Here is a 144,179-nt window from a genome sequence, read left to right as displayed (position 1 = left end):
GAGCCAGGAACAGAACAGGCAGACTGACGAAGTACACTGCTGAGGGGAGCAGCGGGCGGCAGGAGAGGTCTGCGCACCATGTGGGACTCTTGCCCAGTGGCCAGGGATTAAACCAGGGCTGCAGCCTCGCAGCCCAGTGCTCAACTGCTGCACCACTGGGGAGGCCCAGTTTTTGATTAAGTTTTATGAATTCTTTATGTATCTCTGATTTTAGTCCTTCGTCAGATGGTATGGTATGCAAATATTTTCTCCTATTTAATAGAGTCTCTCTTCATTTTAGTTATAGCTTCTTTCACAGTACAGAAGCTGTTTAGTTTGATGGAGTTCAAGTGTTTATAAGAACAATGCTATTGTATTTTCTAAACTAAGATTAATTCGTAATCTGTTCCCTTACAAATCAACTTCACAGATGCCAAAGAAAGTAAAAAGACTAGCCTCTGTTTTTAGAAATTTTAGATCTAACTCAAAGAGAAATGGATGGCATCAAATAATTCAGGAGTATTCTATATTTTTTATTTCTCCTAGAAAACAGTATAATAATTAAAAACTAGATTTCTAAGGTTCACATAAATCAACTTTTTTGTACATCCCATGGGCTCATGGAAAAATATGCTTCTATTTGAAAAATATGCTTTTTAGAAAGGTACTTAGTTGTTACATCAATTTTAAGATGCTAGCCTTGATTTTTGGAAATCTAACTTTATTGAATAGATAACACATGAAACTTGTAATCACTGTCTGAGTGAAATGGGCAGTATATCTTTGGTCAAATGGATGTTTGGTATGCTTAAAAATGTCTAGAAACTGAGTTTTGACCAGAAAACTGGGCAGGGAGGATTTAAAAAATTATATATTTGAATTGTTCAGTGGATCTTTTGGTAAGGATTTTCCTGGTTCCATAGGTAAATAAGGAGAGCGAAAGGGAAGGAAGAAAAAACATTCCCCAATCTCAAAAAAGACATTGACGAATAGAATTCCCTCTAAATGAATGGCCTGTTTATGCCACCTACTGGATTCTTGTTGCACTGTTCAGCTCTGCCTGATCCCAAGGCTGGTAGATTCTTGTCCTCTGACCATGTACAAACCCTCTAATCTCTTTATTCGCCAACTGGACTCCCTTCCTTTCTTCTTTAAAACCCTGGAGCTGTCAAGTAATATTCATGAACCTAAGTTTTGTTTCTGTTAGTAAAAAGGACCTTCTGAAAATTGACTCACCTGCAAAAGCTTGCTCAAGCCTCCTCTGCAAAGCCCTTCCTGACCTATCCCAGATGCAGAGTTAGCTCCTCTTGCGAAGTCTTTCCTAGTGCACAGCTTGTGTCCGAGGGCTGGTGTGTTTGTTGCCCCCTGGTGGATAAGGACTCCAGGCATATAACTTCTTTCCTCCTGAACCTGGAGCATAATAAAGATGGTGTTACCTGAGCCAGGCTTTGTTCCAAGTGCTATAACCTCTTAATCTTCACAACTCTATGCATAAATATTAGTATCCTTATTTCATAGATGAGGAAACTATAACACAATTTTTAAATACCTTGTCAAGGTAGAAAGTGGCAGGTAGTCGAATTCCATGGCCGCAACCCTTTCTGTCACTCAGTGAACACCAATGTGTCTTGTGTGGTTCATTTGTGAAGCTGCTCCTGTGTTCTCCTGTCACAGAGAGCCACTGTTCTGGGTTCTAGCAATGTCTTCCAGGCTCCCTGACCTCTCTTGCCTATTCTGCCCTGTGTCCTGGGACTCTAGTCTTTAAGGACTGCATCAGTAAGCCCTCTGGCCCTCTGGCTTCTACTTGGGTACAGTCAGCAGGGAGCACCCAGAAGCTGGGTAGACAGAAGAAGAGCAGGAAGGAGTATTTCTTTCTTTGGTTTCTTCCTACTGGGTGAGTCTCTGTGGGAGCCTTTGCCCTTTCAAGAGACCCTCTCCAAAACTACACCAACTCTCTTGGGTTCCTATGCCCATTTCTTACTGCAGTGTTGGGCAAGTGTTCCACAAACAAAAGCATTTTGTGTTCCCAGCATTTTATGAGGCTGAGATGAAACCATTCACTTGTGATCAGTGAGCTTCAGATGTCCACTAAGGGAAGGTAGGTAGTGTATGGAAAGCAGGGAGCTCTGAAGTCAGGAAGTCCTGGATTCAAGTCTTGATTCTATCAGTTCATAGTTACATAACCGTGGACAAGTTTTACTTAAACCTTCTGTGTCTCAATTTTCTGAGAAAGAAGGAGATTTTACATACCTCACAGCATTTGTATATGGCTCAAATCATAATGGGATGAGTATTTTCCCATAAGAGGTACTCAACTTATTTTTTCTTTTAAATGAAGATGATTTTAGGACAGAGATATAAATAAGATTATAATTTTTTGGATTGTGATACACACATAGCTATTGAAAGAGAGTGAGACTTATTTTGAGGAAGTGGCTAATATAACTGAGAATTAGCAAATATGAAATCTGTAGAGCAGGCCAGCAGCCTAGATACTTGGGCAGGATTTCTTTGTGATAGCCCTAGGGCAGAATTCCTTCCTCAGGAAACCTGTCTGTGTTTGCTTTTATGGCCTTTAACTGATTGGGTGAGGTCCACCTCATGATCCCCATAATCTACTTCAAGTCAACTAGTCAACTGATTGTACAATCAATTACAGCCACAAAATACCTTCACCACAACAGTTAGACTAGAGCTTGTCCAAATGACTGGGCCCCACAGCTTAGTCGAGCTGACACAAAATGAAGCAGCTCAATGACCATTTGAATTCCATCCAGTACAATCCTTTAAAGACCATAAGATGGGCCTCCCCAGTGGCGCAGCGGTTGAGTGCTGGGCTGCGAAGCTGCTCGCAGCCCCCTGCAGCACCGGTTCAATCCCCGGCCTCCAGCGAGGGTCCCACATGGCGCGCAGACCTCTCCTGCCCCCGCTGCTCCCCTCAGGAGTGTACTTCGATCCTTCTGCCTGCTCTGCTCTCTGCTCTGGCTCTGGTGAATTCTCTCACCCTCCTGTGCTTCTGACTGTACCCAGTGCTTGTATAAATAAATAAATAAATCTTAAAAAAAAATAAAGACCATAAGATAATGTAACTTTGTGATTTTTGTTTATATATGTGTGTTTTTTTCTTTAGACCATGATTTATCAACAGGAGGAGAGGTGAAAGTTGATTTTTTTTTTCGTGGGGGAGAGAACAAAAAAACCCTAGATAGTACAGTGGTTTATCATGCTCCAAAATCAACTCTATCTGACAAAATCTTATATCTTAGTATTTCATTTCTCTCACTGGGGAGAAGTGAAATTATATATATTCTACCTTCCATATTATATAATGTAACTTCATTTATTTCAGCTCAATGAATTATATTCAGCTCTATTTATTACACCAAAATATTCTCCTTAGACAGTGATAATGAACAAAAAAAGTGAGGAATGCTGCTTAAAGCCTGGGGGTGGGACATACTTAACCATCTTTTGCAACCAAGGGAAAGGCACAACTCCATGTTTTTCATTGACTAAGTTGGTTTTGACCCTTCTTGCTGTTCCATCTTTAATTTTATGAATGATGGGAGGAGTTCGTGTTCTTTGACTTAGCCAATCTTTTAAAAAAAAATTGTCGCCATTAAGTTGTAGTAACTCAATATTAAAAGTAATTTCCATAGAAATTTGTTCTGTTGTCAATAGCTGTAGCACCAACACTGCATTACTCAACTTCTGACAGCAAAGCCTGCACTCTCCACAGCAGCCCTCAGTTCATTCCCCACAGAAGAACCTTATTACAGCCCTGCTGAAACACGTTATGTTTATGATGATGACTTACAGTTAGATCTCCAGCCAGGACCTCTTCCTCCTGAGCCTCTGTCCTATTCAAAATGCTATTTATTTCTAGAAACTGCTAGCTATTTCTATTGAGCATCAAATGAGCTGCCAACCTGCTGCCTGAAATAAAGCTGCTTGTTTCTGGGGAACTTTCGAAGTTTCCTTTTAAACATGAGCTACTTAAGCACGCAGAGCATGGTCTCCAGCTCCATCCCTTTTTCAAATGTGTGACCTGGGCAAGTTACTTGACAGCTCAGAGCCTTGGTTCCTTCCTCTTGAAAGTGCCTGCCTCACTCCTGGAAAACAATCTGTAAACCACAAAGTGCCAGCAAATGTCAGGCCTTAGTATAATGATGCACAAGCTCCAGACAAGTTTATTGCTAATGAAACGCTGCACATTCTTGGTCTGACTTCTTGCGTTCATCCTTCAGGTCTCTGCAGAGTTACCTTCTCAGAGAAGCCCCCTGGCCTCCCCAGGCCCCTCCACACTGAAATGGAAGCTCCAGAGTGTCTGGTTATCATTTTCCTCCATACCCTTGAAAGGATTTTCATTCATAACATTCTTCATCTGTACTTTCTTCTTCTGCACATTCTTCATCTTCATACGTTAAGTTCTGTGGTTTTTTTGTAAAATGTCTGTCTGCTCCTAAAATGGAAGCACCAAAAAGCAAGTTTCCAATTTGCCATCTTCACAGCTATTACCTTAGTATCTAGCACAGGGCCTGGCAATTAGTAGGCATTCAACAAATATTGATTAAATAAACATAACTGTCTCTTCGAAGATTCTCTTCTCCAAAATTTAAAGGGAAAAGCTGGAATATTTTCTAATCCTAATTTTCCCCAAAGGATACTTCTTATTAAAAAAAAAAAAAAAAAAAAGAGGAAAGAGGCCTCCACAGTGGCTCAGCAGGTTGAGTGCAGCACACTGAGCGCAGCACTGTGGAGCTGTCCGCAGCCTCTGCAGCCTGTGCAGAATATGCAGTGCTGGTTCTGCAGCATCTGCAGCGCGGGTTCGATTCCCAGGCAGCCAGGGAGATAATCACATGGCATGGCAGACCTCTCCTGTCTCCAACAGTGCAGAGTTCCCTTCTCACCACATGTTCTCCAACACTTGTAGTTTCTTTTTTTTTATTTTAAGATTTATTTTATTTATTTATAAAAGCACTGGGTACAGTCAGAAGCACGGGAGGGCGAGAGAATTCACCAGAGCCAGAGCGGGGAACAGAACAGGCAGACTGACAAGCACACGGCTGAGGAGAGCAGGGGTGGCAGGAGAGGTCTGCGCGCCATGTGGTACCCTCACCCGGCAGCTGGGGATTGAACCGGCGCTCAACTGCTGCGTCACCAGGGGAGGCCCCAACACTTGTAGTTTCTTGTCTTTTGGATAATAGCCATTCTCACAGGCATGAGGTGATAGCTCATTTTTATTTTGATTTACACTTCCCTAATAAGAGATAATGAACATCTTTTTATGTGCTTAATAGCCATCTGCATGCCTTCTTTGAAGAAATGTCTATTCAGATCTTTTTTTTTTTTTTTTTTTTTAAATTTTTTTTTTTTTTTTTTTTTTTTTAATTTTCTAGAGGCATGTCTTATTTATTTATTATTTGTTTGTTTGTTTGGTTTATACATGCACTGGGTACAGTCAGAAGCACGGGAGGGTGAGAGAATTCACCAGAGCCAGAGCAGGGAGCAGAGCAGGCAGAAGGACCGAAGTACACTGCTGAGGGGAGCAGCGGGCGGCAGGAGAGGTCTGCACACCATGTGGGACCCTCCTCCGGTGGCCGGGGAGCAGCCGGGGATCGAACCGGCGCCGCAGAGGCCGCAGGTAGCTTCGCAACCCAGCGCTCAACCGCTGCGCCACCGGGGAGGCCCTATTCAGATCTTTTACCTATTTTTTCGTTGGAGATAGGTGGGTAGGTAGGCAGATTGATAGAAAGAGATGCATATGTAATATATAGACAGATACAGATATTAACTCCTTGTTGGATGTATGATTTGCAAGTATCTCCTACTAATGAGGGCATCTTTTGGTTTTGATGATCATTTTATTCACTGTGCAGAAACTTTTAAGCTTGATGGAATCCCATTTGTGTTTTTACTTTTGTTTCCCTTGACTTTGGAGTTGAATCCCCAGTGACAATGTCAAAGAGCATACTGCCTATGATTTCTTCTATGCATTTTATAGTCTCAGATCTTGCATTTAAGTCTTTGTCTGTTTTGAATTAATTTTTGTGAATGTCATTAGATAGTAGTCTAGTTTCATTCTTTTGCATGTGGCTATCCAGATCTCCCAAAGTCTGTATGAGAGAGACTTACCTTACTCCATTGTAAATTCTTGAATCCAATGGCTTAAATTAGTTGTCCATACAACTAATTGCTGAAATTTATCGCTTAGAATTTCTTCTCTTGAATGACAGTGACTGGTCTCCTAATGACCCCAACCTGACCCCTGGGTCCACTGAGGAACCTGCCCTGGGCGTGGCTTTTCTGAGCATCATTCCTTGCTCTGGAATCAGTAGTCCTTCATTCCCTTCCCATTCCTCATTTAAATTCCCCTATCATGTGTTGCCTTCCTTAGATAAATGACGTTGGCATCAGTTTGAAATTAAAATACGATACACAAATCTATGTTCAAGCCACAATATGTTTACCAAACATATTATTTTTGGTAATAGCATGGACATTCATACAGCCATGACTAGTGATTAAGTGTGCAGCCTGTGTACTGTGCTTTGCTTGGTATTGAGGAAATGTGAGGCTAATAAAAACCTGGTTCGTGGCTGACTGCCATTCCGACCCCGCACCCCCCCCCCAAAAAAAAAGGCAGGACAGATACTTTGTACAACTTCCCACAACAAAACATAAATTCTGGAAAAAATAGTACAAATGTCCTATAAATTTATAGCTAACAAGAAAATTAGGAAAATCTCTAGTGGTCAATAATGAAGAAGCTTTAAAAACTGAGAGTAATAAGATGGATTTTTGGGGACTTGAGGGCATGTTAACCTGCTTTAGTGATCAAAGGCTTGAGTTTTAAGGACATCACAGGATCAGGGAACAAGTCCTTTGGCTCTCCCTAAAAACTGAGTTGGAATTGATACCCCAGCACAAACCTGACCTTTCAAAGGGATGTACCCTGAGTGAAAAAATAAACTAGAAAATCACTCACTTTGGCGAAGAAAGATGCCAAGGAAGTTTGTCTGTCTGGACCTTAGTTTGGCTGCAGGAGTAGGGTATGGAGAAGATACCTTCCAGAAAATGTGTAATTCCAAACCTATATTCACAGAGTATTGGGGATGGAACCCCCATGAAGAGATATTGATAGCAAAAAGGGCTTCCGGACTGTTAATACACTTGGGTGGGTCTGGCAGAAGCAAATGCAAAATATTTCTGTGAGAACACACCCTCAGCCCAGATTGCCTTTCCCACAGATGAAACCCCACAGACCATAAATCCAGAAACCCAAATTTCAAAACACATGCAAAACTATGACATGATTTTCCTTATCCTGGAGTTTGTAATCATTTAGAAACACAAGACACACATTCAGTGAAATGTTATACTGAGATTAATCTTATCAAGGACTTTGTGTAGAGAACATGTGAAAAAGATTTTATATAAGCAAGAACTTTTCTAAGCTCTTAAAAATCACTTGGGACTTATTGACACCTCAGCCTGCTCCCAGTAACTACCTGAGAACTAGGATGTTTGCACTTGCACAATCAGACAAAGCTCACTGCAACCAGATTTTTCTCAGTGACAGAGAAAGGGCTCTCATTTCTTACTTCCTGGCTATAATCCTTACTTCGCTACTTCCCTTACCCTTCCAGTGCCTCAGTTTCCCCATCTTTAAGCCAATGGTGATAACAGTGTTTACTTTTCAGATGTGGGTTCAGGGTTAAGTAAGATTCACTCATTTAAAGAATTCAGCCAAGTACCTGGCACTGAGAGTTCAACAAATGTTAGTTATAATTTTCATTATAAACTGATTATCAGTCTAAATGATTTCTCATATGTGTATTCAAATATTTGATTCAGAAAGCTATTTCTAAAATCACACCAGCAGCAATCCCACTGCCCACCTGTGACTATGCAGGTGCCTCTTTTCACCAACTCTCTCCTTTTGCAGGGCAGCAGCCTTCTGCCTGCCCGTGACCTGTCAAGGCCGCACGCCTGCAACCATGTAGGCCTCTCTTAGCAAACCTGTCCCTTTGGGGCAGCTCTTCCTGCCTGCTTGTGTCTATGCAAGTATACTTTACTTTTCTAACCCTTTTCCTGATAAACCTGCTTTTTAAATATAAAAAAAAATAAAATCACACCAATAGGTAGAAAATTTGCCTCTTATAGTGACTTCTTTGCCCAGCGGAATGAAGCGGGTCCTCCCTTGGGTTAGACAAAGCGTTCTTAGCTATAACACCCACAACCACAAACCAAGGGCAGGAAAAAAAACTGATAATTTGGACTTGATCAAAAATGAAAACTTTTACACCCACAACCACAAACCAAAAGCAGGAAAAAAAAATGAAAATTTGGACTTGATCAAAAATGAAAACTTTTACACCCACAACCACAAACCAAAAGCAGGAAAAAAAATAGTAATTTGGACTTGATGAAAAATGAAAACTTTTACACCTACAACCACAAACCAAGAGCAGGAAAAGAAACGATAATTTGGACTTGATCAAAAATGAAAACTTTTACACTTCCAAACATGCAACTAATAAAGTGAAAGGACAAGTCACAAATTTGGAGAAAATATTTGCAAATCAGGTGTTTAATAAAAGGCTTGTATCAAAATAAGAATTCTTGAAATTCAATAATAAGAAAACAACCCTATTGAAAATGAGCAATTTTCACAGGAAAATGAATTATTTTCACAGGAATTTTATTAAAGATGGTTTAGGAATAATTAATAAGCACATATAAGAAGCTTAATATCATTAGTCATTAGAGAAACGCTAGTTAAAATCATAAGGAGAGACACTTCACATCCATTAGGATTGCTATGATAAAATAAATACAGTTGTGTTGGTGAGCACGTAGAAAAACCAGAGCCTTCATACCCTGTCAGTAGAAATGTCAAGTAGTATAGTCATTTTGGAGAAAAATTTGGCAATTTCTTAAAAAGTTAAACATAAAATTACCATATAGCCTAGCTATTCCACTCCTAGGATCTATCCAAGACAAATGAACGCATATGGGCTTGTATATGAATATTCATGGCAGCATCATTCATAATATCCAAAAAATAAAAACAGTCCAAATGTCCACCAGTTGGTTAATAAATAAACTAAAAGGTTCATACATTTGAACACATTGGTGTTCCACAGTTCCAGACAGTGGAACGCTATTCAATGTGGACGAATCACAAAGCCATTATATTAAGTTAATGAAGACAGTCAATGGACCACAGAGTGTGTGATTCATGTCTTTGAACAGTGCAGGAAAGGCAAATCTAGAGACAGCATATAAATTAGTGGCCCCTCAGACTGAAGGTGGGAATGGTGGGTGACTGCTAATGGGCACAGGGATCTCCTGGGTGATAAAAATGTTCTAAAACTGGTCTACAGTGGTGGTTGCATGCCTTGCCACTTACTACAAATATACCATTGTGCATTTGAAGCAGGTGTATTGATGGTTTATAAATGACACCTCAATAAAGTTGTTTCCAAAAATTGGGTCTGTCCTATTAGTCTGTAAGTTTTTGCCTACGTTTTTAAGAATTAATGGCTATTCAAAAGTTTTGGTTCATTTTTTGATGCTGACTCCAGTTTGCATTATAAAATAGAAATGAAAGAAATACATTTGGAAAAAATATATCGTTTTACCGTATGTATGTGTGTAAGGATGAAATTTATACTGATCAGAAATAACAGTTATTCCCAGAGGCTGCAGAACATGATACCGTATTGATCACGTATTAAGTCACACAGAAAAGCTAAACAAATTCTAAAAATCAGGTTGTTGTTTTTTCAGGAAAACAAAATGCGTTTGGTTGTGACCAGAAAGTCTGTAGAACGCACTTTGAAAAAACACCCTGCCTTAAGTCTTCATGATTTTGTTTTTCCAAAGAAATTCAGCAATCTGTACATTTATCCCCACTTCTGCCAAGAAAGCTAAGAAGTTTAAAGCCTGATAGGCTCCTTGCCCTTCCTTTAGTTTCATTAGATTCTATTTTGTCTCATTCCTGTTGATTTAAAGACAATTCCCTTGGCAATTCTGTCTCATTTCTTCTAAGTGTTTACTTCCCTTGCTTAAAAAAAAAGGATTTCCCCTAAGTTTTATTTCCTTCTTTCCCAACAGCTGGACGCACCAGCACTAATGCATTTCTGAAGCAGCGGCTGTTAGCCTCCTGTCCCTGGCCCCCTTCCTTCCCAGGATCACTGGCTGGGCCTCCTCTCTAATTAGAAGAGAGGGCTCCTCTGTGGATGTGGTGGGGACAGCAGTCACTGGTCAACAAATCACAGGGACTTTCATATCACTTCTGGTGAAGGAGAAAAAGCAGGAACTCACATTGCAGGTAGAAAAGTAGGACCTGAAGCTCAGCAAAGGTTTTTTTGTTTGCTTTTGCCTCTGCATTTCCTGAAGAACTTTGCAAAGTCCCTTCACTCAGGGACTATCATGATCCTTCAACTATTCATCTTTTTAAAAAAATATATTTTTCATAGCTTCAATTTTTTCATATCCTTGTCCTTGACCTTTTTTTTTTTTTTTTTTAAATCTTGACTAACAACAACAAAATTCTTGGCCTAACTGGAAGTCAAAAGAGTCAGATTGAAAGGTTGGCATTCCCGCTCTACCCCCATCCCTTATATCTCCTGGCCAACTATCCATACTACTTTCATGAACTACGCTCTTAATTTCTCTGCTTCCTTCTCCCCCCTCCAGCCCAAATCTAAATACAGACAAAAATGGATGAAGCAGATCAAGGGTAGTAGCTTCCAGTTAAGAAATTAATATGTCCTGAAGATGCAATTTACAGCATGGTGACTACAATAAGTAATACTATATTATATATATAAAAGTTGCTGCTAGAAGTTCTCATCACACGGAAAAAAATTATAACTAAGTGTGATAGATGTTAACTAGAGTTATCGTGATCATTTTGCAATATATAAATATTCAGAATCAATACATATAGAGAATCATTAGTTGGTATACAACTACAATTAAAAAATGTTATATGTCAATTAAATCTCAATAACACATTTTAAATAAAACAAATCTGAAAAAAAAAAAAACTATAGGCTAATTGTGACCTTATTTGTCTTTCAGCTCCTGCTGCAGAATGATAAAGTGGATTAGACTATGTCTGCCATTTTGAATCCAGGTACAGAATCAGAAGATGTTTTGACATTATTAAAGGGGTATAGGTTTGGGTGCCTCAAGTTACCTGGTAGGAAGAAGGAATATTTCTGCATTCTGTTTAATAGAAGGATTGCCACCTATGTCCCATGCTTGAGGAGAATTTTGAGCACACCCCAGTGAGAACTCTGGAATCCTAAACTGGCCCTGGTGTGCACAAGGGGATTCTAGCAGGGCTGGAGCAGTACCTTCACAGAGCAACAAGCTCAGTGTCCTAGCACAGTGACTTTCTGCCCAAGTACACTGGCACTTAAACCTTTAGGAATGAAACATTGAGATACTGAATAAGCAATTTGCAAAACCACCTAAGTTATTTGCAAAGGAATGTATTTATTTCTCTACCAAGCAAAGAGTTAAATTTAGCAAAAACAAAATACAGATGGCAGGTGGCAAGTGGGAACCTTCTGGAGTGTTTTATATGATCCGGATCTGGATCTGGATGGCAGTTATACGGGTACAAGAGTATATAAAAAATTATGAAGGGGAGCACTTAGAATCCTTGCACTTAATACTTGTTATATACCTCAATGTAAACTTTTTTAAAATAGAAATGGACTGTGGTGATGTTTGCACAACAATGTGAAGTTCTTAATGTCACTGAAATGTAGCTTAGAATGGAACATTTTATGTAAAATGTACCATAACAAAAAAATGAAAATGCACATGATTTATTGAATACAGCGCACTGTCATATATTAAAGTATGCTAATTAACAAGGATGATAGCAGTTACCCTTCTAAGTAGATAAAAAGCCGCCTCTCTGCCTGGAGAATTTGCCTTGGCTCCATGTTCATTTTCACAAGTTGCTTCCTACCCAAAAGCTATAATCTCTATTCAAAAATGGAATAATATCTGCCAATGTGGGTTCTGTCGGGCCTCCTCTGACCCTGACCTGACCCAGCCCTCCTACTCTCCCCTGCATGTGTGGACTTCCAGGGTTGGGGGAAGCTGAACAAAGGGCTTGGGGTCAAGGGGAGGGCAGGGTGCAGAGCAGGGCACAAGGGGTGGTGGGGGAGAGGCCCCAGCCAGTATCTCTGCCCTCCTCCTCTCTCTGGCTTCCCCTCACCTCTCCTCCCCCAGCCAGAGGCAGGAGGAGGACTGCAGACTTTCAGATGGGAAAAGGACCATAGGTCATCAAGTTCCACCTCCTTATTTTGATCTTATTTCATTTCATTTTTCCTTGAGACAAACACAGCACCATGAGGTGTTTCCAAGATCACAGTGTCCAGACCCCTGATGTTCTTGCTCTCTGCTGCTCCTGCGTCCTTCTTCCTCCTCTCCCTCACCTATGCACCAGGGCATTTTCCAACAACTTTATTGAGTCATAGTTCACGTGTCATAAAATGTGCCCATTTCCAGTGTTCAAGTCAATGTTTCTTGATGTATTCAGAGTTGGGCAACCACATCAAGTTTAAAACATTTTCGTCACCCCCAAAAGAAACCCTGTTCCCATTAGCAGTCATTTCCCATTTCCTCCCAATGCCCCAGCCCTAGGAAACCATTCATCCAGAAATTTGCCTTTGCATACGTTTCATTTAAATGGACTCATACAATTCGTGGCCCTTTGTGACTGGTTTCTCTCCCTTAGCATGATGCAGTCCTCCAGACAATTTAGTTGTTCTTGTCAAGGTAGATGGCATAAAAGGGCCGAGGGGAGAATGAGAAAGTGACTTCTGAAGGCTACAACATGGCAACATATTGAGATGAAGGCTAGAAGTGGTTCCCTACTGTGTACCACACACCTCGGCAGGTAGACGTGTTCTACTCACAGTGTCATTTCATTTAATTGTCACTATCTGGGAGCATCGCTGCCCGTGAATCAGACGTAAAGACTGAAGAGGAACTCAGCTGTTTTTCCAGGAGAATGCAGGTGTAAGAAGCAGAACAAGGACAAGAATTCAAGTGTGTCTGGTACCAAAGCTCACTGTCTTTCATTCAACCAGGTGACCTCTCAAGCAGCCAGATTCTAAAGGCGGGTATTTCACCAGCATATTGGTGGATGACTAAGGGTCAATGGGGGAAAAAAATGATGATCACTGTGTTTTGAGTCTTTTATTTCCCTAGTTCAGTTTCCTCATTCAACAGCCATACATTTCTCATTGTAGTACTACTTTTAGAAGCAACGGAAGGAAAGGGGTATTTGTCCAGTGTTGGGGCTTGGAGAAGTGTGGTGCATCTGAGCAGTGGATACAGGAAAGCATCTAAATTCAATGAGCAAAAGGTAAGTGCAGAACAGTCTCATGCCGCCTTTTGTATAAAATGTGTGTGCGTGGTGGGAATGGAGAATAAGCACACAGGTGTTTGCCTGTGTATGCACACAATAACTCAAAAAAATCTCAAACAACGTGAAACAGTGATGCCTTTCTGGAAGGGAACTGAGTGATGGGGCACAGTGGTAGAAACTTCATAATTCATTTTTAAAACTCTTTTACTTTTTGAATGCACATATATATTTAAATCCAATCATTCATGCCAGGGCATAACAGGTCCTGGTACTGGGGATATAGCTGTGAACAAGACCAACCAGAAAGATGGAATAAAATTCATATCTCCCTTGATTTGAGCATCCAAAAAAGCAGTTCAAAGATCAGTTCCCCTGACACCAACAACTCCTTTAGACACAGGAATCATCCTTTTTTTTACCCCTCTCATTTTCTATGGCACTTACAGTCTGCATCACACTTAGCAAAGGATTACCTGCTCAAAACTTTGTTCTGTTTGCCTAGTTCCCCCGTTAAGAGCTATTGCTATTCACACAATTGCCCTAGAAAGACCAATTCCCAGAAGCCTCTTGTTCCCAGTGCCCCAATCTGAGGGACAAGAGATGCAAACATACCTTTCTAGAACATATTAGGAATGTGAGCCTGGGTCCAACTCCTGCTGTAGCCCCCCCCCATTTTCTTTTGTTTTGTTTCTCTTAGCTTAGGCAAATCCTTGGCCTCTATGTACTGCAGGTTCATCAATAAAATGAGTTCAATGACAGGACTGTTGTGATAAGTCAATGAATAAACATATAAACCGCGGATAATAGTGTCAGGCACATAGAGAGCTCTGTGATTATTAAGTATTCCTATTATCTGTAGTCCTTCCCTCCCTGCCTGCCATCCCCAGCACCGCAGGTCCAGCTAAATTCACTTTACCTTCACCTATTGTACTCTCAAGTGCATCTGTAACTTTATGTACCCGCTTGCCTCTGCCACCTGTGTGGCAAGACTGGGCTCTCAGCATAACCCTCCTCCGCCTACCGGCCCCACCCAGCTCCTGGCGTCTGCCTCTCTCCCCAACTTTCTCTCCCTCAACCCCCTGCCTCTCCCCCTCCCCCCTCCCCAGCTCTCCCCGCCCCTCCCCCTGCCCCCACCTCTCCCTCCTCCCCCACCTCTCCCCACCTCCTCTCCCCCCCACCCCCCTCCAGCTTTTCCCCCCAGCTCTCCCCCCCATCACCCCCCCACCGCCCATGCTACTTCCCCTCCCCCCCATCCTTTTGGGTCCCTAAAACACTTTGTGCTGAACAATAGCTACGTGACCATATCCCTGGTAATCATGAGATCTGCCAGGAGAGGGCCTATGTCACGTTCACTAACTCACTGGCCAGCATGAGCCTGAGAGGAGAGAGGGAGACTAAGAACCGCCATTTTAGGTTAAGCTCCCATTCTTAAAAGGCTATAGGTATACTTCCAAATGCCTTATCCCATTTGGACAGATCTTTGTTTTGTAAAAATCATACTGGGAGCCCCAAATATTAGGAGTCTGCAGCATATTTTTTAAGTAAAGGACTAGATAGGAAATATTTTAGTCTTTATGGGCCGTACGGCCTGGGCTGAACACCGGGCTTGTCCCTCCAAAGCAGCTACAAGCAGTATATATATAGGAAGGGCTGTCGAGAGTTAGTTAGGCCTATTCATGTGAGGAGATCCCTTAGACCTCACATACAGGAAGACACTACTAGACAATCATTGTGGAAGGGGCGGCTCAGAAGTCTCCTTTCCTGCTCAGAACCCTCCCCCAGTACATGTTAGCAAGATGGCACCCTTCATGTGGGGGAGCAGGCAGTGCTGCTTCAACATGGCGCCCGCCTCGCAGGGCCAAGCCTGGCGGCGACGCTGGGAGAGTCCCCGCCAATGGCCTTTTCCTTGGGGAATCCCGGAAAAAGCACAGAAAATCACACTTTGCCAGGCAAAGTGCGCTGACTCATGGCATCCTGTGACTGTTTTCTTGTTTTCCCCAGCTTTTATTATTTATGATGTAAATAATAATAAATAAAAAGATTCCAACCTTGTGTCCAGCAAGGCTTCTGGAAGCAAAGGAAGGGTTTTGTACTCCGTTTGAGTCTATTAAAGAAGGCAGGATTCTTTAACTAAGGAGACGCTAGGACAGCAAAGAATAATGGAGGATGGAAAAATGGCACCCCGGGGTGGTGCAGTGGGTTGAGCGCAGCGCTGTAAAGCTGTCCACAGCCTCTGCAGTGTGGGTTCGATTCCTGGCCGGCCAGGGAGAGTTCCACATGGCTTGGCAGACCTCTCCTGTCTCGCCCGCTGCTCCCCTCAGCAGTGTATTTCGGTCTGTCTGCCTGTTCTGCTCCCTGCTCTGTCTCTGGTGAATCCTCTCACCCTCCGCGCCTCTGGCCAGTACTGCAGCTCTTGTATAAAAATAAATAAATCTTTAAAAAAAAACCAAAAACTTGCAGGGCGGAGTCCAGGATGCATGCCCCCATTAGGAGAGAGTCCAAATCCCCCTTAGATGATCTAATTGTAGTTTGCATCGGTGTGCCATCCCTGCATCATTTATCCAAATACAGCTCTCCGGAAAGCTTGCTTCTTTCATGTAGTCTCCATGGCTAACTTCTAAGCTCAGTAGCTCTTAACGTCACCATTTAATTGGCAATAAATTCTGCATCAACTCAATACCTCTCTTGAATGAAATTGTTACTCTTGTTTTCTGTGGCGAGATTATTTCACTAGTTTTCTTGTCCCCTTCGAGAACCAGAAATAGGCTTTTTAGTGTTCCCGAGCCGATCGTTGAGGATGCTTTTAACCTTTCAAGTTATGGCAGCCAACCCTAATAATAACCATATAACCAAACAATCAACTGAAGCAATATTTATTCAGTGTCTATGTGAATAAAAATTTCATTTTATCATTAAGGTGGCTTTAAAATAATTTATGTCAATAATTACAGTGATTAAGGTTAGGCAAATCCTTAGATACTACAGTCATTCTCACTATTATGCTTCTCGGATTATCATTCTTATATATATATATTTTTTTTAGAAATTAGGTAAATTTTTGTTTTTCTAATTTACCTCTAAAATTCAGTATAGTTTTCTTTCATTCATTGGTAGAGTCTCCTTTGGGGGAAAAAAAAAAAGCTTGAAAAAATACACAATAGCTGACAAATATGTGTCTGCTAAAGGTTTCAATTTTTAAACTTTGAATCAGTCACAAAATATTCATTTTACTATTCCAACTCTCTAGCCCATGTAAATGGACTATGGTGAAAATGCCTGCTTACTTACATTGTAATTTATCTTAGAAGTATTAACACTGCTAACTTATCTGTTTGGCTTGTTTTTATTTTGTTAACAAACTGAGAAATCAGCATGTTGGTGGCTATTGAGCCCAGTGGAGGATGTCTTTGAACACCTTTGTTGATATACATTTTAACTTCAAATTCATTTGAAACTCTACAATGAAATTTTATTTCAGGATTTGTTTCCACTATTTCTTCTGTTCTTTCAAATTACTGAGGAGGGCATAGGAAAACTCTTGAAAGAGATTTAATTTACCAGGGAATCAATTGTATAAGAAAGTATTTAAATAAATGGGTGGTAACTTAGAATGGATTATTAAATTTAAAAAGTAATCATTTTCATTTTCAAATGGCCAGTAAAAATAAAGCATTTGTAAATTAATATCTAAAATAGTAATTTGACATTTATTCTTCACAAATATCAAATTGTGTGTGTGTGTGTGTGTGTGTGTAGTTTTCCCCCATCAAATTAAACTTTGGATATTTTTAAAAACAGGCTTCTTGAAATTTTAAGAAATTGACCTACCAAGAAAACACAATAGTAAGTATTTCTTTCTTTCTTTTTCAGCTGATGGGAAAGTGTCAGGAGGCTGTTGATAATTTCAGAACAGCAGTTGATTCTGCAGTTCATCTGAATTATCATGAAAATACATTTTTACCTTCTCTGGATTACAAGTGTATTTTCTTTGCATCATATCATTTAACTTGCATCATGTTTAGTGATTTCTCTAAAGAACTTACTTTCCTTTTTAAATATCAAACCATTTACATTTTAATAATTTTATTATGGAAAAAATCTAGGATGTCTATACTCAAACAGAGTGAGGAACTAAACATAATTAAATCTTTTGTTGATAACTTACAGGGCATTACTTTTTTTTTTTAATTTTTTTAAAGATTTATTTATTTATTTATACAAGCACTGGGTACAGTCAGAAGCGCGGGAGGGCGAGAGAATTCACCAGGGCCAGAGCGGGGAGCAGAGCAGGCAGAAGGACCGAGGTACACTGCTGAGGGGAGCAGTGGGCAGCAGGAGAGGTCTGCGCGCCATGTGGGACCCTCCTCTGGTGGCCGGGGAGCAGCCAGGGATCGAACCAGCGCTGCAGAGGCTGCGGGCAGCTTCGCAACTCAGCGCTCAACCGCTGCGCCACCGGGGAGGCCCAACTTTTGAAAATCACTCAATGATTTATGAAACAGTGCCAGTCCTGGTAGACCCCCAGTGATACATTCAGGAGGTCTAACTAATTCAGACCTGGCTTGGCTGCTTATGGCTGTACTGTCTCCTCCCTGCCATCAGCTCTCAGCTTTCTATTGGGTCATTGTGCAGCTTCTGAAAGTCCACCTTACTAAGCCCTTTCATCTAAGAGCCTGAGGCTGGCTCTAGGTGCTCAGATTGCTTGAGGGCCATGTGCTTTGGGATATTTGCTACTCAAAGGCATTGTCATTTGCTTCTATGTTCCAGATTGGGCTCCTAATTACTGACTTTGTTGGGACAGTTTACTTGGAAGAGGCTAGCAAATTTCCCTGATCCTAAAGCCTACTCCTAGCTTTCCTCATTCTCATCTGTGCTTCAAATTTCCTCCTACAGAATTCTAGAACAATAGCTCACAGTTATAGGTACTTACGCTCTTCCAATTATCTAAACTCTTTACATACTTAAGTCATTTCATTAAAACACTTTCTTAGTTTATTTCCAATTTCCAAATAAGGAATGGGAGGCACAAAGAGTGACGTGCCCAAGGACACACAGCTGGTAAATGGCAAAGCTGGCATGCTAATACAGACAGCCTGAGGTGCACGGCCTATAATCCTATACAGCAGGCATTAGAGGATTCTGACCACAGCCCACTGTCCATGTGGATATTGGTGGGAATTAAAATGCATCAAGCAAGGTGACTGGTAATTAGTTTTCAATGCTGTAACCTCAGGCCTGGCTGTCATCCTGAACAACTATCAATCATTGTTCAGTTGAAGTATTATCTGCCTTCAATTTTTTTTTTTTTTTTTTTTTGCCTTCAAATTCTTTCTGTTCCTCCAATCCAAACTACAGTTAGTGTCAGCTACCAACAGCGATAGAGCTCAGTCTGTGTGGCAGATTTGGTTCTGCACACTTTGCACTGAATCTTAGGAAATGATCATGTCCTCTTAAAGACTAAAGGACTTCATATCACCCAATGATTGGCAGACCCAACACTTTCATTTCTCAAACACCTCAAGGACAAAAATCTCCATCATTCTCCACTAGTCTATAGGATAGAAGCCAAATTCTTCACTCACCAGCAAGGTACCATGCTATCTTTCCAACCTTATCTTCCACCGGGCTCCAGCTTGACTCCTCTGTTCCAGACTGGCATGTCTGTACCATCTCCCCCAACCCATAGGCGGGCTTCCAATGCCTAACCTTCCATCCACCATTCCCACAACCTAGAATGTCTCCTCCTCTCTTCTGTATTGACTCAAATCCTCTGTGACTACAGGACACAGTTCCATCGTCCCTGTCACACCAGCTCTTAGTACAGTAAATGCTAATGTCCTGCCAGTTTCACATTTCCCTTGATTCCTACCAGTCACACCAATCCCTGGGACAGTGAGCAGACACAGTTCCATACCAGATCTTCAGTTGCAGCAGGCTGGCTCATAGCTCCACACGAAACACTGGAGTTGAATATTTTGACTTATGCAGTATCTCACTACATAGATATAGTCAGAGACACCACGGAGAATTTTCTCTATGACCAGTTGTATCAAAACTTGGGGAAAAATGACTTTCTGTGGACAAATGTGAAGTTGATGATATTTATCACTGATGCCTTCGAATAAGTTCTTCCATCTTGTGCTTCTATATCTTGCTTTCTCCCTATTTTTTTTCTTTCCAGTATGTAAATAATATCAACAGACATATTATTGTGTGCTAGTTATTTTTCTAAGCACTTCACCAGTATCAACTAATTTAGTCTTCCTAAAAACCCTTAGGGGTATTATCACTCACCCCCACCCCTTATAATTCACCCCCTTCATCTGTGACTCAGATGAGGATACTGAGTCACAGAGAGGCTTAGAAACTTATATACGGTCACACAGCTGGGATTCAAAGCTAGGCGTTTAATTATGATGTTTATTGTCTTACCAATAAAATAATGTATTATTTTCTGATGATGAAAACTATACCTGCTAAGTGTTGAAAAAGTCAGGAAATAAAGTGTAAGGAGAATATCATCCATATTCCTATCACCCATGGAAAATTAAAGATATACACACTAGCTCCTATTTTCAGGAGTTTTTGTTTTTTCTTTTAGTTCAATATTTTACACAGCTTCATCGTGGCATAATTTATATACAACAAAATTCTCATTTTAGTCATACAAAGCATTGCAGTAAATTTTCTAAGTTTTGCACATTACCATAATCCAGTTGTAGATCATTACATTATCCCAAAAAGATTCCTTATAGCCATCTGCACTCATTCCCTCTTCCCACTCCCACCCCCTGGCAACTACTACTCTGTTTTCTCTATATATTCATTTGCCTTTTCTGGACATTTCATGCAGATAGGTTCTTACAATTTGTGATATTTTGAATCTGATTTATTTTATTTAGCATAATGATTTCAAAGTTTATTATTGTGGTAGCATATGTCACTACATCCTTTTTGATAACTGAATAATATTCCATTGTATGGAATATCACATTTTGTTTATTCATTCAATCATTGATGGACATTTGGATTGTGTCAAATGAATACTACTATGAATACTCATATGCAAGTCTTTGTTTTGTTTTTTTTTTTAAGATTTATTTATTTATTTTTTTAATTTTCTAGAGGCATGTCTTATTTATTTATTTATTTATTATTTGTTTTTTCGTTTTGTTTATACATGCACTGGGTACAGTCAGAAGCACGGGAGGGTGGGAGAATTCACCAGAGCCAGAGCGGGGAGCAGAGCAGGCAGAAGGACCGAAGTACACTGCTGAGGGGAGCAGCGGGCGGCAGGAGAGGTCTGCGCGCCATATGGGACCCTCCTCTGGTGGCCGGGGAGCAGCCGGGGATCGAACCTGCGTCGCAGAGGCCGCGGGCAGCTTCGCAACCCAGCGCTCAACCGCTGCGCCACCGGGGAGGCCCTAAGATTTATTTATTTATTTGTATAAGCACTGGGTACAGTCAGAAGCGCCGGAGGGCGAGAGAATTCACCAGAGCCAGAGTGGGGAACAGAACAGGCAGACTGATGAAATACACTGCTGAGGGGAGCAGCAGGAGGCAGGAGGGTCTGCGCACCATGTGGGACCCTCGCCTGAGCCAGGGATCAAACCGGCGCTGCAGAGGCTGCAGGCACCTTCACAACCCAGCGCTCAGCCGCTGCGCCACTGAGGAGGCCCTATGTAAGTCTTTGTGCAGGCGCATTTTAATTTCTATGGATTTCTATGGGAAAGATATGTAGGAGTGGAATTATTGTCATCAGGTTTTCCAAAGTGGCTGTACTATTTTACATTCCCACCAGTAATGTATGAGAATTCTAGTTTCTCCACTTTCTGGACAATACTTGCTACTTGCTGTCTTCTTGTTTTGCATTTCCCTAATGACTAAGGATATGAAGCATCTTTCTATGTGCTTATTGGGCATTTGAGTATTTTCCTTCATGAAATGCCTATTAAAAATTTTGCCCATTTTTCAGTTGGATTGCTTGTCTTTTCATAATTGAATTGCAAGATTTCTTTACAGAGTAGGTGTAAGTCCTTTTTCAGATATGTTTTCCAAATATTTTCTCACAGTCTGTGACTTTACTTTGTTAATGGTAGTCTTAATGGCATAAAAGTTTTGAATTTTGATGTCCAATTTATCAATTCATTTTCTTTTATCTCTTGTGCTTTTGGTATCACATCTAAGGAATCTTTGCCTGACCCTGACATGTTATAGAATTGACCCCCTCCTCCCCTCCCATCAGCACATCTTGGACATCTTTTAAAGTCGGTAAATACAGATCTGTAGTATATTTTTTCCTAGCTTTGGCTTCTGGAAAGGAGGGTGAAAGGGCTAGACTCAAAAAATATCCAGGATGACTCCATTTATCCTTGGGGACCTTGCTATTTTCCTTTTGTTTCATCTAGTATTTCTTTTTTTTTTTAAGAGGCATGTATTTTTATTTATTTGTTTGTTTGTTTGTTTATACATGCACTGGGTACAGTCAGAAGCGCGGGAGGGTGAGAGAATTCACCAGAGCCAGAGCGGGGAGCAGAGCAGGCAGAAGGACCGAAGTACACTGCTGAGGGGAGCAGCGGGCGGCAGGAGAGGTCTGCGCGCCATATGGGACCCTCCTCTGGTGGCCGGGGAGCAGCCGGGGATCGAACCTGCGTCGCAGAGGCCGCGGGCAGCTTCGCAACCCAGCGCTCAACCGCTGCGCCACCAGGGAGGCCCTTCATCTAGTATTTCTATCTAATATCTCCTCTCTCTGTTTTGTGAATAAAAATTTAACTAAGATTTTACCTTCATCATAACATTTTATGTTTTAATAGATTAGTCAACAGATTCCTAGCCCCAAATTTCCTGTAGGCTTAAATTCCTCCATCACAGATCCTAGTGATGAAATGAATAAAAAATACACCTTTCTCATGATTTGAGATTTGATTGGCTGCTGCTTTCTGCATCTCCTTCACTCATTAAGCCTAGCCTGGCCTTGAGAATGATTCCGCTCCAGTTTACATATTAATATGTAAATATGAAAAAATAGTGAATAATAGCTATTATCAATAACTTGTGTGCTTTTTAATGGAAGATATTAGGGATATTTCTGCAAAAAGTTAGTGGTGATATTTAACAGGTTCTAGAATGGGGTGAATAGTTGCATTCTGGCCCCTGTCAGCAAAACTTCACTGCTTGCAGTGATTGTATTGTGTATTGTGGGTATGAGATATTGTGGGAAGCTATAAGTTTCTTTATGAAATAATTTTCAGACAACACTGATGGAAAAAATTCAAGCTGAGGGTAAGACCCTGTGAGAGGGTCTTCAGAATAACAGGGAAGGCAGGCTAGAAGATTTCAGAGCTCAGTACTGAACTATTGAAAGACTCAAAGGACAACCATCTTAATGGTTGTGTGGTTAACATCTTTTGGAGATGTTAACATCTTTTGTGGTTAACCAGGTGGTGTGGTTAACATCTTTTGGAGACCTAACTACCCGGGGCCTAGATTTTGAAGTTGAAATTAAAACCAGTGAAAAAGCAAGGAAAGTGGAGGGGTGTGGGGGAAGGGCAGGTAGATGTAAGGGCAGTTCTTTGGCTGGACCATGGCCACTGCAAGGTTAGGACCCTTTATATTCTTTGCTCTGGGCCAACAAAGAGCTCCTCCAAGCTGGTAGGTAACTTTATGAAGCCCAGAATCATAGCTTTTTGTCCTTAACTTCTCTTTTTCACATGGAAAACAGTACCCAACCAGAGTAGCCCTCACACTGGAAGAACAAGAAATGGATAAACCAGTTGCTGGACTGAAAAAAATTCAGACATGGGAAGAGCTGAACTTAGAGGCACAGCTGGGTGTGTAGGAAAAAATGATGAGCTGACTTTCCAGGTGGATCTGCTTTGTAAGTGCACAGAGGAAACAAACGTGGCTACTACAGTGGGGTGTGGGGAGCCTGTAAGGTGATTGAGGATTTTTGGAGGATTAATGATATCCAGTAAAATGCACAGATCTCTGAGTGTAGAATGAGTTTTGATAAATGTCTACATGCATGTAGTGACCAACCCTACCCCCAACAGAGGATTTTTTTTTTTTAAGTCTGCTTCAGGAGCCTACAATGCCTAAGTTGAATTTGTCCCAAAGGGAAGAAGCTCTGTGTGCCCAAGAGGCAATAACGCTGGAATTACAGATTTGAAAGTTATTGGAGCCAGTTCGTAGAAATTTTAGGAACAAATGAACAACAGGGCACGAAGGGGTAATGAGCTCAGAAAGGTCCAATCTTTCAAATTTTTGGCCAAACTGAGCCCAAACACTAATATAATCAGGTGTTATTTGCCGTTTAAAGGCAGAGACTTCTCTTTTCTCAGGCTTGCAACTGCATTCCCAAAGTGAGAAAGAAACAACTTTCTGAGTTGGCTTCTTCTAAAGTCTGCCCTACGGAACTTGGAGAATAGCCTCATGGGGGGAAGGGAGCTAGAGGACCCCACGGGGTGGTTTGCACCTCCTCCAAGCTTTATGCAAGACAACGTGGTCTCGACCTTGGGAGCTCAGCTTCCTCCGTGCAGCACGCTCTGGCAGCTCCTGCTAGGTACCTCGGAGAACACCGCGTCTTACCATCCCCCCGCGTCTCTGCACTCCACGGTGCACTTGCAGCGATTTTGCAGCAAAACCTCCGAGGTGTTTGCAGCCGGTGCAAACTTGCACACTGCTGGAGTGCCCACACCAGAGTTGGGGGTCGGTGGGCGTGTCCGAGCTCCCTGCAGCCCTCTCCCGCCTAGGCAGTCCCGGGAACATTCTGAAAAGTATCCAAATTTCTGCGACGCGCGCGCGCGCGCGCCAAAAGAGAAAAAGGCACAACCCCCCACCACTCTGGGCGTTGCGTGTCGGGACTTTGCCACTCGAGCTGCACCTCCAGCAGCGGCGCACACGCCTTCTGCGCCTCCTCCCAGAGAGCCTCGCCGTCGGTTGGGCACTTGCCTTGCACCCTCTCCAGATCGGAGAGGTGACCTGAGAGCTCTTGCTCCTCTCTTTGGGGCGTCATGCCCAACGACGACGCATTCAGCAAGCCCTCGGCCCCGTCGGAAGCTCAGCACGCCCCGGGGGCACCGCCGCAGGGCAAGGCCGGGGGCTTTGGTAAAGCAGCTGGGGCGCTGCTGGCGACCTCCGGCGGCACTGGGGCCGGGGGCGGCAGCGGCTCCGGTACTGGGGCGTCGGGCATGGGCGCCGCGAGCAAGAAGTCCCCGCGGCTGCCCAAGTGCGCGCGTTGCAGGAACCACGGCTACGCGTCGCCCCTCAAGGGCCACAAGCGCTTCTGCATGTGGCGGGACTGCCAGTGCAAGAAGTGCAACCTGATCGCCGAGAGACAGCGTGTGATGGCCGCGCAGGTGAGTAAGGGCGCGGAGGAACTGGGGACAACCCCCACATTTTTGGATAGAGACCTTTGGTGTGGCCCAAGGCGCGAGGGTTCGGGTTTGGGCTCGGAAGGAAAGAAGCAGTGGAATCGGCCCGCTGCGGGGGCGCGCTTGGAGTGCGGGGTTCCCAGCCACGCGCCAGCGCCGCTCTTGGAGAGCCTGGACGTGTCTCCGTGCGGTCCGCGCCGCGGTCTGGAGCTGCGGGGTTTGCTGCGCTCCAGGGAAGATGCGGGGTTCAGCCGTCTGGGGTGTCCCCGGGTCCCCCTGCAGCTTTTAGAGCAGACAGTTGTGGGGACCCCGGGATCCTGGAGCACGCACCCTTAAACAAGGAATTGGGGCGTTCTCTGCGCAGGAAGGGTCCCTGGATCTCGGGCCCTGACCATAGCGGAGTTGCGGGGTTCTTTTCCAGCGGCCCCAGAATTTCTTCGATTCCCCCCAGCAAAGGAGTACCCCGGACTCGCCCTTCGTGGGTCTCCGGGATCCCCGGGACCTTTTACCCCTCCCCCCTTAGACCGGCAGGCATTTGCGTTTAAATTGGGGAGGGTATTCGCGAGCCTTTTTTGGAGGGTTAAATGGCGACCCGAGCCAGCTGCTGCTTATCCCGGTAACATGTCGGGAACCTTGTTCTGGAAAAGTCGCTGTAATGGACGCCGGCGTGGCGTGGCGTGGTGGTCGGTGCGCTCTTGGCGCATTTTTCGGCCTCGCCCCCCGGGGGAGCCCCGCTGCGCGCCTCAGCCATTTTGAGCGCAGCGGAGGTTTTAGCATTTAAAAGTTTGCTATTCGAGCACAGATTGCTTTGCATGCATTTTATTTTACTTTAATTTTAATTTATTTTAATTTTAATTTAACTTAATTTCTTGCACGTATTTTAAAACACATTAAAGAGGTTTTAAAAAATAGGAACAGGGGGAAAAGCGCGGATTTGAGACTTTCCCGGTGCTTCTTAAAGCGTTTTAAAAGCTTAGTACTTTAGCATCTTAACGGAAAGAGCTGACTTGTTGGTAGCCTAAACTGAGTTTTAGAAGATTCTGTATGTCCTTTCCAGCTAAAAGTGGTTTCCTCTATTTAAGACTGTTTATTTAAAATGGAAAGACATCAAAGAAACGAGCTGACGATCAACTACTTTTGACTGGGAACGTGAAATGTCTTCCACTGGAAATGATTTAGATGAGAACGTTAGACACGACAGCACCCGTGCTGAAAGCATGTATACTTTTAATGTGTACAACAGTAAAAAATTGGTTAAACTAGATTTATTTTGACTTCACAGATTACAAGATCAGGGAAATACATGTTGTTTCCCTTAGTTTCTTCTTTATAGATCTTCAGTTCCATGTGTGGTGGACAAAAATATAATGCATTAAAATGCATTAAGTGCATCGCAGTGAGCTTCGGGGAAAAATTTAGGACATTTAAATTATATCTGTAAGTAGAAGAAAATAGTCTGCTCTTAGTTGGCTTAAATATTTAGTGTGGAGACTATCCGGGGATTTCCTTAAAATGTAATAAAAATACTCATCCAAGTAGAGCCTTACTTTTGAGTAAATTTAATTAGCAGAAGCACTCATGAACAAGGCTGCTTGCCATGTTAAAAACAAAAGGGTCAAGATTACATTTATAATATGGAAATACATTTCCAGATCAAAAGGTTTTGTGCTGTGTTAGATGACTTCTGAAATGTATGTAACAACCATTTTTTTAGTCACCTTAAAATAGTTTGAATTTTTTCCTAAGTTTATAACTCCTCTTGTGTATAAAATTATTTTCAAATTAATCAACTCTGCACTATAATTTTCCTAAAACGATACATAAATTGCAGTTTTTTTTGGCTTGCTATGTTGATGTCAACTTTTGGGTGGTGCTTGGGCCTCAGGTGTAAGTATTTCACTTTCTCATTTCTATTACCAGTAGTCAATTTCAACAGAAAGTCTCCTTTTTTGTTACATGTGGTAAGCAAAAATGCAATTTATTTTCTTTACATGTCTTTTTCAATCTTTAACTATGTTATTTAAAGGCGAATCAATTGAAGAGGGACCAAGAGAAGTTATTTAAGTGTAATAGATCCCTTTCTTCCACCTGGGATAGCTCTCCTGTCCTGGAAATCAAGGAATATCAGCCTTTATTCTCCTTTACTTCTCTACGCCACATGCCCCTTCCAGTCCAGAAGTTCCTAAGCAGCCCCTGCCTTTTCAGCCCCTTCATTCTTGCCCATCTAAGACCTATAATCCTATTCTTCAGTTTTAGTTTTAGTACCTCTGGGTGATTCCACAATTTAGCGCCCTTTCTGTCTCTGAATCTCTTCTGTAGGGTTGGTCTATAACCCTCCTACAGTGTTTGCTGCATCTTATCTCACACTGAATTAAATGTTGGTAAGTACCTTGGTATCTAATCTAATCTCCCTGTATCTTGCTGGTCACTATTCCCAGTGCAGTGGCTTTTTAACACATTTTTAGAACAAAGGAGAGAGCTCATTCTGCTTCCTTTGTAATCTGCCAGTGCTGATTTCTACTCTTCAGATTGAACCCCTCTGCCTGGCTGACTGAATAGATTTTTCTGATCCTTCTGAGCCAAGACCTTATTTCCCACACCTCTGTGCATTTAGCTGTTTCATGAACATTTTTAAAGCACCTAGTATGGACCAGGTGATCTAGCTCTAAACTATTTCTCTGTTTTGGCTGTACATCATTGGGTAGCTTTCAAAAGAAATTAGAGCTTCTCAGCCTCCCCTTTGGAACTAATAAATCTTGATGTCTTCAGTGGTTTGGGCAAAGTGGCACAAGTGAACCTGGATTGCTGGAGAATGACCCTTTTTTTCTATGCTTCCAGGTGGCTCTGAGAAGGCAGCAGGCCCAGGAGGAAGAGTTGGGGATCAGCCACCCCATCCCACTGCCCAGTGCAGCTGAGCTGCTAGTCAAGAGAGAGAACAATGGCAGCAACCCGTGCCTGATTGAGAATAGCAGCTCCTCTCAGCCGCCTCCGGCCAGTACCCCCACCACTGCTGCTTCAGGTAACCTGGAGGTCTGGGGTTCATGTGGCCAGGCATAGGGAAGAAGAAGGGCTGTGGTTACAGCAACAGTTCCAGGACTGTCCTGAGACACACAACACATTCAGAACTTAGAGAATACATTGTGTTTTTCTTTGTTTTTGTTTTTAAGCATCCTTGCTCTGAAGGTCTGTTTTGGCTGCCTCAAAAAGGAAATGGCCATAATTCTAGATTTGGAAGTGTGACGACTTCACTTGATTATTAGTCAAAACTCAATCTGGGGCCTCCCCGGTGGCGCAGGGGTTGAGCGCTGGGCAGCGAAGCTGCCCGCAGCCTCTGCAGCGCTGGTTTGATTCCCGGCTGCTCCCCGGCCACCAGAGGAGGGTCCCACATGGCGCGCAGACCTCTCCTGCCGCCCGCTGCTCCCCTCAGCAGTGTACTTCGGTCCTTCTGCCTGCTCTGCTCCCCGCTCTGGCTCTGGTGAATTCTCTCACCCTCCCGCGCTTCTGACTGTACCCAGTGTTTGTATAAATAAATCTAAAATCAAATCTTATTAAAAAAAAATCTGGATAGTCAGAACCACAGAATATCAATGGAATCAGATTCCAGATTTTGCCTCAGTCCACCCCTCCATTTTGGGTTATCTTGGCAGGGGCTAAAGATTCTGTTTCCTAGAACTGAAAGCCCATTTTCTGTGGCTAGGATGGTGTTCATATGGGAAAAGTGTCTGAAAAGACCAATCCTCGGTGTCAAGTTTGAAGTGTTCTAGGAAGGGAGGGGCAGGCAGCATGTTCCATTGGCTTAAAATTTTAACATGTGTTAGGACTACCAGGGGTTGTATATATGCTGACTCTAGTTTTATTCTCAGAGTAATTCCATAAGGTAGGAGGTTATGATGCTATTCCACACATGCTGAGATGGAGCAAATTTAAGTGACTGCCTGAGGAAGGATCTGAATCTGCTGCCTGCTTTCAAAAGTGTCAGTGCTTACTGGAGTGAGTCCAAGTTACCTCAGGAATCCTACACTGACCAATATGGAAGCCCCTAGCTGCATGTCATTACTTAAATTTAAATTTATCACAGTAAGATAAAATAGAAACTTTCAGCCAAAGAAGATATGTAAACCACAAATAAGCCCATTAAAAGATACTCAGAATCACTGATCACAAGGGAAATGCAAATAAAAACTAAAATGAGATATTACCTGATACCATGAAGATAGCTACTATTTACACACACACACACACACACACACACACACACACGAAAATAACAAGTATTAGTGAGGATGTGGAGAATTTGGAACTTGTGTATACCGTTGTTTGGAATATAGAATGGAGCAGCAGTTTTGGAAATCAGTATGGTTCCTCAAAAAATTAAAAATTACTGTTTTCCAGCAATTATACTTTTGGGTATTTACCCCCTAGAATTGAAAACAGGGTTTTGGAGAGATTTTTGTACATCCATATTCATAGCCCTTGAGGCCCTTGAGGCCCTTGAGGCCCTTGATTACTATGAGAATAAGCCTTAGCTTATTTCTCATAGAAAGCTAGTATTGCATCATTCCACTAACATGAAGTTCTCAGAATCACAGAAAGTAAAATGGTGGTTGGGGATGGGAGGCAGGGAGAGTTATTGTTTAGTGAGTCCAGAGTTTAATTTTTATAGGTTGAAAAAGACCTATGAGAGAAATTGTAGCTATTCCACAATAAGAATGTATTTATTACCACTGAACTGTATACTTAAAAGTGGTAAAATTCATGTTAAATGTACTGTTCCACAATAAAAAATCAAAATTACAGTGTAAACACACCAATCTTCAATTGCCCTGGCCACATTTTGACTGCTCAGGAGCAACATACAGCTGAGTGCAACCATATTGGAAAGTGTATTTCCTTCTCTCATAAAGTTCCATTTGACCTCACTGAATGCTGGAGCTCTAATAAATCCACTAAATAAAGGTCTTTGAAATTCTCTTAGCAATTAAATACATATTTTCCACTTGTTCTAAATACATATGCTGAGATTCACAGGCTTCTTTAGAGCCTGCCAAGGTTCCTATACAGCTTTACTGAGTGTGCCTTCTTCAGTTTGCTGGGCTTAACCCCTGGGCTGAAGTCAATGACGAGCTGTACAACTTTGCACATGTAACTTGAGGTCTCTGGGTCTTTTGTTTCTTCTCAAAAATGAGGGAGGAAGCCTTTGAGGGTTTGCAGATTCTGTGAATCTTGACCCTTAGGAAAGAGGAGAAGGTAAGTAGGTGAGAGGTGCAACTGTAGTCGCTGCTTTGCAGGTAGGTGTGCCTGAGTGTTAGTTACTGGGGCTACAGATCCTGTAATTAACAAAGGAGATTACACTCTTTATTTTTTTGGTTTGATTGCTTATAATACAAATTTATAACAGTTTCCAAACTTTGCTTTTCATAGAAAGGAAGGAGTCTATTAATAAGAAATAAGATTTGGGCCTCCCTGGTGGCGCAGGCGGTTGAGCGCAGCATTGTGAAGCTGTCCACAGCCTCTGCAGCGCCAGTTCCATCCCCGCTGGCCTCGGAGCAACCCACATGGCAAGCAGACCTCTCCTGTCCCGCCCGCTGCTCCCCTCAGCAGTGTCTTCGGTCCGTCTGCCTGTTCTGTTCCTGGCTCTATCTCTGGTGAATCCTCTCACCCTCCCAAGCATCTGGCCTGTACCCCGGCTCTTGTATAAATAAAAAATAAATCTTTGGAAAACAAAAAAAAGAAATAAGATTTTTATATTTTGAGATTTTTTTAAAGATTTATTTATTTATGCATACAAGAACTGGGGTACAGGCCAGAGATGCGGGGTGGGGGGCGTTGAGAGGATTCACCAGAGACAGAATGGGGAACAGAACAGGCAGATGTACTGAAATGCACTGCTCAGGGGAGCAGCGGGCGAGTCAGGAGAGATCTGCTGAGCCATGTGGGTCACCTCCCTGGCCGGGCATTGAACTTGTGCTACAGTGGCTGCAGACAGCTTTACAGTGCTGCATCGTAACCCCTTGTGCCCCCAGGGAGGACACCCCCCTATTTTGAGATTTTAAATTCTGTCAAAAGCATCAACCCAGGGCCTCCCCTGGTGGCGCAGAGGTTGAGCACTGGGTTGAGAAGCTGCCCACAGCCTCTGCAGCGCCGGTTCGATCCCTGGCCACTGGGCGAGGATCCCACATGGCGCGCAGACCTCTCCTGTTGCCCGCTGCTCCCCTCAGCAGTGTACTTCGTCACTCTGCCTGTTCTGCTCCCCGCTCTGGCTCTGGCGAATTCTCTCACCCTCCGACGCTTCTGACTGTACCCAGTGCTTGTATAAATAAATAAATAAATCTTAAAAAAAAAAAAGCATCAACCCAGTAAGAGTTGATGGTGGATATAGCTAGAGGGCTGAGATGAGGATGGGTAGATGTCAGAGGGATAAAGAATAACTCATTTGATGTTCACAGATATTTTAGTAATGAACTATAGAAATGACCCCTGAAAATACAGTCTTCACAAACATTTCAGGAGGCAGAAATTATTCTATGTACAGATAAGGAAGCCAAGTGTTAGGAAATGGTAAGAAAACTGCCCTAGAATGAAGTTGGTGGAACTGGGATTTAATCCAGGCCTCTAAATTTCAACCCTAAAGTTCATGGATTTTCCATCTTACCAGCCTATGAAGAGAGACTGGTATGAACCATCGATAGGGAACATTACAAAGAGAAGCAGCAGGAGAGCAGGATACACAGCTCAGGGTCAAGGAGGATGTGACCAGAGTCCCTCCTTTGCTGTGGAGCTGACAGACATCCGTGTCATTTTGGTTGTTTTTTTTTTTCATTGCGTATATTTTATTTTATGTACTTCTTACATCATTTTTCATTTTTGCACAGTGTATGCATTTTCATTTTGGTTATATTCTCCATACAGTTCCACCCCCCCCCTTATTTTGATCCTAATTCCTCCTCTCCTCTCCTCTTCCCCTCCCCGCCCGCCGGGTAGTGTGTCTCTGGTCTATAGTTGCTTGTTGATTTTGATTTTTACTTTATTATAATTAGTCTTTTTCCTGGTCCCTTATTTAGGTTTTCTAAATTCCTGCTATGCGTGAGACCATCCGTTATTTTTCTTTTTCTTTGTGGCTTATTTCGCTGAGCATGATCCCTTCCAGCTCCATCCATGTTGCTGTGAATTGCATGAGTTTATCTTTTTTGATTGCTGAGTAATATTCCATTGTGTATATATACCACATCTTCTCAATCCAGTCATCTGTTTTTGGGCATTTTGGGGTTTTGAACCAAGTTTCAAAGGGAATGAATATGGAAGCCAGCAGTGTGCTGTGCTCAGGAGAGGGTGGAGAGGCATCACCCTGAAAGTTTTGCTGCCAAAGGAAGGTGGACTCTTCCCCAGCCAGCTCTCCTGTGGGGCAGATCCATGGTCAGCCCTTCTAGGACTTCAGCCCATGCTCTTGAATCGAGATTGATAAATTCTGTGTGCATATAAGCCAGAGAAAAACAAAATTGCCAGTGCATTAAACTACATAAATATATAGAAGGAGAAAAAAGAGAGAGAAAGGAGGGTCTAGTCGAAGAGAAAGAATCAGAGAGACAGATGAAGGATGTCCTTCAAGCCTCATGCAGTACTTGGGGTCCAATGTGCTTAGAAAGATTACTGCTAACAAATATATAGTTTAAGAAAACTTAAATAAGGGACCAGGAAAATGAATAACTATAAGAAAGTGAAAATCAAAATCAACAAAAAACTATGAACCAGAGACACTCTATGGGGGGTAGAAGGTGGGAGGGGAGGGATTGGGGTCAAAATAAGGGAGTTGCAATTGTATGGGGAATGTAAAAATAAAATTTATTATAAAAAAATGAAAAAAAAACCCAAATATATAGTTTATATTAATTTCCCAGAGATTAGGATTTAAAATAGTGTTTTGCAGGCAAATGATAAACATTTATAGAGCTCAAAAAATGATAAACATTTATAGAGCACACTAGCTTGCAGGTACAAACTAGTGTGTTTGCTTATCCTTTTTGTGTATCCCCCCATAGAATTGTCCCACTTATAGGTCACACTATATACTTAACTTTTTCCTTCTCATTTGAAATAGTTTAAGAACTTTTTTATGGACTTATTTTATGCATGTACAAGGCTAGGATTTGAACTTAATTGGTGAGGTCAAAGTTGTCGTGTCATAATAAAACCTACCAACTTGGCTCCCACAGCAGCAAATTGCCAACCTTCTTGATACCTACTGTTTAGCGTCTAAAAGGGCAGTGACATTCAGTAAATTTCTGTGTCCTTGAGGTTTCTTACTTATCTCCTTTTGGCTCCTGAAAGTGCCAAAACTGAGAGTGAGAAATGCCCAAGAATTATTGCTGAGATTATTGACTGAGTTCTAAGGACACTGTGAAGGAAATTGGATTTAGCAAGCTGTTTCATTTATTGGAGAACTGATGTCACTGAGTCACACAGAGTACATTAGAAGAAAGTCTCTGTAATCTTTGACCAGAGCTTGGCTCAGATGACCAAAACACTGACCAAAGATTCTTTGACGAATGGTGCAGAATTTTTTATTATTTTCACCTGTGATTGTGCATATCACTGTGAAAGAAATACCCTTTTGAAGACATGCTTTGTTAGTTGCTGTCTCTTACCCTAACAACATCAGATGATAGCACAGTTGATTAGCAAGGCATTTCTTCTGAGGCATTTTGGGAGCATCCAGAATGTAAGTGAACATTTTTGGTTCTAAATGATAATTAATAGCAACTTGAGCATTGTCTCGGGTTTTACTTTTTAAATTTTAGTATATTTATATTTTTAATTTCAAAATTTCCTCTTTTTAAACTGCACAATGGGCATTCTTCTTTTTTTGAAATTTGGGCTTCACTTCATTTTATCTTTTGCTTTTCCTTCAACCTCCTTCCAGTGTAGAACGCTGTTTACCGCCCAGTTACTCGGAGCTCTGAGTCATTCTTTGCCTTCCTTTTCTGTGCAGAAACTGTCAGATGAAGGGTTGCATTGTAGATCACTTGGCTCTGCATATGTGTCCTTTGTAAGTAAGGACCAGAATGTTATCTTTCTTGGGGCCCTCCCTTCTGAGCAACCTGAGACTTACACACACACACACACATTCACACTCCCCCACAGCAAACTACCTTCTGCCCTCAGGCCATCCCTGTAGCACAGCCTATCCTGGTCTGGGGCGGGTTTCACTCACCTTTCCTTGGCTGTAAGAGTCTCAGGTTTGTGCCTTCGTTTCTGTCCTTAGTAGTGATTCCACTTCAGCTTGCAGCTAGAGAGCATGCATGGAGGGGGACACAGTACATCGTGTCTTCTAAGTGTTCTGCTGCTTCACGAGCATGAAATGTGGTAGTTTGAAAATGGAGTCATATCTCTGCGTTGTTTTCACCTCTAAAGAAATATGGTTGATAAGCTAACAATTGAAGATACTGAACATTTAATTTTTTTTTTTAGAAATAGACTTTACATTTTTAGAGCAGTTTCAGGTTCTTGGAAAGTTTGAGGAGAAGGTATAGATATATACTCCATATACTCCCTGCCCACCTCTCCACCTCCCAGGGATCCCTTCCTCATTATTAACATCCCCCACCAGAGTGGTGCATTTGTCACAGCTAATAAACAAATATTGACACAGTCTCTCAAAATCACTCTCAAAAATCATTTTTTCTTTGTCAGTTAACTCTTGGTGGTGTATAGTCTGTGGGTTTGGGCAGATTTATCATGACTATCTGCCCTTATAATAGCATACAAAGTAGTTTCACTGCCCTGAATCATCCTCTGTGAATTTATTAATTTAAATTAACATTTCAGTTTTGATCCTTGCATTTTCTGATATTGTACAGAAAGAAGCCCTTCATTCTAGCAGTCCCTCAAAATATTAAATACAGTTTAGTATATGACTCATCAATTGCAGTCCTTGATATATACCCAAGAAAGGAAACATTTACACGAAGATGTTATAGAATCTTACTCAAAAAGCGTAACCAACCCAAATACCCATGTAACAAATTGAGTTGGAGTTTATTTCGGAAGGATTCTGGTTATTAATATGAGATGAGCTCCATTGATTTTTGGATAGATTCTCAATTTCAAGTAGAACAGAAAATGTAGATGTTTGGTTTAAAACGCTTTCAGGTGAAAACGTTCCTAAATTTTGCTTTCATAATCGAAGAAATTTATAGCATGGTCAATAAAATGAAACTTAAACTGAAGCAACAGTTGGAGGCTTGAATAAAAAATGACATGTAAGATTAATGATGCTCATGATTATTGTTTTAAATAGTATCTCAGTGAGTTTTATTTATCTCAAGGACAGTCTGCTTAAATGTCAAATATAGCAGTTTATTGACCTTATAGAAATTCATTGTGGATAGTATTTCAGAAAAGCAGTTATAATCAGGCCCATGGTAGGCAGCCTGCTGGTCTACCTTTGGATAGGAAGGAAATGAAGAAAATATCTAGACCCACAAAAAGGTAAATAAAGGATTTAAAGCCACACGTTAATTTTGAAACAGCATCTCTGAAAGACAAAAACATTTAATTGGTTTACATGTGTATCTCGCTTGTGAAAATTAATCTCTTGTAAGAGCAGTAGCTGCATTTTATTCATGTTAGCATAGTACAGAACCAGATTTTATATTAGGTCAATAAACCTTTGCTCAATGAACGAGTAATGATGGTTAAATTTGAAGTTGTGTTTTAAAACACTAGATTAGTGAATGTGAACTCACCTGTATATATTATAAATTAAAATTATTAATGTTCAGTGTGCATTTTTGTTCTGTGATAGTTTTAAAATGTCAATTTTTTAAATGGTTAAAAATTCAAATGTAATTTAACACCTTGAAGTATAATTCATGCACTATATAATTCATCTGCTTGAAGTGTATGATTCTTTTTTTTTTAGTAAATTCAGAGTTGTAAAACTATCATCAGAATCTAAATTAGGAACATTTGATCTCCTCCTAAAAGAAAGTGTACACACTAAAAGTCACTCTCCATTTACTCCCCACCCCAGACCTAGGCAATTGCTAATATATGTTTCCATATATTTGCTTATTCTGGACACTTAGTATAAACGAAGTCATATGATGTGTGACCTTTTGTGTAGGGCTTCTTTCACTTAGCCTGATATTTATGAGGTTTAATCATGTTGTAGTGTGTCCTTTTAATTCCCCCTCTTTTTTTAACTAAATAATATTCTTTTTTTTTTTTTAAAGATTTATTTTTTTATTTATACAAGCACTGGGTACAATCAGAAGCGCGGGAGGGTGAGAGAATTCACTGAGCCAGAGCTGGGAGCAGAGCAGGCAGAGTGATGAAATACACTGCCGAAGGGAGCAGTGGGCAGCAGGAGAGGTCTGCGCGCCATGTGGGACCCTCAGGTCTGCACGCCATGTGGGACCCTCACCCGGTGGCCGGGGATTGAACTGGCGCTGCAGAGGCTGCGGGCAGCTTCACAGCCCAGCGCTCAACCGCTGCGCCACCAGGGAGGCCCTAAATAATATTCTTTATATGATACTTTGTTTTTTTATTTATCAACTGATGGGCTTTTAGGTTGCTTGCCCTTTTTGAGTAATGATTCTATAACATTTTTGTGCAAATGTTTCATTTTCTTTTTTTTTTTTTTAAGATTTATTTATTTATTTATTTATGCAAGCACTGGGCACAGTCAGAAGCGCGGTAGGTGAGAGGTGAGAGAATTCACCAGAGCCAGAGCGGGGAACAGAACAGGCAGACTGATGAAATACACTGCTGAGGGGAGCAGCGGGCGGCAGGACAGGTCTGCGCGCCATGTGGGACCCTCACCTGGCGGCCGGTGATTGCCGGGGATCGAACCGGCGTTGCAGAGGCTGCGGGCAGCTTCTCAACCCAGCACTCAACCGCTGTGCCACCGGGGAGGCCCTCAAATGTTTCATTTTCTTAGGCATATATCAAGGAGTGGAATTTCTGAGTCATATGTTAACACTATGTTTAATATTTTGAGAGACTTCCAAAATGTTTTCCCGAGAGGCTATGCACTCACTATTTTACATTCACACTATCAGGATCTGAGGGTTACAGAAAATTTTAAAAGTTCAGATTCGAATTCTGAGTTTCTTAAAAGGCAAGATGCCTTCGTCCTAGCAAACCCTGCAGATTTAAAAATCAGTGAGTCTATTTGAGGATCAGATACTTAAATTGTGGAGAAGTCTCCAGATTTGCATTTTATTGTCATTAGAAATATATAGTCTTAAATTTCTTTTTCCTCTTTTACCTCATTATCACACGGAGTTTGTAGTGCAAGGAATAGTGTGAGGAAGTAAACCATGAAGATTCCTGGCAGCAGGCTCTTTGTTGTATTATCTACCAGTGGAAATTATGATATGTTTTTGAAGGGCTAAAGCAACTTTTCAGCCCTCAGTGACATGCATTTCCTTAGAAGGAGGGAGAGGGAGTGCTATAATCGTATAAACTTGGCAAGGATAATTTTTATCTTTGGATTTATAAAAATGAAAGATCACCATCACTCTTTGGAAAGCAGAAGGGAAAAATTTTAGTTGGTAAAAATGGATGCTGTCTTTCCTGTCACCAGTGGGGTAGAGAGTACCTCATAGACTGTCTCAGAAATTACTGTCAGCATCTGCTGGTAGCCTTGGAGAGCTTTTGTAGCAGCCACACCAGGTTCTGTCGTACTGTGGTGTGACCTTCATTTGCTGTGATTCGAAACTTTCGGAATGTCAAAATAACCATCGGTGTCATCAGTTTCACTTGCCTGCTGCACAGGTTCCTCTGCAGTCCTGGAACCACTGAGTCCAGGTTATCTGCTAGTTCAAGGATCCTGTCTATTGACAACCACCTCTACCACCTACTATCCTTTGGATCCTGTGGACACATTTCTGTCCCATCTGTCGTTTTATTAAGTAACTTGTTGAAAAAAAATTTTATTGTGGTAAGATATACATAACATGTAATTGACTATTATAACCACTTTAAGCGTACAGATCAGTGACATTAAGCCCATTCACCTTGCTGTGCAAACGTCACAACCTCCCACCTCCAGTACCTTTTCATCTTCTTAAATAGAAACCAACCATTTAATGATAACTCCTCGTCCTCCTTTAACTACCTAAGAACAGCCTCTTCTGCTAGCCCAGCTTTCTTCAAGGCTACTTGGTTTTGATTAACCTGTAGACTCACCTGAGATAACATGATTGCTTTTATTTCCATCAGCATCCCTTCTTCCTCTCCTCCCAGCTGCTAAATTTTTGCTTTATTACTGACCGTTCTCTGTTTTGTATACTGGTTTAATCTGTGCCTTTGGGGTACCGAAGACTCAGTTTCCCAAAGGATTGAGATTTACAGGGAAGCAACCTAGGGGAACGTCAACTAACACCTTATGGGGGATACCATAAATTATGTGCCTCTGCCAGGTAACCTCTGAACCTCAAAGTGCTCCTTGTGCCAGGGAGCAAAAGCACTGGCCTAGAGATGCCTTTGTGCCCCCAGCCCCTAGTTCTAGCTGCTTTCTTACTTACTTTTCGGTGGTGGTCACGGCCACTGCCTGAGGATCTGCATTTCTGTCTCAGTTTAAGGATGTCTCCTTATTTTACAAAAAACCTTTTTGACATCCCTCCCCCCATGGAAATTCACATAAATATTGATCCTGGTTGTTGAGCCATTATGTTTCAAATCCAGTTTAGTTTCATATGTCTGCAAACTTCACAGCACTCATCTGGTCTTACAGTACAATACTACTTTTTTAGGAAAGATGCATATAGCACTATTAAAGTGGACAGTATATAGCTGATAATAGCATATTTTGTGGTGTTAATTGTCAGTAAGAGTTCTTCGATACTACTTCAGCCATCCAATGTCAAGTCTACCAGTGTCTATCAGCAGATGACTCACTATTGATTTCAACACTTATAAAACTACTCGCAATTTTTGTATCATTCCTTAATTCTGGTCCTGGGGCTTGGGGCTTTACCTAAAATTTAGAATATGCTTTAATTCAGGGAAGCAGATGAGAGTTATCAAATGCCGACAAATTTTGCTGAACTGGATTGATTCATCTTTGCTAGTTTGCTGTCTGAGCAAGATTCCCTCCCTTCTTTTTCTTCTGTTCTCCTGTTGTATTTTTCATTCATTTAACAGATTTTTATGTGTGACTGCATTGACCTTATTCTAGGCAGGGGATATACAGCAGTGCATAAAACATCCATCTCTTGTGGATCTCCGATAACCATCAGGGGAGACAGTTGATAACCAAAATACCAGTAGATAAATGAGTTACTTTCAGAAAGTGGTGAGTGCTGCAAAGAAAAAGTGATATGAGGGATGTGTCAAAGGGGCGGTAGCTGTTAGAGTGATCACAGAGAGAACAGCTCTCCAAGGGGACCCAATAGGAGCTAGTCTCAAATGATAGTAAGCAGTTGTGGTCAGGGTCTGGGGAGAGAACTTTCAGGCAGAAGTAAAGCAAAGTGAGACTGTGCTTAGAACAGGAAGGAGCCCAGGCTGCTGGGGTCTGCAAGACAGGGCCTTGTGTGAATGCGTTGGGAAGCCATCCTCAGTGAACTGTGTCATCTGGTTTACTTTCTTTAAAGAGCTCTGCTGGTGTGTGGAGTGTGGTTTGAAGGAAGATGGGTAGCAGCAGAGAAGGAAATGAAAGCTCTGTAGTTGTCTGGAAAAAGGGAGACAGCTGCTTGGACTGGGGTGGTGACAGGCATGAGGGAAGAGATGGAGGACAGGAGGTTGATTTTTGGGTATAAATTGAAATGTAATGTTGATAGATATTGTCAATGGCTCTCCCTATTGTACTGCCTAGTACTGGCAGTACTAGGTTGTTGTTGGCACTTTACCAGTCTGAAAAATGAGGGGGGGTCACATGTTGATGTGGTCAGGAGAGTAATGGCTTCCCCACAGGTGTTCATGCCCCAGTCTCTGGGACCTGTGAAGAAGGTACTTTACCTGGTGAAAGGACTTTGCAAATGTGATAAATTCAGGGATTCAGAGATCGGGAGATGATTCTGGATTTTTTCAGGTAGGTCCATTACTTGCATAAGTGCTTGGAAGGGGAGAGCCTTTCTTGGCTGCCCCAAAGTTGCCAGGATGGAACAAGACTCAAGCAGATTTCCAACTGTGAGAGACACTTGACCCACTGTTGCTGGCTTTGATGTGAAAGAAGGTCCTCTCCCCCACCAGCCAAAGAATGTGGGAACCCTCTAGAAGCTTAGAATTGTCCTCAGCTGACAGTTAGCAAGGGAATGGATCCTCAGGAAGGATCCATTCTTCGCCAGCAAGGACCTGAATTCTGCCCGTAGTGTGAATGAGTATGGAAACCGTCCTCCCCCAGAACCTCAGAAAGGAATGAGCTCTGTCTACACATGATTTTAGCCCAGTGAGATCCAGTGAGATTTTGGACCCACAGAACTGTAAGGTAATACTTCTGTGTTTGAAACCACTAAATTTCAGGTAATTGATTATATTGCAGTAGAAAACTAGTTATAGTTGATAGAATGTACGATTAGTAAAGTTGAACATTTGTTCATGTTTCAGGGCCTCTTTTTTAATCATGAATATCTGCGTATGTCTTACTAAATCTCCTGCATCCCCCCATATAGGAATTCCATATTTATTATAGAGCTGAGTCTTTGTGGTTTACCCCATCCCCTCCGCTATTTGGTATTTCAAACCATGATGCAAGATGTGACAAGGAGAGACAAGGGCTGAACCTTGGTCACTGTATTTTGGGGAGTTCAGGCAGAGTTGCATGCAGATGCCTGTGACTCTTCTAGTTCCCCGTTGGCAGACTATTAGGCAGGCTAAATGAAAATGCTGATAGAATACCTAACCAAATGTGTTCTTCATATTCTCCCAACTGCAGTTCCTCATTTCTGTTTAATCAAGACCAGATCTTAGCTTAAGCTAATGGCTCCAGTGATTAAACCACTTCTTGTATTGTGGCCTTGAACCTTCAACATTACTTCTGGTACATAATAAACTGGTATGGCCACTGACCGAGGAATGGGTCCACTGTTTAGTCAGATATTATGGCCACTAGACACTAATCTTATTCTTACCACTGATGCACATTACCTATCAGCTATTTGAAAGTGATTTCAGTGCTTTCTTCCACTTGTGGGACGTGTTCAGGCTTGTACTTCCCCGCAGGTGAAAGCTGTAATGGCCCAATAGCGGTGTTATACTATTGATAATTTGGCACCCTGAGATAATGGTGTGTGGCAGTAAAGCTTGATCAAAGGTCTTGAAGACTGAAGACTCTTGGAAAAAGAGTTTTGCTGGTATTTTGAGATCTATGTATTTGGGGAGGAAACTCCATGGCATTGACTGAAACTAAACTCTAGAATCCAAAGACATGTCTCAGTTATGACCTCTGATTTTTAGCAGTTAATTAATTTGACTGTTTTTCTCATTTGTGAAATGGATGCAGTAATGCAGAATTGAAGATATTTATGTAAATATGAGGAGCAGAGTTATGAACCTGGATATGATCCACCTTTTAGCCGGGTGTTTGTGTATGTTTACATACATAAATGTAAATAAAATATTTTTCCAAAAGTGAAGCTATGTGGACGGATGCAACACGATCCTCCGCTGATCCTCTGCCAGTCATCTGGGTGAGGATTGTGTAGCCCATTACATTTCCCTCCACCCTCATCACACCCCAACCCACTAAGCTGTCAGGAATCTCAGAGATTACATCATAATGCTCACATAAACTAAATATATTAAGCCCTGGCATTAGAATATAAGCTATCCTTTTCTTCTGTTTTATTAATATTGCTGATGCATGTATTTAGTGTTAGCTATCTTTTATGCTTTCTAAGGAGAGTAGAATGTTGTATAACCTCTCACAGGTACTCAGAACACCAAGATGAGGACGTTATCTTCAGCGAAATAAGCAACCCCCTCCCCTATCTTTCTGCCCCCTCCCCTGCCACAGAATGGGGGTAAAGTACACATTTTAGAAGCCTTCAGACATCATGTAGAATTAAGACAGGGAGGCCTCAGTAAAGCTGGAGGGGGAGGCGGGAAGACACACTGTAATGACATCACTGTCCGGAAGAAATGTGGATAAACTGAATTAAGTGAGTCTCACTGCTGCCCACGATGAAATGAGGTCTACCTGGTGATGAGGATGGCATTTTTAAGCTTTTCATTTTAGAAGTTTTCATTTTTATTTTTTTTAAAGATTTATTTATTTTTATACAAGAACTGGGGTACAGGCCAGAGGCGTGGGAGGGTGAGAGGCTTCACCAGAGACAGAGCGGGGAGCAGAACAGGCAGAATGACGAAATACACTGCTGAGGGGAGCAGCAGGCAAGACAGGAGAGGTTTGCTGCGCCGTGTGGAATTCTCCCTGGCCGGCTGGGAATCAAACCTGCGCTGCGGAGGCTGTGGACAGCTTCACAGCACTGCGCTCAACCCACTGCACCACCGGGGAGGCCCAGAAATTTTCATTTTTAAAACACTCTGCAACCTGTGTGTATTTGAAGACGAATATATGAAACCCCACACAATGCTCCAATTTCCTCAGTAGCAGGTTTGAGCTGTCTCTGAGACTGTCCGGGGCACCCCACTCCAGGACCTGCCACCTCTTGCAGCCCAACCATCCTGATGAGGCTGGTGTTCATTTGCCTTATCAGTCTCTCCCTCAATTTTTATCAGAGAGATGGAATTATGAGTTACACCAGAAAAGGAGTAAGAAGCACATCAAAGAATTTTTTTGTGGCTTTTGAATAAGGGGGCCTTACTGGTTTAGGGTTGTGAGCTTTGGGTGTGCTGTTTTCATCATGAAGCACCTGGGGTTTGTTTTTCTCTAAAAGATGTAGATAAACTAGAGAGAATCTAGGGGAAAGGCAACAAAAATGATGAATGGCTTGGAGAGAAGGAGAATAACAGTCTATAAATATTTGAAAGGTAATATAAAAGAGGGAGAGAGGTTATTTACAGCAATGGAGAGAAGTTTGACAGGCAACAAAAGCTTGCATCCAGGAGCAGGGGGAAATTGGGTAGAACTAAAAAAGCAAAGCACAATAAGGGCGATTAAGCAAGGAAGTATAATTCTGATATTAGTTTGTGTTGCCAGGAGCCAGGATGGCAGGAATAAAAGATGTTTCTCAAACTGAAGCCACGCGTGATTGTGATTAAGGTTTTTCTAATTCCTCTGTGTGAAGGGGGAGAGTGAGCAGTGCTTTAGTCTTGCCCTCTGACTTTGTAGTTTGTTTTTTTCATTCCCAGCTCTGGCATTACATTTTCAGAGGTGGTAGTAATAATTACAATTCTCCCAGTAGACACTGCCTCATGCCAGGTGTTGTCTTAGCTGCTTTGTGATTTATAGTCTCATTTAATCTTTACCAGAACTCTGTAAAATCGGAGCTATTTTTTCCACTTTAAAGGAAATTGAGATTCAGTAACTTGCTCAACGTCACATATACTTTTCATTGGCATTTCATTCATATGGTTGGCATTCATACCCAGATCTGTGACTCACAGCCAGAGCTCCTACCCGTCATTACCCTAGTGATTATGGTAGTGATATGGGACCTCTAGTAGCCAAATGATTAAGCTACGTAAGCAGTTTGAATCCAAATACAGGGGTAAGTAAAATAGTTGATGTCCACTTCTCAGTATCAGTTAATGCTGTGTTACTAATAAATTTTCTCATTCTGTAAATTGTTGTGAGTTGTTTAGTCATCTGGACAACCTTGTGTAGGAAGAAAAGTTTATATGGTGTTACCTTTGGCCTTACATGTTCGTTGTAATGGGGTCCCCGTGGCAATATTCTGTACTTCCCCGAGCTTTTTGAATCTGAGATTTTATAATGTCCAGGTTATTGGATGACTAAAAAAACAAAACAAACTACACAAACTTAACAATTCAAAGTAAAGATGAAGAGCTGGGTGTCTGGGCTTTAAATGCCATTGCAAGAAGTACCAAACCTGGAATCAAAGACCTGGCTCCAGTCACAACTATATCCTTTGTGTGTAGGACCCCTTTCTAGCCACAGCCAGTTCCTCTTTGGAAGACATAGCTGTTCCTGCTCTCTCAACCTCCTGGAGTTCTTGTGGGTAGCAACTGTAAGTGTAATTTGCACACTATCCATAAATGAAAAATAGATTTAAAGTGAACATCATTTGAATAAGCAGGTCTTTTCTTAGGGCACTCCTCTTGGTTAAATCTAGGATAGTGAACAATGACAGACTTTTGAGGAAGTTGATGTTTTTTCAAAAGGGACAGCATCAAATCTTTATAATGGAAATGCTGAGAGAGTTTTAAAGACACATTTTTTAAAAAGGTTTATTTATTTATTTATGCATATAGGAACTGGGGTACAGGCCAGAGGTGTGGGGAGGGGGGGCGCTGTGGTGAGAGGATTCACCAGAGACAGAATGGGAAGCAGAAGGGGCAGATTGACTGCAGTACACTGCTGAGGGAAGCAGTGGGCAAGACAGGAGAGGTTTGCTGTGCCATGTGGGTTGCTCTCTGGCTGGGGATCGAACTCATGTTGCAGAGGCTGCGGACAGCCCTGTGCTTAACCCCTTGCGCCACCAAGGAGGTCCTAAAGACACACTTTTACTAACACCACAACCTTTGCTTCTTCGCTTTGTGCACAGTGGCATATAATGAAGACCAAGCTGGAGTTCCTAGCCACAGGTGATGGCATAAAAATCCAAAACGTGGCCGAAGGCAGTTGCATTTTTCATTTACATTGGTCACTTTGCCAGTCCTGTTCTATAGGAGGAATCTTCACATGGGACTTGTGTACCTTTTCTAAACAAAGAGCTTTTTAATGTCTGTCCTTATGCTGTTGTTCCCAGTAGTGGTCTCCTGTGAATTTCTCAATTCATCCCTAGATTACTTTTATTGTAAACTGTAATGATTTTACTCCGGTCGTATTTCTTCCAAGGTCTCCTATCTCGGTTACTTGTAAGGCTACTCCTCCCCTCTCTTGTTCTCTTTGATCTTTTATAATTGGCTTAAAACTCTCCATATTTAATCTGCAGTGACTTTGTTTCTCCTCCCTATTTTTGCTTTCTTCCATCCCTGCGAATTTAATAGTCTATTTCTTATTATTTTCTTAAGGTATCGTATTTTCTGTCACGCATTTATATCTTTTTTTCCCCCTTGTCCGTGTTTGTTTTATTTTAGCTATTAATGCAGGTCCACATTGTGTGTTTTGACTTGCAGTAAAGCCCTTACACATTCCCTGGAGTTGGTGGGCTTTTCTACTTTTAGTCTTGGCTGATCCTGAAGGCACTTGCATATGCATATGGTAATGTCACCATGAAAGGACCCTTCTTACCTTGGATATGAATAGTTAAGCCCCCTGTTGGTATCTGATGACTGGATGAATGGATGTGTTGAGTTTTTGAGAGCTTTTTCTCACAAGTTGTCTTTTCTGGGACAAAATGACTGTTGAAGATGTAAGAAAAAAAAGCTGTTACCTCCTCTGTAGTGGCTTTTAGCTGAATCCTTGTGACAACATCCAAGATGATCTTTTCAGTAAGTGCAACTCTTAAGCTCTGAATCTTTAAGTTACAGCATTGCAATCTTTTCTGAGAGGCTACCTTTCTGATCTGTGTTTAGTCCCAGGGATGGAGAACTCGCTCGTGATCTAGAAGCCCTAGATTTGTTTCCTTTCCTGGGGATGAATTGGGTTGGGGAAGGCAATTTCATGTTTAGATTTAGGTGTTTTTAGGACTATTTGCTTTTCTGTTGTTCAGATAATGACCCGTGCCTCATTGTTGATTGAAAAACAAAACACCTTGGGCCTCCCTGGTGGCGCGAGGGTTAAGATGCAACCTATGAGGCTGTCTGCTGCCACTGCAGCACGAGTTCGATTCCCGGACAGTCAGGGAGCAGCCCACAAGACTCAGCAGACCTCTCCTGACTCGCCCACTGCTCCTCTCAGCAGTGTACTTTGGTCAGTCTGCCTGTTCTGTTCCCTGCTCTGTCTCTGATGAATCCTCTCACCCCTCCCAACCCCCCAAACCCCCCCCCCCCCCGCCCCACCGCGCCTCTGGCCTGTACCCCAGCTCTTGTATGCATAAATAAATAAATCCTAAAAAAAAAAAAAAAAGAAAACAAAACACCTTTATTCTGTCCGTCTGGTATTGCTTCTGTGACAGAAAAAGCCTTGAGCTTGAAGCTGGTGGTTGCTGTAGCCACAGATGATACCAAGTGCTGCTCACTCCTTTGCCTTCATAGGTGTCCTTTTACATAGCCCCCTTGATTTTAGAGTTTATATACTCTCCTGCCTAGCCGCAAGGCTGTGCGCCACTGCCGAGATTTCCCAGGTTCTGCATCTAGTACTCGTGAGTCCCAGAGTACTGGTACCTTGAGTACTGGTGAACAATTCTTGAGACTGGTGACCTTTCTGAAAGAATGTTAGCTTTCCAGTGATCCAGATGGACAAACTCTGTACAACAAAAATCACCCGATGAGGAAAATAGAGATGTCTGCGGATGTGACTGTAGTTACAGAAAAAGGGCCAGTTACATGGTTTCGGTCATGTAGTTTCTTAGTTGCTATGCCAACATTTTATTTATTTTGAATTTCATTTTTTATTGAGGTAACATTGGTTTACAGCACATTACGATTCAGAGGTAAAGGATCCCACCTCTTTAGATGTATGTCACCACACGACACCCACCACCCAGGCACCTGTAGTGCTCCACCATAGTCCATTACTAACACTTGGCTTGAGGAAGGCCCAGCTTCACTTTTGGTAGTCTTTTCTTTCAGTTAAGAGTTGACTTTCTTTTCAATTAAAGTATTGATTGATAAAGAGAGAGAGACGCCCATGCGTGCATGTGCGGTTACGCACCTCATGTCAGGTAGCTTGCACAAGTTGGTCCAAAAGTTCCTGTTGCCTGGTGACATTGGAGCTGTTATCAGGCAGAGGGTGTTGGTTTGGTGTTTACTGAGTCTCTTAATAGCATCACTTTCCCTTGTGCTTGATTTAATCTTGTGTCGTTTGTTCATCATGGCCCCTAAGTTTACAAAGTCCATTGCTAATGTTGCACTCACACAATTGCCTGTTGATGAATTTCCCAGTTTGTCCTTAATGTCAAGCAGTGCATGACACTTTGTGTATGTGCACACATATGTGTATGTGTACATGTGTGTTATATGTATTACATATTACACATGTATTATTTGTACACGTGCATATCCCAAATTCTCGGAAACTTTAGAGCCTTGCGACTGCCCCTTCTGCCATTATCAAGCACCAGGAATCTCTGGCTTGAGCTAAAGAAAAGAGGCGAGGGGCCTTCCCTGGTGGCACAGGCAGTTGAGCGCCGCATGGTGAAGCTTGTCCACAGCCTCTGCTGTGAGGGTTCTATCCCAGCCGGCAGTGAGGGTCCCACATGGTGTGGCAGACCTCTCCTGTCTGGCCCGCTGCTCCCCTCAGCAGTGTATTTCGTCAATCTGCCTGTTCTGCTCCCTGCTCTGTCTCTGGTGAATCCGCTCACCCTCCCACTCATCTGGCCTATACCCCGGTTCTTGTATAAATAAATAAATCTTTAAAAAAAGAAAAGAGGCGAACATTGCCACCACTGAGGTCTGCCCTGGACAGTCTGATTGACAGAATGTGCCTGGGCCCTAATTGCAGGGACACTGGAAATTTGAGTATTGGTCTCTGTGTTGGGCAGGCAGGAATTGTCATAAGTATGACATTTCTGGCAGTGCCCTCTGTTTCTGTGATAAGCGGTATGTTTGGTAGAGCAGTTAGCTGTGAGGAGATAGCTGAGCGTATGGAGACCGTCATCTTATATGGTAGATAGTGGCTTCTGTGCACACTTAGGGAACAGTGCAGTTGAACTGGATGGGCAGTTAGCAAAGGAGCAGCAGAGGTAGAATACCCAGGTAAAGGGAGACCTGGGGCTGGTGCGAGTCGCTTTAGGGATGAGTCAGAGGAGCCACAAGTTAGGGGTTTGTTTGGGACCAGTGTGATGTGCCCTTGGACCAAATCACCACTCCTGGCCCCTGCCCTGCTTGTTTCCCCATGGAAAGCCTGAGCTACTGACTGTCGTGGTCTCTGGCTTTGGAATTTGGGAACTTTCTTGAGTTCTGTGTTTGATGCGCCTCCATGCCAGCATTTTAACTGTTAGTTGTCATTTGTTTTTCAGGAAATCATAAGCATTGACTCCTTGTCACTAGCAACAGATGTCTTTTATGTTGTTCATTGGCCACGTATCCATGGCCTTCCTTTTCCCGAAATGTCAGAGCGTGGTCTCCCAGTGTGAGGTCCCACTGCCATCCCTATGTATAGCCTTAGCCTCCCTATTTTCTCCAGCGGAGAAACAAGAGATAAAATTACTTCTTAAGCCTTCCCTGTGGTTGGAGTTTGTAAAATGGTGTTAGTGTTTGAGGTTCACCTTACCTGGCTTTGGTAAAAATGAGGATCGGAAGAATGAATGAGTTTTTATGTTTAAAATTGACTTCATTTCAGAGGAACTTTATTCAAAAGGCAGGAAAGACAGGACCATAAAGAAGGCAGATGCGTGGTGGGCACACCTCGACGTGGTTCCCGTGGGCAGTCTCAGATGCACTGGTAATTAGTGGCAGCATAAAATGGATGGGCTCATTCCCAGCAGAGTGAGCCCTTGAACTTTCTTGTGACCCCTACAGTAGCACAGTGGCTTCTGAAGGGGATGATGGTGGAGGAGGCAGAGAAAGGCCAATGGATGACTAAGCCTTTTGGTATCCACAGGTGCAGTCAGCAGTCCTGGCTCCTTCTTTCATTTCCTGCTAATGTTGGAAAGTGACATAAATGTAAAGTGACCCTTTGAGAGGTACCACTAGTTGTCAATTCTGGGATTACTATTTTAAGTGGACACAGAATCCCCCAATTTCATTTTAATCACTGATTTGATTTGCATTAGTTCCTCCTCCCAGTCAGAAAACACTAACTGTGGGGAGTACATATATTGAATTTAAGATGAAAACTTCTCTATTTCCTGCCCCATCTCCACCTTCAAGTAGCAATACTTAAAAAACACGATACAATTAAACAGTCAAATCAGAGAAAAGGGAGTGTAAAGGGCTTTGGGTAATCCCCAGTTGGAGTTATCAGCTCCCACATAATGGAGAGTGGATTATGCTTTATTTTCCTGTTATTTGAAGGGAGATAAAGCTCCACAGAGGTGGGAAAGACAGATGTGAAGACATCTGGAATATTCCTGACTCGAGATAAGTGTGTCTGTAAAATGATCTGATGTGGGCTTTGGAATATACCATTGAAAGTACAAAAGGTCAGAAAAGCTTCCTTCACAAATTTGGTAAGATGGAGCAGTTAGCTGTGACAGTGTGCAACCCTGGAGGTCATAGACCAAGCTAGGAGAGATAATTACGCATGGTAATGGGCAATTACAGATAATGGCCTTCTGGGGGTGGTGAAAATACACAGCCCCACAGCCTTGCCTGGAATGAACATTGAATAGCACATTAACTTTATAGCAAGCTAAAAGTTCAGCCCTGGAACAGCAGCCATCCCCCCAAATAAATAAAATTTCTGGCTTACTTAAGGGAAGCACCATGGTATTAGTAGCTTTGTTTCTCAAAAGCAGACTTGACACAGGAGGAGGAAGGGTTGAGGGAGATGGGATTTGGGGAGGGGAGGCAATGGTCAGCTCTTTCCCACCTGGCTGCATGTGTCTCTTTAAGTAGAGGTGGTTCTGGACTGGTGGTGGCACACAGTAGAGAGGTTGTTTGCTGTCCAGGCGCCAGGTTTGTGTTTGACGTTTAAAATAGCCCTGTCATGATTGCCTTGTGGGAGAAACAGATTGTTCCCGCATTTCCTGATTATGACTTTGGGGAGTGATACCACACCAACTGCACTCAAGGCTACTGTCTGACCTCAGAGAAGGCGGGGAGCGGAGGATTCTGCTCCTTCCAAGTTCATTTGCACTCAGAAGCCCTGCCAGGTGCAGCCCAGCGCTCCTTGGGTACCCCAGAGATGAGCTTAGGGAGCAAGGATGGCTTTTTCCCAGGAGTCATTTGATGCCTCTCTTGCTTCATGGCAGAGACTGTTCCCACCATTTTGTAGTTGTCATAGCAGCGACAGCTTACACTGATGGAGCCTTTCCCTGTGTCAGTCTTTCTCAGCCTTCTTGGGGCTTCTAAATATCAGTATTTACTTCAGGTTATGAATAGACACTGGGCACTGGAGAGTTAAGAAGCTGGATCCAGGTCACGTGGCAGTAGATTCAGGATGTGATCTGGAAGTTTGACTGCTGAGTCAGTGTGCTCAACCTGACTTTCTGCTGCCTGGCCCTACTGTGTCGTGGTTATTGTCAGTTTCACTGGAAGAAATGCTCCAGGTTTAGGAATAAAGCTTGAGACGCCCTTCTGGGTCTGTGTGGCTGACTGCTCACCCTGCAGCTTAGAGACTGGCTCAGACTGACTTGCTGGACTTCAGTTGCTCTGAAGTCAGTCTATCTGGAAGACAAGTGCCTGTAAAATGGAGGTTCTTAAACATCTTAGTGGTGGGATCTCTTTATGCTCTTAAAAATTACCGAGGACCTCAAAGAGCTTTTGTTTATGTGGGGTATATCTATGGATACTGATTGAGTTAGAAATGGAAACTGATAAAATTATTAATAATTTCTTTAAAATAATAAGCCCATTACTTGGTGATCTAAGTAACATTTTAATTAAAAATAACTTTCCAAAACAAACGTGAAAATTAATGAGGTAGATAAATGGCATTATTCCATAGTTTTGCACATTTCTCTTTTGTCTGGCTTAAATGGACACAGGTGGGTTCCCATATCTCATTCAGTCTGTTCTTTTGATATGTGAAGGAAATAAAGCTTCATAGATAAATAGATGGCCAAGGGAGAGAAGTATTTAAGTAGCCTTTTTAGATCTCTGTGCCTGTTTTTTTAGTAGACCCAAAGTATAGATACTTGACAAGTGGTAATTTCTTGAAGATTAGTTGTAGTTTGGACTCTGAAATCATGCTAAGAAGCCTTTTATATTCTGCTCAGTAAAAATCCATCAGTTTGTCTTGCCCTTTGAATGGGTCATGCATGATTTCCTAACATTGGTCATGTGGAAAATTATTAGTTTCAATATTGTGAAAATATTGGTTCATAATGTTGACATATTTCATTACAAACTATCAGAATGTCTCATTCATTATTGTCATTACTGATCTGATCAAAAAATTTCTAAATCTGGGAGGTGTAGAACACATCGTGGCAGACATGTTTTCTAAAACTTTGATTTTCATTTGAAGGCTCAATTTTTGCCAACAGTCACTTTTCCCTGAAATGATCGACTTTGTCCATTTTCAAGAAAATATCTGCCAAATACTTAGGTCTCAGTTACTGTAGATCATCATCAGTCATTCTTTCAAGTATATCGTGTTCATGAAAAAATGCAGTCAGGCTACTTAGCTGTTAACTCAGACACTTGCACAAGTGCCTTTATTAAGACAGCCATTACCTTTTGGCATGCAAAGGAAGTGCCTGTGTGAATGCTTTGCATTTGTCACACAACATTAAAAAAATAAAACGATGCTCTCAAAGGTAGAGATGCAGTCAGGTTAATCTTTTTCTTCCCATTTCATCAAGGGCATCTTAAGCAAAATTGACATAACATTAAAAGGTATATTTTCATGCCTTACTTTGTAGCAGTGAGGGACACAATGACTATTAGTATAGTGTTGTGTGACTGCTTCACTTCTTGCTGAGGTCCCAGTGAATTCCCCATCAGTGCTTCATCATCAGCACAGATGTCAACCCAGTGAAAAAGTAAAATAATCTCTTGATGTCATTGTGGAAATACATTTGATCTGTGGACCTGACGGACTTGTAAATAGGGAGCCTCCAACCACATTTTTTAAACTGCTGCTGTGGGATGACATTGAAACACCAGCCTCTGGTGGTAAAGCAGTTCTGAAACTGCTGGTGCAGGAGTCACTCCTGAACAGTTCAGATGCCAGGTGGCCCATCATCATAGGTTCTCATGTAAAGTGACCTGAGTATGGCCCCGGTCCTCAGGAATTGTCCCATGCAGCCAGAGTGAGAGCTGCTGAGGCACGGTCGGTTTCTGAGGCCCAGTCCTTCTCAGCGGTTGGATAAATAATTGTTTCTGACGACTTAAAACATTTTACAAATACCTGACTGAAAACTGGTGATAATTAAATGGAGTTGGGTATAAACTTGACTTCCTTCAGGGTCTCCTTTTTCCACTTCAGCTCACTGTTTTGGACCAGCAAAAGCAATGACAAACTTCTACAATCCTATTTTGAAGAGTTATAAAAGCAGAATCTAAACCCTAAGTCTCAAGGGGACTGGCCACAAGCAGACTTAAAAATGTTCCTGATGCCCCTTTCTTCAGTCCTCTTCTACCTCATGAAAAAAAGACCCTGATAAACTAGCCCACTGCATTCTAAGTTTTGAGTACAGTTCAGAGCAGATTTCTTCAGTGGAGACTCTATAGGGAGTCGATCAGAAGGGCTCCTGATAAAAAATTTTCTCAGCACAAAAGATATTAGAAAGATTTGCAAAGAATTCTCTGTGAACTTGTTTAGAATAGAGCCCTTGAGGAGAGGATCCCTGTTGGGCATCCACCCGCCCCTCGCTCCTGCACTCCCTGCGTGTGGCACTGCCTCCTCCAGTCTGCTGGGAGGGATTGACAGAGTCCCAAACTGTCTCTGGCATCTTGCCATTGATAGGAAATCCTGAACTGGCCTCAAGAGAGAAAACCTCTTTCTTAGCTATGAGATAGCCTTTCATGGCCTCGAGACATTTTCTACTAAAGTCAGAGAAGTGGTATTTTCTCCGTATCTGACATCTGACTCCCACTGTAGGACTTGTGGTTTCCCGGTGGCCCTGGAGCATTCTGAGGTTCTGAGGTGCAGGGGAGGTGGGGGACCTCTACGGAGAGCAGGAGCCAGAAAAGGTAGGAAGAACAGAACCCTGAAGACTACCACCCTCAGGCAGAGAGGAGTCCTGGAGGGGTTGGTCAGAGCCAATGTTGTTCCCCCATCAGCGCCCCTGGGGCCACACAGTACAGCCCCCACTTTCAGCGCAAGTCTTGGTGCATCCAGTTTTCTTTTCTCTGTGTGTGTTTCTAAACTCCATTCTACAAGGCCAGGGCCCTGTGCCCTGCTCTGCCATGCTCTCTTTAACCTGGAATTCCCTTCACTCCATTTTTTTAAAAACAGTCTCTCACTATGAAATCCTTTCCCCATCTTTTAAATTTTCCCTTACACTCTTCATCAACTGGAGAGAGCAAACGCCTGAGGGTAGGGCTTGGCTTTTGTTTATTCTCCTTCCCCTCCCCTACACCTCCTGCTACACACAATGGAGGCAGCTGTTACTCATGGCCCAGGGCAGCCCCTTTCAAACCTGGGTGACTTCCCTTTGGGCTTCTTTCATCTGCTCTTGCTCAGCAATCTGTCAGTTTCTCTCTGTGTCCAGCCTCCTTGGCATCCTTGGATGTTTCACACGCCTTTGAGCCAAGTCTGCTCCTGCCTTTACTTAATTTTTTCAGAGCTTTGGGGGGAATTTATTGAGCTCCACTTCCATGTACTAGAGGGAGCTGAGCTTTCCTCCAGCCTGGCATGTGTCACAGCTGGTGGTCCTCCCTTTGCCCTGGCTGGTAGGCCAGACTGCCAGGATCTCTGGAGCCTTAGTGTTAGGGGGAAAAGGATGTCCCAAAGCAAATTCCATATAGGCTTTGTGGGCTCCACCCCCACCCCAGGTCAAAGCCAAAGACACTGGGAACTCCAAATCCCATCACCACCAAAGGGAAGGTGGCTGGGTCCTGAGGGTGGGGTTAAGCAGCCAGGTGGATACAAAAGGCAGACATGTGGGCTTTGGGGGGCTCTCCATTTTTGGCTCTCCGCCAGCTCGCAGCATCCGGCCAGCTCAGAGAGTAACTTTGGGTTTCCAGGTCGTCTGATCGGGTAGGACGCATTAAAGACTTTATTTCCCTATTTTCTCCCTGAGTTGTATATTTTCCTTATTTCTTTTCCTCTTGTAAATAAACCTTTTATTAACCCTTTTGCGTGTGTCTGTAGTAGAGTATTCATAAGTCCCTTTAAAGCGCGCGGGTGAGGACCCACAGCCAGGAACCCGTTTAATATCGGGGTTGCTCTATAACATTAGCAGCAATAAAATCACCATTATCACCCCACAAGATGTTGACTTTCTGCCCACCATATTCATATGCCTGGTTTCATTGCAAGGATTCTCATCTCTTTTTTTCACCAGGTTGGCAAGGTGATCAGTTATCTCTTTTTGTTCATCCAGTTCATTTCCAGTTTCCTGCCCCATTTGTTTTTGGCAACTTATGATAGACAAAAGGGCATCAAACCCTGCATCCTATCTGGGAGAGTTCTTTGCAGCTGTTGCCAGAATTCATGGCATTGGTGGTTTTTTCACCTTTCCTTTTCTTCACCAATTTTGTTGCTGAATTTCCTCTGCCATCCCATGTGCAATTTGTCAAGTAGAATCGGATGTGGAAAACCAGGGGTCCAGGCCCTCCTTTAGGCCCCTCCTGTTCCTTGTACTGCTCCTGCCTTTCTAGGCCAACTTCAGTTTCCTTTGTTAAGAAAATTTTTCCCCTAAGAAGAAAATTTGGTCCTTCTTCCAGGACCAAATTACGTCCAAAAAAAAAAAAAAATCCTTTGAGAAAAAGGAGCAAACTGCTGGCAAGTACTCTATGCCTTGTACAGTAGTGGGCCAGCCCCAGCAGCGCTTGCACTTAGAAGGGTGGACTTGATCCCCTCCCCACCACCTCCACTGCCTGTGTTTTCTGAGAACCTTGGTCAGGTTCTCCTCTGTGTGTGTTGGGAGCCCTGCAGTGTCAAGGACCATGTCCTCTGTCTGCCAAGGTGGCAGATGGGCTGTCCTGCACACAGTAGCTGCTCAGCTTGCTGCTGTGAACGTAACTTGTTTCTCCCACAGGGAGAAGGTGCCAGTGATGTCCCAGGTTTATCATCACAGTGTGAACAGGAGGCACACTGCTGCCTCCGATAATAGTCTGCTTGCTGCACCAGCTCTGCTCGATCTCAGAAAATCAGCCCTTTCCCTCCATCAGAACAGCCAGCTTTTTTTTTCTTGGAATCATGAGTGCTTAGAGGGCTGAGGTCAGGTGTCGGCTCTCAGGACTGCTGCTCTTTCTCCCTGTGTTTCACCCTCTAGCACTCTCTCCCTTGCAGGAGAAAGATCTTGAAGCATCCTGTTTGTTAGGGGACACAGTTTTATCCTAAGTCTAAAAAAATGCCAGGACCTGATTAATCTGAACACAGGATCGCCCTGCAGAGAAGCATGCTAAAGGCAGGTGCTGAGTGATCTGCCTTGTTGCAGCGAGGCGTATCCACGGTCACCCTCCACATTCCACGACATGTCATAGTTAAATGGTCTTTATCTTTTTTTAAAAAAGATTTATTTTTATTTATACATACAAGAACTGGGGTATAGACCAGAGGTGCGGGGGGTGAGAGATTCATCCAAGACAGAGTGGGGAGTAGAACAGGCAGATCTATTGAAATACACTGCTGAGGGGAGCAGTGGGCAAGACAGGAGAGGTCTGCTGCACCATGTGGATTAGCTCCCTGGCTGGGGATTGAACTTGTGCCGCAGTGGCTGGTGATAGCTTCATAGTGCTGAAATTTTAACCCCTGTGCCACCAGGTAGGCCCTGATTGGTCTTTGTCTTAAAACCTTAATTTTCTCTAAAAATAAGGATGAAGGAACTTACTCTTTTTCTGTACCCACCCAGTGCTCAGCACAGCATGGTCATTGATGGCAGGTAATTTTGAAATCTTAGACTTAACAGTTTTGCACGATAGCTATAACTCTTAAAACTCGAAGCTAAGCGGGACCGGCACCTTGCTAGGTATGGCACTGAAAAAACGAGTAAATCCTGGGATCCATAGGCTAGCTAATTATGTGAGATCAATGTGACTCCCACATAGTAGTTTGTAAATTGTAAATTTGCTTTCATACATGATTTTTTTACCTTCCTGTAGGAAACTGTGGACTCTGGCTTTGTCATTGAAAGGGGATATGGCTTTAGGTTTGAACACAAAGGACTCAACGTGCAACGACTCTGGGAATCTAGACACTAGAAGGAGAGAGGGGGACCTTCACATACCTTAAAATGAATTACTGGTTAACTACTATTAATATGCCATGGGTCCAGAGACCAGCACATAACACTGCAAGATCAATAAGGGTATTTATCATGGGTGGGTATTGATCTTTCATGAAGGAGTGAATCATATTTCACGCTGCATATGTTAGCGCAAAAAAAAAAGTAGCAGAGGCATTGAGAGGCCTTATAAGAACCGGAAACCTGCAAGGAAAAGGTGCAGAGCCACAGGCGTGGGCCCTGGAATGAGAAGTGATCAAGTCTGCAGGCAGTGTCTTTGAGGGACAAATTCTTTTTTTTTTTTTTTTTTTTTTAATTTTTTTTTTTTTTTTTTTTTTTTTAGAGGCATGCTTTATTTATTTGTTTGCTGGTCTGTTTGCTTGTTTTGTTTATACATGCACTGGGTACAGTCAGAAGTGCGGGAGGGAGGGTGAGAGAATTCACCAGAGCCAGAGCGGGGAGCAGAGCAGGCAGAAGGACCGAAGTACACTGCTGAGGGGAGCAGCGGGCGGCAGGAGAGGTCTGCACGCCATGTGGGACCCTCCTCCGGTGGCCAGGGAGCAGCCGGGGATCGAACCGGCGCCGCAGAGGCTGCGCGCAGCTTCGCAACCCAGCGCTCAACCGCTGCGCCACCGGGGAGGCCCTGAGGGACAAATTCTGATAGGGATTTTTCCAGAGTGACCGTTCCTCTCCTGTTGCCTTTCCTGGCTATTGATTCCAGTTGTGCTGGTCTTTCTTCTCACAGCACAAATTAGGACTCTGCCAATCCTAGCAACTTCACGAATGTAGCTCCATACTTGCACTTGCATCTTGGTAGAGGATCTAGGCTTGATAATACCTGTGAGGGACTTCGGGTTAAGACTGCTACCACAGTCTGACAAGAAAAGTGCTGCTATGCCTTCTATTATTATTATCATCATAGCCATGGGCACTTAGCTAACTTTTATTTTAGTAAAAATAGTGAGATCCAGCTTAAGAATTTTCAGCAAATTCATTATGGTGTCTACTTTTCTGTATACTTCTGTGATCTTTGTCCTTAGTTATACTGTCACTTGAACCCTCCCCATTGTGATCTGCAGCAGGCATGGGACAGCCAGGAAGAATTCAGTCACGGCCAGGGACCTGGTCAGTACTAGTGAATTCAGCTCAGCTTTACAGAACTCTGTTTTTTGCTCTTTTCTTGTCCTGTGGTGCAGGACACGTGAGGTGTAGCCTGTTAATGGTTTTTACATGGGAAACCACTTTGTGAGTATATTCATGTACATATTTCAAATTTTGTATAGTTTATATATAGTGGCTTTTATAGTTGGAAATCTTTTTTTCTGTTTACCATCAGTTAATAGTGACAGTGAGGCTAACTTAAAGCTCTTGTGACATCCCACTGTTGAAGAGAGTATCTCCAGCTACTCCTTGGGGAGTTCTGTGGCAAAGGTTGGGGGGACAGCTTATCCCACTTGTAAAAACAAGAATAAATGACCCCACTTTCTGTCGCTCATAGAGGAGCGTACTCCCTTAGGCTGAGGTGAGCAGTATAATCACTTCAGCATTTGAACAAAGTCTGGAAGGGAAGCTGGGTGGCTTCCCTAGTCCCTGGGTGACTGGGATTAACAGTTTAACAGTTTTTGTTTGAAGGGAAATTGCAGAACACCAGACATAGCAATGATTTTCATGAGATTGTCTTCTACCTATTGCCATGCATGCAAGCTCATAATTGCCTCTCCAGGAGTATTAAAATCATCTAGTTCTTATTCCAGTCTGTAGGTTCTGTCTCTACTTCTGTCTCTGTAGTAGACTTTGCATTATCTACCTACATACCTGCCCTCCCACCTGCCCTCTTACAGAATAGACTGTTTTAGCCTAGTCCATTCTCCTAGACCCTTATGCTTGGGTTAGATTAGTTTTCTCACACATTCCAACATTGCTTCTTTACTCTGTAAACCTTTATTGGACATCAGAACTCCTTGGCTGGCATTCATATTCAGGACCTTCTGAAATCAGTCCTGGAGCAACCTTCTGTTCTCATCATCCATTGGCCTGTGATGAGATCTCTGCTGTAGAGATATCTGGTGGCATTTATTTATTTATTTTATAATTGTAGTGACAGATACTGGTTTTCAACACTGTATTTGATTCAGATACTATTATGGTAGTAGCTAGATTACGGTTTTGTGAGTTTCTCAGTCTATGCCTAATTTTTCTAAATTGATAACAAACTTTTCAGAATAAATGAAACATTCCAGAGGCCTCCCTGGTGGCCTAGGGGTTAAGTCTCAGCATCCACTGTGGCCTAAGTTTGATCCCTGGACAGGGAGGTAACCCACATCCGGTACAACAGACCTCTCCTGTGTCACCTGCTGCTTCCCTTAGCGGGCGTATTTCAATAGATCCACCTGTTCTGCTCCCCGGTGAATCCTTTCATGCCCACCCTGCACCTAACCCCACCTGGCCTACACTGCAATTCTATGCAAAAATTAAAAAAAAAAAATTAAAAATCAGAAAAGTTACTTAAATAAAATAATAAATGAATCTTTCCAAAAACCAATATTTGTGTTTTTGGTGCCATCCAAAGCCACATTTTTTTAAAGATTTATTTACGGATACAAGAACTGGGGTATATAGGCCAGAGGTGTGGGGGGTGAGAGGATTCACTAGAGACAGAGCGGGGAACAGAACAGGCAGACTGACTGAAATACACTGCTGAGGGGAGCAGCGGGCGAGGCAGGAGAGGTCTGCTGTGCCATGTGGGTAGTTACCTGGCTGCGGATCGAACTTGTGCTGCAGTGGCAGCAGATAACGTCATAGGTTGCATTTTAACCCCTTGCGCCACCAGGGAGGCCCCAAAGCCACATTTTGAACATAGTTATTGTATGATAGCAAATGAATGAGTCAAATATAAATATAAAAATACAATTTAATATCAAGAATAAGTGATTTTTGTATGAGTCACTTTTCTGAATGGTCCTGAAGCCTCATGAAGAGTATAAAGTTTGACTGCGATGTTATAACAGTAAAATGCCTGGCAAATAGTAGGTACCTAACACATACTTGTCACGTTGAAAGAAATGCTGGAGGAGATGAGCTTTGTGGTTAGAATATATGAAGTAAACCTAGATGTAGGCCATGAACGTGGTGACCACTTAGCTACAGCGTGAGACACAGACCTGTGGTTGTTTAGGGAGAAGGCCCGGCTTCCTTTCCAGTGAAAACCCTTTGTGTGTGCTTCTCTGATAACCAGCCAGGACTGGCACAGCAGTGTAGCCAGCGAGCAGTTGCTTTCAATCTTCAGCGTAAACCCATGGTTCTTGCTCCCATCTTTTGGGCTTCAGAACCTACTGAGGGTTTTGTTAAAAATCTGATTGCTGACTGAGCCCTCAGAGTTTCTGATTCAGAGAGTCAGGGATGGCGTTTCAGAATGTACATTTGAATAAGTTACAGGTGGTGCTGATGCTGTTTCATGCTTGGAACCACAGGATTAGACACATGTAGTATGATGGGCATTTATTCAACTTTGTGAAATTTCCAGGAACTGGCCGCATGCACTTACGGCCTGGAGACATAAAGTAGTTTTTAACATGGACCTATTTGGAGCTGTGTAATACAGCTTGGTGGTTAATTAAATAGACCTTGGTAGTTCCAGTTGTCCCTGGGACATATCCTCTCTCATAGTTTTTTAAAATGTCACCTTTTATGTCTGAAACATTTCAAATGTCTGAAACATTCAGACATTCAAAACATTCAAAATGTCTGAAACATTTCAAGAGTATAAAATATTTATGCATCTACACTTTAAAATAGCTAGTGATTTTGTTATTAGATCCTTGTATGAAATACAACATAGATCTTAATTGATTTTTAAAGCTCATATAATTTGAAAAAGGGAATAAAACACAGGTAAGTGGAAAAGTGATGTGCTTGTTAACTAATTACAGTCAACAGTAGCCAAAGAAATCCTTGCTTTGACCTGAGGTAGGGTTTTATTTGGGGTTTACTTTGCAGCTTATTGAAACCATTCTCTTGTTTCCTTGAGCTATTACTGGTATTTTGTTGGGGGGTAAACTGTAGCCTGGTAAAAGGTTTTTATACGAGAACTGGGGTACAGGCCAGATGCACGGGAGGGTGAAAGGATTCACCAGAGACAGAGCGGGGAACAGAACAGGCAGACTGTCGAAATACACTGCTGAGGGGAGCAGCGGGTGAGACAGGAGAGGTCTGCTTCGCCATGTGGGAGTCTTGCCGGCCGGGATCGAACCTGCACAGCAGAGGCTGTGGACAGCTTCACAGTGTAGTGCTCAACCACCTGCGCCACCAGGGAGGCCCTGCTGCTGTATTTTATTTTCCTATAAAGAACCTTGGTCTGAAGTCAGGTCCTAAGGAGTGTCCAGTTCTTTCCACTGCAGGGACAGGGATAAGTCTATGAAGTGCCTTTCTAAATGTCAGGTCTATACGGATGTTCCACTAATGCTCATGACCTGGCAGTAAGATGTCATTCATTCCTTTTCTAATTTAAGCATCTATAGTCTTCATTATTTCTCTGAAGTGTCTGTTGCTTTTATGATTAAACAGTAAAGCCATGCCAATGAAATCTAAAACATTAGATACCAAGAACCAGCCATTGTGTTACTAAATTGGTGTTTAAAATATGAGGGGAAGGGCCTCCCCGGTGGCGCAGCGGTTGAGCTCTGGGTTGCGAAGCTGCCCGCAGCCTCTGCGGCACCGGTTCGATCCCCAGCTGCTCCCGGGCCACCTGAGGAGGGTCCCACATGGCGCGCAGACCTCTCCTGCCGCCCGCTGCTCCCCTCAGCAGTGTACTTCGGTCCTTCTGCCTGCTCTGCTCCCCGCTCTGGCTCTGGTGAATTCTCTCACCCTCCCGTGCTTCTGACTGTACCCAGTGCTTGTATAAACAAAATAAAATAAAATATGAGGGGAAGTTCAGGAGAGAAGGACATGTGCTCTATTCAAACAAGTGTGGAGCAGTGAATTTCTCATCTCATTAGCTAGGAAGAGGAAGAGAGGAGAAAAGAAAGAAATGTAATGAAGCAGTGGGTTGGCAGTACATTGCAGGAGCATAAGGTGAATGGATTAGGTATCCTTTCAGAGAAGTGACTTTGACTCTCTTTGGAATAAACCTGTAAAAATACATTTGTTATTGCTTTCACCAGATCTTCCAGAATTTGCACTTTTAGTCATGCCCTCCCTTGCCTATTTTCTTTTTCCTTTCACACACTCATTCAGACTCTTCTGAACACCTGCTCTGGGCCATGGGTTATGCTGGGCTTTTCTCTCCACCAGTTTCCTCTCCCTGCCTTGCTGTGCTCAACCAGTCACTATATTTAAAAAATAAATATATCTTATTTCCTGGAGCTTTTATGTTTTTTCCTTTACATTTATTTTTCATTCCAAGCTACTTAAAAGACAGTTGTTCATTGATCCCTTTTGCAAATATTTCCCACCGCCTGTTCTGGCCATGGTCCTGGTATGGAGGATGCTGTGGTGGATGAGCCAGGAGCATGGGGGGAAGTAGGGGGGCTGTCACAGTCTCCACTGTATTTACCACCATTTTCCTGGTTGCTTACTTGTTCCTTGCACTCTTGCTTCTGCTCCTTTCACTGTGATAAAACCCCAAGCCCTAAAGGCCTAGCCCTTTGTAGGTCTTTTCCAGAACCGATTTTGCTTGCCGCAGCATCAGTCGATGTCCTGTCGCCTCTGAGATTCGTGTCAACTTTGGCCTCTGTGACATTGTCTTCTTTTCTAGATTCTAGTGATTCCCTCCTCAGCTGCCTTTCTCTTTTCAGAACATGCTCTTCCCTGACAACTCCTTCCTTCTGTCCCCAGACACTCCTCTCACCCAGCATCTCTGTGTGAGACACCCGAATCTCAGCTCCCAACCACAGTATGTCCTTTGAGTGCCAACCTTGAGATTTTCACACTCAAGTCTAACTGACCTCTTGTAGAAGTTTGTCTACCCTTGATCTATACCATTGTCCAGACTTCTGAAGGATACAATGTCAGCTGACCAAGGAAGTGAAGGAAACAATGTTTGTTTCACTTCTTAACCTCTTGCTTTGACTTTCTGGCCTATCTATATGGTTATCACAGTTAAGGACTCTGGGATTTGAAAAATGACTATTTAAATAAGTGAAGTACAAGTAATATTTCTGTACTGTTGCAGACAGATCAGACAGGATTTGACCTCTAATTTATTGACAGTGCAATAAGAATTTCTGGGTGGGAGTAAGACCAGCATGTTCTATGCAACTAAAATGACCTCAGTCAAAAACATAGTCACCTGTGCCTCCAGACTTACAACCTTAGAAACCCTTCTTTATTATGGATACGGAGAAAGACGTGCCTGACTCTGCTACTGTGCAGATCTTGAGGAGGAAGTCAGTGCATTGTCAGGGTTTAGAGGTGAAGTTTTGTGGATTCCCACGTTAATACCATGGTTTTTTGGTTTGTTTTTTGTTTTGTTTTTTCTTCTTAGAGGGACGCATGGTCATCCAGGATATTCCTGCTGTCACCACCAGAGGGCACATGGAGAACACAGCTGATCTGGTTTCAGACTCCACCTACTACAGCAGCTTCTACCAGCCATCTCTGTTCCCTTACTACAACAATCTGTACAACTACCCGCAGTACTCCATGGCCTTGGCTGCTGATTCTTCTTCTGGGGATGTGGGAACCCCCCTCGGGGGATCCCCTGTGAAGAATAGCCTTCGGAGCCTTCCAACACCTTATGTGCCTGGTCAGTCAGGAAACCAGTGGCAGGTAAGATGTTACCCAGAACTGGGTATGTGGAAAACACACACACACACACACACACACACACACAGGCACACAAATGTGGGTGGGTACACTTATTTCAGCCCATGTGTGTGCATGTTGTTCAAAATGGGAGGAATTTTTGACTCTGCCAGTAATCATTTAATCCCAGAGTTTGGCCACGAGGAATTGTAAATATACAGATATTTTTTTGAAATTGTAAAATTGTATTTTTATCATTTTTAATGTCATTTTGCATAAATACCCAATTGGCCAGAGTCAGATTCACAAGTGACTTACTATATGAGATATCACCTCCTCCAACTTTGCCCCCACTTTCGTTGAACACCTTAAAAAAGGCTGGTATGTTCTTTTGGGTACTGGGTAGTGTTAATCTTAGTGATGAACTTGTACCCTGGGAGGGTGAAGTTATGATCTGTATGTGTGCACAGAAGAAAGGTTAGAAAAGGAATTAGGTCACTGCTGAGCTGGGCCAGCTTGGGTGCCTTTTTAGCTGCTGGGATTGGAAGTCAGTTTTCATATACTCTTTTTTTTTAATAGCTTTTTTTCTTAAAGATTTATTTATTTTTATACAAGAATTAGGGTAGAGGCCAGAGATGCAGGGGGGGGGGTGTGAGAGGACCCACCAGAGACAAAGTGGGGAACAGAACAGGCAGACGGACCAAAGTACACTGCTGAGGGTAGCAGTGGGTGAGACAGGAGAGTTCTGTCCCGCCATGTGGGTTTCTCCCTGGCTGGCCAGGAATCGAACTCATGCTGTAGTGGCTGTGGACTGCTTCATAGGTTGCGTCTCAACCCCTGGGCCACCAGGGAGGCCCAGTTTTCATATACTTTTTTTTTTTTTTTTAGGCAATATGTTGCTTACTTTTTTTTTAAATTTTAATTTTATTTTTATATTCCCCATACAATTGCAACCCCCTCATTTTGACCCCAATCCCTCCTTTCCCTGCCCCCCACCCCCCATAGAGTGTCTCTGGTTCATAGTTGTTTGTTGTTTGTTGATTTTGATTTTTACTTTCTTATAGTTATTCTTTTTCCTGGTCCCTTATTTAAGTTTTCTAGATTCCTGCTATGAGTGAGACCATCCGGTATTTTTCTTTTTCTTTCTGGCTTATTTCGCTGAGCGTGATCCCTTCCAGCTCCATCCATGTTGCTGCAAATTGCATGTGTTTATCTTTTTTTGAATGCTGAGTAATATTCCATGGTGTATATGTACCACATCTTCTTGATCCAGTCATCTATTTTTGGGCATTTGGGTTGTTTCCAAAGCTTAGCTATTGTAAACAGTGCTGCTATAAACATAGGGGTGCAGGTGCTCTTTGGAATTGATGTTTCTGTGTCCTTTGGGTAAATACCTAGGAGTGGAATTGCTGGATCATATGGAAGCTCTATGTTTAGTAGGTCCAGAAATCTCCACACAGCTCTCCAGAGTGGTTGGACCAGTTTGCATTCCCACCAACAGTGCAGGAGAGTTCCTTTTTCTCCACACCCTCACCAACATTTGTTGTTGCTAGTTTTTTTAATATGTGCCATTCTCACTGGTGTAAGATGGTATCTCATTGTAGTTTTGATTTGCATTTCCCTGATTACAAGTGATGTTGAACATTTTTTCATAAGCCTGTTGGCCATTTGCCAGTTTTCATATACTCTTAAGTATTTTGAAATAGTGTGCAATCGAGCTTTTAATATTCGGGTAAAGCAAAGCATTTTGCATTATCTTGAGATGTTCTAGAGATGTTTTGCATCCTCAATTTTTAACCTTTTCACATGCCAGTATATGAGCAGCAGATTCAAGGGACTAGAATAGAGACTGGATTCCCACATTGTGGGAATGTGTACGTATGATTGCTTCACCTCAGCACCCCCCAGTCACTCCACTTTCCAACCATAAGAGGTTATGATCTTTAAGAACTTCTCTTGAGGGCCTCCCTGGTGGCGCAGTGGTTGAGCGCTGGGTTGTGAAGCTGCCCGCAGCCTCTGCAGCGCCGGTTCGATCCCCGGCTGCCAAACGAGGGTCCCACGTGGCATGCAGACCTCTCCTGCTGCCCGCTGCTCCCCTCAGCAGTGTGTTTTGTCAGACTGCCTGTTCTGCTCTCTGCCCTGGTCTGGTGAATTCTCTCACCCTCCCCTGCTTCATGACTGTACCCCAGTGCTTGTATAAATAAATCTTTAAAAAAAAAAAAAGAACTTATCTTGAGCATTTACCATGCTCAAGCTTCTCAGCTGCGTTTTGATTCTAACAAACATGATGTATATGTTTGAGAATTTATGCCTGCTTTTTAAAAATGAGTTGAAACTTACTTCTGAGCTGTTATTTTCCATATTGAATAGCATTCTTTTAAGGTGTGGGTAAGGTGTTAATGTTCAATATCATCTCATTTTGGGGATTCTCTACCTGTCCCTAGGGAACTGACATTTCAGGCATTTAATATGTCAGCTGTAATTCCTTAGGATACACATTTTCATGAATTTTCCATTTATTTTGTTTTCAGAATCATACTTTTTAAAAGAGGAGTTTAGAAAGCTCCCTTTTAAAATCATATTGGAGTTAGAATTGAGAGGTAATTTGAGTGTAAAACAGTGTAATAATTTATGTACCCCTTTCGGGCCTTTAGAATTTTGTGATTTGGGGCAGATTTAGGTTGATTTCCAGTGGTTTCTCCTCTTTGAAAGGAGAAAACAGTATCATGTGATTATAAAAATGATCAGCTCCTCTTGCAGGTTCCCAGGCACCAGACTGCTATTGCAATAGCCAGGTTTTCTGGCTACTTCCAAGCTTTTAAGGATAAAGTAGGGAGAGACTGAATAAAGAACAAAAAAGCAAAATTAAGTATTTTCCTGAAAGACAGATGAAGCATAGCTTTACAGCAGAGTCAGAAATCTAAATGAAATGACCAAAATCTTTCAGATGCATTTGATAGTTGCCACACTAGTGTTTGCTACTCTGTGGACTTTTGGGAGAGGGCATAACAGAAGTCCTAGATTGCCTTGGCGGCCCTCTCTCACCTCCAGGAGAAGGAGGTGAACTTTGGCAGCAGGGCAGCCTGCCACATGCAGGGACAGAGTTACCTGAGGGCGTCTGGCACCCCTGCTGGTGTAAGGGTGGCAGGGGAAATTTTCCCTTAACTTTCTTAGTCTTCTGGAGGGGGAGGGGCAGCGAAGGGGAAGGCGTGGGCATGCAGCATGAAGCTGTCATGGGCCTTCTCTAGAACTACCACTTCCCAGAGACAGTGATCATCATTTAAGGTATGAGTTTGTTTTCCAAGAGATCTGGGCTTAATCTTTACTTTCTAACCAATCACAGTTGGTAATATGTCCTCATATAAGGAATTATTTTGCAGAAATAGATACTTCTCTCCTATGGTAGTTGATGACTAATCCTCCTTTTTAGTAGTAACACCCCTGTTGATAGCTGTCACTGCCATTTGCTGAACGGGAGCGCCTCCTCCCAGCCCTAGAAGGCAGATGGCGCTGTGAGCACACGGAGACGCAGCTGACTTATCCACAGTCACACGGCTGCCAGCAAGCGAGCTTGAGTTTGAATCTGTATTTGCTTGCTCTGGAGTGTATTTCTCAGCATGGCTGGTTATCACTGAGTCTGTGACAAGCTCAGTGCTGCAGAAAGTGCTGCTGCAGAAAGGCCTTCTGGCCCTCGTGAGCTGAGATGCCTGGGGAAAAGTGCAGGACCTCTTTGAGGCGACCTTTAACTGTAGGAGCAGTTAAATGTGAATCCTGAGGCAGTCTTTATTCTTCAGCCTTTTTAGAGATTGGGATTTCTACTGTAAGTCCTTTGCTTTTCTTTGGAAACCTTCTTGGAACTCTGTTCTAATTTTCTTCACCCATGGAGGTCAGAAATCTGCAGAAGCTGGTAGACAGTGCTGATGTGTGGCTACCTCAGATGGCTGAGGATAGATCTATCCCGTCTCTAAATAATGCAGTCTCAGCACTTAGTGCTTACAAATGCCGGACGCCTTGCTGTTTAGAAGTTGCCTTTTTTTGTGAATGTGATTATCCATAAAGCTCATCTAGTCCTATCTGTGTGTGACATTAAGAATGATCCTAACAATCGAGATGAGGGCACTTGACCACATAGCCTTTGCATCCCTTCTAAGTCTGAGATTATATGAATCTGTGGATTAATCTTGTAAGCAAATTATTAACATAAATTTGACTTATGAGCTGTTAGTCATGCCTGCAAAAATTAGTTCCATTAAAAATAAGCTCTTACGTTAGGAACACAAAAACTGACGTAAATACAAGTCATCAGTTTGCAAAACAGCAGGTGAAAACTGGTCCCAGGATGAGCAGAACTGAGGGGCACCTTACAAGTCCTGGGGCAGCCCATCTGGCCGCAAAAAAAACCCCTGAGTTTTGTTGCAGAAGGATTTGCTCAGCACCCACAACTAGTTGATGGCAGAGCCTGGGTTTTCTGCAGACCTGCTGATTTAGGGAGTGATGTGATGTGCGCTGAGAAATTTGTGTTCTGACACCAGAAGATCTATATTTTCAGTTCTTATGTGTGATTCAGCTACACATGGAGCTTTGATCAAAATCCTTAACCCTGAGTCTCAGTTTTCTTACCTGTAAAGTGGGCATAACATCACTTTCATAGGGTTGTTATGTAAATACTAAAGGCAGTGCGATAATTGGAGTGAGGGGGAGTTCCTGTGTACACCCTAAAGTGTTGTGCTGGTACTGACAGCAGTAACTTAATTATTTTCATTTGACCTTGCTCTTTTTTTCAAATATTTTATTTATCTGTGCGTAGAAGAACTGGGGTACAGGCCAGAGGTATGGAGGTGAGAGTACTCACCAGAGACAGTGGGGAACAGAGCAGGTGGATTGACTGAAATACACTGCTGAGGGGAGCAGCAAGCAAGACAGGAGAGGTCTGTCCCACCATGTGGGTTTCTCCCTGGCTGGGGAATCAAGCTCAGGCAGTAGGGGTGACAGTGCTGAGACTTAACCCCAAGGCCACCTGGGAGGCCCCTTTTTATCTATTTAATTTTCAGCCTTTGTCCATTAAGTATTTTAGTTAATGCCCTCAGACCCCCTTTGTAACAAAGTAGGGTATACATAACACACCTTTTAGTTATTATTAAAAGACCATAACACAGAATGTAGACCAAGTACAAAATGTATATGGAGTGACTTTTATTAGAGCTGGGAAATAGAAACCTAAAAGGACAGAGTATAATAATATAAAATAGATTTGCTAAGCTGTATATGTTAATTAATAAAAATTAATTAAATGTTGAAACCCACAAGTTATCACTGCTAATAAGGGGTGGCCCACAGTTTAACCACAGTTGTTTTGACGGGTATAGGGAACAGTGGATTGGACTGGGACCTCCCCCTGCCCTTGATGTTTTTGCTATTTTGGGAAAGTGTCCTAACCTTACTCTTTAGACAAGGTCTTACCCTCTCCTGGTGGAAACTTCTGGGGGAGGGTAGATTGTTGTTATCATGATTTTCTGTCCTCTTTGAGGAAAGTGTCCCTCAGCTGCTCCTGTGCTCCCCTCTTCTGCCTGGGACTTGCCTGGGTTTGATCCCAGGTCCACTGGAAGGGCCTGAATCAGAGGCGGCGTCTCTGTCATCTGCTTTCTTGGCTCTGTTGCTAACACCCTGCTTCCCTCATCATTCTCTCTATCCTCTGTCCCTGGCTGCTTGTGCACCAGTGTGTGAATGTTTGTCAAGCAGAGTTTCTTTCTGAGTCCTCGAAAAAAATGGACTCTGGTGGAGTCATCACAATTTTTTTAAAGTTAAACTTCTTAAGGTAAATAGGGAGGGTTTTGTTTATTTCAAAAAGAAACCGTGGACTTTTGTGTTTTATTTTTTATTGAGCTATAATTAACATGTCACACTTACTAGTGTCCAGTGTGCAGCATTGTGATTTGCTATTTGTGTAGATTGGGAAACAATCCCAAGTCTGTCACCATACTTACAAAAGATTTTTTTCCTCTTGGGACCTTTTAAGCTCCTCCTTAGCAGTCTTCAAATATACAAAATACTTGGTTTTATTACTATAGTCAACGTAACTTACTCATTTTCTAACTGGAGGTTTGGGCCTTTTGACCCCCTTAACCCATTTTGCCCACCCCCATTTGACTTCTTACTGTGGACTGAAGACTCCCTGTCTCTACAAAATCAAGCCAGCTATGAGTAACCATTGTGTACCTACTAAGTGCAAAACCTATAAGTTAAAAAAAGCAGTCTTCTGTGTAAGCACCCAGAATCCCAAGACTCTTCCATGTTAATGCGCTGCATGCTGAGAGCTGCTTTAATCGCTTTTGGTCTGTCGCCAGGCTGTGGAGATTTGTGGCCCAATCATAGATTCCTGTCCTGTTGTGAAACAGGAATAACATTTGTGACACTGGAACAAACTCACGATGAATGGCTGGTTCCACTGACCAGCAGCTCCATTTCACTTCTGCATTTAATTGCCTGCAAAAGCTGTTTATTGCCTTGTGCACTCCTCCACGGCAACATTATCTCTTAAATAAACATGTTGTACCAGGTTGACAAGGGAGAGGTGCATATCAAGTGAGCAGAAATAAATATGGGAGGACTCGGAGCCGTGCTGGGTTCTCCTGCCCCTATGGCAGGCGCCCTCAGACAGCTTTTCAGGAGCTTGTGCCTGCAGACTTGCTCCAGCCACTCTTGGGGTGTGGTGAAAATGGCAACACAGGTGATTTTCAGCCCTTCTGGTGGTTATTGTGGGCCAAGTCTGAAGTGTCCCATGATATAGTTGCCTGTTTGTGATTATGCATCTCACCCAAATGCATTCATTTGTTAAACATGCATCAAAGACTTACTCTGTGCCAGGGAATCTGTCACTGAATCAAAAATTGCAAGTAATGGTCTAGGGAGGAAAGCTGCTATTGTCACCTGGGAAACGGGGAGAGAAGCCTGAGTTTGAACCTGACAATGGCCAGGGCAGGCCGGATTCTGGCACCTGGGCCCTGGAGCACCCCTGGGCTGGCATTCCTAGGATGGCCCTCTAGAGCCTCTGGCCTGCCAACTCAAGGGTCACAGAGTCAGACAATACCAAAGCCACCACCTGTTGACTACCTGGGAAGCCTGCCCACTGATGTTCTCACTTCGGCAATGAGCAGACTAAGCAGCTTGTTTTCACCCTAACTGCTGTTTTTTATTAGCATGACTCAGTATCTGCAATCTGTTTGTAAAAGAATATTGAGGAGTGACTTCTAGAGCAAATGCTCCGTGGAAGCAGCCACAGACCCTCCACATCTGTGCCCTGGAAGTTCCACAGGTGGATCTGTATTGGGCGTGGGTGTGGGTGTGAGGAGAAAGCCAAGGCTTAAACCTGGATCCCATTCCTGGAGAGGCAGTTATAATTTAAACCCATTATTCTAAGATATTACTTAGTCAGGCAAAAGGCAATGCAAAATCCACTTTAATTTTTGAGAAGTAGGGGGGGCTTCAGATCAATTTCTGGGCCTTCCTCATACAACCTAGCACCAGCATCAGGGTCCCCAGAAAAATGTTCATCTTACCCCCTCAGATTCCTGGTTTCTGAGCTGAGGAAGTTGAAGTGACTGCCCTGTGGGACACAGCTGTTCATGGAGAGCCAGCCCCCAAGCCCGGGCCTTCCTGTGCTGGCTCAGTGCTCTCTCTCTCCACACTCTGGTGATCACTCGGCCACCTGAAGTCTCATCATCCACATCATTGACAGGTTAAAGTGGCCCTGGCTTCCCTTTTAAAGCAAACTGGTTATTGGCCACTATTGTAGATAGACACTAACTGACTTTTTTCTCCGGAAAGAGAGGCTGACAGTGTTTGCAAGCAGACGCAGAGGAATGTATAAGAACACACTCAACTTTAAAACATTTAAAGCCATTTATTTTTTCTGGAAAGGAGATTTCAAGTAGAAATATAGTATTTGTCTTGGCTTTCAGGACTAATAACCTTATTTTGGTTGTTTCAAGAACAATTAAAGACATAGATTTTCATTGATAATTGAAAGGATAACCGAAAAGGTTGATAATTGAAAAGGTTATGTGGTCTATTCTTCTGGCCATTTTTGTTAACCATGTAATTCCAGTTTTATTGTTGCTTATTTGGGGGTATCTAGGTTAGTAATTTCATAGGAAAACATTGATTAGTGACATTTCTTCCTCCCATTCTCCCTCCTCTACCACCCAGTGCTAATTCATCTTCTTGGTGCATTATTTGGTTTAGACACTAACAGTGGACACTGGTGTCACCTCCTTCATTATTTCACTGGGAATGTGTCTAGCAGTTCACTGTCACACATGCATGGTGTAATCTGTGCTGTTTTACAGAGAAATGATAAAAACAAGGACAAGTGAGTTTCTTAAAGCCAAGTTAATTGAAAAATTTGTTTTTATTGAGACTATATCCTTCCAACTTTTGTTTAATAAAATGATCAATTTATTAGATGGGAGGATTTCATTTTTTTGGTCAATGCCCTTACCCAGAAATACAAGAAGTTGCCAACACTATCCTTGTCCTTCCTCTCCCCCCACCCTCCTTTTTAAACATTTTACTGGTATAGAACCCAGAGAGTCTAGACACTTGCTTCAGTTATTGTGTCCTCTTGACAAGAACTAAGTTCTTTTCAATCTTTAGTCTGGTTATTTTAGCCATTCTGCTGACTTAATTCTCCACTTAACTCTTTAAAGGCAATTAAAGAAACTTAATTCCTCCTTAGTTTCCATAAGGAGAGTAAGGCAGATCTGCTGGGCCTTTCCAGCATATTCTTAGTCCAGCAGGGAGGAAAGCAGCTGTGGCCCAGCAGTTCTTTGAGAAGCAGCGGTAGATCTCAGATATCAGTAGAGCTCAGAGGAAGCACTGAAGCTCTGCAGCACACACGAAAGTAGACTTGGCTTTCTGTTTCTGAACCTCATGTTATTCACATGAACTTTCACAAAGGAGTTGCTGGTTTGTTTCATTTCCGAGGAATACAGGTGATGATCCTGGCAGCCACTCTGCCGGGTTACTACACCTTTCCTTGAAAGGTTGCTCTTTTGTTTCACAGACTGTGAAAGTTGAATGACTTATATGCTGTTGACCCTGCAGCAGGGCCAGCTGCCTTAGGAGTTGGAGCCTGTGATGACAGTAGTCCAGGAGGCTCTCTGCCTACTGCCAAAGCTGAGGGAGCTGTGGGCATTTTGGAAGATGAACCCAGACAGTGTCAGAGGTGGACTGAGGACTGAGTGCACAGTGGAGACTTCTTTGCAGTCTTTTGGTTAAAGTTGTGTGGATTATAGAAGAAAGTAGAACTGGCCTTTGGAAAGGGGTCATTGGGGATAGGAGCTCTCACTCTGAGAAATTTGGGGGCAAAGGCTTGGCACTGGACATCCTAAGGGAATTTTCTCAGTATGGCTGAGATGATCCAGTAGCATCCCAGAAACTCCAGACAGAATGTAACCTTGGACTTGTAGAAACCATGGGAGACGCTTGAGATCCTGGGGGTCCTGCAGCTTCCTTTCCATTCTTACATTTGTTCAGTGTGATCTGGACTGAGTTGGAAAAGCTTGGAAAGGGCTGGGACATCCAGGGACTGTGCCACAATTAAATTAGAGGCAGAGAGAAGTACATTATCAGTCTGTTGTGGGATGGCCACACAGACCAATCTCTGACACAACAGCATCAGATTAGTAAATAGTATAGTCATTTGGGGATTCTGTAACTTTCTTGAAAATGAGATAATTAGATCACAGGTTTTGAAAGCTTTCAGATTTGATTTGGGTGGACTGGTGGCCAAAATCTCTCCTATTTATATTTGCTTTTTTAGCTTAGCTTTTTCCCCCTGTTAAGTACATGTGAATATGATACAAAAATAATTGCTTTTCAGAATGTTTCAGTACATGGATGAGTGATTCTCAAATTTCTTGGAAGTACGTATTTCCATGGCATATTGAGTGTCAAATAAGGACCCAAATCAAGGGAATGCATGACAGAGGGCTCTTTGCTTTACTTTTTGAAAGACTATATTAGGAATATGATAGAACAAAAAAAAAAGAGTAGGGTTATTAAAAATTCCCCACCATATCACTTAGCATTTCTAAGGAACCTGTTCATGTATTTACTGATTGTTTATTTATCGGAGCACCAGCTCTGTGCCCGATGCTGTGCTGGGTTCTCCCCAACCCTCAAGTACAGGTGGAATGGGTGAGAGAGAAGAATCAATAGACAGGTAGTTCTCTTATGGCTCTTGTGAGAATTTGGAGGTTTCCCGGGACAGCTGTAGAGTCTGTGGAAAGGTGGGCCTGGTGCAGTGAGATGTGGTGGGGCGGGCAAGTTGTGCAGAGTACTAGTATTTTATCAGTACGCTGCTGTTTAGAATTGCCGTTGCATAGTGAGAGTTAAAAGCAGATTGACTTAGTAAATTTTAATGTTTTTGAAAAAACAGTTTTTTAAATGACTGCACCCAGACTGGTGCTCTCAGCACCTTCTTGGTGGCTACAGGCCCTGAGGGCAGCACTCTTGAGATGCACAACCTCCTGGAAAGGTGGGGCAGGGGGAGGTTCATAGGAAGATGGGGAAAAGGAATTATCTTCTCATTTTATCTGTCACGACTTCTTTTTTCATAGAGTTCCTTTCACAAACACTCTTTAGCAGTTCCCAGTTCTTATCAGCCAATACTGAGAGAAGGAAGGCAGACATAACATTCCACATCTTGAGTAATGGTATAAAATGAAAAATGGGAAGATACGTTCTTTCTGTCTCACTCTCTCACTGTGTGTGTCTGTGTGTGATAGTACCAGTGTAGGATCTTGAGCTGCTTTTTCAACTTCTTATATTTGAAAGGTAGAAAACTTCCTAGGAGTATTTTTCTTTCACATATCAAAAAAAAATATGTAAGTACTTAAAATTATTCTTAAAATATACAGTGGTAAGGTTTTCCTCCCTCCCTCCCTGTCGTGAAAGGACTCTGATGATTTGGTAGCCTTCCCTCTGTACTCCCCCTGAGGGGCAGGTGAGGGCGCGACAGGTCAGTGTCAAACAGCCTGTGACACTGGGCACTTACCATCTAACGTGCTGTTAGACAGCACTGTCCCCCCTTTGTGGGTGAGGAAACTGTAGCTCGGGGAGATGCAGTCACAGGGTATGTGGGAGGTCGGAGTGTGAGCCTGGGTTGCTGAACTGCAGAAGTCATGGTGGTTTCCATTGTCTGCCTTTCTTGGTTTTCGTCTGTGAAGCCTTGAGAGGTGTTGTATATTTTCTTATAAGACCTAATAAGCTGTAACATCATATATAATATTTTCAGAGACTTGACATGTAAGAGTGGATGAAGAGTCTATGTCTTGGTAATATCAACCAAATTTAATTACTTTTAAGCATGGTTTGGTATCTTCCCAGACGCACACATGCCCACACACACCTCTCCACCACAGTTTGGAGTGGGAAGGACCTTTTCATGCCACTAACCTACTGTGGGTTGGGTGTACCCACAGCAGCCACCCACCTGCATGCAGATCTTGCTACCAGTTGGAGTAAAGTACGTGCCTGTGTTTCCTAGAAGGTAGCCCCAGATGATCTCACCTTGCCTTCCAGGCAGTCTGTCATGCTCAGTGCTCATAAGATACCCTTCACACTGCTGATTTATGCTAAAAGTATCCTAATGTTTCTGACAGCTCATGTGTGACATGAATATAATCCATATTTCTTAGAGCAGCTAATCCAAGTGGCTTATTTCCCAATAGTGCTGATAGGGCTATATCTCTTGGTGTCGTAGTCGTTGAGATTCTGATGGTAACATATTGTTTGTGGGTCACTAGTTTTGGCTAAAACGATAGGTTGGAACAGAGTAGCAAAGGTTAATTAAGTTTATCCATCAAAATCTGAACCGATATGGATGTCTCTGAGACTTCTGTCCAAAAATCAAAGTTCCCAAATGTGTGGGTATAAGCATCTTTTCTTCTCGTTTTCAGACTGCCCGCCAACCCCCCCCCCCCGCCACCTTTTTATTTGATCTAGAAGCAGTAAAAACATGAGTTGTTAAAAGCCAAAGGCAGTGGGTAGGTTTTAGAGTAAGCAGTTATTTTAATTTAAAATTGGAAAGTTAAGTTGGTTTAGTAGTGAGGAGCCTCTGAAGCCAATTTGCTCTGAATCCTGCCCCTCTGCTTAATTCCTTTGTGAACAGCACCAAGTTATTTGATGTCTGAGCAGTTTATTCCTGTGTTAATACTTTTTATGTTATGAGGACTCCATGAGCAAACAAAACAGGCTTCTGTAGTACCTCTCAATAAATGCTCATTTTCCTCCTTGGAAATGCCATTAATTCTGCCCTCACTAACCAGCATTTCCTCAGGAAACTTACATTAAAAAAGTCGGCATTACGGGCCCCTCATCTAATCTTAAAGAGATATGCTTTCTGGATTTCACATGTTGAAAAAGCAAAGAGTTATGTTGTCTTGGGAGTCATTAATCAAATTTTAAAAATACATGTTTGTGCCCTTTTTGCATTGGAGCTGTTTATTACTGGCTTTTACTTCAGCAGTGTGTGGAAGATTTTTTTAAAGATAAATTTTTTTAAAAATATTTTTTTTAAAGATTTATTTATTTATACAAGAACTGGGGTATAGACCAGAGATGCAGGAGGGTGAGAGGATTCACCAGAGACAGAGCAGGGAGCAGAACATCTGCCGCGCCATGTGGCCATCTCCTTGGCTGGCCAGGAATCGAACCCGCACTGCAGAGGCTGCAGACAGCTTCACAGCGCTGTGCTCAACCTGCTGCGCCACCAAGGAGGCCCTTAAATGTACTTCCATCCCTTCAAATTTATGTGGGAGTGTAGTGAACCCCGTTCCATGCTTCTGCAAGGAATTGCAGGAGGGCTTGCTTTACATTCTCACAATCAGCTTTAGTTCTGTATTTCCAGATATCTTGCTTATTTTTTCTTGGCGCATCTTAGGACTTTTTTTATGTTTTAAAAATCTACTCTGGTATTAACCCCAATCTGAAATCTAGCTCCTTCCTTTTCATTCTTTTTGAAAAGCCCCACCCACACTTTACTTTTGCACATGTCATAGACTTTCTGAAGCTTTGGGAAAACTTACAACTTAAAACAGTATTTAGGTGCTTCATATCTTAAATGATGTGTCCTCTCAGCCACAGTTAGGAGTATCTTCTTTCTCTAGTCTTCTTTTTTTCCTCTCCTGGCTCTTCCTGAACAGGAACAGCACCCCTGCCATGTTTGGACAAATAGCCCTTGTGTTCTCCAGCATCTCCGTGCTCACCCTCAAACTCAGCACCTTCCTGCTTTACACAGCGAAGGAGTCCTGGCCTTTGCAGGAACCCCTGACTGGGGCTCCTGACCTCCCTTTTCTATTGCTTCTGCTGGAGGGGTGAACAGAGGGTTTTCCATAACATGAGCACTTAAGAGAAAGCTGGGTGCAGGCCTCCCCTAGTGGCGCAGCGGTTGAGCACTGGGTTGTGAAGCTGCCCACAGCCTCTGCAGCTCCGGTTCGATTCCTGGCCACCGATGAGGGTCCCACATGGCGCGACAGACCTCTCTTGCCACGCCCGCTGCTCCCCCAGCAGTGTGTTTGTCAATCTGCCTGTTCTGTTCCCCACTCTGGCTCTGGTGAATTCTCTCACCCTCCCGCGCTTCTGACTGTCCCCAGTGCTTGTATAAATAAATAATATCTTTTTTTTTAAAGATTTACTTATTTATTTATACAAGCACTGGGGACAGTCAGAAACGTGGAAGGGTGAGAGAATTCAACAGAGCCAGAGTGGAGAGTAGAACAGAGAGAGTGACGAAGTACACTGCTGAGGGGAGCAGCGGGCAGCAGGAGAGGTCTGCGCACCATGTGGGACCCTCCTCCGTTGCCCGGGGAGCAGCTGGGAATCGAACCAGCTGCGGGCAGCTTCACAACCCAGCGCTCAACCGCTGCGCCACTGGGGAGGCCCCTAAATAAATAATATCTTTAAAAAAAGAAAAGAAAAGAAAACAAACATGAACAGATTTTAAAAAAAGGTTTTTTTTTTTTAATTAAAAAAAAAAAAGAAAGCTGGGTGCGCCCCATGAAGAGGCTAATGTTAGGAGAGGGAAAATGAACCTCCAGAGGAACTGTAAGTAGAGGATGGACGGGTAAGTTCTAGCTTAAGGGCATCTACATGTGTGTCATTCATGACTCAGCGTTTGGTCTGTTGGTGTTTCAGTAACCATTGAAACTCAGGGTGGTCATCATTTCATGATATTTGTAAGTCAAATCATTATGCTGTACACCTTCAGCTGTTATAGTACTAGGTGTCACTTCTAACTCAATAAAACTGTGGGCAGGGACCGGTACTGTAAGCCTCATGTCACTGTCAAGAGAATCTTCACACTATTCATTTAAACATCAGAGTTTGCAATTAGGCTTTTCACTCCTGAAGACCATGTCCTGTCTTTATCAACTTGTGTTCTGTGCAGTTGAGCCATGTTTAATAGACAACTAGATACCAGTTTGGCCCTCCTGGTTCTCTTTTAGCCATTACCTGCACGGGGTGTTCAACTCAGGGTCACACCAAGCTCTGTTCCTCTCTGAAGCTTTAACAGACAACCAGTGAATAGGTTTTAAGGATTTTTCAAAGGAAGTTGGATCTTATAATTTTATATTGTGCTGGGATTTTATTGTTACTAAAAAAAAAAAGTACTAAAATGTAAAAAGGAAACCTGTGGTTCAGATGTATTGTGTTGTATGTTCTTGGCAATTTAATGAAATAAAACTCTTAAGTTCCTCCTGGGGTTAATAGTATCCGCAGGCTTGTTGTCTGCCAGCCCGTAGGTCAGCTTGTGGTACAGAGATTTGGATGGATAATAAGATTATAAAACATGCTTCTTGCTTGCCAGCTACCACATGCTAATAATCATAGTAGCCATAGTTTACTGGAGTCCTGTGTTTTGATTTTACTTGGTTTGCTGAATTTAAGGAATAAAAAAATTAAATCTTTAGAAGAAACAAGGGTGTGCTGCATAAAGGCAAAATGTTTATCCTTTCAGTATAATTTAACTTCCTCTAGTTAAGTAAGCAACTTCCATCCCACGGTAGAACGTTGCTGTTTTAGCTGGCAATGAGGAGCAGAGGTAAGAAGTATGTTTGGTTAGTTTAGGCAAATTTTCTCCAGTTTGGCTCTATTGAAATGTTGGGCTGGTTAATTCTGTGCTGGGGGCGGCAGGGGGGCTGGGCTGCGCACTGGGGCGTCTTTAGCAACATCCAGGGTCTTTGCCACTAGATGCCAGTAGTTCCTTTCTCCCCCAGAATGACAATCAAAAATGACTCCAGATTTCACATATGTCCCCTGGGGAGCATATCACCTCCCCTCCCCTTTTGAGCACTGCTGGCTTAAATCTAATGAGTTCAAAAAGGGTATATTATTTACCCATTTTGTCTAAGCCAAGGGAGCAAGAAGTTACCTAGAATTTTAAATTGCATTCTGCCATACTTTTTTTCTTTCCGGATGAATCACAGTTCAATTTTAACTTGAAGTTTGAGAGGTTTACACAAACAGTTAGAAATAAGTAGACCTGTCCATTTTCTTATGCTCATAGGTGGTTGCTTGTGATTACTGGAGTTGCATGTAGCAGAAGTGATTGATGGTCTCAGTAAGTTCACATTAACCTTAGAGGCAGTCTGACCCTTTGTATCTTTTTCTTCTTTTGCTGGAAATCTTTTATAGTTCAGTGATCCCCAGGGATTCATTGAATTGAATAAGTTCAAATTGAATAAGGGGAAACTGAATAAGTTCAAATAACTTAATGCCTATTTCCAAATAATTCTTATTACCTGATGCTTTTTAAAAACATAGGAGGAGGATCATGAGGAAAAATAAACATGCATAGATTTTGAAATTGTGTTTATTTTCTGATAAGCTTTAGTTAAAAAAAACTTATCATTTTATATGAATCTTTTTTCTTTCTTTCTTTTTTAAAGATTTATTTATTAATGCATATAAAACCTGGGGTACAGGTCAGAGATGCGGAGGGTGAGAGGATTCACCAGAGACAGAGTGGGGAACAGAACAGGCACATTGACTGAAATACACTGCTGAGGGGAGCAGTGGGCAAGGCTGGAGAGGTCTACTGCACCATGTGGGTTGCTCCTGGGCCAGCCGGGGATCGAACTTGAGCTGCAGAGGCTGCGGATTGCTTCATAATGTGGTCCTTAACCGCTTGCGCCACCAGAGAGGCCACTATATGAATCTTTTTAAATATAATATGCACAGGAATCTGCTAGACTCTTTTACCTTTTTTGCATTTTTAAGTTAATACTGGGGATGTTGGGATTTAATAATTTTCATGGGTGCGGGAAATACATTGGTAATTCTTGAGCACTGGTTCTCAGTCTTGGTAACTCATTAGAATTATCTGGGGATCGTTGAAATAACCCAGGACCCAGACCACATCCCAAACCAGTAAAATCAGATGTTCTAGGGGTGATGCCCAGGCAACAGTGCTGGGTCCCCTCCCTCTCTTATTTGATGGGAGTGAATGTTGAGAACCAGTACACATTTTTGTAAATAAAGTTTTATTGGAACACAGCCATGACCATTTATTTACTAATTGTCTAGAGAGCTTATGACATGCAAAATGTAAATTATATACTGTTTGGTCATTTACCAAAAAAAGCTTGCTGACCCCTACTCTACACTCACAGTGAGCATTTTTCAAGTATATTGAAAAAAGAATTTGTAGAAATTTCACAGTAAAAGAAAAAATCTGGCATTTTGCAAAATTTGCAGGCTCAAATTCTTTTTTTTTTTTGTATGTGTGAAAAATTAAAAAAAACATTCTCCTTAGAGAACTAACTCGAAGATGTCAAATTGGAAGGAGATATGACCCACTTTAAATCTAGAGCTTTGTTACAGGCACCCTTGGTTTTCATGAGGTACTGTCACTTTGCTTTTTCAAAAGGCCTATATTACTACCTGTTTTTGTTACAGGGCAGGGAGAGGGGCACTCCAGACCCCTGCAAACCTGCCTGCTCTAAATAGGTTCTACCATCCGCCGCATCAACACAAAACATGAGACTTTAATGGGAAGGAACTTTAATACAATTAGGAAACAATAGAGGAAAGGCGAAGAATATAGTTTCTAAATCAAGTGCCCAAAGTTACCCATCCCCTCGTGGGTAAAAGTCCATCCAAATGGGACTGGCCCAGAACAAGGCCCCAAAGCCTGCCACAAGTCTAAAGCATCTTCCAGTGGGGACCCACAGAAAAGAATGAGAAACAACCAGACAAGTCTGGAGGGAAAAGAACAAAATCAAAGTCAAGACAAAAACCGCCATTGTCATGTCCCCACAGGTCTCTCACCCACATCTGTGTCACCCAGTCCACGATCAAAAGGCAAGTGCAGTGTCTTCATGTGTCTCTCTGCTCCATGTGCCTCCTCCAGGTCTCCTTCTGGTTCTCCATCCTGCTTCCTTCCTTCCTCAGTCTCCTCTGCAGCTTCTTCTCTCCCTGCTTAGCTCCACCCTCCCTTGGGTGGGGCAGGAAACCTGGAACCTCCCCCTTTCCTGGGGACTACCCTGTTACATTTTTACCAACTGAAAGACATTAGAAGGGAAGCCCACTCTTAACGAGAAAGATGAAAAACAAAAATAGCAGAAGTGCATTTTGCAGGAGCTCTTCTAGAGACTCCTTCCCCAGGACTACTTCATAGGGGCCTGGGTAGTGACCATGCCACTCCTGCTTTTACTATATGTGAGGGTGATTTTAGTAAAATATTTCACATGTTATTTGGTAGGTTATTTTGGGGAGTCTGAGAAAGCGGAATTTTTTTTTCCCGTAAATGAATAGTCATTTCTCTTTGGCTTTATGCCAGTTTCAGCTTAGGAAAGAGGTCATAGGAATTCAGATAGCGGGGACATCTGTATTTATACCATGGCATTTCCTACTTAAAAGTTGCTACTTCTAGTTCAGTGTTCATTACTTACATTGTCTAATTGACTTGAGGAAAGTCTGTAGAGACAGAAATGGTTCTTTAATGCAGAAAGTTTGAGTTTGTTTATTAGCATGACAACAATTCTAGATGGCAGTAGACCCCTGAAAAAATACTACTAGCTCTGAGTAATCTTACATACATGTGAAGAGAAAAATAATGAAAAATTAACGCTATTCATATTATTTCCACCCTCCCTCAGTTCAGGTGGTAACTCTATGGTGGTAAACAATTGGTAAAAAGAGTTTCAAAGATCCCTCTCTGGGCTTGGGCCCTCCCCTAAAGACACTTAAGCCTGCAGAATCAGCTGTCTCCCGAAGCTTGTCAGACTTGGAGACCCCCACCCAGGCTAATCTACATTCTAATAGGATCCCCCTCCCCGCCGACCATTTACATAAACATTATCAGAGCCCTGGGAAGCACCATCTAGTGGATAACTGTGTCTGCACAGTTAACTCACCATTGATTGTAGCCGCCTTCTTAAATGGTTTCATGGCTCCCCAAGGCTCTCCTGACCAGGATTCTCAGTTGGGGGCAGCCAGTTTTTCCCCTTTGGCTATTTCCAAGCTTGCATGTCCACTTACTTAGTTAAGATTTATATGGTGATAGAAAATTAAAATTGGGTGGTGGAGCTAGAAGAGATACCAATTTATATGCTTCCAAAACTAGAAAGAATAAAGGGAACTGGCGAGATAACACATGAAATGGGGTCATCTTGGCATCTCCAAAAAATAATCTGTCCATCGAGGCATACATTTGTAGCAGGGAGCAGTTGAGAGGGTCAAAAATGAATTTCTTGAGCTTCTCAATTTAGTACACAGGACCTGGGCCTTCCTCACAAGCAATGCCACAATATCCAAGTACACATAAGCCTATGTTACTTGGGAAATTGTCCAAAATGTAGATATTCGTAGAAAATCTTGAGGAAGACCAGTAATAATTTCACCTTGCCACACCCTGTCAAGTGAATACTATTTTCTTAATCTAACACAGCAGTCTAAAGATTGGATTGAAAAACAAGATCTCAGAAATATTCCTTAATTCTTAAACAGAATTAGTTTATCCTAAACATTGCATTAGATCAGGTTTTGTGATATTAGTACCATGTAAACTTAATTTTAAAAGTAACAGAAATAACTGGAATCTGGCTGTTCTTGCTGTGAAGATATGATCATGCATTTAATACTCAGTGTCTGCATCAGGGTCTGAACAGCACACACAGTTGTAGATGTTCATGGAAGTGCCCCATCGTATTGGGAACTTGGAAGTGGGGCCTCTCCGAAGCCTTTAGCTCACACATCCTTAGCTTTGAATGAGATGTCATAAAAGTTGCTCCACTGTCCCAAAGACAGGGCCTGAATGCTAGAGTAAAGGCATGAGTGCTGAGCCCAGATGTGAGCTGCCACAGCTAATGAGGGACAGCACGTGCCTCCTTCCACCTTCCAAGTCTTCACATCCTGTTAGCAGAATCCAAATCACCTTAGAACCCAAGGAAATGGAGATCACAGATTCTATTCTTGCTTCAGGGAAAACGTAGAAGGGGATGCGAATGGACAAGGACCAGCACAGCATCAGGCTAATGACAGCAGCTTATTACTCTCACACAATCTGGGGGTTGTTGTATTATAGGGCAGGAGGAGGGGTACCCCAGGACTCCCAAAGCTGTCTGCTCTAAACAGTTTTTGCCATCCACTGCACAAAGACAAGCCACATTCCCAGTACACAAGACCTTCAATGGGAAGAAACTTTAATACAATTAGTGCACAATAAAGAGAGACAGGAAAAAATAAATAAAGTAGTTTCCATGTGAAACACCATTTATCCCCTTGTGGGCAAATGCCCAACCCAAACAGGGTGGGACCAAAGCAGGATCACTGAGACCCAAAATCTTGCCACAAGTCTAAGACACCTGGTGGGGAGCCATAAGAAAGGGACAGAAGTGGCCAGACAAGTCTGGGATGAAAGGAGCAAAATCAAAATACAAGGCTGCCCTTGTCATCCACCTCTCGGTCTCTCGCCCACATCTCTGTCTCTTTCAAGTGTCTCCTTCCATGTCCCCCAAGTCCCTGGTACAAGTCCACAACCCAGACGCAAACCTTGTGCTCGCTCCACTCTATGTGCCTCCTCCAAGTTTCCTTCTTGATCCCCTTTCTCCCAGTCTTCCCTAGCTTCTCCCCTAGCCCAGCTCCATCCTTCCTTAGGGTAGGGCAGGGAACAAACCTCCCCTTTCCTGTTACAGTTATTTTAATATTCTCTCTTTTTTTTAAAAGATTTATTTATTTATTCATTCATACAAGCACTGGGTACAGTCAGAAGCGCGGGAGTGAGAGAATTCACCAGAGCCAGAGTGGGGAGCAGAGCAGGCAGAAGGACCGAAGTACACTGCTGAGGGGAGCAGCGGGCGGCAGGAGAGGTCTGCGCGCCATGTGGGACCCTTCTCTGGTGGCCGAGGAGCAGCCGGGGATCGAACCGGCACTGCAGAGGCTGCGGGCAGCTTCGCAACCCAGCGCTCAACCACTGCGCCACCGGGGAGGCCCTATTTTAATATTCTCTTTTTATCAACATTGTAAGGCAGATAAGGTGAGATTCTAGATTTTGCATGAAGAAGGTAAGTAAGTTGCTACTAATCAAACACTCAAGGCAGGAGTTACTGGGGATTGCTTTGGCTCCTAATCAGGACTGCCCAGTTCTTTATATTGCTTGTTAACCAAGCATCATGAGCAGAAGGAATTTTAGGAGTGCTTTTAGAGGGCACTCTAAAATAGAAAAGGCACCCTCAGGATGCATGGTTCTAGTATTTCGTGGCTCAGTCGCTGGAGGGGTATATTTGTGGTAGAGGATACTTCCAGCCTTCAGATCATGGCCTTCATATCAGAAAATAGGCAATTCTTGTAATCACTGTAAAATGCTCCTGTGATTGCTTAATTTTTCTTCCCTTTTCTCAAGCAGATGAAAAACTCGGAGAACCGTCATGCGGTGAGTTCTCAGTACAGGATGCATTCTTACTACCCGCCTCCCTCCTACCTGGGCCAGAGCGTGTCCCAGATCTTCACTTTCGAGGATGGGCCTTCCTACGCAGAAGCCAAAGCGAGTGGTAGGTGTTTGTTAATACAGATTGGGGTTCTGGTAAGGAGGGTGGGTACCCAATGCTGGTCTCTTGCTCTCTAGCCAGTAAGGAACTGTTGGAAAGTTCATGGCTGTGTGACTCTTATAGAAGTATCCTTTAAAGTATTTAGTTATGTAATGTTTTTGCTTTGCTAGATTCTTAATATCATGTTTGTCTTTTGTATTCACAAAAGTAATGAGAATAAGATGTGAGACTCCCAACAAAAGCTGAAAATGTATTTTCTGGAGAATCAATTTGAAACACAGGGGCACTTTCAGTGTGGTTCAAACTCTGATGTTTTTTGTGAAGTGAATTTCTAAGTACTGAGCACTCTTTTTCCAAAACTTTTCCATTTTAAAATTGAAGGTGTATCCATCTTTTGGGGGAGGACATAAAATAACATAGTAAAACATTTTTTTTTAATACAGTAGACCTCAGAGTTTATGCAGTAGCAATGCAAATAACTCTAATGTAATGGCTTTAAAATGAAAAATGAAGGTTTAATGAACCAAAGCACTTTGAAATATACGATTCCTCAACTTCAAATTTAACCTTCTCCCCAACATTTACTCTGCTTTGATAGGCAGTTCTTTTATGGCTGCTGTGTTTTTAGAGCCTTTTTTTTAAACTTGAGCATCATCTTTTTTTCTTTTTAAAGATTTATTTATTTATACAAGCCCTGGGGTACAGGCCAGAGGCACAGGAGGGTGAGAGAATTCACCAGAGACAGAGCAGGGAGCAGAATAGGCAGAAGGACCGAAGTACACTGTTGAAGGGAACAGCGGGCAAGACAGGAGAGGTCTGCCTTGCCATGTGGGAATCTCCCCGGCTGGCTGGGAATCGAACCCGCACAGCAGAGGCTGTGGCCAGCTTCACAGTGCTGCGCTCAACCCCCTGTACCACCGGGGAGGCCCCTGAGCATCATCTTTTGATCTAAGAAAGTGACAAGCAGATACAACTGGGATTGTAAGTGGAAATTAGAGTGGTGAGCGTGAATTTGTAGAGAAAATGGCTACTGCTGTAAATAAGTTTGTTTTTTAAATAACTTGAATCTATAGAGAACCGGTAAGGCAAGTACTTAGAGAATGAGACTCAGATCTGTGCTTTGATTTACAAACTTAGAACATTGAAGTCTAAAAAACTGAGTAAGTTTTGTGTTTTAATTATCATTCTAAAATAAAATAAAGGAATTCTATTAATATGGAATGTAGCTCTGCGGACCAATCAGTTTGAACTATAGACAGACTGATGTATGCATTGTTGAGTGCAATTTGACTTTAAATTAATAACCATTTTTGTCAGGGACAGACAAGTAAACTGTATTGTAAATACTCATGCCACATAATATTCATACTTCTTTTATGCTACCTTTGATTCTATCTATGGATCTGGATTGTAAGCTCCTTAAGGACAGAAAAACATCTCACACATCTTTTTATCTGCTATGAAGCCTTTTGTTCTTTCTGTATTGGTTGAGTGAATGAATGAACAAAATGTAGGTATTTTTGAGTGAGCTTGCTCTGTAAGGAAACAGTCTGTAAGGCAGGAACCCTAACTCATTGTCGGTGCACAATCTAAGCGGGGAACAGCTAAGGGAATGTATTTATACAGAAACTTAGGACTGAAACCTGCTTTCAGGAAGAAATTGCTTAAGCTTCTTGCTTCAGGAATATGGAATGTTTTTAGAAGTGCTGGCATTCTTGAGACAAAGGTGTAAATTCAGAGAATGGCGGTGGCGGTCAGACAAAAAGATAGGAGGGAATTTATTTGAGCAGAGAGGAATGAATTTGGAGAGGAGCAGGCATCTGAATTTATGGCAGGAAAGGGAAAGACAGAGGAAAGAGGTTACAGTCCAAAAAGCAAAGGCCAGCTGCACCACTGTTCACAGGGAAAGGCTGGACAAAAAACAACTAGAATTTCTTAAAAATTTCTGGCAATATTATTGTTTGAAAGTATGAGCAGGTTCCATAATTGATCTTCTCTACTGTCACTCACCAGTAATTAACTAGGAAGGTCAGACTTGGGATGTGAGGGTCTTAGCTAGCAAGAAACTGCAATGGAATGTCAGTAGTGCCCACCTCAGAATTGTCATGTAAGGAGAATGTAAATACATAGAAAATTCAAATCCCAGCTAATTTTTCAAAGATACATGGCTTTATGACTTCCAAATATATGCTAATTTGGGCTTCTGCATTGCATGCAATTTCTACAGCGCAGATGGGAAGGGGAGAGGAAAAAGGGAACTGTGTTTGGGGTTTAACAAGGACACTCCAGATATCATCTCTTAGGGAATTAGATCCTTAATTTTGTCATCACCATTGACACTGAGGAGCACTTTGAGGACTAGTTAGTCACAGAGGCTGACTGATAACTAGTTTATCAGTTCTAGCAAATTTGAAGTGAGGTCTTTTGGTTGCATTAATAAGTAAATTATGATTTGTAAATAGCATGTCGATTCTTAGGAGTGGGAACTTCTAAATATTTTTAAAGACATTTTCAGGGGGTTTAATGTTTCCTGTAAAGTCTCATTTATATATAAAGTTGTCTATCAAATATTTCTTTATTCAGTTTCTTTAAAGATAAGCTCTACCTGCCCTCAGCATTGCAATATGAAGATAGAACATTAAGGGGAAAGTAATTACAGGGCAAGTTTTCCTTTTGTCCTGTTGCGACTATTTAATTCTTTTTTGGAAAAAGGCTAGGAGGTATTCTCCTTTCCATGTGCTGAAAAATGTTTGAAGGTAGAGCAGAGAGATGGAGGGGGCTGAATCACATAGGACTTTGGAACCCTTTGGAAGCACTCTGGGTTTTATTTCAAGTGAGATGGGAAGCCATTAGAGAATTCCAGCAAGAGTGACATGTCTGCCTGTGTTTTTTAAGTATCACTCTGGCTACTGTAAGAATAGATTGTAGGGATCGAGGTTGAAGCAGGAGATATGTTAGAAGATGGAGTGATTCTGACAAGAGATGAGAGTGGCTTAGTCAGGGTGGGCATTGGGAGTGATGACATGGTTGACTTCTAGGTATATTTTAAAGATAGAATCAACAAGGTTTGCTAATGGATTTGGGATATGACAGGGAAAAAAAGAGTGAAGAATGACTCCATAATTTTTGATCTGACCAAGTGGAAAATTGGGATGTCCATTTATTGAGGTAGAATAGACCATGGGAAAAATAAGTTTGTGGGAATTAGAAGTTTAATTTTGTAAATGTTAAGTTTGAGATGTTCATGAGTGTTCCAGGTAGTTGCTCGAGGAGTAATTAAATGTATGAAATATGAAGTTAAGGGAAGATATGCCTGCTGGAAAGAAAAACTTGAGTGTTCAGTGCACAAGTGTTATTTGAAATCAATATGGTGAGATCCCCTGGAGAAGTGTAGATAGAGAAGAATAAAATACCAAGGACTGAGCCCTGTGGCCCTCCAGTGCTTAGAGGTTTGGTAGATGAGGAGAACCAATCAAGAAGGGAGTTATGGGAGCAACCCCTGAGGTAGAAGGAAAACTTAAGGATGAGTGGTGTCTTGGAAGTCAAGTATCGAAAGCATTTCAGTGAAGAGTCTAGTAAATCTGTCAGACCAGATGACGTAAGGACTGAGTTTGAAAGCTAGAAATGTCACATCCTGTGCTTTTGCTTCTTTAGTCTCTTCCAGCTCAGGTAGCATGGCAGTGCCATGCTGTGCCAACTCAGCCTTCCCATGCAGTCAACCTCTGCTCTTTTTCCAGTGGAAAGAAATACACATCTGAGGTGCTTCCTTTGTGTCATGAAGTAGTCATATATTACACATGTAGAATGTCAACAGCTCTGTAAAACAAAATGATCATCTACATTTTACTCAAAGAGCAGATGGCCAAGGTCAGTGGAAGGGCTTTTCTGAGTTCCAGGTCTCAAATCCTTTGCTCATATCTGGGCAGCTTGCAGATCTATGTGTTCCCTAACATGGGAATCAGTGACTCCAGAAGTTTCTGATTTAACTGCTGGCGTATGCCGCTTCCCCCACAGTTGTCATGACTAAACAGAAAATGGTTAAGCTTTCACTGTACAGAGTGGCTATGCTGTGAGAGCTGGATTTTAGTAAAAGATCATCTGACTGATTCTCCCAGTTTTGCAGATATGAGCAGTGAGGTTGTGCTGCCTCTTGAAAGCTCCCTCGGATCTACTCACTTTTGGTCCAGGATGTCAAAGTGACCTTTTATGTCAGATGATGGATGGGTGGCTGGTTGGGGTGGTAAATACACATCTAAGGAGGTTACCCGCAACTCACCAGCTGTTTAACCTTGGGAGTACTGAACTATATGGCTGGCTCGGTTTCCTCACCTGTTAACGGAGGGTGACCAGCTGGCGCTAACACATTCATGCAGGTGATATGAGAATGAAATCGTGACCATATGTAAACAAGCTGGGTATATCACATAATATAAGGAGAGACAGCAGGATACTGATAACTTTCACCAGTCTTTTGTGTTGGTGTGTCAAGTAGTTCTTATTAGGTATAGATGCTCTGGAAATATTTTAGTCTTGCTCAGACAGGATGGAGAGCCAGCCATGGATTCTTTGGGCTGCTTTAGTCTAGTATATTCCACAATGAATTGTATGGAAGCATTTAGAAGAGAAAAACATGGACTTTCCCCCCTGCTTTAAGGACAGCTGAAATGTGTTTTATGCAACATTTAGAAAATGTTGAGTTAAACTTGGCACTTTAGGAAATGATTCATCATTTGACAAATTTCAAAGAAAAGAGCACTCAGCTGGTAAACCCATTTTCCTTGTGTGACCTTTTTATTCTTAGCTTTAGCTTTGAGCAAAGGTAAGTGGGGCATTCAGTGGCCATGACCGTGGAAGCCACTGTGTACCAGCGAATGGATCCCGCCCTGGGAGGGAGATCTGGCTCAGAGTCACAGCTCTGGGCTGGATTGTGAAATGTTCACTTAATCTCTTAAAGCTTCAGTTCCCTCACCTGGAAAGTGGGGGTGGGGAGAAGCAGCTTTACTTGTATTTACATATGGATCACATAAAAAAGTAATGTAAAGAGGGGCAGAAGCTGTCATCTCCCTATCCTAATATGAATGTCTTATATAGCTTTCCATTTCAACAAGTGCCTGGTGTACTAACGACGATAAGGAGGCCTTAATTTCTAGCCCTGCTCAAAATTAACCAGATGTATATTATGATTCTTGAAATTAGGTAAATATCATGGTCTCTTGAGTGAGAAAATAATAATTAAAAGCATATAATAAACATTTAGACATGATGGCTCTGAAGACTTTAAAAAAAGATCTTGCCAAAAAAAAAAATTAATCCAAAATGATCAAATCTTTAGATCTAGCCACCAACTGGTAGGAAATATAAGGGATAGAGGAACATATTAAATGACACCACTGAGACATACTAGGCCAAGTCAGGACAAATTGCTGAGTTTATTTTTCAACAAATAAATTTCAAAGGAGGAAAAATGATGGAGGAGATAGCTAGAAAGATAAATCCTTGAGACTTACCAATCTGTTATAAGACATCAATCTTTTTTGATTCTGATTCAAACAAGCTTTTACAGATTTGGTATTTATAAGACAATTAACAATTTAACCACTTTTTTTAGTGTAACGATAGGATAGTGTTATGGATTTTAAGAAATATTTTAATTTTATTTATTTTTGTCACCACCACCCCTTGTATTCCCTTTTACTTTTCCTTCCCTGTCCCCCTTAAGCTCAGAACCCCCAGGATGTTTGTTGGTGTCTAGTAATTTTTTGTAAGTGTTTTTACATTTTTGAATTGTCTCTTATATGAGTGTTCAGTATTTCTTTTAATCACTCTTGACTTGCTTTGCTGCTCATAATTATTTAAAATTCCCTCTATTTTTGTTGAAAATGGATGCATTTCATCTTTCTTATGACTATATAGTGTTCTATGGTATGTGTGTACCATATTTTTTTGATTTATTTGTCTGTTGAAAGGGATTTAGGCTACTGTAGTATCCTAGCTGTTGTAAAACACTGCTGTGGCTATTGTAGAATACAGTATATTTTTTGTTGATGGTTTCATATCTGGGAATATTTACCCAAGAGTGATATTGCCTGGTCATAAGGTAATGCTATTTTTAGTTTTTAAAGTAAATACAGAAGTTTCCAGGAGTTCTTTCTGCCAGTGCATCCCGCATTCTCCTCTTCCCTTCCCTTCCTTTCTTCACAAACACGTATATGGCTCTTACAGTGTCTGTAAGACAACCTTCCATGCACTTGATGGGGATAATGTAATTCTTGGAACAATAATATGATCCCCATTTTTTGGGATGAGGACACCGAAGCAGAGAGACAGCGCCTGGAAAGCAGGGAGGAGAAGGGGTCCTCATTTCCATGTGGTAGGTGGAGGAACTGAGGCAAAGTGATGGCTTAGCTTGTCTGAGGCCTGACTGAGCTATGGTCTGGTATTCTCATGTTTGACAGTTTTTCAAGGGAATTAATCTATGATTGGAGGTTGAGAGTATACTTGGAATTTTCTGTGAGCTGGACTAAATATAAGAATGCAACAGTACTTCTCTGACTGTGATGATAACGTTCCTGAACCTGCTCCCTGGGCATGTGTATCATGTGGAGACACCTTGTCTAGGGCTCTTTCTCTAGAATGTTGGTGTCACAGAAACACCAAACCAAACAAAAAGGAAGCTTAAAAAGCTCCACCAGCATACCAGCTATGGTATTTATACTGCTATTCCCAAAGCTAAATGTAAGCTTTAAAACACCTTTATAACTTGATTAACATGCTGGTGTCATTTTTAGTTTTGTGGGTATATTTGAATTTTCTTTTTAAAGAAACAGGAGTGAGTGAAGCTCAGTGTTAATATTTGATGTAGACATTATAAAATGAAATAACATTTAGGTATTAGCTTTAAAATTATTAGTGCAAATGGAAACAACTACTTTTTTTTCTGGATGTTCTTTTATTTTATTGTGGACATAAGCTTTTATTTAAATATTACTGTAGCTAAAAAGCCTGTAGCTTTTCCCAGATAATATTTGAGGAAGACAGTATTTTACACTCTTACCTAGTCAGGGCTTATTATCAAGTTGCTTTTACATCTTTAACTTTTTTTTTTTATTTATGTATACAAGAACTGGGGCGTAAGCCAGAGGTGCGGTGGGAGTGAGAGACAGAGTGGGGAGTAGAACAAATGGATCTACTGAAATACACTGCTGAGGGGAGTAGCGGGCGAGACAGGACAGGTCTGCTGTGTGGTGTGGGTTAACTCCCTGGCTGGGCATAGAACTCATACTGCAGTGGCTGGAGCTAGCTTGACAGCTGAGACTTTAACCCTTGCACCACCAGGGAGGCCACATCTTTAACTTAATCATAAACTCTTAAATGCATAGACTAGGCGCCTGTCTGAGAGTTTTCCTTTGGACTAAAGATGAGACTACAGCAGGACACAGAGAATGAGCTCAAGAAATTACTCTTCTAGGGCTTCCTAAATGTCTGATGACCAGGTTGGACACAGTTGCTAGAAAACAACATTGCTTGATCATGTTTTCATGCTAATTTAATCTTGTTGGGGTTCAAGCAGGATACTTAGTTCCCTACTTGCCTGCTTAGTGTGTTGACCCTGGATTTTGTGGGTACATCATGTCATCAAGTTTGGCCTTTCTGTTACTCACACTGAGGTCATTTGTATTTAAAAACCTGAAGAGGCAGCTCCCATGTGGGCATTTACAGGGCTCAGCAGTGGCCGCCAGGATCAGAGCAGACAACGTCATCAAACCGGTGATTTCTTTATTTGAATCGGACTTGAACCCAGTGGGCCTCGGTGGATGTTTTTCACAAGCAGTGTGGAGTAACTCAGGAGTTTATTTTCCCTTCCTGGCTCCTCAGAGGCACAACCCAGGCCAAGTACAACTTGAATAACCTTCAGGAAAGCTGTGCTGTCCTCTGTCAGCCGCTGTCTTTGAAAATTGCCTCCAGAGTTAGTGAGCAGGAACAGTTAAGATTTACAAACAATGATGAAGCTTGTCATGCATCTTTCACCATTCATCATCCAGGTGCCGTGCCTGGGCGGTGAAGTGTTCTTCATAAAAACCAGCTCAGTGTGAAATACACCTCGCTGCAATGTTTACTGCTCTGAAGCTCGTCAGCGGCCCTTTATAGTAAATCCAGATTGCGATGTGACATTACAGTATATCATTGCCCGGCGCGGTGGGGTTTACACTGGGAATGAGTGCAGTGCACACCAGATGAGGTGTCCAAATTGAGTTATGTCAGAATTTGGCTGTTATATGGGGATAGCTTTTGTTTTCCGAACACTGAAAGTTAGCTTTATATGTATTTATATTTATATATAGGCATATACTTCCCATCTTGCACATATACACGGGTATACAATATATGCTGAGGTCACATTCCAAGTGGGGGTCTGCTGTAAAGAACGGTGACCAGCTTTTATGTACCTTCCAACTGTTGTTCATCGAAATCGGTATAAATGGAATCTTTTGGAGGAACTAGAGTAGAAGGTAATTTCATCATGGAAGTGGGTTTGGTTTTGTCTTACAAACCAAGAAACCCCTCTCCTGGGACAATTGGGGTCCATTGGGATGATTCCTTTTGATCCCTTTGAAATGAGGGCAAGAAGAAGAAACCCCATAGGGCTGTCCCTTCCTGGCATCAAGAACCCTGTCTGTTAAGCTGAGCATATGCATTTGGGGAGGTCTCTGAAGTCAGTTCTTATTTATTACTTTTTTAGTGGGTATCAAAATCCTAGTGCCGCTTCTGTTATCTTGAAAGATGCTGCTTCCAAGAGGAGATTTATGATGTTTTAGTTTAAATCTGCAAAATAAAAGAGCATACTGAATTTATTGCATGATCAGGTTTATTTACATTCAGCCTAAAAGTGCTGATATTAAAAATGATCTCCATAAAAAAATAATATTCAGAGATAACAATGGGCCCTGCACTCCCATGATCACATGTGCTTAACACACATATTTTTAAATTCTCCTTTCAGTGTAGCAGTGTTTTCAGGAGTACCTTTTTGTGGTTTTTGCACACCTGGCCCTACATTGCTCCCCCATTGACAGCAAGTCTAGGGTAGGGGTTTCTCCCACCTAAATGCAGGTAAACAGCCTTCCCACCGTTGCTCTCTGCTCTTCTGTTTCCTTTTAATTGCAGTGGCTTCCTTTTTTTTTAAAATTTATTTATTTATGCACACAAGAACTGGGTACAGGCCAGAGGTGGTGAGCGCGTTCATCAGAGACAGAATTGGGAACAGAACAGGCAGATTGACTGAAATACACTGCTGAGGGGAACAGTGGGCAAGACGAGAGAGGGAGAGGTCGTTGCGCTATGTGGGTTGCTCCCTGGCTGGGGATTGAACTTGTGCTGCAGAGGCTGTGGATAGCTTCACAGTGCTGTGCTTAACACTTTGCGCCAGCAGGGGGGCCCTGCAGTGGCTTCTCAGTGCTGGATGAATGGGGTGCTGCATCCGAGTTTTGTGAACACAATTGCAGGAGTTTGGTGCATGGAACAGGAGCCAGAACCTTCCAGCTTCCATTGGCATTTCTTACTTCTGGGGATAGAGAGTGTAGCCAAAATCAGTCCTTCATTAGGATTGGGAGGTCAAACAGACGGTGGCCAGTTAAAGGTAAATTTCAGATAAAGAACAAAAATTATTTTAATGTGAGCCTGCCCCAAATATTTTCTTATGCTGAAAATCATTCACTGATTCTGAAATTTAAGTTGCATTCAGCATTCTGTATTTTTACTTGCTCAATCTAGCAACCTTATGCTTGGTTGAAGTCATCTTTTCTGAACCACTCTTTTAGGGCCCTGCTGGCAAAAGCAAAATTAAGAGGTGGATAGAAGAAAGCTATACTTAGCATATCCAACAGTTTTGAGATTTGTTTTGGTTTTATTTCTACAGGAAGAGTTTAAGAGGCAGTGCTGATCATGATTGGAATGATTTCCTATTTTGGTTGGAACCATTTAGAAGATTTCTTGGTGAAAACTTTTGGATTATAATTGATTTTTTGCACATTGTAACTTCTGTTTTTCCTCTGTTCAGGTGATACTTTAGTCCAGAAGGCCAAAAGAATCTTGTTTCTCCTTATTTTACATGTTATATACATTAACATAACTCATAAAACTTACCCTGCTGCTGCTCAGAATGAAAATGAAGATTTATATTTTACATGCATTTTGTCCTGTTGTCCCCTTGTGTTTTACTGGGAATACCAATGGCTCTTTAAGCTCTTTTGCATACCAGTTCCATTCTCTTTCCTGAGGACCCCACCCGCCCCCAGGATATAAACTGATGGCTCAGTCAATAAACAAGCAGTAAATTCATTGGGTGCCAATTATGTGTCTCTGAAGCTAACATTATGCCTTGGAGATGAGCCATGCAATGACCCCTAAATGTCAGCAGATCTTAGGGACATGCTCCTCCCCTCCTGTCTCCAGAAGAATAGCCCTGCCTGTAAGCCTCTGCATGGCATGGATGGAACTGGCCATGTGCCCTGCTGTCTGATTCTTATTCAAGTCTTGATTAAGGTCTTCTCCCTACACCTAAACTTTGGTTTCCATTTCATGTTAGAGACACTAGGATTATAACCAAATGTTGTGGATAAATTTTCCATATAAATGTTCCCTAACCCTTCCAGATCTGCTTCACCTTTATTACATATGTGATGATAGAGGCGGATGGGGCTTGATTTACTTGTTTATTTATTTAAGACAATTTTATTGGTATCTAATTCACAATCATAAAGTCACCCTTTTATTTTTTTATCTTTTTTTAAAGATTTTATTTTATTTATTTATACAAGCACTGGGAACAGTCAGAAGCGCAGGAGGGTGAGAGAATTCACCAGAGGCAGAGCGGAGAGCAGAGCAGAGCAGGCAGACTGATGAAGTACACTGCTGAGGGGAGCAGCGGGTGACAGGAGAGGTCTGCACGCCATGTGGGACCCTCGCCCGGTGGCTGGGGATCAAATCGGCATTGTAGAAGCTGTAGGCAGCTTTGCAACCCAGCGCTCAACCGCTGCGCCACCCAAAGTCACCCTTTTAAAGCATACAATTCAGTAGTTTCAAGTGTAGTGACAGAATCATGTGGCTATCAGGGCCTCCCTGGTGGTGCACAGGGTTAAGAAGCAACCTATGAAGCTGTCCACAGCCACTGCAGCATGAGTTCAGTCCCTGGCCAGGGAGCTACACACATGGAGCAGCAGACCTCTCCTAACTCGCCCGCTGCTCCCCTCTGTAGTGTATTTCAGTCGATCCTCCTGTTCTGTTCCCCACTCTGTCTCTGGTGGCCTGTACCCCAGCTCTTGTATGCAGAAATAAAGAAAATCTTGAAAAAAAAAAAAAAAAGAATTGTGTGACCATCACCACTCGAATTCCAGAAAGTTTCCATCATCTACTAAACTATCCCCCTCTGCAGCCACTCTTCATTTTCACCTCCCCATCTAGGCTCTGGAAGCTACTTTTATACTTTCTGTCTCTGTGAATATGCTTTTCCTTGGTGTTTTATGTAAAGGAATCATATAATATATGGGTTTTGTATCTGTCTTCTTTTACTTCATGTGTTTTTTTTAGATTTATCCATGTTGTAACATGTCAGTGTTTATTCCTTTATATGACCAACTAATATTCCATTATATAGAAGGGTGGGCTATTTTGAGTTTATAAACTAATTAGGGCCCAGCAAATTTACTAAACAAGATTCTCAAGGTGAAATATGTGTCTTACCTCACTTTATTAAGTCTGAATGTCTCTAACAAGTAACGCTGCTGTGTGAAAGGAGAGGGGTGTGCTATGTATGGACAGAGAAGCCAGCTTGTATTATTTTCCTTCTTATTCTAATAGTATTTATATTATTCTGCTAGGACTGCCTTAACAGGACAGCACAGATCGGGTGGATTAAACAACAAAAATTAATTTTTTCACAGTTCTGGAGGTTGGAAGTCTGAAATCAAGGTGCTGTCCTACTTGGTTTCTGCTGAAGCTTCTCTCCTTGGGTTGCAGCTGGCCAGCTGCTTTCTTGCTGTGTCCTCACATGACGTTTCTTCTGTATATGTGTAGAAAGAGAGAGAGATGTGATCTCGTCTGATAAAAACACTAGTCCTATCCATCTAGGATAGGAGCTCATTGAACCTGTTATTTTCCTAAAGGCCCAGTTTCCATGTGTAGTCACATTGGGGCTTAGGGTTTCAACAAAAGAATTTTGGGAGGACACAATGCAGTCTATAACTACAGAGTATTTTATGTCTAAATGTCTCCTTTTCTTGAGAAATAGGAGATGGCTGTTGAGACTTGGTGAATCAACATGTATAGAAGAAACTTGATCTCTCCTGGTCTTATGGCTTGATGTCTGCCATTTGCTGAGTATTCACTCATCCTCCCAAGTTCTCTGACATACTGAGCCCAGCCCGCGACAGGCTCTCATCTGCAGGGCAGATCCCTAGAAGCAGAGATGTTATTTGGAGATGCAAAACTCCTTGGTCAAGCACACCCCACTCACCTGGAGCACTTATTTTCCTCATCCCTCACCTTATTCCATAGAATTTTTTTTTCCCCTGCCTCTGAATTTGGGGAAATACTTTTCTATACCTTGCAATCTTTGCCCTTGAAGTGCTCTATGTAACCTTAAACATTTTAATTCCAATATACTGCTACAAATTAGAGCCTTCACCAATTTTTCTGGCAAATGTGGCAGGGAATTAGGACCTTCAGACAGAGGAAAATGAATGAGAAAGAAATACTTTGCTTTCAGACTGTCACACCAGTGTTAAAACTCGTCTTCATCCGGCTGACTTAGGCCTGTACCATCTAGTACAAGAGCTACCCCAGACAGTAAGACTACGATTTTTTAAAAAAGATTGATTTATTTATGCATACAAGAACTGGGGGACAGGCCAGAGGTGAGGGGTTTGAGAGGATTCACCAGAGACAGAGTGGGGAACAGAACAGGCAGACTGACTAAAATACACTGCTGAGGGGAACAGCGGGCAAGATGGGGGAGGTCTGCTGCACCGTGTGGGTAACTCCCTTGGCTGGCTGGGGATCGAACTTGTGCTGTGCTGCAGTGGCTGCTGTTTGCTTCATAGTGCTGCGACTTAATCCCTTGAGCCACCAGGGAGGCCCCAGGACTACGATTTAAAATTAGAATGTAAAACCCAGCTTCTCTGTCACACTAACCACATTTCCAGTATTAGCGGCTACATGTGGCCAGTGGTGGCCATAGTGGGTCGTGTGGAACTAGAGCATTTCCACTGTCACACAGTTATGTTGGACAGCATTGTGCAGGCTGTTTCATTATGGACTTTTAGACTGGCAGAAAGGGGCTGCTCAATGTGTAAACCTGAGACAAGAGAGTGACACTGTACCACAAACTCAAAGAGCTCTATTTTTTTTTTTTAAGTCTTGCTTTTTTTTTTTTTTTGTGGGACCCTCGCCAGCGGCCGGGGAACGAACTGGCGCTGCAGAGTCTGCAGGCAGCCTTGCAGCCCAGTGCTCAACCACTGCGCCACCAGGGAAGGCCATAAAGTCTTACTTTTGGGGGAACATCAATCTTAATTTCAGTAGACTATCAGGTTGGGGAGGACGACTTGAGGATTGAGCACTTGAATGCTGGTGAATGGTTGCTAATATTTGGACTGAACCTTAGTGTACACTTAAAAAGAAAATAGCAAGATAGAAGTGAGTGAGTGAACTAGAACTTGGTTGATATCAATCCAAGAATGACAGTAGTAGCCCAGGTGGAAAACTTGTCTTGTGCCATGAGGCTGAGTGGAGCCATAGGGACTTACCAAGGATTACTTACATTAAAATCAAGAGGGGAGAATAACACAATTTCCTTATCAGATACATGATTTGTAGATATTTTTCGGTACTGTTGGTGCCTTTTCACTCTTGTAGATTACATTATGTCCTTTGATGCACAAAACGTGACAGACTTTTTGCAGCATAAGCACTCAGATAAGAACTGACAGAAATTTGCACAAGGCACTGCAAGACCAGTATATGGACTTTTAATTGTGATAAAGTCCAAACTGTCTTTTCTTTTGCTGCTTATGCTTGGGTGTCATATCCAAGAAATCATTGCTAAATTCAATGTCATAATGCTTTCCCCTCTTCTTTTCTTATGAGTTCTATAGTTTTAGCTCGAATCTTCAGGTTATTCATCCACTTTGAGTTGTTTTATGTCTCCTGTAAAGACCCAATTTCATTCCTGTGTGTGTAGAGATCCAGTTTTCCCAGCAGCAGAATGATTTTGGCACCAAGAGGGCAAAGTGACAAAGAGTTAAAGTTTGACTCATGTGTGACCCTTTCCAGGTACCAGCAGGGAACATTAGACAGTAAAGGTCTAATCTTCAACACCTAAAAAGTTGCCAGTTGGCGATTCACTCAGGATATCTGTGGTGAATAGATTCTTCGGTTAGTCTTGCCTTTTTTTACTTGTTTTTCTCTGCTGTCTCAACTTTATCTTTTTTTTAATCAACTTTTGTCTTTTTTCCTACTCTTTATCCTGTAAAGAACAGGATAGCAGGGAAGGGAAATCTTCCCAAATCAGGATGGTAGTTGAGCACTGAGAATAGTAGTGTGTGCAGAAGGCTGTGGCTGATTGTTTTGCTAATTGGAAGTGACTAGGCTTTTTCTAATAAAAAATGGACAAATGGTTAGTTTGAAAAAATATTAAGTTTCTAAGGGATCTCTGGAGCTGCTTATATGTGAGAGATCGCAGAACCTCCTCGTAGCAAAGCCCTGAAATCCTCTTGTCCCATAGGAATATTCTTCTGGGAGCTTTACCAGAGCTCACAGCAGATAGCAGAGGGGCTGATGATAATGCCTGACTGACTGCAGCCTGAAGTTGTCAATCACCCCTTAATGTTTACAGAAGCAAAAAGTCAATGAGTAGTTGTTTTAATTTGACACACTCTTGGGTTGAGAGAATATAATTGCTGCAGGGGACAGTTAAGTGACTGTGCTCCCTGTCAGCTTGTCTGGATCTGACTCCTGTGCTAAGCGCTTTTCTGATGAGCGATAGATTGGGTTAAATACCGGTGTAATTGCCGCTTCCGCACACCAGTCTTGTGGTGCCCTGTTCTGCAGTTCTTGCCTGAGGCTGTTGGTGCTTATGCTGCTAAGAGAGCTTGTACGTTCATTTTCATGAATCAATGTCGGGTTTTGAGAAGCAGTTGTTACAGAACTAAGTGGACTGTAATAAATTACACCCCCTCCAGACCCATTGGAGTAAATCAGAACTGTTTATATCCATCCCAGTGGTTTTTTGAGTATAAATGACTTTTTGTTTACTTATCAAGCCAAATCGTTGTCTCCAGGAAGTGGAGCAAAAAAATGATTGCTCCTTTTTTTTTAATCCCAAGTGCACTTTGCTACTGTTAAACCAAAGAGGAAATGATGTGTATTATTAGAGAGGAAAGTTCCTACCCTCGTGTAGGATAAATGGAAGTGATCAGTGTTGTTACACCCTCCTGCCATTAGCATCTATGATAGACACCTGTGGTCTTGCACACATGCCTGATGGCGGCTCTTGGAGTCGGGCGCCAGCGTGCGCGAGTGGGCCCACACCTGAGCCGAGAGACTGAGTATATCCAGTTGTTGGGGAGGAGGTAGAGGACTGCATGGCGGAGGGTGGCAGAGAACAGGGAGAGGCAGCAGAGGACAACGAGGTAGCGGAGTGCAGTGGAGGCCAGCTGGCAGAAGCTAGAGAGCCCAGAAAGAGTAAAGATCCTCTGGGGCAAAGGAGCCTGTCAGCCTCCCAGCCCTTTGACCCCCTGCCTGCCCTGCGCCTGGTGTCCTTAGTACAAGTGGTGTAGAAAGATCATTAAAAGCCTGAAAAGCCCCTGAGGGCTCCAGGACTTCTCCTTTTCCCCTCTGCCCAGATCATAGAAAACCTGCTCCTTACCTTGCTGGCGCTACACCCTCCACCCCTACCCCGGTGAAATTATCCCACAATCATTCAGGGTTCATACGCTTTATTGTAACTACCTACTCTGGGTGCCAGACTTGTCTCAAACCACTATTTAACACGTACCGGTTATGCATCTGAACTCTGAAAAGAGCGCAGTTTCTTGTCCTGAAATTTTCTTAATGAAGAGACTAAATCTTGGAATGTGAATTTCCTCCTTGGATTACTTGGCCCTATTTCATGCCTGAGGCTGACTTACTTTGGTTGCTGAGAGAACACTGTTGAAATGGCCTAGAGCAAATCCAGGTCTTGACCCTTCTTGACTGGAAGGCACAATTTCAGTCTGTGGTGGCTCCTTCATATTTCATCGAGTTGAAGGAACTCTCTCTCTCTTTTCTTTGTGCTGTTGTGGGGCATTTTCTTCCACTTAGCTTCTCATAGGCCTAGGTAGTTCATGTTAATAATCTCTCTCAGTGAAGCACTAGGAATCTTTTATTTTCATTATACTTAAAATGCTTCATATGTATAACAAAGTTTGCCATTTTAAGCATTTTTAAGTGTAGGGTTTAGTGGCATTAAATATATTAATAATGTTGTATAACCATCTAAGCTTACTCCAAGGTCAAGGGCAGCCTTCCATTGGAGAGCTGGTGGGTGGCAGGGCTGACAACACCAGGGTGCCTTTGTTGTTGTTTTTTTTTATTTTTTTTTATTTCTTTTTAAATAATAAATTTTATTTTTATATTCCCCATACAATTGCAGCCCCCCCCCCCCATTCTGACCCCAATCCCTCCCCTCCCGCCCCCGCCCCCCTAAAAGTGTCTCTGGTTCATAGTTTTCTGTTGATTTTGATTTTCACTTTCTTATATTCATTTTCCTGGTCCCTTATTTAAGTTTTCTAGATTCCTGCTATGAGTGAGACCATCCGGTATTTTTCTTTTTCTTTCTGGCTTATTTCGCTGAGCATGATCCCTTCCAGCGCCATCCATGTTGCTGCAAATTGCATGTGTTTATCTTTTTGAATGCTGAGTAATATTCCATGATATATATGTACCACATCTTCTTGATCCAGTCATCTATATTTGGGCTGTTTCCAAAGCTTAGCTATTGTAAACAGTGCTGCTATAAACATAGTGGTGCAGGTGTTCTTTGGAATTGATGTTTCTGTGTCCTTTGGGTAAATACCTAGGAGTGGAATTGCTGGATCATATGGAAGCTCTATGTTAAGTAGGTCCAGAAATCTCCACACAGCTCTCCACAGTGGTTGGACCAGTTTGCACTCCCACCAACAGTGTTTTTTAAACATTTATTTATTTATGCAAGAGGTACAGGCCAGAGGCGTGGGAGGTGAGAGAAGTACAGGCCAGAGGCGTGGGAGGGTGAGAGAATTCACCAGAGGCAGAGTGGGGAACAGAACAGGCAGACGGACGGAAAGCACTGCTGAGGGGAGCAGCCGGCGATTCAGGAGAGGTCTGCCATGTGGGAATCTCCCTGGCTGGCAGGGAATTGAACCCGCACTGCAGAGGCTGCAGACAGCTTCATAGCGCTCAACCCACTGCACCACTGGGGAGGCCCCGGGTGCCTTTCTAACCCCTATTTTGCCCTTGCTGGTTGAGTTGCCTCAGCCTACAGCGTTCTAGGGCCACTTCTAGGATATAAGTGATACCCCATTCACCCTTTACATATCTTTTTCTTTAGGAATCTTTTGTTTACATGGCCAAGGCATCCTGACTTTGTGTCTTGCATAGTTCAGTCTCCCTTTCCAAGGTGACTGTGCTGTTCACTCTGTTCCAGTTACTACTCACCAGGCCACTAGGGATCTCCTTTTTAACTGTCCATTCCTATTAATCTGAATCCCAAGCTATACCAAATGCTGGGAACAATCTTGTTTATAACTTTCCTCATTAACCAAGTGCTCTTTTTTAAGTCGCTCTGAAGTTTCTCCATCATGATGTTTTCCAAAATGAATGAAAACAGAATTAATTTCTTCCTGGTTCTGCTGTTTTCAAATATGACACTTCCCTCCCTAGATTGCAAATAGTTTACTCCTGTGTTCTGTATAGTCTTTCTCTTCATTCATTCTCCCTGAACTTTTTTTTAAAGATTTATTTATTTATTTATACAAGCACTGGGTACAGTCAGAAGCATGGGAGGGTGAGAGAATCCACCAGAGCCAGAATCCACCAGAGCCAGAGAATCCACCAATCCATAGAACAGGCAGACTGACGAAATACACTGCTGAGGGGAGCAGCGGGCACAGCAGGAGAGGTCTGTCGTGCCCTGTGGGACCCTCGCCCATGGCTGGGGATTGAACCGGCACTGCAGAGGCTGCAGGCAGTTTCGCAGCCCAGTGCTCAACCGCTGTGCCACCAAGGGAGGCCCACTCCCTGAACTTTATGTTGGCGCTTGATGCAGACCACAACTGCCTGAAAAAAACTTTTCATTATCCTCTGCGTAACTCCTAGTTCACTGCTTCATCAAGGTTATTTTTATCATTATTTTTCAAAAAGCAAATACAGACTCACTGGGAAGAAATAATATGGAAATATATTAAAACCAGAAGTTACATAATGAAGTTTTATAATTCTGTCATGTAGTCATTACATATTTTGTGTCCTTCCTTCCCCTAGGTTATAGTAAATATTTATCTACTAGAATGGACACACACACACACACACACACACACACACACACACACACACATATCTCATTATATTTTGGGCTGATAGCAAACTTGCCATGTGTCCTATCAGGCTAAGGGTCTCTGGAGTGCTAATTTCCACAAAGCAGGGGATCACTTATCACTCACGCAAAATGCAAATAACCACAATATAAATTTATTAAGGGGGGTGAAGCGTCCCTATTATAATACTACAAGCGTAAAATCCAATTGGCAGCAAAAGGGGGGAGGTAACAAATCTCATGGTAAAGTTCAGGAAACTGGTAGTGCAGGGTAGCTGTTCTGGCAAACTGGTCCAGCTATTATGGAAAGCCATATGGAGGATTCTCAAAACACTAAAAATGGATCTACCTTAATGAGCCAGTGATTCCACTCCCAGGAATCTACCCAAAGAACACAAAAACTGGGCTGGGCGTTTATCATGTCCTCCTTGGTGTTCATAAGTTGCATCTTAACCCCTGCGCCATGAGGGAGGCCCTACATAGGCTTTTTGGGGGTTTTTTGCCACTTGTGATCTCAGTGTATGTGCTGTGTTGTGTCCTCCTTTTACTCCATCTTTATTCATTTTAATATTTGCATTAACAGCTAAGCACTTAATGCCATATTGGACCCTTTGCTGTGAAATTACATGCAGATTCGTGTTTCTGTAGAAATACAATTTGCTTGATTTTTTTTTTTAGCTCAATTGCAACTCAGATGTACTTTTCTCAGTCAGCAATTGATTTTAGTGATGGGTCATGTTAGGACATGGTACTTTAACATGGTACTTTATTTTTTTCAACTGGCACATAGCAATTCTGCAGTTTGGGTGCATCAGTTTAATTGGTTTATTTCCTTATTGGTGGCAATCATATTGTTTTGCTCTTTTGGTATTATAGACAAATGCCATAGTCTCATTGTACACATGTGCTAGAGTTTTTCTGGGAAGGTGCTAAGAAAGGACATTTCAAAGAAAGCCTTTGTTTTAGATTGAATCAAATACTGGCAGTTCTACCCCAAGACTGGCTATACCATTGACATACCTATCAGCAGTGTGTGAAAGTCACTCTTACTTCAGATTTTGCTGTTGTGATGTTACTGAGCATCTACATTTGTGTCTGTCTCATGGGTGGAAAATGCAGTCTAGCGGGGTTTTCTTTTCCATTTCCATTAGCAAGAAAGAGTAGTTCTCGAATAGCATTGGCCATCAGGGAGGCACCCTCATCCAGCATGTGGGCAGTCACTGAGATGCCAGGAGGCTGGACCATTCCATCCACCACTGTGCCCTCCTCTCCCTGCAGGTCACAAGACAAATCAATCCTGCACAGTCCGTCTCTGCCTAACAGCCAGCTTGCACTGACTCCCAGTTAATCTCCACATAAAAACACTGAGTCCTACACAAGCAGAGGTACTTCAGAAGCCCTAGTGATTTTCCCTTCTTGTCGCTGCTCTCTCATTACTAAAGGATCTGATCTAATAGCCAAAACACAGAAAGGAGGAGGCAGTTCCACCTGTTTTCTTGTTGACTTAGCATGGGGCAGCTGTGTTTCTGGGGGGCTAACCATGTGCTGTCTCCTGTGTGTGGAAGGCTGGGGATTGTCCTCTTTGTGCCTATAGGAGGGAGGGGGCGTCTGCTGGGACCCACTGGGCAGCGGTGGAGAATCACGCAAAAGAGCAGTGATTGGCACTCCTCTGTGGACTGGATTTATAGACTGAGCCAATCAAGATACCAAAGAATCAGTAGAGTGAGGAAATTCATTGTGAAAAGTTAGCTAATGATCTGATCTCCTCAAGTCATGAGAACATGGTCAGCCCTTAATTCTGAGTAGAGGCTGTCACGTGCCCCTGGAAGCTGTGCTTCTACAGCAGCCAGAGGGTGGAATCCCAATCCCTCCCTTGCAGCGACTGGCAGGAGCTTACTCTGTTATTGACAAAGAAACGTTAATGTCTCTATAAGGGAAAAGAAGGTCTTAATTTCTTACTTCGGAAATAATCACTTGATGCTAAATGACCCAGTTCTGTGTTATACTCAATCAGTTCTGACTCCGAGCAGGCACTTGAGTTTTCGGAGATTAAGTGGAAGAACTGAGAGATCAACAAAAAGAATTAAAGAGAAGTTAGAAGTCATGGAGCTTAGTCTCCTCCATTTATTCATGTGGAAACTGAGGCCCCAAAGATGACTTGTGCAAGGGACAGGATTGTCTCGAAGACAAATTATGTATGAATCCAAGAGTTTATGATTGTACTTAGGCTGTTTCCCAACGCTCTGGTTTTAGATTTGAGCACAAGCTGGACTCTGATGGCTTCACTGATTGATAGGTTTCCCCCGCCGGTGGCCCCGGTCAGGCACCGCAGCATTTCTGTTAGATGTATCCGGAGCCCTTGATACTGCTGACCGGGAGGTGCTGGAGCCTGCTGGGGTGAATTGGTTCATTTTTCATTGTCTCTACCCTCACTTCATGGAAGGTCACATGAGGTGGAATTGGGTAATTACTTATCTACTCTGAAAACTCACCTGTATGGATTTGCCCAGAATTCGGCTCCTCTTAGTGTTTGGTGAACACAGTGGTGAGGTGGTGACTGTGGGGCATGGCGACAGATCCTCCGTGCTCACCACCCATCCCCTGCTTGCTCCAGCCCTGCTCTCTTTCCTCGTACTAAACAGTGCAAGGTATTGTTACCTTAAACCAGATGCAGGGAAAAGCAAAGTTTTTGTTCCCATTGCTCACCTTTTCCCCAGCATGTATAACTTGGGTGAGAAAGGGGCCCTTGAACACTTTCAGCAGCTTGGTGTCTGGTAACTCTCGGATTCCCAGATCCTGTGGTTGGTTCCAGTAAACTCTCCTGCCAGGTGCTCAGGAGTCTTGGTGGGAAGTCGCTCTGCTGCCCACAGCCCCAGGCAGCCCGCCCACTCATCCAGACAGGCCTTCCCTCCTCTCTGCACTGTGCTTCAGGTCTTAGAGCTCAGCAGTGAGAAATTGCCCTTTATAGATAATACAGGGTCCGAGCAGGTAAATCCTACTTTGTTTTCTGAACCCCCTGGAATCTGATAGGCAGCAAAATATAAGTTGCCACCAATACTTCGTCCTAGCCACATGATGGATCCCTGAAATTTCTTCTGCTGGAAGAGTAAACATCAAAGATGTGGGACCTTTGGGCAGCTGCTTTCCTGGGTTGATTTTTAGAAGGCAAACCTGCCACTCAAGGGATGTTTTGACTTCAAAGCTGTCTTTTAGTATCAAAATCATGGCTTTCTGGAGAGGAACTTGGCGAGCAACTTTGTGAGCAAGAAGAGGAGGCAGATAACGACAGATGATTCCCTGGGTGGTGTCAGCATTGGCAATGTGGGGAGTCACATCAGCAAACCTGTCACAGTACACCATGACCTCTGGTGCATAGTCCCAGGTACAAGTCCTGAGTACAAATTCTGGCTCTGACATTTGGCGCTTGTGTGACCTTGGATGTTAATCACTCTCTGAGCCTCCATTTAAAAAATCTGCTTCAAATGAGGATTTTAATGCCTTCCTCCCAGAAGAGTTTTTGAGAATATGAAAAGTACATAAGGAACACAATAGGGGCTCAATGAACGATGGCAATTATTATTAATAATTATGCTAATAAATAATGTGGGCTGAATCTCATTTCACCAGCCTGTTCACCTAAGTCAGCAATTCCTAGCTACTGCCTTAGGCCCAAGTCCAGCCTTCCTGAGAAGTCCTATGTCATCTCCTTAGTGTCTACCAGCCTGCACTCATTGAAGCAAGCAGTTTGTGCTCACTGTGCATCAGCAACCTCTCTTGGCTTTGATATCTTCTCATCCTCTCTGTTGGCTTTGATATCCTCTCAGCTAGATCACCCTGAAAGGCTGTGATTCCATGCTGGGGTGGGGCCACAGACCAGGTATGGGCAAAACCTCATTTGGCAAGAATGCCTATTTTTTTTCTCTGCATTACCAAAACCTCATGTAGAAGTGAAACTGAAGGTTGTATCTACTTACTAGCAAAGATTCTGTATACTAAGTGGTGTGGGCAGCACTTGAGAAATTTGTTTTGCCCTCAACACTTGGGAATTTTGTCTCCGCAATGTCTAGAAGCCACCTCTTTGAAATGAAAATATCAGCCTGAACGCTGCACTTACCTCTTGATAAAGCTCCAAACTGCATATTGAAAGAATAGAAGTGTCTCTGTAGCTGGTTGAGGGAAGACCAGGGAGAGGTTGAAACAGAAGAAGTGCAAAAAGTGAGAGAGACACAAAGGAGCAGGAGCAGGCAAACGGGCCTCCCCGGTGGCGGTGGCAGTGGTACAGTGGTTGAGCGCTGGGTTGCCGGTTAGTCCCTGGCTGCTCCCCGGCACACCCGAGGAGGGTCCCACATGGTGCACAGACCTCTCCTGCCGCCCGCTGCTCCCCTCAGCAGTGTACTTCGGTCCTTCTGCCTGCTCTGCTCCCCGCTCTGGCTCTGGTGAATTCTCTCACCCTCCAGCACTTCTGACTGTACCCAGTGCTTGTATGTATGTATAAATAAATAAACAAACAAATAAATAAAAGAAAACTTAATGGGTGTCAAAAATTGTGTTAAAAAAAAAAAGGAGCAGGCAAACACATACTTGGGGAAAAGCCTCCCCCTTCCTCCTGATTTTGGTTCCAGTAGTCCCTGCAGCAATCACTGATTATGTGATCCTTCATTGGGAGACAGGACAAGCAGAGGAAGGAACTCATGTGAGCTGAGTGCTTGGTTCAGTTTATCCTCAATGACAACAGTCTTTAACGTTACTGTTTGTCATTGATGGGTGCAGAATTGAGGTTCAGGTATGTTAAGTGGTTGCTCATGGCCACGTCACCAGTAAGTGACCCCAGCAGAATCTAGTCCCAGATGTCTGTGACCCAGGGCTTCCTCGCGTTCTCCTTACAAGGACAGAAACTTGTTTTTTTCCTGGCTATGTGCTGTCTCTGTAGCTGTGCAGTGTGCAGAGCAGATGCTCAATACCTATTTGATGAATTAAATAACCAAACAAGCCACAATGCCTTTTTTAATACTCAAAAAGCTTTAGCTCATTCTGGAGTTATATTAAGAAAGAGGACCAACAGTAGTCATTGCATTCCTGAGAACACTCAGTTTCCTAAGACCTCTTTCAACACCTTGGACAAGTGTTTTGAAATTGATGCTTTAAAACTGATGGCTTCATCAAAAGACCAGGCGGTGCATGAACTGGTCAGTTAACAAAATTTAAACAAAGTTTCTGATTCCCAGGGAGCTTGCAAATAGCTTTGAAAAATATTTGGTCACTTTTGAGATGAGTGGACCTATTAAATGAGCAGGTCACTTAAGCTTGAAGGAGCTGAGGTTGCCATTTGTTATTTGATTGCTCTTTGCTCTGAGCTTCGAGGGCAGCCAATAATGCAGTGAGTGCTGGACTTTCACTCTTGTTTTCAAATTAAGGATTTAATTACAGTCTTCAGTGAAGATGAACCAAGTGTGAAAAGACCTGATCTACTTGGAATGTGGGATCGAGGAGGAGTGTGTGGGTTGGAATCAGTGCCCAGGCATTTAAGTACTTTGAACAGTAGCATTAAGGATGAAATCAATTATGTTGTGGCCAAATGCTGGCCTGCTGGTTAGTGAGTCAGTGAAATTTATATATATATATATAAATTATCATTTTTTAAAGCTGAAAGGTTTTTTTCCCTTAGGAGTTATTCTGATGGACTACAGACTTAAATCTTCAAGACTTCAAAGTTTTGAAAGATAAACGTCTTTGGAATTTGGTCGATCATGCTTTGTAGACCAGGACACGATCATTTTGCATTAATGTTTCAGGTGCGTTTATGAAGAGTATGGGTTTGTTTGTTGTTAGGGACAAGTTCTGTGTTTGTTGAACCAAACTTATTTATTGTGGTGTTCACATTGTCAGTCAATCGCTCATAAAAGCATTATCTTCACAATCTATCTGACACTGCCACATTTTTTACTTTTGTTAAAGCTAAGCTGCTTTATTATGAAGAAAAATTATTTCTATATACCTTTGTTTTTTGGCTTCAGTTCTGATCCTTTTGTTAGTGTCCAAAATGGAGTTACATCTATCCAGGGACTTGGTTTTAGAAATAGATTAGTCATGTCTCAGTAATTGAGCATCACTGAGAAATGATCTGTTTTGCATCAGTGAATTTTCAGAAAAACTGATTTCTTGTGAGTGCCTTTCACGGTGGATTCTGTTTTGTTTTTTGTTTTTGTTTTTTAAGATTTATTTTTATACAAGAGCTGGGGTATAGGCCAGAGGCGCGGGAGGGTGAGGGGATTCACCAGAGACATTGTGGGGAGCAGAACAGGTAGACGGACCGAAAAACACTGCTGAGGGGAGCAGTGGGCGAGACAGAAGTCTGCCGCGCCATGTGGGAATCTCCCTGGCCGACCAGGAATCGAACCCACGCTGCAGAGACCACCGACAGCTTCACAGAGCTGTGCTCCACCCGCTGCACCACCATTTGAGGAGCACCGGGGAGGCCCTGGATTCTCTTCTTTCTTGCCTTAAGGGTACTGAACCTTTTTTGAGGGTTCGTGTTCATTGCCACATAAATTATTGTACTCCTGGCCCTACTGGTTTCCCATCTGCTTTTAGCTTGCCTCACCCCTTCTTTGATGTGGGTCTGGCACTGTCTGCTGTCACTGCTCTCTTGTCATTCTGGCTGCCTCTCCACCAGGCTTTTGTGCTTTCACATCCAGTATGATCATCATCATTGGTGAGAACCTAAACAACAGATCAGTTGACTTTGACCAGTGGGAATTGTTTTTATTCATTCATCAGTTCCTGCTTATTGAACTCTTGCAATGGGTAAGGACCACCAAAGGACCTCGAAGACATGGATTGCACCTTTTTCTATTGGGGTGGGGGGAGTTGTTAGGTCTGCATTGAAAGGTAATACAGAACGTAAAGGTGATAGTGACACAAAAGAGGAACAAGCAAAATGCTCTGCAGGCAGTAGTGAGGAGAGGGAGACTGTTGCCGGAAAGGTTGAACTGGGTTTTGACTGTGGAACTGGCAAGACAGTGGGGCCAAATGGAGCTCAGAGGGAGGGAATATAGGTCTGTGGTAGGGTTAAGAGGAGAAGTGAGTCTGGACCATAGTTTATGTGCAAGGAAAAGTGGAAAATTAGGTTGCTCCTCAAATGCTAGTCAGTGTGCTTGGACTTTGTCAGAACCAAGGTGTGCTTGTTAGAGAAATGCTTCTGGAAATTTAAGGGGTCATTCTGGCAAAAATGAAGCAGAGCAAGAATACTGATAGGGCTAGCAAGTTAGGTATAAGATTTCCTTTTGAATTAGTGCTTTTGAATTTTTTTAAAGGTTTATTTATTTATACAAGAACTGGGGTACAGGCCAGATATGCGGGAGGGTGAGAGGCTTCACCGGAGACAGAGCGGGGAACAGAACAGGCAGACTGACGAAATACACTGCTGAGGGGAGCAGCAGGTGAGACAGGAGAGGTCTGCCTCATCATGTGGGCATCTCTGCGGCTAGTGGAGATCGAACCAGCACTGCAGATGCTGCAGACAACTTCATTGCACTGTGCTCAACCGCCTGCGCCACCAAGGAGGCCCTTGAATTTTTTTGATAGATGCCTAGGAGTGGAATTACTGGGTCGGGGCGGGGGGGCAAAGGTTATAGTTACATTTAACATCAGACAGGATGTGGTTGGAAAGGAAATGTATACCTTTCTTAAAGGCAACCTAAAATACTTGTGAAAATGTGAGCTCATCTCTTCTGAAACAATTAAAAAATATAGAAACCCTGGGAAAGGGAAACATGCCATCACATTGTTGAAAGCCTTACATGGCCAGCAGATCAAACCTCTTGAAAGACTGTAGTTTCTTCTTCGGGGCTAATTGATGGCATGTTAAACAAGATCTTATGAAATACACGTATTTTTTTTTTTTTTTTTAGCACTTGGGATCTTATGCAAAATGTAGAAATAGTCTTTCAGAAAAAACACACAGCTTGTGCTATTATTTTCTTATTTCTATTCACCCTCATGTGAACCATTTCAAAAGAGTGTATTCTTGCTCCTGTAATCTGAACTAGCTTATCCATCCATGAGGGCTGTTGTATTGAGGTGGTAAAATAACTTTTAGCTGTAAGTGGGCATGTAGTCTCCTGTCTGGAAATGCCTGGAATTTTCTATCCTGATTGATTTCATCGGATATGTTTTATTTAGATGTGTCCTAGTGTTTGCTTCCTTCTTCTGTATCAGAAAAAAAAAATAGTGATAATCACAGTCTTAAATTCCCTGTAATGCTAGTTAGAAAGAAACAGAAGGTGTAGTATGATAGCCAATGCCAAGGAAGGGTTGTATTTCCTTCTTTTTTTAAAAAAAAAAAATTATTTATTTATTTTAGCACTGGGTACAGTAAGAAGCACGGGAGGGTGAGAGAATTCACCAGAGACAGAGTGAGAAACAGAACAGGCAGACGGACCGAAGTACATTGCTGAAGGGAGCAGCTGGAGGCAGGAGAGGTCTGCGCGCCATGTGGGACCCTCGCCCAGCGCCCGGGGATCCAACCGGCGCTGCGGAGGCTGCGGGCAGCTTCGCAACCCAGCGCTCAACCGCTGCGCCACCGGGGAGGCCCTATTTCCTTTTTCTGAAGTAGGCAGTCTCCTAGAAGGCACTGTGTTCACCAACAACACCTCTGAGAGTTGTTGGAAATAAAGATAAAATAATTACTTAACAGACCCCTACCTGCTATCTGCATGTCACTTAGGGCACTGGTTTTATATTCAAAATTACAAGCAGCAAAGCAGCAAATGCCATACCAATTCTACTTGAGGAATGACTCAAGAACATTCTCGTCTGTCCATTTAATTACAGAATATTAGGATATCTTTAAAGACATCCTAAAAACCATATATATATAAAGCTGCACCTTTTAAATATTTTTGCTAAGTAACATATTTTATGGGATTTGATGTAATTCCAGAGCTGAGAGATTAACCGAAAGCTGGTGAATTAGCTGGAAACTGAGCTTATGAATGGTGCTAGGTTAGAAGGCAGGGCACTATCTCTGTGTGACCAGCTCCCTTGGTGTAGTGTGAACTCAAGAAATTTAATCTTTTTTTCTTAGCCATAATAAGATGTCCACCAGGGCTGAGATTTCTATCATATGTTAACATGTAAGGTTGAACATCTGTGATTATTCTTATCAGTGATGTCTTGCTTCTACCATTTGTCCTAGGATATGTTTGACTTTTCTTTGCCTGGTGCCCAGACTTTGCAATAAAGTCTTTGTGCAGTAAATGCAGATGTAATGAAATAAAATCCCTGCACTTTACAATCTTCAAAATTGGTTTTAGACTCAAGATGTTCTGCCAGTGTGTGAACTAGCCCTATTTTGTGATTGCAGTATGTCTGGGAAGACAGAATTCTGTCTTCTTTCTGGCTCATTCCTCTATTAAACACCTACTGTGTGCACTGTACCGTGTGCAGGTTTTGTATGGTAGGTGTTCTCGGCTTCATTTTGGTTCCCTGCTGTTGCGTTTTAACTTCTGGACCTCCTATTTCTGCCACCAGGTGGTTCTCACGGCTGTCTGCCAGACTGGTCCAGCCTACTCTTGCCTGTTGATTGAGCCCCAGGAAATGTTATGGGTAACTGAAGCCCTGCGCACGAGGCTGTAAAAGCACAAAGTAACAGGCTTAGGTTTCAGTATGGGATTTATCTTAGCTTTCACTCTTCGGGTGTGCAGGAGGGGGAATAAAGTAAATGTCTTCTTTCCCTCAACATCATAATTGAAACTTATCTGGGAACATGTGGGGATCTTTAAGCTGTGTTATCATTATTCTTTTTTTCCTTTCCAACCAATGTTTAATAAGATCTATAATAAATTTTTAAATGTTTGATAAAAACCTTGCTAATAGCTTGGTCCTGCCTCAGACAGCGGAGTGCAGTGCCACTCCTTCCCTGGAGACCTGCACAGGTCTGCGCCAGGGCAGAAGAGACCAAGAACATACTGACTGACAAGTGTAGAGGCCTTCATGTTTACAGACTGTTTTGTCATATCACCTCCCTGATTGTCAAAGCAACCTGGTGAGGTACATAAACAGTGGAAGACTCAAGAGACTCAAAGGTATTTCTGAAGGCTGCTGTTTGGAGCAGGCTCTGCCCAGCCTAATGGACGGTCTAACGTGATCAGAGCAAGACCTGGGAGGGAACCCCCAAGGGACCCCCAGCACCACCACCTTGCAACCTCTCTGACCCCATCCCATCCCCAGTGTTCCCATGCGAGGGAAACACAATCTGTGTCTCCAAAGATGAGAGCGTGGACCAGGAGCAGCAGCTCAGGAAGGATGAAGCAGGGCCGCCTGGGTAGAGATTGCATTCTGACCGAGGCGGAGCTTCTGGTGCCCCAGGTAGCCTCATGCCATCAGTGCTCCAGGTACCCCGTGCCTGTTGATTAGAAACCATGAGACCCTGCTGTTAGGACATTGAAGCCTGTGTCCAATGCTCCCCAGAGCTCCAATCTTTAAAGACAAACTAGGCTCAAAAACATGAATTCCTCCTGCTCCCAGATACCGTCATCTGAAGAGACAGGACAGTTTATCTGATTGTTTTGGGGAAAGCTCAAAAGAAATAGTATTGTTAGCTAGTAACAATACTATTTGTGTATGTTTTCTAAGATGTCCACAGACATTCTACTCTGTGATTTTAATTTGACACCAGCCGTCTTGTCAGCACCCCCCTTAAATAAAGGAAAAAGGCAGAGTTGTAATGAGGGGCCTGTTACCCAAGTGAGAATTCATGGAAGCAGGGGGAGTTGCTGCTTGGATGTGTTGCTCTAGCTATTGTGTAGGCCCAAGAAGAAGCAAACTTGTTTTTCTGGCTTCTAGCTTTCTCAAAAAGGAAAATACATGTGTGTCCTGGAGTGAACATACCTTGACTTTAATACTGATTTTATTCTGGTACTTTCAAAATCAAGAATGCTTTGATGGTCTCACTCATAGCAGGAATCGAGAAAACTTAAATAAGGGACCAGGAAAATGAATGACTATAAGAAAGTGAAAATCAGAATCAACAAAAAACTATGAAACAGAGATACTTTTGAGGGGGTGGGGGGCGGGAGGGGAGGGATTGGGATCAGAATGGGGGGGCTGCAATTGTATGGGGAATATAAAAATAAAATTTATTATTTAAAAAAAAAAGCACTGAAAAAAAAAAAAAGAATGCTTTGACTGCATATGAAGGAAGTCAGAAGACTCATATACTCGATCATGATCACAGTCACCTAATGTTGGCCTCATTCTACAGATTTGGAAGCTGAGGCTCATGTGCTAAAGTTCATTGTCCACATAGGTTAGGGCAGTCTCCCACGTCTCATTTATGTGTATTCCACTGAAGATGAAAACAGCACTATAGCTAATTGAAAGATTTACTACAGGATGTTGTTACCGGAGAGAAGAAAAAGCCACACTTGGATTAGGTTTTGAGATTGGGAACATTTTAATTAAAATACAGTGAATCAGAGTAACCTTAATGTTTGGGTTGTGTATCCTTTGGTGTTTACCACATACTGTCTCTGTGGATGCAGCTGGGAGTGGAGCTAATAATAGTGAGTTAACTCCTCACTGACACACTTTTGTTGCCTGTGACAAAGGGTTCAGGAAGAAACAGGTTAATGACAGAAGAGTCTACATAACTGAGGGTGACAGATTGAGCTGCCAGGAACGTCAGTATTGATGGATAAGAGGTTTTTGGGGAGGCGAAATGGTCCTTTGAGGTGTTAAACCCCTTTCACGTAGCTCTGCTATCGCAGACACATTGCTTGGATGACAGGTGGGCTTGCTTTAAGACCCCACTTGGTTTTAGTGACTCCCCTCTATGAAACAAGCAAGGACTGTGGGGCCCCAGGAGGACCTGGTGTGGTGGGATTGGAGTGAAGGGAGAGCAGGAAAGCTTACTCCTGAGGAGAGTCTGCCTGGGTCCCAGGGAAGCTGGAAGGTGTCCCTTTCCCTTTTCCTGTACTGCACAGTGACACACAGAAATGGGTCTTTCCTTTGTGTGTTTGTCAACTTGTGTGTGTGGGGATGGGAGCTGTGTGCACCGTATCTTAGATTGCTCACGCAGCAGAGAAGCCAGTCTGCAGCCACAGCAGGGCGAGCCCAGGTGCACCCACATCCTCAGACTCCCAGACCAGCACTCTCTCCACCGTGCTGCAGAAGTTGGTCTAGAGTAATTTTGTGAATATGTGTTCTACAAGAAGTTTAAAGGGAAAGGGATGGACTGTTGATTTGCATCACTATGCACTTCTGAGATGTTCACTTAGGCTTTAAAATGGCGGGTCCCCGTGCTTGCAGAGGTGGTGATGTCTGTTCGGAGGAGGAAACTCTGCTGCTGTGCCTGGTTCCAGGTATAGGAGCTCTATTTACCATGACTCGGCCATTTCCTTTTGCAGTATACAAAATGCAGGGCAGCCCCCTCTCAAAATTGGTGTCAGGTTTTAAAACTGACAATTAAGATATGTTTTCAAGGAAAACATAATCCTCAAGAACCCTTCTTTCTTGTCACCACGCTTGAACTACACTTAGATGGAAAAAACACACTTAATTGTTTCAAAGATTCTTATTTTTTTAGTAAATTTATAGTAAATGGGGAGATTAATAAAGGGCTATTTTTTTCTCAGCTTGTGGTTTCTAATTACATCAGTTACAGCTTAGCCTTCCTCTTAACTAGAGTGCAGGCATGAACTGGAAAAGAATGAGCTAATCCATGATAGATCAGGTTGAATAAAGATCTCCATTCATATCTTTACCTTTTATCCCTTGTTCTGAGTGCCAAGAATTAATGCTGTTTGAAAGTACAAACTGAACCTGCCAAGCTTTGGACAGCTAAGATAATCCTAATTATTTTAAATGTTAGTGAGAAGGGCAGCAGTTCCACTGTGGAAAAGAGTTCTATTGTGAAACATTAAATATCTGCTAAGTGGTATTGATTGGACATGATTTTATTTCCAAACACTATGGTTATCACGAAGCGGAAGAATTTGTTGTTTAAGAAATTTTCACCAGCTTTTCATCAGACTCTTGTGCCTGCAAACTCTAGGAAACCAGAGGCCAGCAATTTTGTTTCCTCCTAGACTGCCAGCTTCTAGGTGAAAAGTTGCTAACAATCGAAGAATGTCACTTGCAATTTTATTTTATTTTATTTTATTTTAGTGTGGGAGTTTAATAGTATTTAACACAGAGCAAGAAATTTTTTTTCTCAAGCATGAATATCCTGTTTTCTCACATCACTGGAAGAGAATTATTCGTTCCAGACCATTGACTTCCAACAGATCATTCAAGTTAAAAGTCAGGGGTCTTTGCAATGTCAAAAGATTTAGCAGTTAGAGTGGTTTTTGTTTTGTTTTTGAGAGTTGGATAGGGCTTTCTTTTCTTTCTTATTTTTTTTTGCCATTATGCATATAATATTTTCCAAAAAGAATACGGCTGGTTCCGTGGCATCACTGAAACCATCTGAAGTTCCTTCCCCCCAGCATTGGTAAGAGTGATTGTGTGTAAGGTTTTTGTTTGTTTTTAAATAGTAGTAAGTGAAAAAGGCTTTGGCTCCTGTAGACAAATAGGCTACTTGAGAGAAAACAGATACCGGGGTTTGCTGGTTCAAACAAGGGTCAGCCTCAGAGGTTTGCCCACCTTCATGGGAACACGAAAAAAGATCAGATAGGTGAGCTTTCCCTTCTTTTCTTTTTTTACTTTTCAGTCTCCAGAAGTCATTTCTTCCATTTCTGTAAATGCTGGGAGCCTATGAGTGATTATAGGGTAGCATAATCCTGCACTGTTTATTCCCTGTGAATGAGTCCTGTCCCCCAACCCCAAAGCAGCTGCCCCACACCGTTCCCAAACCCCCAGCACCAGAGCAAAGCACTAATATCTTCACTGATGCAAATAGTGATGTGTTGAGCATCTCTGGGCCAATTATTCTTTCTTTCTTCGGGCTTATTCCCCAGAGTGGAATTACCAGGTCAGAGGGTATGAACAGTTTTACGGTTCTTATTACATGTCACTAGATTGCTGTCCAGAAAGATTGAACCAATTTCTACTGCTACCAACTGCATGTCTTTCCTTACAGTCCCACTGACACTAGGTATTAGCATTTTTACAAAATAATTAAGAGGAACCTTTGAAATTAGCCTTGTGCGAGTTCATTAGAATCAACTTAAAAAGCAAAAAGGGTAATTTTGACTTTGGAATTTTTAATTGGTATTAAGTAATCTACAATGATCAATTATTACCCTTCCCCCTCAACAATGTTTAATGAAGCTACATTAAAATGGAGAGGGTATCTTTAAAGATGGTAGTAAAATAGATTTGGGGCATTAGTTACTAAGATAAACACTAAATCTTTAGTGCACTTGGATGCACTTGAAACTACTTTTATGAGGTGCTACACAAAATGAGTTCAGCAGATACTACCCCTAATGTCAGCAGCCCATTATTCAAAGACAGTGCTAAGCCGTGAACAAAAGTAAAAATACCATGGCTTCAATTTTGAGAGAAATGCTTTTAAAAATAGATGTATTTTTCAAAAACAGCTTGGGTTTATTGACTTGCATCTTCTCTGGAGTGCAGTCATGCATTAAGTGTGTTGGATCCTCCCTCCTCTGGGCAGGTAACATACTCTGCGTGCCTCTGTTGCGCCAGGACACAGGGATACTTTCCAAGAAAATATCCACCAGGCGAGTGAGAGCAAAAGGGAAAAGGAGTACTCCCAAATTCCTTTCTTTTGCAGAATTCCCATCCCACCCCCCTTTCCTTTAGTTCCAAGTCTGCTAAATAGGGGATTGGGAGAGTATGACTGGGGTGGGAGTCATCTCCTAGGTCAGGTGCTAACTGAAGACAGTCTGTAGGACCCAGAAGGTCAGAAGAGCTGTCACTGTTTTGAGGTGGAAATGGGGTAGATGCTGGTTGGTTCTTGGGCTCTCCAGATCTGTATGTAAGTAATAAGATAGAAAACATTTTTGTGTATATATAACATCTTTGTGCAAGTAACACAAATCACCTTGGATTTGCAGCGATTTAAAAATGCATATGGGGCCTCCCTGGTGGCACAGGGGTTTAAGTCTCCCCACTATCACCAGCCAATAGGGCATGAGTTCGAGCCCTAGCCAGGGAGCTAACACACATGGCACAGGAGACATCTTCTGCCTTGCCTGCTGCTCCCCACAGCAGTGTATACCCCAGTTCTTGTATGCCTAAATAAGTAAAAATACATCTTAAAAAAATAAAAATGCATATAAAGTACTGTTAAATGTGTTTCCTTATATAAAAGAACAAAAAAACTTAGAGACTAGTATCCTTGATTTTCATTTAAGTTACAAAAAAAAAAAAAAACTAAACAAAAGCTATCAATATCAAAAGTAATTGCTTGTCAGAAGTTGCCTAAATTGTTTTTCAAATTTATTCACTTCTAAGTTTTCAGATCATGCCTTTCCTTATTGAGGTAACCATACAAAGCTATCCATCTGTCTGTCTGTCCATATGTTACATGAAAAGAAAGAGGCTTTCTGAAATATTCTGGTCCAGTGGAGTGGTTCAAGGTCTGTTTCTTAAACCCCAGTTCTCTTCATTTATTTGTGTGGTTGCACAAGCTGCAGAAGCCTTTTCCAAATCCATAACAAAGTGTAAATAGTGTTCTCTTGTAAAAGTCTCTTTTCAGCATGGTAATATACCTTATTAAATTCCAAACATAATAAGTATTGATGGCAAACACATCAGGACCTAGTACAGCTTCCACCATGATTTAGTTCCCTACAAATGACTTCAGCTCTCAGCTCCCAATGCATTTTGCTAATTACATCATAGATTTCCCTATTGATGAACACAAGCTGAATTAACACAGGAGCACTAATGTACCCTTTCACCATTATTGTTGTACAAGAAGCCGTGGCAGATGCTGGCAGTTAGTTACACAAACATTAGTATTAACGATTGGCCATTTGGAATTGGTGACAAACTACTGCCCCGCAGAATCCTGAGGTTGAAACCAATCAGGAAGTTAATGAGGAGAGAAATTACCACTGCAGCTTCCCCTTAATTACATTCACGCTAGGCAGAAAGGGAGTTCTGGGGGTGGATCTAAACTCCACTAAGGTTAAGAAGGTCAGAGACCCTTTTGCTTAAATTTTGTATCTACTGTGGCTTGTAAGGTTGCAAAAATTGTTCAACACTTTATTACTTTTACATCCTTCATATTTAATGTCTGTTTCCTAATAGTTTTATGTTCATAGGTTTGCTTTCCAAATCTTCACCTGATCTCTACTTTAGCATGGCGTAATTGTGTCTCTTACTTTTTTATGTTTTTCAAAAGTTTTCCTCCCATTTATGGCTTTTTTAGTTTTTAAAAGGTCTGTATGCTGACTCTCCCAAGTGTTTGTCCCCAAGATATCCAAGAGAATTAACAGAAAAGTTGATAAGTTATTCCTGTCACTTGTTCTATATTGAAAAACTAGGGTTACCTGTCAAATACATCGGTGGAGGCCTTTTTGGGGTAATTTGTCAGATGGATCATTTGACAACACAAGTTCTGATCGCATCTTTTATGTAAGGGGAGGGAAGATTCAGTGAGGGGTGGAAATCGGTCCCCCAAAGAGAGGAGGGCCCACTTTTTTTAATGAACATATAACTGGACTCTGCCTCCTAACTTCCCTTTCAGTAAACAGATTTACTGTGCAGAAACACCATTTTTCCATTCTAAGAAGTGCTGGGAATTTCAAAGACTGATAAAAACATTGTCACCTCAGGATGGAAATGCAGAGTGCCTCTTTTTGGGAACCTAGTCAGACACTGAATGTAGAAGAACTAGTTACTCTTAACATACTTTTCTCCCCCTGTCTCTCCACTTCCCAGTATTCTCACCGCCCAGCAGTCAAGATTCTGGCTTGGTTTCCCTCTCCAGCAGCTCTCCCATTAGTAACGAGAGCACAAAGGGAGTGCTCGAATGTGAGTCTGCGTCGGAGCCCAGCAGCTTCACGGTCACTCCCGTCATCGAGGAGGATGAGTAAGCGGCGCCAGCCCTTTGCCTGTGGCCGTTCACTTGGGATAGCAGGCTTATTCCACGGATACGGATGCACGGGGCTTGTTCATGCTTTGCCTTGATTCATGCCAAGTTAACTGTTGAGAGCGTGTTTGGTTTGTATTTCTTAGAGTTTATTTAGCCCAGAGGCTAAAACACATTTGTAATAGCCTAGGATCCCTGACTACCATCTACAAGAATTAAGTGCTTTGCTCATGGAGTTAAATAGCAGTGCTCCCCACCCCCATTTTTTTTTTTTTTGAATGACACTTGTTTACGTGTCGTTTTCAGGAAATACAAAAATTCACTCGAGTAAAGCAGTCAGTACATTTGCATCTAAATGAGTCATAATTAGGTACTACTTTTAGTTTTAAAATGAAATCCTAGGTGCCTTAGATTTTTAAAAAGTATTTTAATTAAAGTGCAAAAAATATAAATTTAACCAAAAATCTTACCAGTGAGAAGAAAAGATGAAACCATTTGAGAAATCTGCAGAAGGTCAGAGTAAGTGGAAATATACTATGTGCTGCTGTTGGAAAGGTTACCCAGCCCCACCCCCCCACCCCTCCCCAATCTAAAACATGACTGAACTATGTGGTAGTCAGGGGGGAAAAAAATGAAAAGCCCTTAAGATTGCTACCATTTCTGTTGGGGGTAATTTGAAAACTACAGTTGAAAGCAACCCTAGTGATGCCGAGTTCCTGGGTGGTGTTTCTAGAATAATATAAGAGTTTATCATACATATTCTTTCTACTACAGGGGGAAAATGGATGCAATCTAGACTATTTTGTAACCTTAGGTTGTAATCTGATTTGAAAATAAGTACATCTTTAAAAGTTACTACAGACTTCTGAGTTCATTATTTTGTTAAAAATTGCTTATGGAGGACTTGCTTATGTAACAGAAAGCATCCTGAAATGAAACTAGTCTAAAAAAAATTCATTGTTCTGTGTAGTTGCAGCTGTACCTGAAATAAAAATGTTATTGATGACTGAATTTTCTTGTGTGTATATTTGGTGAGCGGTATTAAACAGGAAAAAAGAAATTACTTGTATTTTCTTCGCTCTGTGCTTTGAAAACATCTATTTGATTTTACCCCCATCTGTTGTAATCAATAACCTGACCATCTTGTTTTTTATTAAATGCACTTACTCTTAATTTCATCCACCAGTGGTTTTAGAGAGAATAATGTGGAGTTACCTATATAGGTTTGACATTATAAATCACTTCTTGGGGCTGAATCGTATAGCGGTATCGATTGATCCTGATATATCACAGAAATTTACTGTCACTTCTGTTTTCAATTAAAGATACAATCAGTCAGATAATGACTTAATTGGATTTTACAGAAGATTGAGTTTTATTGCCCAGTGCTTTACGAGTTTAGTTAAGGAAGATCATTTTATCACACTTGTCAGGCTGCTGCTACTGCAGCCCTGTGCCCTTCGGGGTGGCTGTAGCTGTAGCTATTGTGAAGGCGGTGCCCTAGGCTTCGGGGCGCTGCAGGGAAGGTACTCGGCTACCCAGCCGCCACCTCCGGGGTGTTAATGGTGGCGTTCTTGGAGATTAACATCCCTTGCTCACTGGAGGACTCGCTGCCCACTGCCCAGGCTCCCTTCATTTCTTTGAAAAATCCTGACTTCTCTTGATCCAGGAGTCTTATGGTACCTGTCATTCCGTCGATGACCCCAGCACACTAATTTTAACGGGCAGTTTTGTTGGGAGAAGCTTTACACGCCCTGTCACTGGGAAGAAGGAGGTGCCCCCTCCCTCACAGCACCCCCTTCAGCATTCCGGCAATTTTGGAAACGCTGGCAAGGCCGGGAATAGGCAGCCAACACTCTCCCAGAGCCTCGGCTGAGCAACCTCCGGGTCTCTAGTGTGACCCGAGGACCGAGTTCCTGCTTAGCGGGCATTGAGCATTTCGGCCTCAATTGATCCCCAGCGCTCCGCTGGACTCTTGGCCACTAGCGCCCTGGGAACCAGGCGTGCGGGCTGGTTCTTAGGCCCCTCTGGAGTCCTGAACCCAGGTAGGGCACCCTGATACCCTTTGGTTAGGAACTATGGTAGGGGCCCCTATCGGGGGTTAAAGCCCTAAAAGGGCCACCCCTAGAACGAGGGCGGGCCCCAGTTTTATGCCCCCCGCTCTGGTGGAGTGGCGGGAAGATCCGGATTCTCTCCGGGTAACTCCTATAAACAAGAAAACTGCCTGGGGCCTTTCTCCCCAGCCCGGCGAGATGGAGTGTGGGAGCAGGGTGTGAGACAGGCCCAGGTGAACTGCCTTTTGAATTTATCAGTACTGAAAATAAAGTATATCTTACACAATGGGTCTTGGCTGTTGCTGGATTTTAACTTTTTTTTAATACACTTATTTGAAAGACGGTGAATTCCAAAGCGCTGCCTCCTTGCACGAGACGAAGGCAGGCCGATGCCTCCCGCGGGCGTGTGCTGCGCGGTGCACGAGAGCGCAGGACGCCGGCGTGCCCGTGTGGGCGTGTCGGGGTCATGCAAGTCTGCGAGCCGCCCAGGACACCTCCACCAAGCCTTAACGGGCCCTTTTGCTGCCCAGACAACGCGGAGAAACCGAGGCAGGCGCTAGGTAAGCTGCTGTCACCCTACGTGGACTGTGGGCAAAGGAAACCGGAGCTTATCCCCCAGGAGCGCCCCAGTGTCTGGGGGCGGGGGGCCTCCAGCCCGGTGCCCCTGGCGCTCATCCCAATAGAGTGCAGCAGGCCCCGCGCTTCGGAACCAGGCGTCGGGAAGGGTGCCCTTGGTGACACGCACCTCCTCATTGCCACAACTGTGACGCCCGCAATGGGCCACCCAGCCCCCAACACCGAACCCCAACTTGGGGGGGGGCGGGGTGGTGCGCTGTCTTCTAAGCACCTGGAAGACTCCCACGCACACAACCCCACTTCACGAGAGCTTCAGTTCTTAACTGGTTTCACATGTGCACGTATATTTGCATCAAGTGGTATTAAAGGCGCTTTATGGGAGGGCATCGCCATCACTTGGGTGGAGGGAGGGTCTTCCTCCGCTTGACCACACAGCTGCGCAAGTGAAGGTCTCCGGTAACTGCCCACGCGCCGCACCCCATTTGGGACTTTCGGCCGTGAAATTTGCACGGGGCTCTCGTCCTCTTTTACCTCCGCGCGCACACCACGCGGGCCAGGTGTGGGACGTGCTGCTGCCTGCACCTGCGCGGAGCTTGGCCCGCTGGAAGCTGCGCCCCCACCCAAAGACTGGTGATTTTTCCTTGAAAATACGCCTCCCCCCGCAGTGCGCCCGGCTTCCACGCTTTCACCCAGACACTTGTTCGTTACGTCTCTTCCCCACCTCTTTTCCCTATGAAGCCCAGCAAACTCCAGCGCTGTGCAAAGCTGCAAGCTGGAGGGCTTAGGGCAGCACCGTGGCGGGTGGGCGGGGCGAACAGCGCTGGGGGCGGGGCTTGAAGAGTGGGCGGAGCCGGAAGGCGCCTGCCCGGGAGGCTCGGTGCGGGGGGGGGGGCAGTTAAGTGAGCTGAGGGTCCAGGCGGGGATGCCCTAGCGTGGGGTGCGCTCCAGGACCCCCACCTCCAGTTCACCGTTTCAGCTCCGCGGCGCTACACCCCCGCCGCCAGCCTGTCCACTGTCCCTGGAGTTCGAACCCACTTTCTCTGGGGTTCGGGCAACGCTGGTTCTTTTTCATTATTCCTGGGCCCATGACCTGAGCTGTTCTCCAAATCCTCCCTCAGCCCACTTGCCCCGCAGCGGGCTTTGTCTCGAGGATAGGGGAGGCGCGGCCCGAGAGAATCCTGGAACTACCCTCGCCTGGGAGAAAACTCTGCCAGGGCCCAGTGAGCTAATAACACTAGGAAAAGAAACTTTCTCTCTTGGTCCTTGAATGTTGCTCTAATTACCTTGGTTTTCAAATCGTACGGGCAAGATTTTCTTAAAACTTTTTTGAAGGCAGCATAGCCCTTATTTTACTTTGGAGGGGACGTTTTTTCTCTCTTGGTCGGAAGCTAGTTTGCAGGACGCCCACTGAGACCATCCAAATCGGTGGAGGGATGTGCTTTCGCCCGCAGCCCGACTGGCAGCAGACAGGCTGGGGGCCTGGGGTGCATCCTGCAGGGGGCAGAGACCAAAATGGGGAGCGCAACCAGGGCGCGCTTTTTCAGTTCTTCCTTCCAGAGCTGAGGTGGCCCCTTAGCGGGCTCTTTGATTGCAGTAAATTCCGAGAGAGCCTCTCGCCCCCGCCAAAGGCAGAGGTGGGTGCGGCTTTCCCTGCGGGCCGGGGCTGAGGACTCTGCACAGGTGGGAGCACCTCCTCCCAGGTGGGAGCCGCTGCTGGCTTGGAGAAATGAGCGCGGCGGGCCAGGACTGAGCAGCAGCACCTGCCGGTACTGCAAGGGGCCAACAGTGTTATAGGCCGTTCTGGTTCTACCCTGGTTTGCTCCAAAAGATCTCTGGTCACCCAATGCCAGAAATGGTGTAGGGACAGGATCATGCAGGACCTTCCTCTTGCTCAACTGTTCCCCCCAGGCCCGCTAGACGCAGGTTCTGTTGTCCCTTCACCGCCGCAGTGTCTGCTTGGTCGCAGACTGCGACTTCGGGAATCTCAAGAGGAGGAGCACACAAGTCTCTCCCAGTTAATTGGGAGAGAACGAGGGCGTTATTGTCACCTCAAGAAATTGATCTCTGGTTGCCCCAACTGTCCAGCTATGCACCTTCACCGCTCCCCTTTCAATTCGAAGTTGGCCAAACAGCAATGCCCAGAGGTGTGAAGGGGGGGGGGTGAGAAATTAAATTCCAGCGCCAGGAAAGAGACTGGTTTTCCTGAATTTACAGTACTTTCTGCTCGTTGGATTCTAGCATCACCGTGGTGGTGCCCGTTTAAAATGGTAAAGTAGGAACCCTGGCCTCCCCCTCCATGAGAATCCAGCAAAGCAGAAAATTTCCTGATGCATTACACATCCGGGACAATATGAAACTGTCCTTTTGATGAAGTGTTGGTTGGAGTGAGACGCAGTTACCAGGACTCCCAGATCCGAAGTGAGAGCATCTTCAGTTTTTCAGCAAGGGCACCTGCACGCCCAGTTTTCAGACACACCTCCCTCCCCCACTAGATCGTGTATGCGCCAAGAGAAAGAATCACATATGTACATTATCTTTCGCTCTTTCGCCGGTTGTACCTGTCACAATTCTACCCAGTTAATTGTGGTTGGAAAAGCCACCTCCCCTCCCCATTCAGAGAAGACCCTGAGAGATCCAGTCTGGTGAGGTTACATTAACTTGTAATCCTCCCCCTCTCCCTTTCTAATGTCTTTGATGATTTTTCCCATAAGTGCATAAGCTGCCGCGACTTAGTAGAAGCAGGCCGCTCCTCCTAAATGTGATTCGGACCATATGCTTTCCACATTCATTCTCGCTCCAGCTTTTCTTCTCTGCGCTAACTGCTAACACGTTATAGTCACCTTGAAATTTCCTCTGCTATTTTCCAATTAAAAGCTTAATAGCCCTGGAAACGGAGTTCATGTGGTGAAGTTTACCATAGCCCCTTGTTCTGAAAGGCTTTCTGCTGGGATCCCATTATGTGCTTGAATAAACCCTTTCTGCAAACAGAAATGGGACTTGGGGTTGTCAGGTGTTGGGTTACAATAGACTTTGAGGCAGGGAACATTTTACCAACATAAATACAAACCTGTCCCTATGGGGAGATGTTGTCAAATACTGGGATATGGAAAACATTCCCATCAAATATGAGAAAAGGATTATTGCGCTATATCAAATGAGTATTTAGATCTCAGCCCCTGATGTGCATTGGAGTGAAATGGCCCCCGGACCGAATAATGCCAGACTGTTTGAGTGGCAAAGGGATAGGGCGGCTAGGTGACCAAGGAAGGAAAGGGGGTCGTCTTGGTAGTGGGAATGCCCTCCCCCCAAACCTGGTGCACAACTCTGCTGCTTTCCTTTCATTTTTTTTTTCCTCCCAAATTCCTTATGCTTCTGGCTTTGCTGACCATTTGGGAAAAGTCGGGAGAAATTTGACGTTGAAAAAGTCCTTGGTCCTTGCCTTCCCAAGAGACCTAGAGATTTCAACAGGAAGGTTTGCAGATTCCTGTCATTTTTGGACATCTGGTCACGTGAGGCTACTCACTGCCAGCTCCCTACTTCCAGGCCTCTGGCTCACTGGGTGACCTCTGCTTCCAGTTTCCGGAGTTTATGGATTTCCTTCTAGTTGTAGTGTTTTGGGGCGTATTTTCCTAGCGTAGGCGGGATTGAGATGGCGGTGGTAGGATTTATGGGGGAGGCAGAGCTGTCCTAGTCCTACGGCGTTGTGGGGGCCTGGTGGCCTCTCAGGATTAAATTCAAGTGTAAGGGTTTCCTGGTCATGCCGCACCAGGTCAGCTTCCTGGGATACCCAACTCCCGGTCAGATCTGAAATGGAGGAAGACTAAGGGCTTCTAGGGAACCGCTCACAACCAGGTCCCCTTTTAAACCTCCTCCCAATCCCAGAATCCTTCTAATCGGAGGGTTGGCCCTAAACGCCTTGGCGACTACTAACTTGAATTCCCTGCAAACACAGAGGCACATTTTCAGGGTGCTTGCTTGCTTCCAGGGCCCTGCAGTGAAAAGCAGTTTCCTCGCGGTGGCAAGGTCAGTGGTGTGGCCGAGTTAGCCACTGCAGCAAACTCAGCTCATCTAGTTTCAAGTTGGAATCAGCTGGACTGCTGAGAGAAGAGCTGTGTCTGCCCCCAGGAGCCCCTGTGCTCGGGGATTGCCACACCGCCCCCCTCGCCCCGCAGTGCTGTTTTGTATCCCCAACAGCTGTACGCACCTGTTTTTGTTTTTGTTTTCTTGAATGGAGGGAGGGGGTTAGTCCTACCTGTGCATTTGTGGTATTCATTAGCCCAAACTCCGGTAATGGTAGGTAAGAAACACAAAAGTTACAGTTTAAACTGAGTTTTATGCTATGCCGTCCTCTTATGCAAAGGGCCTCCTCCTACCAAAGACGCTGGTGGGGGGAGAAGGTTTGGGGGGGCGGAAATGACCCCATCCCTTACTCATAACGAAATCACCAAGTGCGTGGAAAACCATTTAATGGTTCAATGGCTGTTGGATAGGGGGGCTGTCACATCCGGTAACTTTGGGGGCGCAAACTTAGCTCTCTGAAAGTTTAGACCCAGCTCTAGCAAATCCTCCACAAGAGAGCACTTCCCAGCCTTTCTGGACAGGGAATGCGTTTTATGAAGACTTAGGGAGGACGGCAGAGAAATAAACTCAGCCGAGAAGAGGACTCATTTCCCCTTTAAAATAGCCTGCAAAATGGATTCCCATCCTTGGGTGAGCAGGTTTTCCAAAACACTCCTTTTCTTCTACCGCAGGTTGCAAAGGGAAATCAAGAAAGCCAAAACTTCCCTAATTCATTCCACACCCCTGACCCCACATGCCTCCGCCAGGGGCCACCCGGCCCGGACGGCCTCCATTTGAATCACTGCGGGCCCCAGAAGCGCCCGGCGCGCCCCGCAGCGCTCGGGGCAGGCTGGGTTCTCCAGGAGCCAAGTTTCTGCGCCAAGCGTGGGGATGAGGGCGGTCCCGGGCGCGGCGCCGCCGGGCCAGACCTAGAGCGAGGAGGGGAGCAGCCGCCTCAGTCCCCCGCTGCACCCCCACCCTCACCCTCACCCTCTCCGGACGCCTCTTCCCCGCCCAGAGCGCGCCGGCGGGTCCCCGGGGCGCCGGCCGCAGTCCCTCCCGCCGCGGGCTGGGGCCGCGCGGAGCCGGGAGGAGGGGCCGCGAGCGCCCCCGCGGGAGGGTCTGGAGCCGGCGGCCGGGAAGGTGAAGTGCAGGGACTCGGGGGGCGCGAGCGGGAAGCAAGGACGAGGCGTGGAGAGCGGTGGGGAGTGCCAGGAGCCCCGAGCCCCGGGCCCCGGGGGTGGGGGTGGCGGGGGGAGGGAGGAGGGGGGCGGCGGGCGGCGGAGGAGGTGCTGGGCCCAGCCCGCGCGCGCGGCGGCCGCAGACCGGCCGGCTCAGACCGCGCCCAGAGCTCCTGCAGCGCCGCCGCGCCTCGGCCAGGGCAGACTCCCCGCCAGACGGGCGGCGGGCGGCCGGGGACCCGCGTGGCGTCGGGGGGGCACCCGCCGGGAGGCGGAGGCTGCGAGCGCCGCGGGAGCCGGGCAGACGGCGCCGGCGCCTCCCGCGATCCCCGGAGCTGCGGGACCGCGCGCCGCGTCGCTCGGAGGCCGCCCCGGAGCCGGCCCCCCGCCCGCCGTCCAGCGCCTCCAGGCCGGCCCGGGCCGCCCGCGCGCCAGCCCTCCCGGGAGCCCGGGGAATGAACGGCTACGGCTCCCCCTACCTGTACATGGGCGGCCCGGTGTCGCAGCCGCCGCGGGCGCCCCTGCAGCGCACGCCCAAGTGCGCGCGCTGCCGCAACCACGGGGTGCTGTCCTGGCTCAAGGGCCACAAGCGCTACTGCCGCTTCAAGGACTGCACCTGCGAGAAGTGCATCCTCATCATCGAGCGGCAGCGGGTCATGGCGGCGCAGGTGGCGCTGCGCCGGCAACAGGCCAACGAGAGCCTGGAGAGCCTCATCCCGGACTCGCTGCGCGCCCTCCCCGGGCCCTCGCCGCCGGGGGACGCGGCCGCCGCCCCCCAGCCGCCGCCGCCGACCTCGCAGCCGGCTCAGCCCCCGCCGCGCCCCGCCGCGGAGTTGGCCGCGGCCGCCGCGCTGCGCTGGGCCGCCGAGTCCCAGTCCGGAGCGCTGCAGGCGCAGCTCCCCAAGCCAGGTAAGAACCGCCGCGGCGCGGGAACCCGAGCCGGCGCGTGGGCAACTTCGGGGCTCCCGCTGCTGCTCTGCCCGGGTGGCTCGGAGGCGACTTGTGGGAAGTTGGCCTGGCCGGGCCTGGCTTTCCCGGCAGAGGCCGCCTTCGGGGTGGATCCCGCGCAGGTAGAGCCCAGGCACCCACGGGAATGGCAGCCTGGGTGAACCAGAAGGCGGGACTGGGCACTGGGCTCGCCAAGAGCCTTCCTCGGTGAAAGGGGGAAGTGTTCCGTTGGAGGAGTAAATAAAGAGGTCGGGACAGGACCCTGTTAAAATGCAGATGGACTCACACCACACCACACACTGGGCCTTCTGACCTTGCTTTTGGAGGTTGGGGCAGGTAGATGCAGGGTAAGAGCCAAGTCCCAAGACCTGACTGTCTGCCAGTTGGTGGTGTTCTCTGCCCAGGAGAACCAGAGCGAACCCCAAGCCTTTCGAGTGGCACGCAGTGGCCTTGCAATTCAAAAGAAGCCCCGTTTGGAAACTATAATTATAAAGAGGTGGGGGGGGGCACCTAAACTGATAATAACGAACGCTAGGGATTTTGCCTGCCCAGAAGCAACTCCTTTTGCAGAATCACTCAGGCCCTTTAATGCTTTCTCAGGCTGCCTGCACCTTCTGTGTAGTTTCAAGAAATAAAAACTAAGGAGATCTAGAAGGAGGAAGGCACTTCCAGGGATGCTGGAACTCTTGCTCAGCTGGAGGTTTGGAGTAAAGGCTTTCTCACATTCCCTTTCTCCCCTTTCCCGCTCCTTTCCCCCTTTGTGCTTTAGAGGGTGTGAGTCTGCCCAGAGCTGAGGTGGACAGACCCTCCTCAGCTTCCATCCTTGTCCCTTGGGCCTCCTGACCCCACTGAGGTCTGAGTTGAGTCTCTTTCCTCCTGGAGATTCCGGGAGGAAAGAGTCCTTGGCCAGTCCAAGTGCTGCTTTGATTTTAGGCTTTTGGAGTCCGGTGGAGATGTGCTTTGCATTTTCCTTTCACTGGGAAAAAACATACAAGGAAAAAAGCCCATCTTCTCGGGGAGGATGTTAGGGGGTATGCAGGAATTCCGAGAGGAAAGGCCTGGAAGGCCCAGATCTCTGTTATAAGCAGAACTCTGGTAGAGTTCCTGTCCATACACCCAATCTACTCCGAAAGTCAGTACCTCTGACTTTGGAAAGAGGCTTCTGGAGCCCTGGACTTGGCTGTGTGGCCTTGGAGGAGATGCAGCGCACTGGTTCTAGGGGAGCTGGCAGGAGACCTGGTGGGTACCTTTCTGCTACCCTGCTCCTGGGTTGTGCTCTCCAGGCCTGAAGCTCTGAGAACAGCTTCTGTGAAAGCAGGACTGGGTATTTTAAGGGCAGGAGAGAGTTTGCTGAACATGGATTTTGTGGATATATTTAAGCACCTTAGGATATGAGCATTTCTCTGAGTAGCCACCCTCTCCTTCCCGGGTGTCTCTCTTTTCTCAGTCTGACCTCTGCAAATTGATAGATTTGCTACAGAGGAATGTGGCCGGGAGAAGAAGTGTATTTTACTTGTTTCTTTTCTTTAGGTTGGAATAGGTAACTAGTAGAGTTTTGTATCAGTTCTAGAAGCTAATCTACGCCAATAACTTTTCTTAACCTTTCTGATTCTAGTTTTCCTGTCTCCATTCCCCCAGCACCGGGGCAGGAGTCTGACTTTATGGCAGTAGTAGCATTTTGCAGTGGTCACCTGCCCAACAGCACCCCGTAAATAGGGCACTGTCCCAAGAAGGAGTTCCTTTCACATTCTGTCCTCTTCAAACTATTCTTTGGAATAACCAAAGCTCATGGTTTCTAAAGGGTTGCAAAACCAAACACAACCCTAGAAGGGGTTAGTGAGGGCGGGAAGGAAGGCGGAGTAGCAGCTGCAGCAGCAGAAGTATCCGTGGTATGGGAGAATAAAAGGAGACTGATTTCAGCTGGACAGACCAGACCTGGTGCTTTCTCTTTTACTCCCAACAAGCAGGTGGTGATAGACTGAGCCCTCCAAATTAAAAACACAAAATTGAAAAGAATAGGATTTACCTCAAGGAGAGGTCAGAGTGTCGGCCTTGGGGGACTGAGCCTTGAGGGACCAATAGCTCCGTTTCCAGCTGGCCAGGCTGCATACCTTACACGTTCATTTATATAACTTTTGTTTTCTTCTTTCAATTGGTTTGACCCCATAATTTCATACTTTAAAAATCGAAATGTCACCACCAATCCAATGGTGAATTTGAAGGGGGCAGGAAAAGAACAGATAATTGTCTTCTACTGGCAAGGCAGGGGTGAAAGTGGATGGATCCGTTTTATACAATGTTTTCCACAGAGAAAGCCCATTTGGAGTTTAAGTCAGGGAAGGCTGCCTGGCTGAGACTACCGATTACTGCAAACATTATACCCTTTTTGGGGGGTAGTTGTTCTTATAATATTTTTGTATTAATATTCCACGCATATTTTGAAGCATATTGGATACTCTTGGACAAGTAACTCAATACATATATTGAGGAAATGAAACTGTTGCAATGGTAGGTCCAAATGTACAGCAAGTCCTCAGACCATAAGACATCTCTAAATATCTGCTGCTCTAAATATCTGCAGGGAAATAGAGGAGATCTGTATCTTCATGATCTCTGTCAAAAACGTGGGATGTCCTATTGCAGAGAGCCTCTGTAGTACACGGCTATGAAGACCCCTGCTTTTTTTCTTGGATGCACTGCAGGTGCACAAACATATGAAGTCTTTTTTCTTCTTCAGAAATCTTTGAGGAAAGCACATGCTTTAGAGAAAGAAAGGTGTTTGCTGGACATCGATGGAGAAACAAAACACCACCACCCTGTTTAGGGAATGATACACTAATACCAAAACTTGGTGTTGTAGCTGGAAGAAATCTCTTTCCCAAATTGTGCTTAGATGCTTTAAAGGAATGGAGGTTATTTTAATATGTTGAATAAACCTTTCTATGTGGCAGTAGTTTTAAGGAGAATTTTCATAGCTAAGGGTTATCACTTCCAGCTATGGATTGAAGTATTCTTTTTTTTTTTGGATGCCAATTTCTTCTGCTTTTTAATTATCATCTAAGATTTGCCTGAAATTAGTAGATGTTGTTTGAGTCCAAAATTGTTTTTTTTTTAATGTAAGCTTCTTTAGATACACTATTGAATTTACTTGTTCTCCTAAATTCCCTCTTTACCCTCCTTACTTCCCAAGTCCATCCCCTATGAAAATATGGAAAGTGTGAAAATCTTTCAGCAATTAGTGTATCTGAGTCAACAGTCTCAACCAGCCAAGCCAGCCTTTTAAGACTTGCCTCCAGAGCAGAGGAAAGTTAAGGGTCAAGACCAAGGTGAGAAGCTAAAGTTACATTCCTGTCTTGCTTGAGGTTTCCTTCCCCCACCAACCCCCACTTTCCCTCATGGAGACTGCCCTGGGTCCCTTCAGGCTGTGAGAGGAAAGATGATTGGCTATAGATTCTTCTACATCTGCCATTAAAAAAAAAAAAGAGAGAAAAAAAGAGAAAAAGAAAAAGAAAGGAATAAAGAAAAACAAACAAAACCCCACATATACACAAGTTAAAAATGTTCTAAAGGAGAAAGAAAATCAAACCATATTTGATTAGCAATGGGAAAGAAAGATTACATAAGAAAGTAGAATCTCCTGTTTATTTCTCTGAAAAAGGAGCGAACTACAGACCTTCAAGGAGAGAAGTTAGAAGATTTCAGAAAACTGCCTTATTTTATTTCACCCTCTGTCCTGCCTTCCTAGCATCTTTTATTATGGCTCTGGGCTTGATTAAATCCTGTCCCTCCTGTTAACTGATTTTTAATTTAGTTATAAATATTTTTCCTCGATAGAAGCTCCTATATGTAGAATGGGTATTACCAGATCGCAGGTCCAGGTGGAGGGGAACCCTCTGTGACCAGAAGCTAGAAACAAATAGTAGAAAAGTGAGAAAGACTTCAGGAAGTGGACCTACCTATGAATTTAAAAACCAGGCCTAATTTAAAACTTGGCTTAGGGAGGCCGGCCTGACTCGGAGCTGTGCTTTAAGAAATAAAAACTACTGAAAAGAAATAGCAGGACCAAACTACTTGGTCTCTTGCAGATCTTCCCCAGGGCTGCGAAGGGATGTTTGCAGCTCCTGGCCCTTCTCGCAAACCCTGCTATTTGCCCAGGAGCACGCAGAGTGAGGGGTGCAGCTGGCCAGGGAGCGCACCCCGCTGCAACAAGCACGGGCATCAAGCCTTATTTCTGTTGGGCTGAGGTCAGGGACCCTCTGGAAGGAGCTTGAGGTGGCAGCTCACATCTGCCCTGCGTTTCCTCCGTGGCACCCTTGACTCCCCTGAGCTCATCCACCCAGTCCCGAGGAGACTGCGGTCTGGTCGGGCCCTTTGCTTGCTCCGGCTTCCCGCACCGCTGCAGTGGGCGAGCCCCATTCCCAGTTCGCCCTCCCGCACCAGGAGACAGTGGTGCATCCTCGGAGGAGAAGCCCAGCCGCCTTCTAGACCTTCCCTGCTCTCGCCCCACCGACCACCACTCTCTTTCTACTCCTCCCGAGTTTCTATGGGTTGCCAGATTTCCGGGAGAAAAATAAAAATAGGATGCCAAATATTGCACGGGGCATACTTTAAACAAAAATTTTCTTTGTTATTTATCTGAAGTTTAAATTTAACTGAGCAGCTTGCTGTTTTATCTGGTGGCCTGACCCCACCCAGTTCCACCCCATATGGCGCTCCTTAGAGAGGGGTGGGGGGGGGGTCAATGAGCATCTCCCAGTTTCTTTCTCTGCGTGGAGCCAGAATGGTGTTTGTGTGCATCTAGTGGATCTGAGGACAGGGTTGGCAGGAAAAATGAGAGCGTTTTCCGCATCTAGGAGCCAGATTTCCACTGCCATCCGGGTAAGAATCTCCCCCCAGCACACTTCTTGGGTTATAAATCTGGCGGATAGCCGTGCTCTCGACTTGCACAACCAACTTTTCTTTTCCCTGATGGATGAACTCCCGGGTTTAAAAGATTACAGTAATCACAGGAGGACAGTGTAAATCGAATCTGATAGCAATAACTTTCGGGGAAGGTCAGGCTCAAGTGAAATGTTACCAAGCAACAGGCATTTTGTTTGCAAAATACAATCAAAGAGCATTGATGAGAAATTCTTTGCTGCAGCCCGTCAGCACTTTCTGCTAACAGCTTTATAGAGGGAAAGGGAGTAAATCTTCATAAATCAAAGTCCCTGGAGAACTTGGAGCCCCTTTCTGGAAATGTTGCACTTCCTCTTGACAAGGAGGCCAGTAAAAAATCTATTTGCTTCCTTGTCTGCCTCCCTTCCCTTCTATTCTTCTCTTCCTTCCTTCTGCTCACTCTTCCTTTCTTTTGCTTTTTAACTTGTCTCAGACCCTTAGCCACTAGCCAGGAAGGTCCTTGGGATCCCATGTCTGGTCCTATTCCTTGTGCTTCTGATGGCACAAGGGGTGCCATCTGATGGGGGGTGGTGAGGGCAATACTGAGGCCTGAGTTGTAGAATAGTCAGTTACCACAGAATCCAAGAATCTTAAGATTATGTCTCCCCTGCGGCAGGTGTTCCACATGGCTCTCGTGAGTCATTCCCTTGTCTGAGTTCTGCAGACTGCTGTTTTCCCCAGAAACTAAGGGGAAACAAAAACATAACCACAGGGGTGTGTGTTGCATTTTATTGTCTAGTTATATAGCTGTGAAAAATAAGTACTACTAAATAACAATATTAGGGAAAACTTAACATTCAGAACATATGTTCTTTACCAAACCTCTAATTTCTTCTTGACTCCAGTGACTAGGAAGACTTAAATTTGGCAAAGTTGGCATTTGTGTTCTACTCCCCTCTCATACCCACTGATTATTACTTTGTGTGGTTCAGGGATACTGTCTCTGGCACCCATAATCTTTGCATGTGAGTATTTACTTTACGACAATATTCCTACTTTGCTCAGCTGCTGGCTTTTGAATTACTTGCTGTGCTTTAATGTAATATGCATGGATAACTTGCAGGTAAATTTTACAAAAGATTAGTTAGCCGTGGCTTCTTGGTAAGGGAGGCAAGAGAAGATACTTGGATCATCTCTGTATAATCTTTCCTAATACAGTGCCTGGACATAGAGTGAGGGATTTAAGGGAATTTGTTAAATAGATGGATTAATGAGCAGTCAGCTGCATTTTTTTAAAAGTACCAAATAAACAAGTTCATTGATAGGTAACTTCCCTTCTGCTTCTTGAAAGGTGTTCTTTTCTGAGCTAAGGAAGAGGTCAAAATTAAATTTTTTGTAGGGCATATATTCCAAATCATATTTCTTTTAGTCCAGCTCTTTTTATACAAATGTCCTGCAAAAAGATTGATCCCAAGGAAACATCCCGAAACCTTCATGCATTATTAAGCCAATGTTAACAATTTTTTAAAAGGAAGGCATGACTTTATTTTTATTTGTCATAAGTTTTTATACCTTGGAAAGAAAAGGAAAGATTTTAGACTGACTTAATTCCCTGCTGTACTTGAAGTTTTCAGCTCTTCAGTTTTTAATGATTCAGCACTCTTAGCGTAAGATAAAGATAACAGAAAACATAAAAACATGTCTCCTGTTAGCATTCTGCCTGGGCAGTAGTCTCTTCCGGAATCCCCACCCCTCTGGACTCCTCCTCAGCCATTACTGTAAGATTTGTTTCTTTGAACAGGGTTCATCAGGGGACAGTTACTTAGAGGCTCCCCAAAGTTCAAGTGAGCAGAGGTAGATATATGACAATCCGTGTTTTAAAATGTATGACTTGATTTAAAAGAAACAAAAAAAAAATTAAAAAATGCCTCATTTCTCTCTCTGCCAGGGGTTTGATGTTATCATTCTGGATATATGTAGATACAATCAGATAACATGACTCAATCTACTACCTCTAAGTCAGAACAATTTTTAGTTTTTATGTGTCTTGAGCAGAAAGTTTGTTTCGCATATGTGGTATGTTTCTTAAAATACATGAAATGAATATCTAGAATTTTAAAATCGGATTGAATTTTCATATAAAAAATCCCCGAAAAAAGTTAGATCTTGCAAACTGTAATTTTAGATTGGCAATCACCTTTATATGTGCCTTCCTTTACTCTCCTTAGTTAAAAATCTAACTATTTTATGGCATACCTATATTTTGAAATTGGTTGCATTGTTACCCATAGGGAAACATTTCTTTCTTAGTTGATTATTTACTTCTTTTACAAACCTTTATTCTAATGAACTCTTTTTTTGGGGGGGGTGTGCTGTGGGTGTTTCTACATCATGAAAAATATGAAATTGAAGTGTGAACATTTAGAAGATTTTAAATCTATCTAGATGTTTTAGTCATTAGAAATAGCAGATTGTGTCACTTTCAATAACTGGTTTGTAATATCACATGAAATTGATTTCTTTCTATTTTTATCTAGTAGTTTTGACTTTTCTGCACCCATATACTAGGGGTAAAAAATTATCAGTTAAAATATAGTCTTACTCTTTATGATCTAGGATATAGGGTGTCATTTTCAAAAAGAAAGAGGATAACGTGATTGGAGAGTATTTCCTTTTTCATTTTGTTAGTTGGCAGTTTCACATTTCTGTATCTAGAAAGGGCTTTGTGTTTTAAACCAACACGAACAATTTATAAAGTTCATTTAGGAAAAAATCTCAAGATGTAAAGAAACACCTGTTATTAAATTACACTTTATTACTGGGCAAAACTCACCCTCTATAATTACATGTGAAAGTCTGTACTTATCATAGAATAATTTACAGTACATCTAGTCTAGGTACAACAATACCACTAATACTGGACACCATGGAGACACAAAATTGCAGGGACTGCATACTCTGCAGAAATCATTGGGCGAGGAGCTCTTCTTGGTGCAAGGTGAGAGGCTAGTCTTCCTTGACCCAAATGGGAAGCTCCACGTATTAAGTGGGATTCTGCCACTCAGTAACTCTAAGCAGAACTTAGAATGGTGCTTAGTGCAAGAGCAGGTAGGCGTGTCTCTCTCATTGCATCTCAATGTCTCCTGTTCCCTTTGAACACAGTGTGAACAGAGCTGAGCCCAGTGGGTTGGAATGCCCTGAGCTTGCATATTTGGTTCCTGTGATATCCTGTTAGCTTTTCTCATGTCTTGGCCATAGCCTGGCCAAGGAACCCAGGAAATGCAGAGAGAATGTGGGTAGAACAGCACAGCCAGCACCACTCCTTGAGAAGTAACCAGAAGCACCTGCCGCCCTGTGCATGTCATAGCAGCAACACAAGGCTTTTATAGTCTGGGGCGTCCCAGTTGATGAACAAATTGGCGCTTGTATCTGATCCCATTGTGGTCTGTTAGGCAGAACAGGAAGATAGATACAAGTAGAATTTTGTATTGTGAGATTTATTATGCTGCCAACCAATATCCAGTTAATTGGGTCAGAGTGTTCTTTGCCATTACCATATTGGAAAAAAAAGTACTACCTTTTCATCATGGAAGATATTTCAGATTCGTCAGAACATCATTCCCTAATTTCCCTTTGGCTAAGCTTCTGCTCTTCGACTCACTTTCTTCTGGAGGCTGTTGTGTTCTGTGGAAGAATGGATTTGGTTGATAGACCTTGAAACTGTCCTCAAATATTTTCAGTGTTGAAACTCATCCAGGATGGGGAAATTTTATCTTTTAAAATAGGAAGCTATTTTTAGGTTTACACCATCTCTTTTTTTATTTTTTAAAGATTTATTTATTTTATTTAATACAAGCACTGGGTACAATCAGAGGCGCGGGAGGGTGAGAGAATTCACCAGAGCGGAGAGCAGAACAGGCAGAGTGACGAGGTACACTGCTGAGGGGAGCAGCGGGTGGCAGGAGAGGTCTGAGTGCCATGTGGGACCCTCACCCTGTGGCCGGGGATCGAACCGGCGCTGCAGAGGCTGCTGGCAGCTTTGCAAGCCAGCGCTCAACCACTGTGCCACCGGGGAGGCCCTTACACATCTCTTAAAAATAGCTGTTTTGTACTTTTTAGCAGTACTTATACACCTGTTTCTCCTGCTTAATAAAAACTCACCATCCCCTTTACAGGGTGATACTGCATGTCATATTGCTTCCTCTTTTTTAATGTGCAAAAATATACATAAGATAAAATATACTATCTTGACATTTTGGGGGGTACAATTTAGTGGCATTAAGTACAATCACAATGTTGTACAACCATTGCCACCAACCATCTCCAGAACTTTTTCATCATTCCAAACTGAAATTCTGTACCCATTAAACAATAACTCCCTATTCCCCCAGATGTTGGTAAACATCAGTTTAGATTCCGTCTCTCTGAATTTGTTTATTCTAGGTACCCCATATAGTGGAATCATATTTTAGTGATCCTTTTGTAACTGGATCCATGTTATAGTCTATATCAGAATTTCATTTCTTTTTGGAGGCTGAATAATATTCCATTGTGTGTGTGAACCACATTTGGCTTTGCCATTCATTCGTTGATGGACTCTTGGGTTGTTTTTACCTTTTGGTGATTGTGATTAACCCTACTATGAAGGTAGTGTATACCGTGTCATAAACATGGTAAGTTCTGCCTGACAGTGTTTGTTTTTGCCCTATACCTGCCCCTTATCTCGTCAATAAGATAATAAGTTCCATAATTTAGGACCATGTCTTACACTATCTGCTGATTTCCACCCTTTATTCTGTCTCAGCATCTTATACATATTGGGGATACGAATACTTCATGCTGATAATAGTAGAGAGTGAAAGCTAAAGTTAAATAAGAAAGCTGTTTAGAGGCACATAGTGTTTTAAACATTACTTGATATCCATATTTGCTTGGGGAGAGTATTGACTTTTTATCCAAGCTCCATTGAGCAGGGGCCAAAATCCAATTGTGTGTTGAGTTCAGTGCTGAGTTAACACACTGTCACTGTCCAGTCATTTTCAAGTGTTTATTAATAGAGTAACAGCTAAGAGAAATGCGTGGGATCATGAGTCAGGAAATTTTAAATGGGTCTAGCTGATTAGTATGTGACTCCATAGAAGCTTTTTTTGTTTATTTTTCTGTTTTGGATCAAGGACAAATACCACACTAACTTAGGAGATGAAAGTTGGGTCCCCATTCTCAGGAAGCTGTTGGAAAGACTATGTCAAATTTCTCTTACAAAAACGGATCTTTTGTGCTTCTTAAAAAGAAAGCAAAGATGGCTTAATATATGTGGGCTGCAAAGGACCCCCATGGGAAAGCCTGCTATTTTGTATCAGAAAAAGGAACAGATTACTTAAAATGCAAATTTGACGGTAAATATAAATTTGCTTCAGATTTATTATGGAAAGTTGTATTTATATTAAAATATCTTATCTTTTAAAGAATGGTTAAAAATGCCTGGCATGTGTTTACTGCCTTGTGAAGAAACAAAGTTTTGCCTTTCAGTTATAGTTAAGATCTATCAAATGTTCATAAATGGGCCCTTGTTTAAGGTTTTTAAGATAAACAACAACAAATAGGAGGAGATGGGTTTTAGAAGCTGCTTTGATGAAATTTCACCGTGGACTATCTGCACATACTCAGGTGTGCCCACAGAGAAGGCGACAATGAGGCTATTCAGGCAAGGCAGTAGAAAACACAGGCTAACCGATTGTTTACAACCTGACAACTGGGTCATTAATAATTTTCATCTTTAGATCAGTTACATTGGCTTTGAGTAGGCACAGCCAGTACATGTTTTTAAAAAGATAAAAATCTACTTTCATATAGCTTGTTAATAAAGAATATGTTCCTTTATTATAAAGGTCTGTTAGAATTTACTACTGTAAGCAAACCGGTCTTACCTCCTTTCTGCCTGCTTAAACAGTGTAATACTAGTCCTTGTGAGGGTAATGTCTTGGGTCAAAATGTTAAGTTTGTGACTGATTTACTTCATAGCAAATCTGCTTTAATAGGGAAGCCTTTTTTCTCTTTCTCTCTCTCTTTTTTTTAAGGAATAGGATAAATCTGTGCCCATTTATTTTATTTTTTAAAAAAGATTTATTTTTATTTATGCAAGAACTGGGGTACAGGCCAGAGGCATGTGGGGGGGTGGGTGAGAGGATTCACAAGAGACAGAGTGGGGAGCAGAACAGGCAGATGGACCAAAGACACTGCTGAGGGTAACAGCAGGCGAGACAGGAGAGGTCTGCTGTGCCATGTGGGTATCTCCCTGGCCGGCCGGGAATCGATCCCACACTGCAGATGCTGCGGACAGCTTCACAGCGCTGCACTCAACCTTCTGTGCCATGGGGAGGCCCACCTTCTCTTCTTTTAATTCACGAAGTTATCTTTAGGGCCCTCCCTGGTGGCATTAGGGGTTAAGATGCAACCTACGAGGCTATCCTCAGCTACTGCAGCACGAGTTCAATCCCTGGAGAGGGAGCTACCCCCATGGCACAGCAGACCTCTCCTGACTCACCCACTGCTCCCCTCAGCAATGTATTTCAGTCGATCTGCCTGTTCTGTTCCCCACTCTGTCTCTGGTGAATCCTCTCACCCCCCACCTCCACGCCTCTGGCCTGTACCCCAATTCTTTTATGCATGAATAAATAAATCTTTAAAAAAATTAAAAAAGTTATCTTTAAATCTTTTCCGTATATTTTAGCATTAAAGCAGTGCATAAAACCATACCTACTTCTTGTCCACACCCTATTCCCCGAAGTTCAGAGTTCTGGATGCATCGTTTCCTTGGTGGGTCCTGCTCCCTGTGTGGTTTCAAACCTCTCCAGCCATTTCCTTCTTCCTCTCTACAGCTTCTCTCCACACCATTGAGAATTCACGGCTGGTTTTGCTTGCCCTCTAGTGCAAGTTTTGGGCAACCAAATCTAGCAGCCTCGTCAGTGGCTTTTATAGTCTCAGTGTATAAGAGACTGCTTTCTTTCGCTTTGGTTATTATATTGCCTTGTTATGGTACATGGTACCCTGATGAAATATACTGTTGACTGGTTCACAAGACATATTTAGCATACAATCAGCCTGTGGGAAAATAGATTTAAAATATTAAAATTTCCTGTGGGTTAATGGGTCATGTACCAGCTGATGATGTCCCTCCCTGGATTACACCCTGGCATCTGGTTTACAGAATAGGTGCTGGAAGACAAGCCTGAGCTCATTTTCCATTTTTTCCCCGCACTGTGTTTATCCCCTCCCTAGAGGGCCCCCATGTCGACTGTTACTGCCAGCATCTTCAGTGCTTGGAGATATAGTGTAGCTTTTCTCTGTTTAAGGCTAGCTTCCCACACACATTCTTCTGAGCTGTCACTCCGATTACTAGATCTTTATTTACAGACCTTTTTTTTGGCATTTGCCGGTGACATCGTTTGGATTTTTCTTGAGGCTTACAGTATATTATAGTCCACCAAGACCCATTTTCCCTTTAAGATGCCTTTCCCCTTCCAGCTCTGTCCTGCACAGACCTGTTCTTCTTTATGCAACCAAGGAAAGGCTTGACCAGCTGTTCTCTACTTTTCAGATTTGAGTGAAGAACGACTTGGGGACAGCAGCACGGCAGACAACACGGAGACCTTCAGTGACAAGGACACGGAGCAGAGGAGCTCACCAGATGTGGCCAAAAGTAAGAGCTGCTTCACCCCCGAGAGCCCCGAGATAGTGTCTGTGGATGAAGGCGGCTATGCCGTTCAGAAAAATGGAGGCAGCTCGGAGGGCCGTCCGGAGAGCCCCAAGTACCACGGGGAACAAAATCACCTCCTGATTGAGGGCCCGTCGGGGACCGTTTCTCTCCCCTTCAGCTTGAAAGCCAACAGACCGCCACTGGAAGTGTTAAAAAAAATATTCCCCAACCAGAAGCCCACGGTTCTTGAGCTGATCTTGAAGGGCTGTGGGGGGGACCTGGTGAGCGCCGTGGAGGTCCTGCTGTCCAGCCGGTCCTCAGTCTCGGCCACGGACCGAACCTCAGAACCTGAGAGCCTTGTGTTGCCCCCAAACGGGCACATCTTTGAACACACCTTGAGCTCCTACCCCATCTCCTCTTCCAAATGGTCCGTGGGGTCGGCCTTCAGAGTCCCAGACACGTTGAGGTTTTCCACGGACTCTAGTAATGTTGTCCCCAATCCCCTGGCGGTGCCCCTGCAGCACCCTTTCCCCCAGCCGCCCCGGTACCCTCTGATGCTGAGGAATACTTTGGCGAGAAACCAGTCGAGCCCCTTTTTGCCCAACGATGTCACCCTCTGGAACACCATGACTCTGCAGCAGCAGTACCAGTTGAGGTCCCAATATGTCAGCCCTTTCCCCAGTAACTCTAGCAGCGTCTTCAGAAGCTCGCCGGTCCTCCCTTCTCGCGCCCCGGAAGACCCCCGCATCTCCATCCCAGATGACGGGTGTCCAATTGTGTCAAAGCAGTCCATTTACACCGAGGATGACTATGACGAGAGGTCTGATTCTTCAGACTCTAGAATACTCAACACTTCATCTTAAAGTGGTGCCAGATGGGTAGAGACCAGGTGACATTTTCTGTGCATTAGAACGCTGGGGAAACCCCCCTCCCCATTCCAAGAGGCCACAATCTGTGTGTACCCTTTCCTTCTGTTTGACAGAGTGACTGTGCTTGATTCTATACGTTAGCAATAAAAAACATAACTTATTTAATTTCTTGCACTTCACTGGAAAATGCCAAATAGCTCTACTCTGTGGCTTTAGTGCTGAATGTTTGTTGTAAAAGAGAGTCTAATGCTAAGAGCAGTCTTGGGAATGCTGGGTCCTCCGAAGATTTATTTGGGGATGTGAGGCTGAAGGTCAGCTTTGTTCCTAAACTCAATCTGGAATGTTCAATAAAATAGTATACTTGAATGCAATTTTGTGAAAGAGGATTCCTCAGGATATGTGAAACCTAAAGGAAGTGGTTCAGTTGCGAATGGACTACAAACAGGGACACTGTTTCCAATGCTAAGAACCCTCGCATTTTAAAGAGAGACTGCACTTAAGACTAGAGTGAACTGCTCACATGCTTATTTAAGCTTGGACAGTTTTCAGAGACAAACTCCATTAAGAATTATTCTTTTCACATGGCTGAATTGAAACATGTGTAATGTCAATGTAAAACCAATCACAGCTGTGAACTGCATGAAATGTATTGTGAAATGAACACACGATTAAGCTTTGTCAGGTTAATGTAGCATGCTAAGGACTCTAGAAAAAAAATAAACTAAGGAGATGATGTTGGTTTATGTCGTTTCTACTGGTGGAAAGAGGATCTCTAAAAATAGAAACTTGAAGTGAAAGCTACTTACTAGTGCATGGGCCTGGAATCAAGGTATCAGTTAATGAGACACTCCTTAAAAAATATGATTTGAAAAAGTTTGGGGGCTGCATTCAGAAAGAAGGAGAATCAATTGAACAGAGTCAATTCAGGCCCTTCCTTCATCCTTTCATTCATTTCTTCAATAGATACTCAAGTGCCTACTATATATAAGAGAATGCTTTTTATATGTTATTGTCCAAGTTACCTGCCCATGAGTCGAAGATAAGCAGAGATTATAATGGACGCTCACATTAGTAAAAATGAAACACTGCAGGTAATCTGCTGAGTGTGCAAGGATATGCAGTCCTTACTTAGCATGGCCCCTGACTTAGAGGAAGCACCCAATAAATGACAGCTATTGATTAGGCTCAGTAGCTTTGCGTTCACATATAAGTGTGAATTCCCTTGTTCTTATTTGGAGAAGATGCCGATCTGGTTTGATGGATGACCACAACAAAACGTGGAAAACCAGGGCTTTTCCTCTTCATTTTAAAAGCATGTCTGGGGCGCTAAATATATGGCAAACTTCTCATTCAGATAGTTTTAAAAATGAATTTTCCAACAATAATATTCAGTGGTATCCATACCAACCATTTCTCTCACTGTTTTCATTCTTCAAAGTGCTTGAATGATTACTGCTTAGAACAGATACTAGACTAATGCAAATGGAAAGGAAAGGAAAGTAATAAGCAAACAAACAAAAGCCTCTATTTGTCAAGGATGCAGAGAGAACTCTCAGGCAAGAAGTCTCGAAAGGCTCCTCAGTCCAGGAGAGGAAAGGGCAAATGCTTTTGGCCTGATGTGCTCCCTGAACTCCTGGGGACCAGGAGCAAATGTCAGCTGCTCCCCTCCCCTGTGTGGGTCCCTGGAGAAAAAGAGATATTAAAACACAAGGACCTTCTCATATTTATTTCTATTGGACACTTTTGGAATGAGAATTCCTTGAGGGGAAAAAAAAATCACTGTATTAGTTGGATTAATGTATATTTAACTGACATAAGGACATAGCAGTGTTCAAAAGTAAATAGGATTTGTTGTTTGATTACATTTAAACATTACTGTTTACAGAAAGGAAGAAAGTGAGGGAATGCAGAAGAGAATAAGTTGTCCCCTGATCCTAACGGCACATGTGCAGAACATTTTATGTTTGTGTAATAGTGATGGGCTGAGGTTTGGGCCCATCTAGGACAAATATATCTTCAAAGTGTCTTCATCTCAAAAGTTTATCTACATTTCCTTAACAAGGTGACAGAGCTCATGAGAGGCCCCAGTGCTACTGAGTATGTCTTCAGACTTTACTTCTCCAGGTTGAAGGACCCGGATTGAACCAAGCTCAGATTGCTTTTTGCATCACAGATCATCAGTGTCATTTGCTTCTTTTTACAGTGGCTCACAAAATGGAATTATCTGTGCAGGTATGTGTGATCCTTCTATCATTTTCTAAAAAGAGAAATGTTTTCTTTGGTGGGGTGACTGTGGTGGTGGGGGGTGAGGCAGAAGAGAAATTGATTGTTAAGGCCCCCAAGCTTGCAGCAGACCCCTGTGCTTCCTCTGCAGTCTTGAGGGCTGAGCCTCCTGTGGTTCAAGCAGCAAAGCCTCTTAGGTTCTAGCTTAGCTCTCAAAGCTCACCCTGCAATGGCTTGTAGAAAATGGAGAATTTGATATTCTAGGCAAGGGATGTGAACACCCATCTGCCCGTGGGTGCTCACTTACTTTTTTATAGGAAACTGAACATCTGGAGGTAAAGAGGATAACAAAATCAACAGACTCTTGTAGTTAAGTCCCATCTGTCACAGAGACAAAACATCT

At 43.4% G+C, this 144,179-nt stretch overlaps 2 protein-coding genes across 2 annotated transcripts; both read left to right on the top strand.

Annotated features, from left to right (window-relative positions):
• Positions 1-24,396: 24,396 nt before the first annotated feature.
• Positions 24,397-119,296, top strand: DMRT1 (doublesex and mab-3 related transcription factor 1; the record flags this gene model as incomplete). The annotated part of the gene is made up of 5 exons (XM_084236959.1): positions 24,397-24,741; positions 27,595-27,775; positions 62,371-62,654; positions 83,539-83,683; positions 119,142-119,296. The coding sequence occupies 5 exons, from the start codon at positions 24,397-24,399 to the stop codon at positions 119,294-119,296; spliced, it is 1,110 nt and encodes a 369-aa protein (XP_084093085.1).
• An 8,321-nt stretch (positions 119,297-127,617) lies between these two features.
• DMRT3 (doublesex and mab-3 related transcription factor 3) lies at positions 127,618-141,547 on the top strand (the record flags this gene model as incomplete). The annotated part of the gene is made up of 2 exons (XM_084238467.1): positions 127,618-128,071; positions 140,586-141,547. The coding sequence occupies 2 exons, from the start codon at positions 127,618-127,620 to the stop codon at positions 141,545-141,547; spliced, it is 1,416 nt and encodes a 471-aa protein (XP_084094593.1).
• Between the last annotated feature and the right edge of the window lie 2,632 nt (positions 141,548-144,179).

The sequence above is a fragment of the Talpa europaea genome (assembly GCF_964194135.1).
Source record: "Talpa europaea genome assembly, chromosome: 7".
Classification (NCBI taxonomy): domain Eukaryota; kingdom Metazoa; phylum Chordata; class Mammalia; order Eulipotyphla; family Talpidae; genus Talpa; species Talpa europaea.
This window is presented reverse-complemented; position numbering and strand designations above follow the sequence as displayed.